The sequence below is a fragment of the Trichosurus vulpecula genome, chromosome X, assembly GCF_011100635.1.
Source record: "Trichosurus vulpecula isolate mTriVul1 chromosome X, mTriVul1.pri, whole genome shotgun sequence".
NCBI lineage: Eukaryota > Metazoa > Chordata > Mammalia > Diprotodontia > Phalangeridae > Trichosurus > Trichosurus vulpecula.
The window spans coordinates 9,090,051-9,234,229 of NC_050582.1; the positions used below are offsets into that span (position 1 = coordinate 9,090,051).

Here is a 144,179-nt window from a genome sequence, read left to right on the forward strand (position 1 = left end):
GGAGCCCAAGCTGGGTTTGAGAGCAGTGATGGAAAGTGATGGAAGACCATGAGGTTCCATGTAATCCATTCCAACAAATATTTATGAAGCAAATGCTACGTATCTGGCAGTGTGCTCAGTGTCAAGAATATAGATGAATAAAGTAATGAAAAACCGCTCATTAAGCACTTACCCTGAGAAGCACTATGCTAAAAGCTGAGTGCGCGAGGCAGTCTGTCTTCAAGAAGCTGACATTCTAATAAAGGGAGCTAACCCATATTAGTGCTTAAGAATGGGTATTTTGGTCTATGGACTCTTGGGAAAGATGACTTGATCCAGATTAACATTTCTAGAGTTAGGGGTTGGTATGATGAGGGACAGGTTATATGTGCTATGTCACAGTTGATATTAAGAAAATGGGCATTGTGACTGACTGGCTGAGATGTGAAGAGTACGCTGATGGAAGCCCGATAGGATGGGTTGTGGAACTTTTGCCTTCATTTGCCAGTCCTGACTGATTGGCCCCAAGCTAGGACTTCCAAAGCTGGGTGGATTGTCTGCCAGGGTGTGGTCTCTAGGGTCTAGTAGGGAGTTCACAGCGTATAGTGACAAGATAAGTGTTTTGTTTTTTAACAAAGGCAAAAACCAACAATACAGCAGTCCCTACCATCAAGGAGTTTACATTTCAGTGCCTAAAACAGTGTTTGTAACATAGTAGACATTTAATACCCTCTTGTCACATGAATCCGTTCCACTAAAGGATATGGTATGCATATAGATCAGCAAATACACCGTGCTAGCAAAATAATACAAAGTAAATTTGAAATTTTTTTTAAAAAATATGTTATTTATTTAATCGGCCAAAATCTGCCTTCTTACCCTTCCACATCAATCCTCCCCATCCCCCAGTGAGAACACAAGAAAAACCAAAGCCAGTATACACATGTATAGGCAATCAAAACAAATTTCCACATTGGTCATATTCCCACCCCCACCCCCAGTTTCATTCTGCATTCTGAATCTTTCAGCTCTCAAAAAGATTGATAGTGTGTTTCATTACTCTCTGGAATCTTGGTTGGTCATTACGTTGATAAGAATTCGGCACAAGTCTTCCATCATATTTCTATACCATAGCTTGTTCGTCCATTTCCCAATTTACAGGCACCCTTTCAGATTCCTGTTCTCCATCTCAGAAAGAGCTGTAAAGATTTTTTGTACCTCCTTAGATTTTGTTTTACTTAATACTAATCCCTCCCTCATTCTGGTCTTTCTCTAATTCCCCTTTCCCCTTCTATTTCCTTGTTGAATGAAATGTATTTCTGTACCCAACTCTGTGTGTGTGTGTGTGCGCGCGTGCGCGCACATGTATTCTTCCTTCTTTTGACCATTTCAGATGAGAGTGAGATCCCAATGTCATCCTCTCCCCTAGCCCCCCTTTTTCTTGTCTACTTGCACACCCTGATTATATGATTATCTAACTTTCTCTAATCTTCTTTCCCCTTTCCCCTCAGTGTAATTCCTCTTCCCCTCCCTTTCCATTCCTTTCTTAAGATCATCAAGATATAACCCATCCACTGTTAGGCCTTATCTAATTGGATTCATTCTCTTACCCCTGATGATAATAGGGCTTGGAGGGGACCATGTATCATCTCCCCATATTTGAATGTAAGCAGTTTATCCTTGATCAGTCCTTTATCATTGCTCATTCATGCTTCCCTTTTTACGTTTCTCTTCACTTCTCTGTTTGAACCTCAGAGTTTCTACACAGCTCTGCTCTTTTCAACAGGAATGCTTGGGAAGACCTCTATTTCAGTAAAGGCTACTCACTTTGGCTGGTAATTGAGTTTTGCTGGGAGCCCATATTCCTTGCCTCCTGGAATACCATGTTCCAAGCTCTCTGCTCCTTTTTATTAGTGGCTATTTTAAATCATGTATGATCCTGACTACGGATCCTTGGTACTCAGATTCTTTCTTTCTGATCACTTGCAGTAATTTTTCTTTGACCTGGAAACTCTGGAGTTTTTGCTATGATTTTTCCTGGGAATTGTCTTTTTTAAATAATTTTTTATTTATTTAATATTTTTAGTTTTCAGCATTAATTTTCACAAGAGTTTGAATTACAAATTTTTTCCCCATTTCTACCCTCCCCCTACTCCAAGATGCCCTCCCCCCATTCCAAGATGGGGAATTTTCAATGCGTGTATGTGTGTGTGTGGGGGGGTGAGGGCGGGGGTTTTTTCAGGAGATAACTCTTGAATTCTTCCTATTTCTATTTTGCCCTCTGGTTCTAAGAGATCTAGACAATTTTCTTGTAAGATTTCTTGAAATGTGCTCTCTAGCTTCTTTCCTTTTTTGGTCATGGTATTCAGATAGTCCAATGATTCTTAAATTTTTTTCTCCTTGATCTGTTTTCCAGGTCAGTCATTTTTGCTATACATGTCTTATATTTTCTTCTGTATTTTCAATCTTTTGACTTTGTTTTAATATTTATTTTTACCTCATGGAGTCATTGGATTCTGTTTGGTCCATTTGAATTTTCAAGGAGTCAGTTGCTTGGGCAAGGTGTTGTCCTCATGTGTCAGGCTGTTAGTTCCCTATACATTTCTTTCTTCTATAGTTCTTGTTTCCTTTCCATTTCTTTTCCTTAAGTGCTCTAATTTCATTTGTAGAAACAGACACAAATTTTAATTCCTTTTTTTGGGAAAACTCTTATTCTATCTCTTCCAGGAATCCTAGTTAAATTTTTGCCCAAGCTCTGTTTTTCTCTGAGGCTTTGCTTGTAGATATTTTGGAGTCATTCTTTTCTTCTGGGTTTATGTCTTGAGTGTTCCTGCTACCATAATAGTTCTTTATGGTGGGACTCTTTTTTTGTTTGCTCATTCTTCCAACCTGCATCCTGACTTTGGATTTGATGTTAGGGCTGGGTTCTTCCACACTTTTGGAGGTCTGGACTGTGACCCTGTTGCTGCTTTCTTGGGATATTGAATATTGTGTTATTCCAGGATCTCAGAGATAGGCTGGGGTTCTGTAAGCTTTCAGTGCTCTCAAAGTGGTTAGATTCAGGGCCAAGTCTGATCACTTTCCCCCCGGTCTGAGCTCTGCCTGACATCCCTGACCCTATCAACCAGATGGAGCACTTTATTGGTTCAGAGTGACAGATGTCTAGGTTCCCCAATGGTCTAGGATTCCTGCTCTGATTATTCTTCTGTGGGCTGGGCTAGATGTTGGAACTGAGACCCTGCTCTGCATATAAAGTCTGAGCCACACTGTTACTACTTACTTCTAATATAAAGCAATTTAAAGAGGGAGAGAATGTTAGCAGGGCAATTGGAAAGGTCTAATATGTGGTGGGTGGTATTTCACCTGTGATCTGAAGAAAGCTGGGGAAACTAAGAACCTGAAGGGAAAAGGAAGCAAAGTGGAAGCAATCTTCTGCAGAAAATGGATAGAATGGGATGAAGGATGCAGGTAGAAGGCTTTGCCTTGGCAAGAAGAAGGGCTGTATGAGACACAGGTGAAAGAGGAGACAGTGGCAGGAGAAGAAGAGGGAGCTCACACCAAATGGCCTCAATTTTTTCAGTGAAATATCAGGCATGGATTTTTTTAGATCCCCACATTCATTTTGTAGTTGGTCTAAAAGTGTTAGAGTGACAATTTTGCCTATTTGACGATGTTGTGGGAAAATGCAGTCTTGACCTGAATGCCAGGAAGGGTACATAATTCATTGGGGAATGGAAACAAAAGGCCCAATGGTGACCTTGGACAGGCTGGCAAAGTGGGTGTGGTTATGGACTTATGCCCTGCCATGAAATGATCTGAAATTCTGTTGCCAAATAGAACTTTGCATTCAGATGAGAAATTTGTGAGCTGAAAGTAAGGTGAAAAATCCACCTTTAGCTTGTAAATGCAACAAATTTGATCTGGAAGTCATGGAGGCAGAATAAATATGAAGCCCCATGATGCCCTTTTTATCGAGTTAGTTTTCTGTCCATAAACATAACTTTTAAGAGAAATAAGTCCCAGCTTTATTGAATATCATACCTCTAGCTTTGTTGGAAGAGTGCTTATATATCACCAAGGACACCCCCAGGGGTTTTCTTCCCCAAAACATTAATACTAGTGAAAGCATGGCCTGGCCCCTTGGTGTTGTTGGATCATTTGGTTTCAAGATCTTGGTCCTGAAAAGAAAGTGACAACATCGGGGACCATGCAATTGTTAGTAACGATCATGCCCATACTCGGGATAACACGACACCTAGTGAGAAGGTGCATATTTTTTTAGTTCTTGATAGCTCTTTCCAGCCCCCATAACATTATCTTTTCTTCTGGGAAGCTCAAGATTTGTCTGCCCTGTAAGCTGGTTTAGTTAGAACTCCCAATGTCTAATAAGAACCAGTGCTTGGTCCAGCTGGGTCATATGATCTATGTTTTGCAGCCTAAAGGTCAGAGTATGATTTTAGCCAAATAAATTATTCACAAAGGGTTTTGAGACTCTCTGGGGGTTCTCAGCTTCTTCAGCTTCTTTCCTGACCTCTGTCTTCTGACCTATATTACTCAGGGCTTCAAAATCAGAAGTGTCCTTGGTTTTTCTGTGGGAACATTCTCCTATTTTTACAGCTATCCAAGAGTGCTGGTTCATAGCTATGTTATAAAGAGCCCGGGGGAGAAGGTTATATAGCATCTTTGCGGGATGAATTCCCTTGTGTTACAGAGTGATGGAAGAAAAGAAAGGAGAGGCAAACTCATGCAGCCTCTTTCTTTTTTCTGTTGGAATTTTCGGAGAGTGTTTGTGACTTTATAGAGCTGAAGGATAGAACTTAAGAGCTTGATCCTTAGAGAAGGATCCTTAGTGACAGAGAGCCAGAGATGCAAAGGGATTTCCCTAAGGTCACTTACCTAGCTAGTGGCCAAGCTGTCAAAAGAACCCAGGGTCTGAGGACTGTTTACATAGTGGAATCTTATTCTAGGAATTCCTCAAAGGAATAAGCCATTCAAATTGCAAAAGCACAACTGTGATGCCTTCTAATAGTTGCTTAGAGAAGGGAGGAAGTTGAAAAAACAGAAGGCAGATTGGAATGCCCTACCTCACTCGAGGCCTAGGATCAGAGACACAGAGCTGGAAGGACCTTTGAACATCCCCCAAGCCAAGGCTCTTATTTTACTGATGAGGAAAACAGAGGCCCTGAGAGCTTCTGGGCCTTCCTCAAATCACATAGGTAGGAATTGAGTCAGTATTTGAGCTCAGGCCTGATGACTCCAAGCCAGTGAGCTGTCCTTCTGCTGCTCCATACTGCTGCTTGAAGCATGAAGAGGAAAGGGAGCATGAGCATTTTGTGATTTCGGTTCAAGGCTCAGCCTCCCCTCCAATGCTGTTGTATTTGCTTTGTGGAGATTCGGTATTTACTTATCTGGGTATAGGTTGTTGCCCTCAGTAGAAACAACCTTGAGGGCAGAGACTGTTTAGTCTTTGTCTTTGGATCCCTAGAACCTAGAACATAGTAGGTGCTTACTAATGCTTATCCAATTCAGTTTGATTAGAGGAAGTGGAATGATTTCTCCCTGGGCACATATGGGGTTTAGGCTGCTTAGCAGAGGGAGTCAGGCTACTTTCAGGCCTCTCGAAAGGGTGTAGAATGTCATGCCCTTTCATCCCTCCTCACTTTAAATGCTGACTCATTTTTAGCCACCCAAGGTGGAAGAGCAGCTGGGGGTGGGGGTGGGGAGGGGAACAAAAAACAAAACCAAATGGTTGAAAGCACTTTGGTAAAGAGCTTAGGTTCCTCAGGGATCCTGTGAAACAAATCAGGGGGAGAAAAACTGAGCCTTTAGTTTGGGAAAAAGATTTGTGAGGTCTCTGGAAGTGGTGATGGATGCGGTAGAAGAGATGACATTGAAAGGGCCCAGAACTGTTCCCAGAGCATCAGTAGAGTAGAAAATCTCAGAGAGAGGAGAAGAAAAAGTTTCTCCAGTGTTATTGGGACAATGATTTCTGTCAAATCTGATAGAAGAGCAAATGCCTCAGTGATTCATCGGAGCCCTGTGGAGCAGGGGTCTAGAACTCCATCTCCTCAGCAGTGGCTGAGCCTCGTCTGGTTCTTCCCAACCAGCTGGATGGGCCATGCCCCCAAAGAGTCACACCCCAAAGCTAGCACCAGAGAGGCCTTCCATGCTGGAGAAAGTCTGAGTCAACTACAGAAATCAGTCAACCCTCAGTGTTTTTGTAAGCCTTTTCTGGAGATTCTGGGCTTGCCATATTTCATAGGGCAGAGGAAGAGTCATCTTCAACTTGGAAAACTGGAAAGAATCTTAGAGCTAACCCAGGCCAGCAACTTCATTTTGAAGAAGAGAAAACTGAGGCCCAACAAGAATAGGGGACTTGGCTAAGGTCCCAAGGTAGTGAATATGTTAGATCGAGTATTCATTATAATAGAAGAATTACATAGCAGTTATACATATAATATAGTAATATATTCTATATGCATATATATTTTATTGAAATTACAAATTCTAACCAAGGGAAATCATGTTCTCTATAGGATGTGAAAAGAATGTCTGATTGAATTGTATATTCTTTTTCCTGGAGTTGGTCTCTGTAAGGCATTCCTGAGCAAAGTCTATCTTGGTAGCAGCTGATTGGGATCGGGGGACATGTTTATGATTATGGTGTCAGACTGCAAGTTTGGCATTGGCGCGGGTTTCTTTAGTCAGGTTGAATGTCAGGTGTGTAGCAGACGAGTGTACAAGTCTTGGTGCCACAGCTGCAGGAGACAGTGAGATGGCCTCCAATGTGCAGCCCCATTGGGTGCCTCCCCTATGAAATAGTCCCTCATCTCAATTCCAAAGTCAGCATTTTCCAAACCTAAATAGCTATCCAGTCTGTAGCCTAGTCCCCCAAGTGATGCTTAGTAGCAAACACAAGAGTAAACTTGGGTAAAGGCTTGGAAAATTGCTGGCTTGAAAAGGGAAAACAAGCAATGGAAGAAAAAACCACAAATCTGTGGAAACATTGCTCTTTTGCTGCTGCCTGTGGGACATCTCCACTTTGATGTCGACTTCAAACCCAATTTGTCACAAACAAAACTTGTCTCTCAACTTGTCCCACTTCTCTGGCGGTCACAAGAGCAATCTACCACCATCCCAGACAAAACATGGCGTTGCTATTGAGTTGCTTAGCCAATGACCTCCTCTACTGAACTTTATGGAGAATATTGAGGCCATCTGTCATGAGTTCTTTCCTCTCCCTTCCCTCAGGCCACAAAACCTAGCTCTGACTTCCTGCAGCCTCCCGTCCTAGAGTCTCGTCTGGGGAGCAGGTGGCCTTTTTCCTTGCCAAACTCTAGGCTGCCCATTTGTATTCTCATCCCAATCACAGCTCCCATCTTTTTCTGAACCTTGCCTCATCAGTTTCTCCCTTGCTACTGGTTACTTCCCCAACTGCTTACAAACAGGTTCACATCTTACCTAGCCACCAGAAAGCATCCCCCTGACTCTTTCTTCCCTCCCCTCAGTCTGCCATTCTGTGCACTCCTCCATTTCATAGCTAATTTCAAGAGCAGCATTGTCCAACTTATCTAAAAAACAGGGGCCGGTAACCCTTCCGTAAGGATACCTGTGGGCTGCAGATTGGCTTGGGAAACCACATATTCATGTTATCTGTGTTCTATTAGAGTTACATTTATTTTATAAAATAATTTCTCAGTCTGGTTTGGGCTGCCCTGGGGAATGTTGTGGCCTGCAAGGTAGCCCACTAGTCTATACTCACTGCCTCTGCTTTGGCAACACCCATTCACATATTAACTCCTTGTATTCTGGCCTCTGGTGCTACCCCTCTGCTGAAGCTGTGCACTCACAGGTTACCAGTGACTTCTTTTGAAAATGTTTTCATTGATATAGTTACATTGAAATCACCTTTATTTTCCAGTATATCCCTTCCCCACCCCATCCCAGAGCCATCCCTTGTAACAGAATAAAAGGGAAGAAAAAATCCGTTTAGCAACAGTAATGATCACATTAACTAAGTGACAGTATGTGTAGTATTTCACACTCCCGGTCCCCCACCTCTGCAAAGTGGGGAAACTCATTTTTTTCTTCATGTTTTCTTCTCTTCTTCAGGGCCATGACCATGATCATGATAAGAATAGCAATAACCACCATTTGTGGCACTTGAGGGCTTGCAAAGAGCTTTACAAACATTATTTCATTTGATCCTCATAACAGCCCTGGAAGGTAGGTACCATTCTTATTCCCATTTCACAGATGAGGAGAGTGAGGTGAACAAAATGAAGTGACTTGCCCAGGGTCACATACCTAGTAAGTGTCTGAGACCAGATTTGAACTCAGTTCTTCTAGACTCTAGGTCCAGCACTCTATCACTGTGGCCACCTAGCTAGCTCTTATTATTTCCATCTTTAGAGATGTGAAAAGTTAAGTGACTTGTTCAGGATCACACAGCTAGTATGTAGTCAATATCTGAGGCCAAATTTGCGATGTAGTGTTCCTTCCTCTTAGCCTTTTGTGACATCTAAATAATTGTGTAGCAGTAATGACTTCGGGTCTGAATGCGATAGCTTTTCTGGCTTGGCCTTGCTTGGGCCCTCATTACCTCTAGCCTAGACCATTGCAATAGTCCCTTGGGATTGTTAGCCCCGCCTTGAGTCTCTCTTCCCTCTAGTCCATCCTCCATTCAGCTGCCAAGTCGATTTGTCCAGAGTGTATCAGTTTTCTCCTAAATGAACCTTGGCAACTCCCTTTTCCCTCCAGATCAAATAGAATCTCCTTTCTTAGTATGTAAAGCTTTAGAACCTGCCCCCTTCCTGCCTTTCTGGTCGTTTTACATTCGACTCCGATTCATGCACTCTCCAATTCAGACAGTGTCCTACTTCCTTCAATATAATATTCTGTCTCCTATTTCCAAGCCCATGCCAGAATGCTTTTTCCCTCCCCTCTCTGCCTTTTGGTTTCTTGGGCCTCCTTCAAGACTCAGCTTGAGTCTGCCTTCTACAGGAGGCCTTTCCTGGTTCCCCCCATTTCCAGTGCCTTCCCTTTCTAGAGCACCTTTCACCTGCCCCGTCTGTAGCTTGTTTGTACAGCATTGTCTTCTTGGTGTCTGCCCCATTACATGATGAGCTGTTGAGGACAGCAACAATATTTTTGCTTTACTTTGTATCCCAGGTGCTTGGCACAATGCCTAGCTCAGAGTAATGTTGACCAACTCCCTTCACCCTTCCTGCCATTTTAGCACTATTGAACATCCCCCTTGGCTTCCGTGACATTGCTCTGACCTGGATGAGCATCCTTCCTCAGTCTCCTTTCCTGGTTTTTCCTCTAAGTCACATAGAATCTGAGAATCCTGAGTGGTGGGAGGTGGGGCGCTCATGGAGAGTCATTGAAACTTCTCCCCCGTTAATTTAGAAACAATTAGTGGCCCTGTGATTCTGAGTGTAGAGTACTCAATATGGGAAGAAACATGGGGTCATGGGTTTGGAGCTGGCAGAGCCCTTGGAGGCCAGCTTGGAGACCAGCTAGTCTAACCCCCTCATTTTACAGAGGAGGACACTGAAGACCAGAGGGAAGTGATTTACTCAAGGCCTCACAGGAAGCAAGTGGCGCAGGTCCTCTGCCTGTCCCTCTGTCTATGGCATCATGTTTCCTTGAGATAGTGTTGGAATTTTTCCATTTCTAATTTTGAGGTCTTCCAGTGATCAAATAGCATCCCATTTTGTATAGAGACTTGTACTCTTTCCTCAGAAGAACAGCTTTTCACAGAGTTAATGCTTCTTTTTCTGGAATGAGCTGATTTCTGGAAAAGAAAAATTCTGATTTATTCAACAGCTATGGGAGAGGTGATTTGTTGTCTAGTAAGGTCCCCTCAGAATTCTAGGTATGAAGGATGAAGAGAACAAGTTTGGTTGGTACAATACTTGGGGAGTCACATTTAAAAGACTTTGGTCATGAAACTTCATCCCAATGCAAACTCTAAGATGGGGAACCTACTCCAGAATGGAATGCATTTTGGGGCTCATTATTAAGTACCTTGGGCCAATTTCCAGAGCCATCTTTCTTTCTTTGAACTGGTAAACTCTGAGTTTCCAGTGGAACATCATAGAAATGTAAATTTCCCAAGTTTGGCTAAGCAACTATAAAGTGCACAGTGGTGCCCCTGCTGCTGTAGTGCCAAGCCTCAAAGTCACATTAAAGAGTGCCCCATAGAGTTGCAGAGTTACCCTGATGCTGTGCTTCTCTTTGCTTTAGGCCATTCTTGTCCTTTGGTGGACTGACTTTTTTTCTGGGGAGGCAAACGCAGAAAAACATTGGAGGGTATGTCTGAAAGGGAAAAATGACAAGGGAAGGAGAGATCTGAAGGAGGAGACTATGAATTAAAGTATAATAAGTAATGTCTAAGAGTTTTGGGGAGGGCAAGGAGATTTCATTACTGAAGTTTAGAAACTCTCTCCACTGATGCAGGTGGGCAGCTCTTGTAACTTACAGTTTTAGATTGTTGTTCAGGGCACTGAGAAGTTTAATGACTTGGCCGTTATCACATAATATGTGTTAGAAGCCAAACCTGAACCCAGTTCTTTCTGGTTGTCCTGGTGGCCCTCTAGCCATTAATGCATGTAGACTCTCTGTTTAAGAATTACTACAGGTCAAGGTGGGAGAGAACTCTTGATAATAAGTTTGGGAAAGTTGAAGTAGAGTAAGAAATGGCCCATCTCTGGGTTTAAAAAAAACCATAATGACGGTGTTGTCATTAATCATAAACTTTCGCTAATTGAAGGAAAGCCACTTTCCAAGTTTGACGTGGCTTCTGAAGCTATTAATCTTATTCAGAAAGCTTTAAAACACCTCATTGAAACTCATATGTGTCAAACAGTGGATGGAGCACATGCTTTCTTAGCTTTGTATACCATATCCAACTAGTTCCCCAGCCAGTGAGGTTTTTTTTGCAGTGATAGCTGCAGTCTGTTTTGATTATTTTAGTCGTGGTAACACACCCTTGTAATATTTGATAGTATGGGGATATTCATTGGCATAGACATCAAGTGGGCTGTTACTCTCTCTCCTGAAGGATATGGACTAGGTTATGGATCATTCTTTATTTTTTGTCACTAAAGACAATGGGTAATGCTTACGCAAAGACAATAATAAAACAGGCCTCCATGAAGTTGTCTTGAAAATTGGAAGTTATATGAAGGAGCAAATAAAGGAAGGGATTAGGAGATTTATCAAAAGTGGTATGGCAGGCAGAATATAATATTTGGAGTTGGGGAGCCAATATGGGAAGAGCATAGTAAGTGAGATGGAATGTCCTTCACTTTATAGCAGTAATAACCATGTCTTACATTTGAGCAACAGTAGCAATTTGGTGGAAAGAGGGCAAGGTCTAGGATCAGCAGGTTAGGGTATGAATCTCACTTCTGATGCTTCCGAGCTGTGTGACTTTGGCCAACTCATTTAACCTCTCTAAAGCCTGGTATCCTCATCTGTAAGTTGAGGGTCATAATACCTAGAGTAGCCTTCCAGTTCTCAATCAATGAACCTGTGATCCTAGAACTTTTTTCCTGGGGTTGTCATTAGTATCAGATAAGAAGCAGTGTGACAAAGTAGCTTAGGAGCTGCACTGCGAATCAGTAAAACCTGAGTTCAAATCCTGCCTCAGATACACATATTTACTATGTGACTCTGAGCAAGGCACTTCACTGCTGAGTCTCAGTTGCCAAATTATCTGTAAAATGAGAATGATGCTAATAGCACCTGCCTCCAAGGAATTATCATGGAGGTCAAATGAGATGATGTATATAAAGAATGTTGCAAATCTTAAAGCACCACGTGGATGTCAGAACTTTACACATTGAAAAACCATCTTGGGTGCATTAGGTTCTTTGCTATTCCCAAGCACATAATCAGGGTAGGGAGAGACAGTAAGCAGGTGGCCTGGCTGAGCAGCAGAGTCTATGGAGGAGAGGTGAAGAGAGAAATTTGGGGCAGATTAGAGAGCCCAAAATGCCACTGTGATGAGGCTGGCTTTGATCTAGAAAGCAATAGAAAACCAGTGCTGATGTGGAAACAGGGCAGTGATGCTGAGGAAGAACAAGAGAGTCTTTTGTTTTTAGTCATGATGAGGAAAAGAAGAACATCAAAGAGCCAATAAGCCCACTCAGGGTGGCCGAGGTAATGATAATGAATGCTGGAGAGAAGGCAGAACTCCCCGAATTTTAATTTGCCTCTGATTTCTCTACTATGGAGAATAATCTTTGTATTATAAAGGACAAGAATAATGGCTAAGGGGAAAGTGATCCCCCAGATAAGTGAGGAGGGAGGAAGAGAGCACCTTGCTGCTCCTAATGAGTTCAAACCATTAGTTCCATATGAATTGTAACCCTTGATCCTAAAAGAACCAGCAGACATGATTGCTGACCTACTGTCAGTGATCTTTGAAAAATTAGAGAAAACAAGAGGGAGGCTGCAGAATTAAAGAAGGCAAATACTGTTCTAATTTTCAAAAAAAAGTCTACAAATGATGGACAGGTGAACTTGACTTCACTTCCTGACCAAATTCTAGAATGTATGATTAAGGTGATGATTTATGAACATTTATAAAAAGGAAGCAATGAGAAGTTTCAGATCACTTCAACAGCAAGATGGTAGACTAGATATTTTTTTTCTGATGCTGTCGACTTCTCAAACCTCTCAAAAATAGAAGTTATGTGCCAATGATACAGCAACTTCAGGTGTTTCCATGGTCTAGGACACCCAGAATCCAAAAGAAGGCAATACCCCCCCCCCAAAAAAAAGCCCAGGAACTGACAGCTCACATACCCTGAGCTCACTCGAACATTCCATCCTCAACTACTACACTTCTGGCAGTGAGGCTACACTAAAAGAGCTAAGGACCCCAAACACAGGCTTACAGTGAAACATACTCCTACAGCCTCCCTCCTCTGTACCTCTTTCCAGTGCTGTGGAGACCCCAGCTCCAGGTTGCAGAAATTTGCTCAGGCCCTGACAGACAGCACGACAGCAGACAGCCCATTAGTACGACAGCAGACAGCCCATTAGTACCAGCACAGCAACTTTCTAAACTACCAGTGCTGGGGTAGACAATTGAGGAACAGAGGGAGTGAGACAAATCACCAGAACAGAACACTGTTCATGTGGGGGGCTAAATCTAAGGTAAAGAGCACAGCATCCCACTAGGGCTAGTTCTGATCACCCAAAAGACATTGGAGAAGAGCCCAAGGCTGGTGAACTATGAATTGCCCAATATAGGAGGAGGCTCAGATGCTTTGAAATCCAGTCCTCAAGAAAACTACCACCAGAGGGGAGGGAGTCAGAAAATGAACAGCAGAAAATCAGGAAAACAAAGACTGAAATTACCAAAGATATCAGGAAGAAGAAAACTCAAAGACCTTGAATCTAAGCAAATAAATCAATAGGGAAAACGTTAATAGCAAAAGGAAATCTGGTCTCTAGATCTAGTAAGTTAATTCAGGCATCTATGAGTAAATACTGCAAAAGGAAAGAATTATGTTAGTCCTTTCTCAAAGAGGACCAAAATAACATCACAGTGTTGAGGTCAAGGTACAGTGTGTCCAACTGTGACCGATAAGACCCATACAAGCTCAGAATGTTCTACCACAGGTTGGGCAGAAATAGTGCATATGAACATTTGGGGTGGAGACGTCTCTAAATTTGCACATCTTACATTTCTTTTGAGTTACAGTAATTCTGCTTTGCTAGGCATGGTGCCTTCTTTGATGTGGGCATGCCACGCTGAGTAGTCCTGTGCCATTGTCTCCCATGTCTCACAACTGATTCCAGAGTTCTTCAGAGAGACCTAGAAAGTGTCTTTATATTACTTCTTCTGACCTCCATGTGAGCACTTGCCCTGTGTGAGTTCTCCATCAAATAGTCTTTTAGGCAAACATACATTTGGCATTTGAGCAATGTGGCCAACCCATCAGAATTTCCCTCTCTGCAGTAGAGTTTGAATGCTTGGCAGTTTACCTCGAGAGATGACCTCAGTGACTGATACCTTGTCTTGCCAGATGCTCTTCAAAATTTTCCTAAGACAATTCACATGGAAGCGATTCGCTTTCTTGGCATGGCACTGAGGTGTACTGTCTAGGTTTCACAGACATACAACAATGAAGTGAGCACAGCAGCTCTCAAGGCCTTCAGTTTGATAGGGAGCCTACTCTCACACATTCTCTTTTGAAAATTTTTTATTGCTCTGGTAATGTCTTAATAGTATTTTTCCCAATGACATTTGAAGATGTTTGTTAACATTGATTTTTGTAAAATTGTGAGTCCCAAATTTTTTCCCTCCCTCCTCTCCCTCCTAACCAACACAGCAAGCAATTTGATATAGGGTATACATGTACAATCATGTTAAACATATTTCCACATTAGTCATGTTGTCTCATACACTTTCCTTTGAAGCTTCCCAAACACTGAGCTAGCCCTGGCAGTGTGTGCATCAACTTCATTGTCTATGTTTACATCCCTGGAATGCCTATTGCCAAGGTAAGTAAACTCATCCACAGCATTCAGAATTTCTCCATTTGCTGTAACTGATGGTTCCAAGTATAGACAGTGTGGTGCTGCCTGTTGGAGGCTTCTGTTTTCTTGGTGTTTAATTATTAGGCCAGAATTAGCACAAGCAGCAGAGAATCGATCCATACTTTGTTTCATCTCATCCTCAGAGGTTGTATGGAGTGCACAATCATCTGCGAACACAGAGTCATACACCGACTCTCCTTCCACTTTAGTCTTGGTTTGTAGCCTTTTCAAGTTAAATAATTTACCATCAGTGTGGTAGCTGAGCTTGATGCTACTTTTGGTCTCATTGAAGGCATCTGACAACACTGCTGAGAACAAGCAGAAGGAAAATCTGGCCTTAGATCTAGTAAATGAGTTCAGGCATCTATGAATAAGTCCTGCAAAAGGAAGGAAAATGATGAGACCCTTGATAAGACAGAGGACCCTGTGGAACGTGAAGGAAAGATAGAGTTACTGTATTCTGTTCCTGAGTTATTCGAAGGAGACATGAGAATTATGAGAGCAGAATTTATGGCCTGCACAGCAAAAATAATATGCAGGGTAGAAAAATGGAAACTGTAATGGCAAGTGTCACAAGAGAAACAAAAGAGAAAAATAGATTGGGAATGCAGATATTCACAGAAGTGAAGGACAACCTAGAAGAGAAGCAAAGAACGATAACATTGAAAGAAAATATGCTCACTACATAAGCAAAACATACTTATCTTGAAGACAGGATGCACAGAGAAAACCTAAGAATCATAGGTCTCCCAGAACATGACAGGACAAAAAACCTTAGAACCATAATACAGGAAATAATAGAAGAGAAATTCCCAGAACTTCTAGATACAGAAAATGAAATTCTAAATGAAAGAATTCAGAGATTGCTTCCAGAAGGAAAAAAAAAGACATGCAGTAGATGAATTTGACAATTCCATTCAGAAACAAGTTCTACAAATGATCAAAAGAAACACCTCTCAGAAATTCGTATATTGAAAGATTGTCCTACACCCAACAGAAGAAGTGGAAAGGAATAGAATGATGTATTCTAAGAGCAATAGAGCTTAGAAAGTAGCCCAGGGTGATTCACTCTGCAAATCTGTGATTAACCATGAATGAAAAAAGTTGGACATTCAGTAATAAAAAGGTGTTTGAAACAATTTTAAACAATAATTTTTTAGGCACAGAAATGTTTTTTAATTCTTTGTTTTTAGTTCCAAATTCTCTTACTCTCCTTGTCTTCTCCCCCATCCAGTGAGAAGGCAAGAAAAACAAAACCTGTTACTAATATGTAGTCATGCAAAACTAATGTCTGCATTAGCCATCTTCCAAAAAAAAGAAAAAGATGAAGAAGGAAAATGTATTTCATTCCACACTCTGAGTCCATCAGGTCTCGATTTGGAATTGGTCAACATGTTTCATTGTGAGTCCTTTGGAATTGTACTGGGTCACTGTGATGATCAAAGTTACTAAAGTCTTTCAAAGTTGCTTATCTTTACTGTGTAGTTTCTTCTGGTTCTGTTCACTTTACATTAGGTCATAAGGTCTTTCCAGGTTTTTCTGAAACCATCCCCTTCATCATTTCTTATAGCACAGTGGTATTCCATCACATTCATATACCACAACTTGTTCAGGGTGTGAAACATTTTTAGAAAGGAAACCAGAACTGAAGAGATTATTTGCTTCTTGAATATCCTGAACAACAGAAATGCAGGAGGAGTGAATAAATGATATATCATGTTGAAAAGCAAAATTACTAATTGAAACGATAGCTTAACCAAAGTTTCAGTCTACAAAATAAATCTTCAAAAATCAACAGCATTTCTCTATAATAATAATAACAAAATCCAAGAAGTAATAACACAAAGGGAAATCCCATTCCAAATAACTATAAAATGCATAAAAACCTGATGATTAACCTATCAAAGTACACAAAAGACTTGAATGGATTCAGTTACAAGTGTTCCTTACAGAAATAAAGAACAACTTCAGTAGCTAGAGCAGGCCTGCACAACTTGTGGCACCTGACACACCAAAGGAATTCCTCTACACACAAAAGATGTTTTCCTCTACATTTTTCTTAGGGCCCCCTGAAATCCTTTGGCATGCAGCAAGCAGCTTGAGCCAGAAGTTGTATAGGCCTGAGGTAGAGGAATATTCATTGCTCATGGTTAGGGCAAGCCAATAAAATAAAAATGACATTACTCCCAAGATTTATTTATGCTTTTAATGCTATACCAATCAAATTAACAAAGAGATACTTTATGGAAGTTGATAAAATGATAAAAAAATTCATTTTGAAAAAAAGATGTGGAATATTAAGGGAAATGATGAAAAGAAGTAGGGACCAAGGAGAAATAGCACTTCCAGACCTCAAACTATATTATAAAGCAGCAGTTATTAAAACCATCTAGTACTGATTTAAAAAAATAGAGATATAGATCAATGGAAGCGACTAAACATAGAGAATCAGAAACAATATAAATCAATAATCCAGTGTTTTTTTTGGGGGGTGGGGTGGGGGGGTTGCAGCTAGGTTGCACAATGCTGCAACTGGAGTCAGGAAGACCTGAGTTAAAATCTGACCTCAGACTGTGTGACTGGGCAAGTTGCTTAAGCCTGTTTGCCTCAGTTTCCTCATCTGTAAAATGAGCTGGAGAAGAAAATGGTAAGCCATTCCAGCATTTTTTGCCAAGAAAACCCCAAATGGGGTCATGAAGAGTCAGACACAACTCAACAACAATTCCTGACCCCAGACCCAGCGCTCTATCTACTGTGCCACCTAGTTGCCCAAATACAGTGATGTAATGGAAAGAACAACTACACACCAAAAAAGTGAATGTAACAAATTGAGCAAAGTTGTAAAGATCAAGGACTACTTGAACAAAGAGACAGGAGAGTATACCCTCAAGTCATCCATTTCTAGAGGTAGAAGGTGGTCCACGAGTGTTACACATTGTGCATGTTTTCAGGCTTTTTCAATTTATTGATCAGTTGAAAAAATTCTGTTTGTTATATGGCATGATTCTCTTGGGAAGAAAAAGAGAGGAAGATTCCTGAGATAAGTATGATGATATAAGAAACAGAAAATATCATTAACGACTTAGTTGTTTTCTTTTTAAAGGAAGAGATGATCACTGAGAGCAAGCATGACTTTGTTAAGAATAGGCTCTGCCAGACTCACTTTGTATCTTTCTTTGACAATGCAACTGAAGTGGTAGATTAGGAAAATGCTGTATAGATGGAATTTATCCACATTTCAGTGAAGGATTTGACAAAGTTTCTAATGCGATTCTTGTGGAATGTACTCCTTCTTTCCCACCATCTCTTGGAATCCCCAGTCTCTTGCAGGACACAATTCAATCACTATCTTTTATGCATGAGGACTTTCCTGGTCCTTCTAACTGCTAGTCCATTATATTCTAAATAATAAACTTCTGTTAATTTTGTATAATTTTATACGTACTTATATATGTACACGGGCCAAACTAAATAAGAAGAAATTTAATAGAAATAACAGAAAAATAGAAAGTCCTGCACTTGGGTTAAATAAAGGTATGTGGTGAGAGAATCTATGCTAGATAACAGGTAACAATTTTTATGATAAAGATCTGAGAGAATCCAGTATTCAATAAACCTGATAAAATAATTTATTTTTAGGGAAAATATCTATTTAACCAGAACTGCTGGAAAAACTGGAAAGCTGTTTGGTAGAAATTAGGTTTAGACGGACATAGGATACCATATACCGTGATAAGGTCAAATCGATGTATGACCTAAATAGATGAAATGTTATAGTATAAAAATTAGGAGAGGACAAGATCAGGAACCTTTCACAGCTATGGCTAAGGGGATGGTTCTTAACCAAATAAGAAACAGGCTATTCCAAAAGAGGAAAAAGGTAATTTTGATTATTTGAAATTGAAAAAAAACTTTTGCAAGAACAAAAATCAATACAGATAGGTAAGAAGGGAAAATGTCAACTGAGAAAATACATCAAAGTTATAAGGGTCTGATAACTAAGCTATATAGGCAATTAACACCAGTATTTAAGAGTGAGTCAAAGGCAAGAATAAACAGTTCTCAAAAGAACTGACATCTATTAACAATCATATGAGCAATGATTCCAAATCACTTATTGTAAGAAATATGTGAATTAAAACAACACTAAGCTTTTACTTCACATCTAGCAAATTGGCAAAAATGACAAGAAATAGAAATAGTCAATGATGGGAGACTATGGAAATACAGGCTCTTTAATATACTGGAGGTTGAGGTATGAATTCGCCTCACTACTCTGGGAAGCAATTTGGAATCATTCTAAGACAGTGACTAAAATGTCTATACCAGCGATGGGGAACCTGCAGCCTTGAGGCCACATGTGGCCCTCTAGGTCCTCAAGTGCAGCCGTTTGACTGAATCCAAACTCCACAGAACAAAATGAAGTTTGGATTCAGTCAAAGGGCCAAACTTGAGGACCTAGAGGGCCACATGTTGCCTCGAGGCCCAGGTTCCCCACCCCTGGTCTCTACCTTCCGACTCAGAAATCCCATTGCTAGATATGTGTCCCAAGGAGGCCAAAGACACAAAGAAAGGTCCCATATACACTAAAATATTTATGGCAACACTTGTTTCATGATAGCAAAGAACTGGAAACAAAGTGGATGCTCATTGCTTGGGGAATGGCCAAACAAATTGTGGCATCTAGATATAAAGGATTATTGGTGGTCTCCAAGAAATGATGATTGTAAAAAATTAATAGAAACATGGGAAGAAATATGAAGGAATACATAGTGAACTAAGAAGAACAAGGAAAAATATACACAAAGACTGTAACTATTTAATTGGAAAGAACAACAAGAAAAAACCCCCAAGTGTTGTATGATTGCAGTGACTAAGTTTGGACCCGAGGAATTCAGAAAATGAACTTCTTTCCCCTTTTTGTAGAGGTAGAAGACCGTAGGTGTGGAATATTGCATAGGCTGTTAGATTTGATCAAAGTGCTGACTTGTTTTGTTAAACTGATTTTTTTTTTCTGTTTTAATTTTTTGTTATAAGGGAGCACTTACTGAGTAGGGGGGAGGATTATATTCATAAATGAAGGTGATTTAAAAGAAAGAGTATCAATAAGATAATATTTAAGAAAGGAAAACTATCTACAGGTTTTAGTGGACTTCAAGTTAAATCCGAGTTAACTGCTATCAGAGAGCAAAACAGCTACTGAAATCTTAGGCTGCTTAAGAGAGCTACAGGCATTCAGTCAGCAAGCGTTTATTAAGTGCCCACTGTGTGTAAGCACTGTGCCAAGTACTGGGACACAAAGAAAAGCAAAGACAGTCTTTGTTCTCAAGGAGCTTTAAGTCTGATGGGAGAGATAACATGCAAACCACTGTGTACAAACAAGATATATACAGGATCAATTGCAGATAATATCATAGGGAAGGCACTAGTTTTAAGGGTGGTCAGGAAAGTCTTTTTTGTAGAAAATGGCATTTTAGCTGGGACTTCAAAGACGCCAGAGAGGCTAGGAGGTGGAGATGAGGAGGGAGAGAATTCCAGTCATGGGGGACAGCCAGTGAATATGCTTGAAGTTGGGAGATAGACTGTCTTATTGGAGGAACAGCAAGGAAGCTAGCATCAGTGGATTACAGAATATGTGAGGGAAAAGGGAAAATAAGATATAAAGAGACTGGAAAGGTAAGACGGGGCAGATTATGAAGGGCTTTGGATGCCAAACAGAGGATTTTAGATTTTATCCTAGATAATAAGAGGTATCCAGAACATTCTGTGCTTTGCCCTAGTCATATTATCTTTGTAATATTGTTTTATCACATTTTTGGAAGGACATTGACCATAGCAGAGGTTCTTAACCTGGGGCCCAGGTTAAGGATAGATCTGTGAATAAATTATTTATTTATTTAGTCATATTTATTTAGAAATAAGTGATTAAAAGAATTAATAATTAAAATAACAAATTAAATGATAAAAATTAAATTAAATTAAAATAATAACTTAATACATTTATTTATTTCACAGAAATTGTGGGAAAAATAGTGAATAAATTTCAGAAGGTCCACAATCTTGACTGGGAATAAGATCCATTTCTGTTTTCACTAAACTCTAAGTGAAGTTTTGCATTTCTTTCAATTATTTAAAAACATTGTTTTGAGCAGGGGTTCATAGGTTTCACCAGACGGCCTGCTAAAGTGGTCTACAACACAAAAAGATAAAGAACCCCTGGTCTAGAAGAAATCCAGAGGAAGATGACCAAGACAGTGAGAGGACTGGAGACAATATCATATGATGACTAGTTGAAGAAACGAAGGGAATTTAGTTTGGAGACGATAAGACATGAAAGGGATGTGGCAACTGTCCCTGGCTATTTGAAGACTACTCATATGGGAGAAGAATTAGTTTTGCTGTGCTTAATTAACTCGGAGCAGTGAGTCAGGTTGCAGAAGAGATCGATTGAGTCTCCATGTAAGGAAAGGCTTTCTGATGATGGGATGCCTTGGGATACACATGGAGCCATTCACTGATATCATTCACTGATAGTTTCTGGGAGAATCTTGAATGACCACTTCCCAGTGCTATTGTAGAGGACTTCACTTGGTATTTAAACTAGATTGCTTCTGATATCCCTTTCAACTCTTGAGTTTGCGAGTGATGAAAATGATTTTTAAGGAGAATCATTTGATATTGGTGGTGTGAATGACAGATTGGAGAGAAGAGAGAGTGAAAGAAAGGAATCTGGACTGTTGTAGTAATCCTCCAGGGAGATAGCAAGGTTCTAGACTAGGACGGTGATAACAAGAATGAAGACATTGGGAAGAGCTGCTTTCCTTGACCCTGCTGCTTCCCCCTTCATTACTTCTCTCTCTGTCTCTGTCTCTGTCTCTGTCTGTCTCTGTGTCTGTCTGTCTGTCTCTCTCTCATATTTCCTTGCTGAACTAGAGAAGGTTTCCATTCACTGACTTCACTTCCTTATTACCCACTCACTCTTCAACTTTTGCTATCTCCACTATTCGCTGAAACTGCTCTTTCTAAAAGCCCTAATAGTATTTTAACCACCAGATCCGAAGATCTTTTTGCAATCCTTATCCTCTCTGAGCTGTGCAGGATTTGATACTGCGGACTATTCTTTCCTTGATACTTTCTGTTCCCTTGGGTTCTCTGTCAAAGTACTCTTCTGATTCTCTTCCTACCACTTGAATCACCCCTTTATATGCTTCATAAGACTCCTCTGCCTCTTCCCACTTCCAAATTTTGGACTCAGGCCTTGGCCCTCTTCTCAAATGAGCTATGTAAAGCTCTTAGCACAGTGCTTGGCACGCAGTCGACATTTACTTGATGCCTACCCCTCCCTTTCCCCTTTTCTCTTCAGCAGCTCTCACTTTATGGCACACACTCACAGTTTCAATTATCACCTCTATTCAGGTGACTTACAAATCTCTATCTCCATCCTGCAACTCTCCCAAGAGACTTGGGAAAATGAACAATTCTGCTTTTCTTCGACATCTCCTTCTGTTGAAATCATAAAATTTAGTGCTGTCAGAGGCCTTAGAAATCACTTAGTCTGATCTGTGTACATTCCAGATGAAGAAACTGAGGCCAGAGAGGTGAGGTGCTTTCCCAGAGGCCTCCAAGTAAAGGGAAAGATCACAGATTCACATCCCAGTCCTTTGAATCAAATTGAAATGTTTTTTTCCTATGCTCTCTCCTTCTTTTATCCTCCCGTTCCTCAAGGCCCAACTGGAATGCTGCCTTATCCCTCCAACTTTCCCTGATTCTCCCCCCTCCAGCCCCTAGCAGCTCCAAGTACTCCCAGCTGCCTTTGAATCTTTGGTGGCAGTCTCTGGAACTGTCCTCCACATTTAGCATCTCCTGTGTTTTGTTGGAATTCAGTGCCTGATTGTCTTCTCCACCTGCTATTTGTAATATCTTTGAGGTCAGGGGCACTGATTTACCTTTGTAGTCCCCCTCCCCAGTGCTTCTAATACTGCGCAGTGTATGCAGTAGGCACTTACTAAATGCTTGTTTAATCAAATTCCCCTTCTTGCCCGAGGGAAGAAGAACAGAAGGCAAGTGTTTTTGACAGAAGGTTACCATATAAACATCCAGATTCAGTGCCTCCTTTCTGGGGATGCACCTGCATGAAATGCTCTGTTCTGACATTTTGTGGTTTCTATTTAGAAGTAAACTAACTCAGCATGCGTAGCCACAGTACGCTGGCAGGTTACCCATTCGATCATGTTGAAACCAAAGTATCATTTACATGGTGAGGCCAAGTGAGGAGGATCCAAGGCCCTATAAGCAGCAGCTGCAGTCACCATTGGAAATCTGCATGGGAAATCACTGGGGAAATGAGCTGGGAGGGGCAGTACACACCTAGATGCCCTACTATTGGGGAGGTGGAGCCTGAAGGATCACTTGAGCTCAGGAATCCTGAGCTAAACTTGGGCTAAGGATGATTGGGTAAGCAGTACTAAGTCCGGCACCAGTATGGTAAGGCCGTGAGAGTATCTAAGGAGGGGAGAGTCTGCCCAGGTCAGAAAGGAAGCAGGGCAAAGTTGCTGTGCCAATCAGAGGTGGAAGTGGGCCAGTGAGTGGCCCATGCACTTCCAGTCTGAGTAAGAAAGGGAGACCCAGTTTTCTTCCCCCCCCCCAAATTTAGATTCTTCTTATTTATGACTCTTAAAATCCGTTGCTTCCTTTCCAGGCTCAGCTCAGGGGCCATCTCCTAAAGGAGGTCTTTCCTGATCTCTCTCCTCTCAATCCCCCCTCACCCCCACCCCCTATACTTGTTAGTGCCCTTGCCCCCTTGGAATGATTTTGCATTACTTTATGTAGGCTTTAATTTTACTTATCTGTCCACATGTATGCCCCCCAAAGAATGGAAGCTCCATGAGGGCCATACTTGTTCTTGTGTATGCTTCATGCAGAGATCAGCCTGGCACAGAGAAGGCACCTAAACATTTTTGTTGCCTTGAGTCAGAGACTGCTAGTTGTCTTCTCAACTATATGAATATCTGTGGCAAGTAATGTTCTCTGTGGCATGTGGAGTGGGAAATGAGAAATCCCATGGGGGAGAAGGTGAAGTTGAAGCTTTTAAAAGGAAGCTGGAATGTGGCTTCGCCGGGTAAATGCTGCTTGTTCTTGAAGCCAACTAGAAATTGTCTCCTAGAATGTTATATATTATTTGGAAACCCTTAATAATTTGGGTTAATAAACCTAGTCAGGCTTTCAGTTTCATGAGCTCGCCTCTTCCTCTGGGAAACCAGGTGTCTGGGACTTTTCCCTGCCAATTTAAATTGTCATAAGCCAGTGTACATACATCATTGACAAGAGCCTGTAAAGGAGAAACACGGCTAGCCATAATATCTAGCTGCTCTAAATGAGGATAAACCAGCCACTGTGAGATTGTCCCTTACGTTGAAAATATCCTGCTTCCTGTCTTCAGCTAATATTGCCACCAGATGAATATATAAAGGAATCTATTTGGACAGGCTTTATCAAGGAGGGAGCTGGGCTAGAAGACTGACCGTGAAATTTGCCAAGGCTAGAGTGTAGACTCACTCAAAGAAAACAGACCCACCGTCACCCACGCACACATCCACAGCCATGTCCCTGCCCCTTGCCCACACATACAAGTCATAAACTCTTGGCTGTAGGTAGCATTCTGCTATACAAGTGTAAATCTAGCCTTTTAAGAAAATGATGGCAAGGACCTTTTGCGTCTGTTAGGAGGTTATCACTTACTGGGTTTGGGGCTTCTGGTTTTTTTTTCTATTTACCTTTGAAAAAGTTATGATTTTCTTCCTAGCAAAATTCCCTTGATCAGTTGTTGGTGATATGATGCCGACATGGCAGTACTAATTTGTATTTTCCTTGGGAAACAACATACTGAAAGTAGCAATTTAATTGTCAGCACTTAGGACAATGAAGATTCAGCTCAGGATCTTTTAGACTCAAGACCTCATCTATTCTAGAGCAAGCAGTGGCTGCAAATTATGTTCAGTCTTCATCCATCAAGCAGTGTTTTTCTGATAGACTTGAACATTCTGAATCCAGTGGGTTATTTTCCCATGTCTGTGAATATATTTACATGGGGTGGAATTAAAAGTTTTAACATAGATTTTGAGTTGTGCATCACTTTTACCTTCATTGTCAGAGCCATAAAAGAACCATAGCTGGCATAAGGGTTTCCTCCAGGGAACCAATATCCAAAGAAGCCTCTCTCTTCCCTGGGGAGCGGAGAGCAGGCCTCATTTCTTCCTGCAAATGCTGCCATCTCTGAGCCTCACTTCGTAGTCCTCTTGTTAGCCCAGTTGCTTTGGCACCCTCTCCGGGGCTTGCCTTGCTCCTTTAAACCTTTCCAAAGTGAGACTTGGGCTGCTTCTTCTCCCGTACCTCCCCACTTCCCAACATGTTTTGCCCCAAATGAAAATGATTTCTAGTTATGACTCTGCCGTGTATACATCTGGGAAGGTTTCCAATACCACCAATTATGTCAAAATATGTTTTACTAAGATATAGTGAGGCATGCAGTGCAGAATCCCATGATGTATATTAAATGCTTGCCCTCTTTCCTCCTAAGTGCTTCTTCAAATAAATCACTTTAAATATCTTTCAATTGGGGAGCAAAGGGGAGGGAGAAAGGAGAAAAGGACCTTTCAATTTTGGGATCCTGGAATGGCATTCAGTTTGCATTGTCATAGGAGACAGTGAAATATTATCGTAAGGTTTGCTTATTGGTCAAACTATTAATATCAAGAGATTCTCCTAACTCAAAGAAATAATAAGTCATTGCATTAGAAGTGCTTGGGAGCAGAACAGTAAATGGCCCTCCCCTGTGCATTGAGTTAGACATGAATATTGCTCATTTATTTGGAGAAAGGAAAAAAAAAGCAAGATTCGGAAAGGAAACCAGATGACAACTTCCCAGGAATTACTGAAGTCTATTAATATCCTAGAGAATTGTCTTGAACTAGAGGGAAACTCTATGGAAAGCAGAAATGAAGAGTCGTTTATAATAAGTGGATGCCTAGAGACTGCTTCCTTTTTTCATGAATCTGTTCCAAGAGACACAATCCGGGCTAGAAGCAAGAAATAAAAAGAACAGTAACCACTGATCCATCCTTCGAAAGAGACAAAAGTGACGCAAACTCTGATATGTCTGCTGCCAAGAGCTTCTCAGGAATGGGTACATACCTTCTCCAAGAAGAGGGTGGCTGTTTGCTTTTTTGCATTCCATTTTAGATCCTGTAAGAAGAATCCATTGGAATGGGATCAATGACAAAGGGTGAAATCATAGTCTTTGTTTTAACTTTGTGGAAAGATATTTGCCATTCTTAGGCGTGAAGGAGACACACGGACAGTAACAAATCATATGGCATATGGATCAGCAAGTCACATTTTTCATTTGATTTAGTTTTCCGTAAGATGTTCAGCGGGGAGGAAGAAGAAAGTCAACATACTAAAATGTCCAACAGAAACTCTACTGTCAGGTGGTCTATTTCTAATTCATTGCATAGTGAACTCCTGTTTGCTGAATTTAGTTGCAGGTGTGGATGTATACAATAAAAGTCAAGAAAAAACTCATGCATAGTGAAGTTTGAGATTTAAACACAGGTTCTTCAAGCACTTTTAACTTCTTGCTGTCAACATTTCTAAATGTCTTCTAATCACGTACCTTAGTATTGGCTCACATAATCCGTTCCAAAAGGGCCCTGAAAATGGTTCATCCCTATACCTGTGCTCCCCAGTGGTTTGGGGTGTGTGAGAACTATTCCTGATTTGGTGTGGAGGGATAACAAACGAGATAGGCTTACTGGAAACTTGCATGTGGTTGCTCAACTGTGTGTCGAGTCGACAAGCATTTTTTAATATTTATTTTCAGTTCCGACTTCGCTCCCTCTCTCACCCATTGAGAAGGCAAGAAATACAATGTTCATCATGTGTGTGAAGTCATGTAAAACACATCTCCACGGTAGCCATGTTGAAGGAAAAACATTAAAGAAAATGAACAAAAAGCTGTGCTCCAATCTGTACTCAAAGTTCGTCAGTTCTCTCTCTGGAGGTGGAGAGCATTCTTCATCTTGAGTCCTTTGGAGTTGTTGTGAATCATTGTATTGATCAGAGTAGCTGAGTCTTTTACAGTTGGTTATTGTTAAAATATTGCTCTTATGGTGTATGACGTTCTCCAGATTCTGCTTTCTTCGCTTTGCATCCAATCATATGGGACTTTCCAGGTTTTTCTGAAATTATCCTTTTCATCATTTCTTATGGCATAGCTTGTTCAGCCATTACCCAGTTGATGGTCATCCCCTCAGTTTCTAATACTTTGCCACAAGAAAAAGAACTGCTATAAATATTTTTGTACATTTTGGTCCTTTTCCTTTTTCTTTGATCTCTTTGGGATACAGACTCAGTAGTGGTATTGATAGATCAAAGGCTGTACAGTGTTATAGCTTTGGGTGGGTGGGTGGGGGGATAGTCCCAAATTGCTCTCCAGAATGGTTGGACCAGTTCATGGTTCTACTAACATTTCTTTAATGTATCCATGTTTTCTACATCTCATCCAGAATTTGTCATTTTCTTTTTTTTAGTCATGTCAGCCAGTCTGCTGGGTGTGTGGTTGTACCTCAGATCAACAGGCAGTTTAAGCACTTCTATGCCAGGCACTATGCTAAGACTGTGTGGAATGCCCATATCATCAGAGAAATACTTCTCCCAAAGTACCATACTGTCAAGGGATAGAAGGCACTTCACAGTTACCTTTTCTGTTCCCTGCCTTCAGGCTGTCACCTGTGTCTGCAGTGTACTCTTTCCTCACGTCTGGCTCTTCGAATTCCTAACTTCTTTCAAAGCATAGCTCAGATGCCCCTGCCTACGCAAGTCGTTTCCTAATTCTCCTGGTTATTACTCCTCTTTAACAAATTTCTGTGGGATTTTTAAAAACAATTTATTAGTATATATGTTGCATAAGTTCCTTGTTTTGATTCTTTTCTTTGTATCCCCAGTACCTAGAACAGTGCCTTGCGCTTGGTATACACTTAATGAATTGGTATGAAAATTGGTAGAAAATGGTATACAAATGGTATACAATTAATGAATATTTGTTGAATTCAGTTTCCTATTTTGAATTTAACATGGGGATGAGTAGTGGAGGACAGAGGGGGACAAATAAAAAAGGCCATTGTCCAGAGAAGTACTGAATGTACAGGTTGTCCTCCATCTCTTATCCTTAAAGTAAGTCAGTCTGGACATCATTTGTTCAATAAAACACATAGCTGAAGGAAGAAGCATGTTATAATTAGGCATAAGAAGAAAATGTAGAATGTTCTCCACTGTGGATGAGAGTATACAGCAAGGGTTGATATGATTTGTGGTTTCTTATGAAGGGGAGTTGAAGAAATGCCAGTCTTTATCAGTAACCTATGTCTAATCCTATGGAATTTCAATGGTAATTATAATGTTTTATACCGATTTCTAGCCCTGTTTTCTTTGGTAAACTCCAAGTTCTTTGTTATACTAGCTCATTGATCTTTATAACACTCCAGGAATATCGGGCAACTTTACAGAATTATTATGAAGTTACACATAAAGTAAGGGAACTTGATTTTTTTCCTCCAAATCTGTGCTGAACACCTAAAGAGGACGAAAAAATAGAGTTAAGATGCCCCAAAGGAGCATAACAAGCAATATGGACTGGTAATAGCAGAAATTGAAGAGGAATAGGATTTCAGAAAAATCTATATTTCGAAGAAAAAGTGGAAAAGTAGACATCTCAATGTGTAAGGCATTTAAAATTGGTAAATTGGTTAGAAAATAGTCCCTGGAGGAGAGAGTGAGAGTTGAAAAACCTGAGTGCCATCATTTTGGCTTCTCATTCACCAATTCATATGATTTAAAGAAATATCTTGTGTGTGTGTGTGTGTGTTTTAAGAATTTCTGAGATATTGTGATCCTATAATGAGTTTATGGAGTTGCTTTGAATTTGATGTCATTTTGTAGATTATTTGTAGTTGTCTTCAACTCCCTCTCTAAATACCCTGTTGGATCTGTGATAGGATAATCCTTCCAGTGATGCAGCTCATCCATGCTTGCCCATCCTGGACCAGCCTTGTCCATATTTTCTTACAAACTCACCACAAGAGTTCCAACCGATGTTCTTCCAGCTTCTTTGAGTTCTTGTGATATCACGAAATACAAGTGGAGCACGTGTCCAGTCATCACTGGTTCTCTCCATAGGACTAGCCTATCTTTTTTGCTCATACATTTCTTCGATGCTAGCCTTTGCATCAGTTCTTCTTCATAACCGTGAGTTCTATGTTGTAGTATACTCATGGCCACAGTGAATGTCTGTATTGCCATTGGGGTGATATTCAACCTCAATTCTTCTAAGAGAGTAAGTAGTATTTTATGACTCATAGCCAAACATGATCACTGGAAGAATATTGGAATTAAAAAGATGGACCTTTGTTTTAAAGTAAAGCTTGGGGTCATTAAAATAAGTTCCTATAACTCATCTATTAAGTCAGAGGTGGTTTGTAATATGTCCTAGGAGAGAGAGTTTCTACCCTAAGAATTCTGTAAAATTACAGAATCATAGATACTGTACGTATTTGTATATTATAGATTATTTACTTTGGTAATTTTGTTTAGACTTCAAATTTGGTTTAATAAAAGAAATTCTAAAGAATAGAAAGGAGAGTAGAGTTGACATTGAGACATGGAACACTATAATCCAATGCCTTGTCCAGTGCTTGACTTCAGTAGATATTGCAGATCAATATGTGCATGCTCAGCATTAGAAGTCGGTGCTTACTTGTCTCAAGCCTATCTATAGACTTCCTACAAGATTGGCACATTTTGGCTTGATTTGACTTTCTTTTTTTTCAAAGCATCTATAAATACCACATTTTGGGGCCTTCCTATCTGATTGCCTACTGTGTCACATATCAGTAGCCCACATGCCCATATGTGTATATAGCAGACTCAAGAACCATAGCCACTTTTGAATTGCAATACACATTTAGTGTTTAAAAGGTGAATGAGTGAAGTGAAATGGATGATTTACATCCTTGTGAAAAGAGGGCATCGGTTGCCACTGCCACTTTCAGCAACCAACCTGTTGAATTATTAGGGCTTCTCTCTTCAGGGAGCCTTTTCTGAAAATAGAAAGGATCAAAATTATTAAATAGTGTTATGTCTTTTTAAAAAATGCTCCACTGAGAAAAGAGAGATATGGAGCTATAACACAGAAATAAATGCTGTAATCAGGAGCTAGAAGAAGCCGTTGAAAGACAGTGCAGAGAACCTTGTTATTAGTGAAAATCCAGGAGTACCAGGAGAAGCAGGAGTCAATTTGGCATTCCTTTTCAAGCTTCCAGCCGTTAGAAAGATGAGACAATTATACTCTTCCCCAGACCTAAACTGTAAGACTTCTAGCTCTTTGTGACTCATGTAATTTATGCATGCTCCCATGCACTTGTATAGCTGCTATTAATTTCAGTTTGCTTCATTATTAGCCTCCCAATTTTACAAGCAGGTGTTCACCTGGGGGAAAAATCAAACAAAAAAATGAAAAAAACTATTGAGGGTTGTTGGGAAGGGAAGAGAGCTAAGCATTGTCTGCTTGCCCTGAGAAAACTTTTCAAAGCCTCAAGTTGTAGCAGAAGTATGTTTTGTCATATTAAGAAGATCTTTCTGATGTATATTAAGTGGCTCTGGGCTCTGAGGAGAAGGATCTCAAAGAGCGTACTAAGCTCTCTTGGTATTCCCAAATATAGGAATCCTCAGTCATAATTAACCCAGGCTTGGCATTTGTTCTGGGAAGTCTTCACTTCTCACGTATCAAGGGTCATGCTATCCAAAAATGGGTGTGCATTTGGATAAATGACCAAACAGGATGTATTCCCTCCACAGGAAAGGAATTCAGGGTTGGACTATGGAAGTATTCCCATCTTTCCTCTCCCTTCCACCCCAAAGTGACCAGAATGAAGGACCTTTGTCCTTAATGGCTTTTAGCTTTACCTTTCTAAACTTTGGTAGCTTGGACTAGCATTTGAAGGGTCTATCCTGTTTGGACCTGTGAACTCTCTTCCCCTCCAGATTGGTTCTGGGCCAATGAAGACATGTGGTATTGCTGCCATGAGAATGAATGACTGTATGCCCCCTGAGCGACATCCATTCATATCATGAACATAAAGTACTAAGAATGATTTAATAGGCTATACAAGAAAATCAGTGTCTTTATTTTTTAGTCATACCTCCTGTATAATCTAAAGGGCATCTCTGTGTGGCATTTGTATTAGCCATGCAGAGGCATACTAGACACATCTCCAGAGCCATAAAAATTTGTAACTCATAGCTTAGAACCTCAAACTTTGGGTATACATAGCTCAGGTTCTGTCTTTGGGAGCTGCCCACCCACCCAAATTATCTCTGACTCATTTGGCACCCACCAGTAGTTCCCTCTGAGAACCTCAGAATACAGCTCATGTCTAGGTCTGTGGATGAAGGGGCCACAGCTCCTATGCAAAAGTCATATGGGGCACACCCATGGAAAATGTCACACTGTACCAAGCATTCCTAACAGCTCCTAACAAACAAGATGCTGTCCTTCCTTCCACTGAGTCCTGCTTTTCACCCCAGGGCCTACCAGGTCTCCAGCCTTCTAAGGACTACTCCAGGTACAAATTTGGAGTGGCTAGTGAGGCAGCTGTTTCCATTCAAGCGAACCCCACTTTCACTTTAGGGACCCATACATACCTTCATCTGAAGCCTATATTATATGATGCAGTGAACAAGTTGATATTTTGATCAAGACAGAAAATATGCAGTTAATTCTGCATTGCTCAAAGTCCCTCATGTGTACAAAGCCAATAGTTACATGAAAGACTGATGAATTATTTTTCCTGGCCAACCATATTTCCATCTTTATTTGCAACCATATTTGTAGGATTTTAGGGCTTCTTTGCAAGGCTATTATTTTATGTGAAAAAGATAAAAAGATGCTCAAAGGAAGCTAGAGACCATGGCTCCCCTCTTCCTATCCTTCCCAACTTTTCCTTAGCGTACTGTGTAGGCAGCTAGGCCCTTCTGTCCTTTGACCTGAAAAGAAAAGATGAACTCAAAAACCAGAAAACAGCTTCCAATGCCATCTCACAAGTCAGATTTCCATTTAAAGAAGGGATCTGGCTGCTTCCAATGTACTGCGGAACACCGTGCAGTCATGTAGAGGAAAGCCATGACAGTGGAGAAGTGTTCACTTAATTAAAGTAAGAGAGAAACACTTTTTCAGCCTGTGACATGGAGGCTCCCCACTATTGTCACAAATGATGTCTCTTTTCAGCTACCACAAGAGGTTAGTTTAGTTTCATGTACAACTGGGAGTTTATTCATGGTGAGATATACTCCTCTGGGTTGGAACTCTCTGGAAGCCCCGCTGCACAGAGGAAGGACTCTTTTGTCCTTTTAAGCCTGCTGGGTTGGTTAGGAGAAAGACATGGTGCTTTGGGCCAGGCTAGCCAAATGAACCCCTGAAACTCCATTGGAGGGAAACTTGAATCTTCCTGAGATTTTAAGGAGGTAAGGATTTTAGTAAGTGGCCAGCTGCTGGCATTTGAAAGACAGGATGCTTGTGTTATTGAAGTAATTTTTCTTTATTTGAGTAGCCGGCAAATCCTTTACTCATATGTATGTGGGAACTTCTGGAAGTGTTTACAAGTGACACATTTCTTTCATCAAGTAATTAATGGATGATACTGTGCTTCTCAAATTAGCAATTGTATACTACAAAGCTTGAGAAGACCAGTTTTCTCCACAAATGAATTGTGTTCTCATAGTTTTTTCTTTCTTTACTCCTTGTCTCTGTCCCATTTCTTTTCCCCTCCCTCTGCTTCCTTCCCTTTCTTTCCTTCATCTCTCTCCTCTTTTTCCATGCCTCTTCCATTCTCTCTCTTTCCCTCTCCTCCCCTCCCCTCTCCTCTCCTTTCCCCTCCTCTCCCCTCCTCTGCCCTCCTCTCCTCCCCTCCTCCCCTCTCCTATCCTGTCGTCTCCTCTCCTCCCCTCCCCTCCCCTCCCCTATCCTCTCCTCCCCTCTCCTGTTCTCCCCTGTCCTCTCCTCCCCCCTCCTGTCCTCTCCTCCCTCCTCCTGTCCTCTCCTCCCCCCTCCTGTCCTCTCCTCTCCTGTCCTCCCCTCCCCTCTCCTGTCCTCCCCTCTCCTTTCCTCTCCTCTCCTCTCCTGTCCTCCCCTCTCCTCTCCTGTCCTCCCCTCTCCCTCTCTTCTTCTCTCCTCTCTCTTTCCTCTCTATTCTCTATCTCTCTTCTATTCCTCTGTCTCTCAAACATATTTTCTCATTGTTTTATTTTATTGTGGTAATTCAAAATTCAACAGTTCGCATAAAAAGCTGTGAAGTGGATCAGGAATTTGCTTTCCAAGAGGGATGGGGGAGGGGAGATGAATGTGTGAAAAGCCTGTAGATTACAAAAATAAATAAACAGGCACGCTTCATTTTTTTCAAAGCCCCATGAATTGTATACTCTGCCGACACTAGTAGATCTCTTTCAGAAGAGATTTTCCCTTTATGCAAAAGAATTATTCCTTCCAAGTGACTCCTTTGTCCTTTTACCGAGCCAAAACCTACATGTTTATGGAGTTTTGCAAGAGGGACATTGAACAGTTGTCAAGTTTAGTCCAGACAGACTGATTTCTGTAACGATTGCATTATTTGGCTTACTGCTAAAGCATCTTCTTCTGGACAGGGGTGGAATGGGCATTGCTACTGAAATGCACAAGCTTCGCCGGAGACGGTGATTTACCAGATGCTAGAAGGATGTGTGGGCTCGTCTTTGTTGAAGGAAGATGGGGGGTGGTAATGGAGAGTTGCTATGCCAAGTGAAATCAGTCTCTAGGACTGGACTTCATTTGTAAGGGGAACTCTAGTCTGATTGTGGTACAGTGAGTTGGAAAGGCAGATGGCTTTAACTGTACTCTTGACTGCTTCTCAATGTACAAAACAGAGCAGGAGGAGGCTTGGTGACTCACTGTCCCTACTGGTGAAATCATCTGATTGTGGCCATTTGAAATAAGTTAGTGACTTTTGACTGCGAGGTTCTGAGGTCAGTGCAACTACACAAAAGATTGTGTTTTTGTCATGATGGGTAACTCCTGGTATAGTTGGTCCCTTCCACAGCAACCCATCCTGCCTGTGACTTAGCACTTAAGACCTAAGGAGCGGCCCAAGGCATATGGGGTGGTGTGACTTGCCCAAGGTCACGTGGTTAGTAAGTGTCCGAAGTGGGATTTGAAATGAGGTCTTCCTATATAATTGTACCAAACTGAATTGACTTGATTGAACTGACGTGTCTGAACTGAATTATACTGACTACATAGACGTGAATGGAAATGAAGTGACCTGCCCCGAACAGACTATTTCTATTTGATCACTTTTACCAATTTAATTTTCTGGGTGTGAGGTGAAACTTCAGAGTTGTTTTAGTTTGTATTTCTCTTGGTGGTTTGAAGCATTCTTTTAATATGGTTGCCCATAGTTGGCAATTCTTTGCACAAACATTATATCTGATTATTTATCTGTCTGTCTGTCTGTCTATCTTTTCTGACCACTTATATGTTGGGAAGTGCTTCTTGATCTCAAATATTTGGGTCAGTTTCCTATATCACCATGTTTTTCTTGAAAGTGAATAGTCCTTAGATTTTTCTTAAAGAGCTTTTTCAAATAAGAGAGCATAACAAAGGAATAGAAAACATCACGGATTAAACCAATGCCAAACAAAGGTTACCAATGGAATGAAAGCAACTAAAAAAGGGGAAGGAGCCAAATCAGTTATGCTTCAGCTAAACTCAAAAAAGCAGGAGTAGCAAACATGTTCTCTGAAGAGGCAACCAGAAAACTATATTTTGTTAAAAGGCATATGCAGGGAAACAACTTTTTTCAAAAGTTACCATAGAAAATAAATTAATATCAATACTTAACATGTATGGACCAAATGGCATAGCATCTACTGAAGGAAAAGAACAGGCAGGCTTTTCCAGAGGATTGTCTAGGCAGGTCGTATCTTTAGAGTCACACAATTGACAGAAAAATATAGAGAATATAAGATGTGCTGTATCTGTTGGGTTTTTTTAAGTATTTGACCCAGTAATTCAAAATTCAGCCAACAAGGTGTTTCCCTTTCATATGTCAAGATCATACAAGATTTGATAGTTGCAGCAACAGAAATAACTTTGTCCTAATATATTCTGATTATTAATATCAAATGTTGATAGATGACCAGGAGATACACAATCACCAAAATTGTTTGCTGCTGTCATGGACAATAGGACTGAAATTGCCTGTGAGTGGTGAGGTCCTCCAGCAGCCCCAGCACCATGGAGAGCCTTCTCACTGAGATCCATGGCCACCTAAAAGAGATCAGCCTAGCCAGAGATGGGGGAAAACAGTGTGTGTTGTGTGGGTGTGTGCGCGCGCATGCGTGCATGTGTGTGTGTGTGTGTGGTGGGGCAAGCAGAGGTGGTAAAACCATTACAAGACTGTGATGTGCAGTTTGACGAGTAGCCTCTTGAGTTGGTCCATACATTTTGAACAGGCGCTACAGATGGACAGTGAGTTCGGGATAGAATTGAGTAGGCCTAGGACAGCAAGCTAGACTGCATTTAGGGAATTAGAGAGTATTGTCAATGACTCTAAGCTGCCCCTCTGAGCAAAACAAAATAAAAAAAAAACCCACATCCTTTTTAGTACCAGCTTTCTCTTGGTGATGCTATATGGTTGCAAATTCATAGAACACCATAATCAAAGATGAAGTTTAAGAGGAAATTTTTATGCCAACTTCCCAGGATCTTAAGTCTGTAATACTTTATACAGAGATGCTTCTTAATTTCCTTACCAAATCCCTTGATGGATTTCAGTTGTGCTTTAAAGTCTCTATTGTTTCTGACAAGCTTTTCTTTCTCTGTGATCAATCATCACAACAATAGTAGGAACTCATTTTTATATGTTGTTTGAAGGGTTACGGAAATTCTGTGAGGTCCATTTGTAAAAAGAGGGTATACTACGCCTTCTGAGGGCCCTCCCTGCCATTAACGACTTTGACTGATTTTCTGTTTGCATTACACAGAACGTACCTCTGTGTACAGCAAAACTATCACCAAGACGTTAGGTATTTAATTATAATAAAATAGAGTGTATTATTTAGTAGTGATAAAATGGCAACTACCCAGCAAATACGGTTTAAACTGTAGTTACATGGGCACTCATGTTAATGCACCTGGCTTGCCTCTTTTTTGGGGTAGATTTTAAAAATCTATTTTAAATTTAAATACAGGATAAAAAAAACATTGCTGTGTACACAGCAGAAAATATGAGAGGATTTGATATAAAACAATACATTTCTATTTCAAGAAAACCTTTATAATAAATACTGCATGTTGTTTTCAGAGATGCCCAGCTTTTTCTTTTCTTCTCTGCTGTGCACTTTTTACTTTATCTCCCTGACCCCCCCCCCAAAGAAGGCTACAATTAAGTTCGGATACATACACCTATACATAGATATCTATAAACATATACACACATACGCACACACATATATATACACACACACTTATACACACATATGTAAGACCATACTCTACATATTTCTATTTGTCTTCTTTCTCTGGAGATGGACAGCATCTTCCTTCATAGGTCCAAGTCTTTCCATGTTTTTCTAAATCAACCAGCTCATCATTTCCTACATCACAGCAATGTTCCAACCCAATAACTTCCTATCTGAGAGTTTGTCTATGAGAGTTCCCCCCCCCCCAATTTTCTGCATTCCTTCTATTCTTGACTACAGAGATTTTATTTATACAAGAAATTTTTAATTTAAAATAATCAAAATTATCTATTTTATACTTCAGCACTGCTCTCACCTTATAATATATTTTTAAGGTCTGATACTGCTGAACCTGCTTCCTTGACATCTTTTTAACTGGCTTATCTCTTGATGAGAACAGAAAACAAATATCTAAATAAAGAAGGTTAGTTGCTTCCTTAGATTTAACCTTTTTTCTCATATTGCAATGTCTTGGAGCCTCCTCCTCCTTTTGTAATATCTCCTCTGTCATTATCATGTTTCTCACTAGTTATTACTAAATTAAGGTTCATAACCTTGTCTAATCATCTTAACACCCTTGCATTGCCATCTGCATGATGGGTGAAATGGGCGTTAATACCAGCATTATCACTGCCATTGATGTTCCTTATGGGAGAAGAATTAAAAGGGACATCGGTGCTCTCTCTCACTACTTAGTAGCCTGCAAGTGACAAATGTAAAAAGTAATTTCAGATGTAGACTGTGAAGTTTTCTGATGAAGTTTCATTCCTGTTGGCCTTTTTCCTTCTATAGATATTCTTACATTTTCTGATTCTCCCACAAGTCCTTTTTAAAGACATGTATCATGAGTACAATTTACAAATATACCATCAAAGAAGTACAAGTACCCTGAGAGATCTAGGCCATCCCTATTGTTTTTCAGATGAGGAAACTGAGGAACAGACAAAGTGACTTTACCAAGGTCACACAAGTAGAAAGTGTCAGAGTCGTGATGCAAACCCAGAATCTTTGCCTCTAAATCCAGTATTCTTTCCTCTACACCATGTTGCTGGGTTTTTTTTGCTAATAGACCCTTAAGAATATTACATGTAGGGGCAGCTAGCTGATGTAGTAGATAGAGTACTGCCCTTGGAATCAGGAGGACCTGAGTTCAAATTTGTCCTCAGACACTTGACACTAGCTGTGGGACCTTAGGCAAGTCACTTAATCCCATTGCCTCACCAAAAACAAGAGAGAGAGTTACATGTATACAAAATATCATGCTTAAAATACCTATTATTTTCTGTCCCATTCCACCATTTTAAAGCTGGAAAAGAAAAATACAATTCCCTTCCCCCCCAAAAAAATCTTGGACCTTTAAAAGTAAGCTTAATATTACAACTTTGCATATTTTCTCCAGATGAATAATGGTTTTTCTGATTATCTTAGTTTAAACAAATATAGTCCTTTCTTTTCTGTTCTTTTTTTCTAATTTGAAGTCATTGATACTACCCCAAGTGAAAACTGTCAGTGCTTATCTGAAACTGTGACGTCTAGGGCAGAATGTGCAGTCACATTGAGAACTTCGTTGTCTTCCCGCTTTACATATGGAATTTTCCATTTGTTTCCATCTGCTTAGTATATTTCCAAAGAGTCACTTGAGCCATTCTTCCAATTCTGCTCGTGCAGGATCAGTTTAATGCAAGGTAGTGATCAATATTATGCTTTGGGGTACCAAACTCAGAATTAAGAAGGAAATGATGTACATAGTGGAAAATTATTTTCTAAAAAAATGGACACATGGGAGAATGTTGACATATGCCTTGGAACCTGCGGTCTGGTGATGTCCTCCCAGATCTTTGTATTTTCAGTATTTCGACATCATTGGAATAGTTAGAAGCAAATAGGATCATTCCATTGTCAAAACCATTTGTGTATGAACCTGCAATGATCCCCAAATAGGCTGAGCTCTTCAGAACTCAGTGACTATGGCTTGTATGTTAGCTTGTTACAGTTCTTTCTTGCTTTGTCTATTGTAATGTTTATGTCTATCGATGATTATTGAATTCATAATAAAAATGGACAGTTTTAAAAAGCTGGAATAGGAAAGCATTAGGTTCCTACTGCGTTCCAAATATGGACTAAGTACCGGAACTACAAGTACTACAATGAGATGTTCCCTGCTCTCTAGGCATTCACTTCCTCATTTGCACAGAGGGCACATACAAGGGGCCTCCACCCTGGGGAAGGTGGAATGACCCAGTGGCCCTTAGGGTACATTTTTGGAATAGATGACAGACAACTGAAGTCATCCTTAGGGTGCAATGGCAGGCCAGATAATGATGTGGCCAGAAAGCAGAGCTATAGCGAAGACTGTAAAGCCCAATGGACATTAGAGACCAGGGATAGGGCCAGTTGGAAGGCTCACTGGTGTACCATTGAACCAGGAGAATTATAGTTGGTGACCATCTACTCATCCAAGTAGCAGATCCCTCACAAATGACGGATGGAAAGGGGCTAATGATGAGGAGAATCACAGAAGAGCAGGGCTTGGGGTTATCTCTGGGAGGCGGGGAGTGAGGGAAATCAGCATCTAGTCAGACAAGGGCTTCTAGTGCTTGGTGCAAACTGGGCAAGGAGTATTCTAGAAAACAGGGCAAAGGTTTCCCTAGGGCCTGTTGCTCCTGTGCCTTCTAGCGCCCACTGGAATTCAACTGATGGTTTTGGAGGGGTAGGGAAAGGTCCCTACAGGCTTTCCACAACCTGTTCCTCCTGGGATCTCATTAGGATCTATATTGATATAGATATAAATTTTGTAATTTGCCCTGCATCCTCAAAGGCTAGATAGACCAATGGAATATAAATTCTGACACGTTCTACCGTGCTAGAAAAACTTCATGTATGAGCCTGGTGACAGACTAAATACAAAAAGACTCATCACCAGAAAGGCTCTCTACTTACTGATGAGTCCGGTGACCATGACAACCTGTGAAAAAAAAATGACAAAATGGGCCTTACTGCTAAAACTTCCCTCCCACTCCCCCCCACTGCTTCTGTCTTAATAGTGGCTGAGAGGCAGGACCCCTCCCCCACCCCATACACACACACACACACACACACACACACACACACACAGAGAGAGAGAGAGAGGAGAGAGGAGAGAGAGAGGAGAGAGAGAGAGAGAGAGAGAGAGCTTTAAGGCTGTGCAGATTTTGGATCTTTAAACATTAACTTAAGTGCTAGTGTTCTAAATGGGAACACTTTCCAATGGCAGACAAACTAACATCCAACTGGAGGGACAGAATTGTGACAATGTTGTAGCTATATGGAAGCAGAATGGCTCAGAGTTTCTGCTTCAAGGTGCAAAGAAAGGAATTCACGAAGTTGGTTTTATCCCACCCCCAAATGCAACAAGAAATATAATTTCATGAGGTACACTGGTCACCTTATACTGTAGTACTTACGATGAATATAATAAAAAACACGAATATGGTGAGCATGAATATGATAATAAAAATAAATAAAATAAAATAAAAAAATAAAAAACAACTATATAACTATAACATAGCTATGATTGTAACTGAAACTTGTGCATTGACGTCTACTACAGAGAATGAGGGTGTGGAGAAATTCTGCAAAGAACTTGATAAGACCCATCAAATTATGTCAAAATACTGCTTGATACTCAGTGACTTGGGTGCAAAGGTAGGAATAGGGAACAGTAGTGAAGTGAAAAATGTGCTGGAGTATGTGGCTCAGGACAGGGGTTTTGGGAATTTCAGATGAGATAATGGATGTAAAACACTTCGCAGACCTTTAAAGGTTCTACGTAAAGGCCAGCTATTACTGCTATCATTATCATTATTAGTATTGTTGTTATTATTATCCTTATCAGTCTACAGTCACTAGGCCTCTAGTCTAATGATGACATCGTCCCCCGAGCCTTCTCCTGTACTCCTGTTCAAGCAATGTTTAAAGAGCAATTCAAGGGTGTACTGGTGAATGTTCAAGGAGAGGGTTGGAGGAGTATGCAAGCACACTTCTAAGTTTAATCTGAATTATTAACAGCTTCTTAAAGTTAGAAAATCAACAAAACAATAAATCACGCCTTGCTTTTTAGGAACTGCTGATTTCTGAGGTGTAAATGCTCACAGTTTAAATGTCAACATTGAAAATTTAACAATCAGCTGGTTAGAGCTAGCTCCAGCACAGCTGTGGCCAAGGACCACAAAACAAGAGGGAGCCTCACACCTAAATATCATGAGTGTTTTCCTCAAGAAAAAATCTGGAGGATCCTGGATATGTGGAACACCGATTAAAATTAAGAAAAATGGAATTGATTATATTCTAAGAGTAAGGAAATAGGTAGCCTTTGTTCTGAATCAGCTGTTTACAGTCAGACTATAAGCTCCTTAGGCAAAGATCAAAATCAATACCAAATTAGAAGAAAGGATAAAAGTGGGATCGTAGGGCATGTAAATGAAGCAACATAAATTTGAATTGTTTAAACAAGCTAGCAGTGTCCCAAGATGGGAAGTGGATAAAAGAAGATATATTGATACAGATTGTGGCCATCTCCAAAGGGGGTTTAGCAATCAATTGCCATACAGAAAGAACAGAAGAGCCTAGGAATCTTTACCAGCAAACATTTCATCTCTTTGCTAAGCAGAGAGACATACCAGCCTGGAGCATGACACCTTTAGTTTACAGATATTTGAGATTCTTGCATAGGAGGATCAGCCAACTAACAAATCGATCTCTAGATATTTGTTGAATGTTTCCATACTGGATATTTCCTTGGGTGCTGTGGTCAAAAGGACAAAAAATGAACCCATTCCTACCATCAAGGAATTCTCATTCTATTGTGTGAGACATATCTGTGCACATGTGTATGGAATAAATATATTTGGAATGAATTCAAAATCGATGCAAGATAGTTAGGGAGGAAGGAATGAGGAAATGGTTCATGTAGAAGCTGGTCCCTGAGCTGTCTTGAAGTAAGAGAGGGATTCCCTGAGGCAGAGTCGAGGAAGTGTATTTCACATATGGGTGATGGCCAAGGCAAAGGCGTGATGTTGGGAGATATGTCACTGTGGGTAAGTCACAGGGAAAAGGCCAGTTTGTCCATACTGTTCAGTGCAAGAAAGGAACTAATATAAAGTGAACCTGAAAAGATAGGTGGAGGATAAATTGTGAAGGCTTTTAAAAGCCTAAGGGAGAAGCTTCTGTTTTATCTTAGAACCAATAGGGAGCCCTAGAAATTTACTGAGTAAGAAAGTGACAGTGATCAGATCTGTACTTAATGAAAGGGAAGGGTCAGTCTGCTGGAGAAGAGGGAAAGGAATGGGATCAAGGGCACATGTAGAGTAAGACAGTCAGCTAGTATTTATTAATCATGTACTCTCAGGCACTGTGCTAAGCGCTGGAGGGATTGACCTTGGCAAGCAGAAAGGCCACCTCATTATCAGGGATTGCACAAAAGAGGAGAGATTGGGGTATGATGTCAAAGGGTTTGAAGGTGAAGAAAAGGGAACTCACAAAGAATGGTCTCAATTTAGGTATCAGGAACATATTAGGTATCAGGAACATAGGAGGAGTTTAATAGGATACCATCCTTCTCTATTCTTGAAAACAATTTATGTAGATTGGAGTTAAATGTTCTTTGTTTGATCAGATTCACTTTTGTAAATCCATCTTTTTTTCCCTTTAGGAGTTCATTTATGACTTGCTCGATTTCTTTTTCTAAGTTTGGGTTGTTTAAATTCTCTTTATTATTTCATTAATCTGGGTATTTTATATTTTTGTTAGTATTTATTTCTTTTAAGTTAACAGTTTTGTCGACATATCATTGGGCAAAATATTTTTTTAATTTCTTCTATTTACATTTCATATGTTGTAATTTCTCCTTTTTGTTTTGGTAATTTGCTTTTCCTCTGATTTTTAGAAATAGCAAATTAGCTGTTGGATTTCCTTTTTATTAGTCTAAAATAACTCCTACTTTATTTCTTAATTCAATGATTTTCTGTTCTTGATTTTGAGAATTTGAATTTTTCTGTTTATTTTGTGGATTTGGGTTCATTGCTTTTCTAGGTTTCTTGTTTTTTGGGTTTTTTTTTGCTTAGTTCTGTGACTAGATTCTGTGATTTTTTTTGGCTACATCTCACAAGTTTTGGTATGTTATCTCATTGTTATAATTTTTCTTTGGTGATGTTATTGTGGGTCTTGAATCCTCAGGGCTGATGATAACGACTACAGGTGCAAAATGAGGCGTATGCTATCATGATCATATCATACCCACATATCATATATGCTAGCAAACACTATCCACTTCTTAATTGATTTAAGATTGGTTAATGCATTGATCTAAGTTATAATTACATGAGCACAGTAACAACAGAGGGAAAAGCAAGAGATAACAGCTAGCCACCTCAGGGGCTACATTGGTACCCACTGAATCATAAAAGACCCACAGGAAGCCTTCTTGTGTATTGGGTAGAACCTTTGTGGAGGATTTATGTAAGGACATGGACCAGATTTGCATAAGATGGGAAGGCACAAAAAGTCACACAAGGTGGGAAGGCATGAAAGTTATTATCTATATTACTGGAGGGAGAACCTACATCAAGGAGATCACAGTTCTATTGAAGTATATTTTACATTTAACCAGGATTCAAGTACTCATATTCAAGCATCTCAAAAAAAACCCTGTAGCACCCAGAGGCTGAGCCAGTACTTCAAATGTGGGACTCTCGTGTTCGCTTCAGAAGACGTTTTTATAGCCACGCTGAAATACTGATAATGTTATTTTTGATTAAATAGACTTTGCCATTTTTTATTTGGGGCAGCTGGGTGGTGCGGTAGATAGAACACTGGGCTTGGAATCATGGCCTGAGATACTTATTAGCTAGTGACCCTGGATGAGTCACTTTAACCCTGGTGGCCTTAGATCCTCATCTGTCAAGTGAACTGCAGAAGGAAATGGCAAACCACTCTAGAAAACCCCAAATAAGGTCATGAGGAGTTGGACACAATTGAACAGCAAAAATTTTTATATTTGTACCACCTTAATTTAACCCATGTCCTTCTTCCTCTCCTCACTGAGAGACATCCCATATAACAAAAAATTTTCTTTCAAAAGAAAAAGAGCACAAAATTCGTCAAAATCGATCAATACATCTAAACAAATTTGGCAATATGCTCCAGACCTGAGGATTGTTCACTTCTTCAAAGGAGGGTGTAGGATGGGAGAGTATGTGTCTTGTCATGTCTCAGCTTTGGGCCTAGGCTTGTAACTGCTAATTCTACAACACTCACTCAGTTGTTTTATGGTAGTTGTTCTGTACATTTACATTGTTGGAGTCATTGAGTATATTGTTTTCTTGGCTCTACGTAGTTCACTCTGCATCAGTTCAATACGTCTTTCCATGTTTGTCTGTATTCAACATAATCATCGTTTCTCACAGCACATTAATATTGGTGCTTGTTCTTTGTTCTCAGAATGACATCACTATGTTAGAGTCAAGTTACAGTGTGTCCGACTGTGGCTTGTCAGACCAGCACAAGCTTGGAATGCTCTACCACAGGTCGGGCACAAATAGTCCGTGTGAACATTTGGGGTGGATTCTCGAAATTTGCCCATCTTACATTTCTTTTGAGCTATTTCAATTCTACTTTGCTCATAGAGCACAGCACAGCATCTTCTCTGATGAGGGCACACCATGCTGGGTGGTCCTATCCTAGTGTCTGCCATGTCACAGTCAGTTCCAGAGTTCTTAAGAGAGACCTTGAGGGCTTTTTCTGACCATCATGTGAGTGCTTGCCCCTTTAAGGATTTCACTTCCTCATGTGAGGAAGGGGCTGGAAAAGGTGCCCTGCAAATTGTCTGCTTATCCAACCCAGGCCTGATTACTGTGTCAGGCAGGGATCCCACCCTGCAGCTGAAACACACACACACACACACACACACACACACACACAGACACACACACAAACACACACACACACATACACACACACAAACACACAGAGAAATGTACAAAAACTTCTGTAACAATGATTCCACTCACCTTTGGTACATGGAATGTGCACACACTTATAGACAACACAAAATTCAGTGGACCTAAAAGACGAACAGCTCTTGTGAGAGAACTCAGCAGGTTTTGCATCCAAATAGCAGTCCTGAGTGAAACAAGGTTGCCAAAGGAAGGTCAGCTTACTGAATTTGGAGATGTATACATGTTTTTCTGGAGTGGCCCCAGTGAAGGGGAGCACTGTGCAGCTGGGGTAGGGTTCACAATCAAAACTAATCTAGTCAACAAGCTTGTATGCCTGCCACAAGGAGTGAATGACAGACTCAAGACAGTGTGATTGCCACTTGTAGGAAAATGTCACACCCCCATCATCAGTGCCTATGCTCCCACCATGATGAATACACCATTATGTTTGGGTACCACAATTCACTTAGCCATTCCCTAATCAATGGGACTTATGCTTTGCTTTGAGTTCTCTCTTGCTACAAAAAGCACCCAGAGTGGTGTCCTAAATATTTTGTGTATGTGGAGCCTTTCTTTTCTTCAGTAACCTCCTTGACGCAGAAGCCTCTAGGCCAAAGGAGATGGACATATTAACCACTTTCTTCCATTCCAAATTGCTTTCCAGAGTGGTTGGACTAATTCACAGCTCCACTAACAATGCACTAGTGTGCTTGTCTCCCCACAATTCCATGCATCCTTGACTATTCCTTGGATGCTTAGTGCTCCTGACAATCGGAAGTGCTCATTTATTCAGCAAGCCTTTATTGAGTGCTTAAGATGTGTTGGGCCCTGAGCTACATGCTGAGGAATCCAAAGACGAAAAGAAAAATTCTTGCCTTCAAGTACCTCATATCTGATAGGGTGAAGACAACATGCAACATGTCCACTGATAAGAAAATGCAAAATATCAGTAAAGAAAATCCAAAGTCAGTTGAGGGTGGGGGGGGGGAGGGAGGCAGGGTAGAGAGAGTCTTAGGAACTAGAGGGAACATGAAGGGCCTTGTTGGGAGGGTGGTACTTGAGCTGAACCTTGAGGGGAGGTAAGGCTTCAAGAGGCAAAGTGGGAGGAAGGAGAGCATTCTAGGCTTGGATAATCTGGGGATAGTCTGGGCAAAGGTGTGGAAGTGGGAGATAGAAGGTCAAATTCAGGAAGAGGCAAGTAAGCTAGTTTGTCTGGAATAAGAGACTGCCTGCAAAAATAAACTGGACCTGGACAGTCCTGGGATTTCAATGCCAAGCTCAGGAGTCTATTTTCAGATCTTACCAAGGCTCAACCTTGATTACTTCTCTTCTCCTGCTAAAGTGTGGAGCTGAAAGAAGTCCCAAAACTGGGCTAATTGGGCTCATTTCACATTGAAGCTACCTAATTGCAACTTGGTCCTCACTCCAGCAAGGCACTCATTCTGGTCTTTAATTCAATCTCTATCATACTTCCTACAGCATCTCCCCCACACCTTTTCTTCTTCCCTCAAGGCTCCTGTGGCACCATTTCCCTCACCCTCTCAACTGAGGACCTTACTTCAGACTTCAAAAAATAGGTATCATTGGCTGCTAGCTTTCTCTTCTCGTCTCATCTCCCCCACTCAAGCCAGAATCATTCCTTACTCCCCTCTCGCAGGATGAGGTGACCTGTCTGCATGCTAAGACTACCCCCTCTCCATGTTCCCTTGATCTCATCTTCTTCCCTAGATTGGCCCTCCCTTCCCATCTTCATTTTCTGTCTATCTCCTGATTCCTTCACTGCTGACTGAAAACACACCCATCTCCCCCAAAACAACAACAACAAAGCACATACACGATGTTTTATCCTTACCTCAAGCTAGCTTCCTATATTTCTTAGCTTTTTGGATCAAATCTAAAGTCCTTTGCTCTTTCTTCCCTGGGCCCTTTTTGCTTTTACATTTTCCTTATAGATTCCTCCTCTCCTGGCACTGTGCAGCCCAGCCCTCCAGGTCCCTGCTCACCTCTGCTTAGAATCTCTGACTTGTTTCAAGATTCAGCTTGATTGCCACCTTCTGCAGGAGGCCTTGCCTCAGCCCCCAAGCCCTTCCCCGCGTACTTTGTGCATATACATGTTATCTCATTAGATTGTGAACTCCTAGGGCAAAGACTGGTTTGTGTCTTTCTTTGTATCCCTAGCCCTTAGCATGTGCTTGGCAAGCATTAAGAATTTAATAAATGCTTAGTGATTGAGTTCTCTTTGGAATAATAGAGAGTTACCGAAGTTTGTTGATCAGGGTACCCTTGGGGTCAGATCTGTGTGTAAAACGAGGTGTTTCTTTTTCCTGCTCAGGGCAGCTAGGAGGCACTGCAGTGGAGAGAGCCCTGGGCCTGGAGTCAGGAAGACCTAAATTCCACTTTGGCCTCAGATGCTTGCTCTGTAACCCTGGGTAAGTCATTTATTCTCTGTTTGCCTCAGTTTCCTCATCTGTAAAGTGAGGCTCATAACAGCACCTACCTTCCCGGGTTATTGTAAGGAATAAACGAGCTCGTACTTGCGAAGCGCTTCAGCCCAGGGCCTGTCACATAGTAGATACTGTATATCATTGGTGTTATTATTGTGATGGTTACTGTTACTCCTGCTACTTTCTCGTGCCTCCTAGACCTTCTTCTTGGCAGGTGAGCTTTTGCCTGTGGGACTGTTGCTTACAATGGCTCTAACCTTATTCTTCCTAGGAAAATTTAAGTGAACCTGGAGCTCAAGCTTTAGAATTCTTCTTGGCAGAGTTATAGTGTCATTCATAAAGATAAACTACGGCTCAGTAGCCTCCAGGGAGGTCTTTTCACCTCCCAAGCCTGAATTGGAAGGTCCTAGTGAAAACAAAGCTGCCCATCCATGCATCCATGATCTCACCTAAGATTATACTCTATAAGACAATGGATAATGAACTCTTTTAATCTAAATGAATCAGGCTTACAGGAAAATGTCACCACCAACATTATAATAGTGTATAATCTACACAAGTAAATCTCAATCTGGAAAGAAGGGAAGAAAGTCTACTACTTGTTGGGCCTTTTTTCCACTCTGCTGCTCTCTTGTCTCCCTAGAGTGGCCAGTGAAGCTTGCCTCCCCCAAAGGAAGTCCAGTGGCTCACAATCTGATCACAGATGCCTCTGTCGTGGCTCCCAACCTGTTTAAGCTCAGCACTGTCCCAGAGAATGGAAGGCAGCAGTTTTCCTGCTCCCTTCTTTTCCTTCCACCTCTGTTTTTCTTCTTTTCCCTGGCTCATTCCAAGTCCAAATCTGCTGTTTACATCACCATCTAATTCCTTGGCTGGGGAGGAGTGAAAACTTGAAATCCCCAAAGCATATGAAGGTCCAGGCCCTGCCTCCTGTCTGTGAGGGAGTAAAATCTATCTTGCGCAGTGAGAGGACAGAGTTACATATGCTTTACGCATCTCAATTGGGGCCAGGTAGAAATGTGCTGGTAAATGTTTAACAACTGATTCTGAAGAAAAAATGCAGCCATGATCCACTTTTCTGTTTAATTTACCTCATTAACATTTCCTCCATCACTTTCTTAAGTCTAGACAATCAACAAGGCAATAAATCAAGCCTTGATTTATAGCATTTGCCCATTTCTGAGGTACAAATGCTCACACTGAAAATTCAACAATTGTCCTCTGCTGGAGCGAGCTCTACCGCATCCCTGAAGCTAGAAGACCGATTAAGAGTGTCTTCTAATAGTTAGGGGTGAGAAATAATAAGGGCCTGAATGAAGGTGGTAGCCACGCAAGTGAAGAGAAGAGGATATGTTGTGGGGTAAAATAGATAAGATTTGGCAACATATTGGATATGGAGTGTGAGGGAGAAGGGAGAATGGAAGCTGCCTCCTAGGTTGGGAACTTTGGTGACTAGAAACATGGTGATGCCCTCAAGAGAAATGGGAAGGTAGGAAAAAAGAGAATGTTGGGGACAAAATAATAGGTTGTTTTCCTCTCCTAAATCTGCAAACTTCTGGGGAACATGGATTCTAAGCCTGACTCTGAAGCTTATTATCTGAATGACCTTGAACAACATTTCAGCTCTCTGGATCTCAGTTTCCTCCTCTATAAAATGAACAGGCTGGACTAGATTATCTCTAAGGCTCCTTTCAGCTCTCAGTCAGTGATTCTATAAACTCATGAGTGATATGATCATCAGAATACTTCGGGACCTTTTTTGTTTTTGCAAACTCCTATTTGTTCCAGTTGCCCCACCCTAGTTATAGTTTTGCCCATCAGAAAGACAAGGTACCGTAGTACAGAAAATATTGGAACTGGTATCAGGAAGACATGAATTTGAATCTCATTTGTGGCACGTCACTTAAGTCCCTCGGTTTCTTGGGATAATAATACTGGTACCATCTCAGGCAACTCTTGAAGACTATAAATTGAAAATGAGTTGCTAATTTGTTTTGGTAGAGGAACTTTCCTCAGTGGGAGTCCCATACACTAAAGAAATCACAGGTATGGACAAAAATACTTTTCTTCCATGGTTGTTGGGACACTTCAATGACATGATGTATAAAAAGCACTTTGCAAATTTGAAAATGCTACAGAAGTGTCAGTTAGCATCCAGAGGAATGAGTGGCCTTAGTTATTTTTAGTAGTCTATTGGGTTTCCATTCACTTTATATGGGATTGGTCACATCATATTTGCTACTGCTAGGCCAGGATTACTTGCCCTACTCCTGAGAGCCATTCCCTCCCTCCCCCTACCCTTCCATCAGCTCCTTCCAAACTCCATAAAATGTTATCCCCACTGATGTGGGTTGGGTCTCCAGGCCCTTCCTGCCCCTCCTTCCTTATTCCTCTTGCACAAGTCACTCCTGGATTTACCTTGCATTTTTTCCTTTTGCAGGTTTTTCTCTGAATACTCTAAGACATTAGGTCAGAGAGGGCTTTCTCTTTGTGCCTCAGACGGGTTGGAGCATTGGCTGCCCCCTCTACCCACCTTCCTCAGCCCGCACAATCTTTCTAATTCTAATTAGATCATGGATTAAGTCTGTTGTCAGTTCACCTAATTGCCAGGAAAATCTGATTGGGTCTTATATGTCAGTTCATTTCTCTCAGTGACTTTAGGCCTCAGGTATTTTCATTATAAAATACAGCTTTATTTTGTAGAGTCTGTCATCCAAGACTGATCATGAGATACTGTGGAGAATGAGATAATACCAGACAGCCCATTGTCTAGAGCTGGTTCTCCTCAGACTGTGGTCTTGTCAGATCTCATAATCTAGCCACTGATGGGCACAGATAGGGACATGAATGAGAGACTCAAGAAAGAAAGGCCTTGCCACCTCAAGTCGCTCTATCAATATGGAAAGTCCTTCCCTCAGCAACTCTCTGGATCCAAGGGGGCTGCCCTGCTGGTGCCCGGGCCAGGCTGAAGAACAGATTGGCAGGAAACAAATCACCGATGGTAGCTAACTGCCCATTTTCCCATGGCACTTCACACTGGTGCAGGGCTAAGTACATCAGGAGTTGTGCAGATGGAGCAATCAGTAGCTCAGAAGGTTACTGGCATTGTCATTTGCAGACAGTTTTATTTTCTAAAAATATTTTATTATTATTCTTTTAAAATATAGTTGTTGTTTCCGGATTGCTAACCCTCACACCTTCCCCTAAATAGAACTCACATTTGTAATAAAGAAGCAAACCAAAACAAACCAACATGCTTGCCATGTCTGACAGCGCTTGCCTCATTCTGCATCTGTGGTCCACCACCTGTCTACTAAGTGGAGGGAAGTAGGTTTCCCCTGCTGTCCTCTGGACTCAAGATTGTTATCACATTGATCAGAGTTCTGATGTCTTTCAATAATTTTCTTCACATTAATATGTTTGCTGTGTAGATTGTTCAGATCCTGCTTTCATTGCTCTGAATTAATTCATCATGCATGTCTTCCCATATTTCTCTTAATTCATATTTCTTGCTTTTATGGCACAAGAGCAATCCATCACATCCATATGCCATAATTTCATTTGCTATTCACTAATCAGTGGACATCAACTTTGTTTTCGTTTTTTTTTGCTTCTAAGAGTGCTGCATTCCATATTTTGGGAGACATGGGACATTTCTGTCTTTGATCTCTTCAGGCTATACATTCCCAGGAAGTGAGATCACTGAATTTCATTGAGAATCTTTTTCCTGTAGTAAGCCAAAACAAAGTTTATGAGTTCGACTAGAAGTTAGTATCAGAATGGTCCTGCTGCTAAGTAGGAAGGCATGACCCATGTAAAATACAGAAATGTCCCACTCTTTCATCATAGAGCATCAATGTAACTAATATAGTCAAGACAGTTCAATTCACAACATGCATTAAGCGCCTACCCTGGGCAAGGCACTAGGCTAGATTTGTGGTAGGGCTAGTAGTAAGTACCTACACTAGGCTAGATTTGTCTGAGAAGACAAAGAAAAATAGTCCCTCCCCTCAAAGATCTTACATCCTATAATGCAATATAACATTATACAGGTAAGTAATTATAAAGTATGAGCTAAGTCATCAAAAATATTTATGAGAGAAGGGGGAGGGGGAGAGGAGAAAGGAGGGAGGGTTAAAGGGAAGAAAGTGGGAGGGACAGGAAGAGGGGGAGGCGGAGGGAGAAAGAACTAATAACATGGAGATCAGGAAAAGTCTGTTGCATGTGATACTTGAGTGAGCTGTATGCCAAAGGAATCTTTGGGTTCTGTGAGACAGAGGTGAGGAGGGAAACCCTGCAGACATGGGGCCCCATTTGTACAGGGGTATAGCCATGGGAGCTGGACAATGAGCTCAGTATTCACGGGCTGCCAGAGACTCAGAGGGATGCTAGTGATTGTTATCCAGCCAAGACATATCAAGGGCAGGGTTGGAATGCCAAGTCCCACACTCTATACCACCATGCTACCCAGTGTGGGTGACCAAACCAGTAATAAAGGGAGGGTAAGAAAACTTGCTGTTTTCCTAATGACCCCAACTGTTGTGTCTAGACTGGGATCTCAGGTAATTTGAGACTTGCCCCAATGTACTTAGCTCCATTTCTTGGGCAGAACTTCCTAGAGGCATGAAATGAATACATTATTACATGAGAAAAAAAGTTCATTAAATTTTCTTTTTTCCCCTATTCAGCTTAACTCTGGGATGGATTTTGGTGGAATTATAGTAACTAATTTGCTATCTTTACTATACAAGAGGTGAATGGATTAAACAAGCTAGTTTGCTATCTCCCAGATAACAGAGGAATGTATTTTCATTTCCCTGATTACTATCTTGTGCAGGTAATTATACTTCTTCTTTACACATAATTAAAGTGAAGGTTGATTTCCGTTCATTCTTCTCAGTGGTAAAATTATCAAGTTAGTTCTCAACTAATTATTTTCCATAGTATGTCAGTGTTTCAGATCCCTGTCACATTCCATTTAGCAAACACAAAATAGCTCTGAATTAGAGTTATCACAGCCTGGGACTTTTATACTATTAATTTGTAGGGGAAAAATCTTTAGATGGATCTTATCCAAGCTGAAAATGAATTTTTTTGAAAAAATCAAATAAGTTTTCCCCCTTCATCTGGTTCTGAATCTCTCATGCTTTTGTGGTCTCTCTCCTTTCTCCATGTCTCTGTCTCTCTCCTTTCTTCCTTTCGTTCTTACTTTCTCTGTCTCTGTCTCAGTCTCTCTCTCTCTCAGTTTCAGGGTGCTTAATTTGTTTAAGTTAACAACAGCCTCTCCTAGCCAAGCAGTGAAAGTGTCCACTGAGGATTTATTGTTATTCCAGGCACATGCTGTGTGGTTTTTAAAGCTTACACGTGTCTTGCTTTTCTGCTTAAGACTTAAGGGAAGTTGTTCCTGAGACAGCTGGAGATAAATGAAGAGAAAAAAGAAGAAAGTTTTAGTCTGGAGTGCATTAATTTTGCTTTGTGACTTTGGGGGAGTCCACGTATCTGCTGCATGTTCTGGAGTTGGTGTGCATGCCCTCCTCAGCTCGGCCATTTCGAATCACTAGTCTCTTTCAAAGTTCAGCTGTGGTGCCATCTCCTTCCCTGGGCCTCTTCTCTTGATTCTCCTTCTCCCAGTCGTCGATGCTCTAGCCTTCTTGCCATTACTTTGGATAAACCTTAAATTTATTTGTGTAGGACATCCCACCAGGAGGATATAAGATCTATATGGCCTTTCTAATTGTTATCCTGTTATCTGAACTGATTCTTTAGTATTTTTCTTTCTTCCCACTCCTTCCATGGTTCTGTTCTCTCACTTCCCCTTCCTCCAGGATGGAGTGCATCATCACATTCTGCTCCCATTGCTTGTATTACATCTCTCATTTATGGTAATTGTCTGAAGAGAATAATGTGGATGCACAGGAAACTCACCAACAAGTTATATTTTGAAAGGAAATATACAAAAGACAGAAACGACAGAAGAGAATAGAAGATGGTTGAGGATGGCATTGTCCTGTAAAAGAATGTCAGAAAGGATAAAGCTGTTTCAACAATCCCACTAGCAGCTTCTGTGGGGGTGTAAGATCCACCCACAGCCAGCACCCGGAAAGCTGCCAACAGCACAGGTTCTTTTGATCTGCTTAACTAAGGAAAGCAAGGTGAAGGGGTTGACAAGTTTACTTTAGTCCAGCATACAGACAGCATTCACTTAGTTCAGGGGAAAAATCCAGCACCCTGAACTTCAGAACAAAATACAAACATCAACAGACAGACCCAATACAATTCATAGTTACCAACATCTAGGTTCAGCCCGGGAGCTCAGAACAAGGTCACACGCCACCGCTGCTGTGGCAAAGAGCTCCAAAGAACAGACAGCCAACCCCTGGTTTTGTATCTTTTTCAGTGTCAGGGGTGAGTCACACATGCGACTCACCCACGTGACCTAGAATCGTCACAAAGAAGCGGACTTAAACCCACGTGGTCTAAAAGCCTCTGCTCTCCCAGACATGTAAACTAGGCCCTCCCTGGAGTTAGCCCCATCTTGGGCCCCACCTTAGTAGCCAATCCACACCCACTAAGGTTTTACACCTAATAGGGGTTTGGGCCTGGGGCTTAGCCCTAGTAAGGCTCAATGAATTACTCAAAGGGAACGAAAGCCAAACTATTCAAGGACACTTGTTGAACTAAGTGCTAAGGAGCCCATTTTGCTTACCAACACAAAAGCTCAGAGCGAGCTGAGACTGGTATGGGAGGCTAAGGACAATAAAAGGATTAAAAAAGTTCTATTAGGGCAAAAGAAGAATCAAAGAATGATCAGCCCTTTGCTTGGGGTAGATGGGACTGGCATAACTGACAGCAGGGAGAAGGGGAGCTTCTTAATTATGTTTTTTCTGTTTATATTAGAAACAACAGAATAAATAGAATAACAATAAGGAGTAGTGACCAAGAGAAGTAGGGAGATAGTAAGCTAATACCTAGCTGTCTTTGATGAAGTCAAGTGACTTGCCCCAGATAAACTAGATCCTTGGGTCCTGAAAGAACTGCCAGATAGGATTTCTGAATCATCCTCAGTGACATTCAAATGATCATAGACAACAGAAGTACTGCAAGAATAGAGAAGGGCAAATATTGTCCTGATTTTCAAAAAGTGAAGAGAATAGAGCTGAAAACTCTCAGAAAAGAGAAGCAAACAAAGTCTACAAAGCTAGTGAGCTTGATTTTGATTCCTGGGATAATTCTAGAAAAGATCAGTTAAAAGATTATTGACTAATACCTAGAATTTTATTGTTGTTCATTCATTTCAGTCATGCCTGACTCTTCATGACCCCATTTGGGGTTTTCTTGGCAAAGATACTGGAGTGGTTTGCCATTTCCTCCTCCGCTTCATTTTACAGAGGAGGAAACTGAGGTAAAGAGGGTTAAATGACTTACCTAGGGTCACACAGCTAGTGTCTGAGGCCAGATTTGACCTCAGGTCTTCCTGACTTTAAGCCCAGCTCTCTGTCCACTGTTGCACTCACCTAGAAAAGGAAGTGGCAATCACAAAGAATCAAAAGCAAGTCATAAGAAACTAAACTCATTTCTCTCTTTGTTAGGATTTTTAAACTGGTAGACGAGGGAAATGCTGTATATATCGTTTACCTAGGTTTTAGCAAAGGTTTTGTAAAGTGCCTCATACTATTATTGTCCAGGAGATGGAGAAGTGTGGATTAGCAGTAATGAAATCAGATGGATGCAGAATTGGTTGAATAGCTGGACTCAAGAAGTCATTGTCAAAAAGTTCACTGTTGAGTATTGTGGAAACACAATCAGGATAACACAGGATCTGGCAGCTTCTACATTAAGGGATCGAAGGGCTTGGAATATGATATTCCAGAGGTCAAAGGAGCTAGGATTAAAACCAAGAATCACCTACCCAGCAAAACTGTGTATAATTCTCCAAGGCAAAATATGGATTTTCAATAAAATAGAGGACTCTCAAGCTTTCTCAGTGAAAATTTGACTTTCAAACACAAGAATCAAGAGAAGCATGAAAAGGTAAACAAGAAAGAGAAATCATAAGGGACTTACTAAAGTTAAACTGTTTTGTTTACATTCCTACATAGAAAGATGATGTGTGTAAATCATGAGACCTCAGTATTAGGGTAGCTGAAGGGAATATACATATATACATATATAGACAAAGGGCACAGGGTGAGTTGAATATGAAGGAATGATATCTAAAAATAAATAAATAAATACAATTAAGGGGTGAGAGAGAAATATATTGGGAGAAAGAGAAAGGGAGAGATAGAATGGGGTAAATTATCTCACATAAAAGTGGCAAGAAAAAGCAGTTCTGTTGGAAGGGAAGAGGGGTCAGGTGAGGGGGAATGAGTGAATCTTGTTCTCATCAGGCTTGACTTAAGGAGGGAATGACATACGTACTTAGTTGGGTATCTTACCCTACAGGAAAGTAGGATGGAATGGGATAAGAGAGAGGGGATGATAGAAGGGAGGGCAGAGCTGGGAAGGAGGTAATCAAAAGCAAACACTTTTGAAAAGGGCCAGGATCAAGGGGAGAAAATTGAATAAAGGGGGGCAGGGTAGGATGGAGGGAAATATAGTTCGCAACATGACTTTTATGGAAGTGTTTTGCATAATGATACATGTATGGCCTATGTTGAATTGCTTGCCTTCTCAAAGAGGGTTGGTAGGGAAGGAAGAAGGGAGAAAATTTGTTACTCAAAGTTCTACAAACAAATGCTCAAAAAAGTTGTTTTTTACATGCAACTGGGAAATAAAATATGCAAGCAATGAGGTATAGAAATCTATCTTGCCCTACAAGAAAGTAAAGGGAGAGGGGATGGGGGGTAGTGGGGTGACAGAAGGGAGGGCAGACTGGAGAAAAGGGCAATCAGAATATATGTCATCTTGGGGTGGGGGGGAGGGTAGAAAAGGGGAGAAAATTTATAACTCAAAATCTTGTGGAAATCAATGTTGAAAACTAAAAAATAGTAAATAAAGAAATAAAAAAGAAAAAAAGTTCACTGTCAACATGGCAGGAGGCCTCCAGTGGAGAACCCCAGGGACTTGGCTCTGTGTTTTGGAACGTTTTTATCAATGTCTTAGATAAAGGCATAGATAATCCACTCATCAGATTTGGAGATGCCACAAAATCTGGGGGAGTGGAGAACAGTTGGCACACTGAGTGACGATCAGGATCTCAAACGATCTTAACCCTAGAGTGCTGGGCTGAGTCTAATCAGGTAACATGTTTAGGGATAAATGTAAACTCTTGCACCTAGGTACAAAAAATCAGCTTCACAAGTATAAATTGAGGGAGGTGTAGTTAGGCAGCAGTTCTGAAAAGGATCTGATTAATAAGCTGGAGAGTATCTAGAGGAGGGAAACCAGAATAGGGAAGGGCCTTGAATTCATGGCTTATGAGAATTAGTTCAAGGAGCTGGGAATGTTTAGCCTGGAGAAAAGAAGACTCATGGAGGATGTGTTAGCTGTGTTCAAGGGAAACATCCTTTTAAAATAATTAGCTCATTTTAAGCCTAGGATGAAATATAATGGCCCCTAAGGCCCATTTGGTTTCCTCCTCTTTGGCTTTAGGAAGTTTATTTTAGATGAAAAGTTCTGAAGTCAATCACTATGACTCTGAACCCCTATTTTGGAAATTTCCCAACACCTAGGCAGAGGTTAGGCTCACTGTCTAACTTTACATGTATATCCCTCTTGAGTTAACCTCTGGCCTCTTTGCAGTTGAGGGAAAATTCAGTTTATTAGAAATATTTCATAAACAAAACAGCTGATTATATTTTAATGCCTATGGATAGACGGGCATCAAGAGGGGAATTTGGGGAAAGAGCTGACTTATTCTTATTTTTTAAGAGAAGACCTAAATCTATCAAAGTTAGTCATTGCACAATGTGTCCGTATCTGTGTACAGTGTTCTCCTGGTTCTGCTTACCTCACTCAGCATCAGTTCATATAAGTCTTTCTAGGTTTTTCCTGAAGTCTGCCTGCTCATCTTTTCTTATAGCACAACAGTATTCCATTACATTCATATACCACAACTTGTTCAGCCATTCCCCAATTGATGGGCATCCCCTCAATTTCCAATTCAATTTCCTTGAGGTCAGGGACCATGTTTTTGCCCTTCCTTGTATCTTAAGTTGTTAGTACAGTTCCTAGTGCATAGTAAGTACCTAATAATTGCATTTTCACTTACTGATGTGGGATTAAAGTTCAGGGAAGAGACAGGGACTGGTTATATAGATTTGGGAATCATCTATATACAGATGATAATTACATTTTGGTAACTGATGAGGTAGGTACACCAAGAGAGAGTGGAGAGAGAGAAAAGAAGAGGACCTAACACAGTCTTGGGTAACGCCAACATTTGGGGGGCCTGATATGAACAATGATCAAGCAGAAGAAACTTAGAAGGAACAATCAGACAGGTGGGAGAAGCAGGGGAGAGTAGTATCATGAGAACCTGGTAAGATGAGGGAAATTTGCCCATTTTCTCTCAGCCTCAGTTTCATTATCTCTAAGATGGAGACAGTAATCCTGTTGTTGCCCATTTTATAGGATCTCGGGGAAGATCAAATGAAATGATGTTTGTAAAACACGCTGTGATCATAAAGTGCTATCACCATGCAAGCTCACAGTATTTATTATACCTCCCTCAATTTCCTCCTTCTGTGCCTCCTCCTAGAATAGAAATAACCCCCGGGCTCAGCCTCAGGCAGAGCCAGCAGAGTACAAGCAGATCCTGTCCAGCTGAAAAGGCTTAAGAGGCTGTGCCTAGAAATGGACCATATGCAGGGCTGGTGCCTAAGGGCCATCCCAGTTATTTGTGAAGCAGCTCTAACCATTAGAAGATGAATTGGGAATCTGCCTCAGCAGAGCAAATACTCAAATCACTGAAATCACAGATATTTGGAAGTCTTGAAACACGTATTATTCTTCTAATTCCCCAGTTCCGCAAAGAGCACCACCCTCCTTCCAAACACCCACATCTATAACCTCTTTCTCCTTTTCTCTGTCCCTCACCCCCAAACCCAGTCAGTTGCCAAGTACATTCTGTACATTCTGTCTCCAGCACATCTCTCCTAATAGCTTTCTTCTCTCTACTTACAGGGCCACCACTCTAGTTTGGCCCTTCTTCCTATCTCACCTGACCTCTAGCAATAGTGTCCTCATTGGTTTGCCTACTTCCAGTCTCTCCCCTCTCTACTTCATACTATACACAGCTGCCACAGTGCTATTTCCAAGGACCAATTCTGCCCAAGTCATGCTTGAGCTCAATAATCTTCAGTGGTTCCCTGTTGCCTCTTGGATTAAATACAAAGGCCTTCCCTTGGGATTTCTAGACCTTTATCACATGAATCCAGTTTCTCTTTCCAGACCTAGTTCATGTTATTCCCCTTCAAGATTGGAACCCAGAACCAAGCACTACGCACTGCTACTGCTCACTTTTTCTCTTCGAGTTATACTGGACTTATTTCTCTGTCTCCATGTTGTCTTCCCCCCTTCCCATATGCACATAGTAAAATGTAAGATTCTTCAGGATAGAGACACTCTTACCATTTGTTTTGTATTACTGGGCCCTAACACAATGCTTAGAATAACATAAGTGCTTGTTTACTTGAATTGAGTTTTGCTCCCTGCACCTCTAAGTTTTTGAAACATTGATAATTACACTAAATATCCTTCCCATCTCCTTTGTCATGACATTTTTCTAGACCACTCAAACTAGCCATCATCCTCAACCTCTGATCAAGGAAGTATGGATCCAGCTATAAAAGATAAAGAATACTTCCCATCTTTTGAGCACAGCACTCTCTTGATAAATTCATTTTTGAGTGAATACAGCTACTCATCCCAAGGCCCAGAGTGTCACCTTGACCGACTGCCTTGACATGTGTGTCGAATCACTGATTGAGTTCAGCTTCCAAATCCTGCCACCACTTTCTGCAATGCTCCTGACCTGGGCTACTCTATTACCATCTGAAGGAGGATTTGTGTCTTTGGATCTCTCTGTGGAGATAGCCAAGGGCACTAGATGATTCTATGAGTAGACATTTGTTTGCCTAGAATGAAACTCAGCCTAGAAGGCCATTTTGTATGTCTCTGAAGAACTTTTAGAGCGTAGCAACTTCTAGCCAGCAGTGATCACTCAGATATTTCTTGATTTCGATTGATTTTCATTTGAGCAGTGGAATTCTCCAGGCCTTAGGCCAATTATTCCTTTTCTCTGAGCCATCTTTTATCTTGAATCTATCTCTATACCACTCTTTTAAAAAGTTGTAAAATAAGTTTTAGCTTACATTTATGATGCTTTGTGCTTTTACAATCCATTCCTTTCCAAATATACAACCCTTTATACCTCTCCCTCTGCCCAGTAAGCTCTAACTTGTAACAAAGAGTGAAAAAGGAAAACCAAGTTCAGCAAAACCACCCAAAACATTGACCATATATGATGGTGTACTGAATGCAGTATTCCACAACTACAGTCTCCCACTCTGCAGTGAAGGGAAAAAGCAGACTTTTAACATTTTTCTCTTGGCTCATACTTAGTCATTATAAGTATATAGTGTTGACTAATTTTTGGGGGGGTGGAGGTTGGTTCTTTCCATTTATATTGCTACACTCCTACCTCCTACCTTTTTCTCTCCCTCCCTCCTTTCCTTCTTTCTCCCCATGACCATGTTATTGGAGAGACAGGACCAATAGAATAAAGGTCCTCCTGCCAGAAAGAGAAGACCATTAATGGAAGTAGCAAGAGGAGAGCTACATGTGGACTCTCTAAAGGGAGAAAGGACTTCCCTTACCAGGCATTGTGAAGAGAGGCTGCTTCAGGGCCAGGGATTCTTCATGGTTGAGAGAAGTATTGGATATGGATTCTCTAAAGTCAGAGACTCTCAGAGCCTATCTGAGAGGTACACCCAAAGGGAACCTTGTTAGGTGTTCATAAAGGGAGAAAGAATTTCCAGGAGCAAGAGTTGTGAATTTCCCCCTTGCCTCATGTGTGGGCTTCATTGTCGTACTTTAAGCTTGAACCCCTTTTTCCCTGGGATACTGTCTCTAGGAGAGCGTGACCCAGGTTTTTATATCAACTGTTCCTACTATACCATCATAGTAAATGCTTTTGAGTTTATAAGCTGAATATTGATGGGAAAGGCGCTGATGGAGCCTCATAATGGTCCCTCAGGGTTATCCCTAGAACCCAAGGGAGCAGTTGCTTTTCAGGGACTCACCTGTATGAGAGCAAGTAGAGACTGGTAGAGAGGTTCCAGAGAGGATATTCCAAATAGATAAGTAGTGAATGCCAGTGAGAGCTCAAGGATGCCATTGATATCGTAGGCCTGGGTGACTGAAAGATGGGGTATCCTTGACAGAAATAGGAAGATGAGATGAAGGCTGAGTTTGGGGGTAAAGATAATGAGCTCTGTACATGCTGAATTTGAGATGTATGTGGAACATACATTTTGAAATATCCAATAGGCAGTTGGTGATGTGGGACTGTAGCTTGGGGCAAAGATTAGGGCTTAATATATTGATCTTGAAGTCATCTGCAGAGAAATTGTAATTGAACCCTTAGGAGCTGATGAGGTCATCAAGTTTTCAAAAGAGTATAGAGAAAAAGGGTCTGCCAGAGAGCCCGTGGGCTGTAAAGATTAGAAAGTATGACATGGATGAATATCAAGCAAAGGAAACTGAGGAGTGGCCAGTAAGGAAGGAGGATAAATAGGAAAGGCCAGTGCTATGAAAATGCAGGGAGGGGATCACACCCAGGAGGAAAGGTCGGGGAGCAGTGGCAGATGCCACAGAGAGTCCGAGAAGGATGATGACAGAGAAAAGGCCATTAGATCTGAAAATGAAGAGCTCTTTGGCAGCTTTGGAGAGAGCAGTTTCATTTGAAGTTTGAAGTCAAAAGCCATATTGCAGAGGGTTTAGAAATGACAAGAGTGGAAGGAAATGAGTGGAGATAGGTTTTTGTTTTTATTTTTCCCAAGAAGTTTGGCTGAGTAAAGGATATCTACATATGTGTATATTATATATATATATGTGTGTGTGTGTGTGTATGTGTGTACATACATGTGTATACACATAAATACATACATATACTTAGACATATATACATAGTTGGCAAGGTTGGTAGGTTGTAGTGAGTGTTTATTTTTTTAAGATGAGGGAGACATGGCTGTGTTTCTAGGCATCAGGGAAGGCGCTTAATACATAGGCAGGGATGATAGTGGGATCAGTCTTTTGGAGATTGGGAAGGAATGAAATTAAAGGTACAATATTGAGGGGTTAGCCTTCATAAGGAGAATCCTTATAGGTTATTCAAATGGCCTTTTTTCATATCCAAAGGTCCTCCTTAAATGTTTGCCAAATCTATTGTTAAGAAAATTTTAAAATTTAATTTCTACATGCCATGGAGTTTGAAGTGTGAATTTTTTTGTTTCATTCATTTATTCATTTGTGAATTCATTCATTCATTTGTTTTTCTGGGAGCAATCTATGGATTTGATGAGTCATTGTTTTGTAGTCTATATTCCAAAATTTTGGACATATATATTTTGGTATTTTCCTGCAGTATGATATTCACTATTTTTGAGTTTTTATTTTCTCCTTGTTGACCTATGATTCTTCTATTCTCTCTGCACATTACATCTTCAACGTCAAGTACTTTAGTGTGTATAGAATTCATGCATCCATTTAATGTTGTTTCCTTCTGCTTGTCTTCAGCGAAGCCCACCCCCCCCACTGTCCCCACTCATTGTTTTTGAGTTCCAAATCTGTTATTCTCTCAAAGCCTCTACTTCTTTGTAAAGATTCTCCAGTATCTCCTAGAACTCTACTGTCTCTGTTTTTTGATCCTACATTTATTGAGAGCTCTGATTTCCAAGTTAATGACAGTCCTCATATTTTCTTCTCACAGTTTTATTTCTCTTTAAACCTATTCTGTAGATTTTTGCTATTGTTGCATGCTCTTCGGAAATCCCTAGGGTTGTCCTTCGGTGATTTTTGTGCCTTTTCTTTGATAGCATGATACTTTTTTGCAGTGTTCTGGACACTGTTTGAGCCTTTACTCATTCTTCCTTCTTTATGATTCTCTCTGTCATTTTACCTAATTTTAAGCTAAGTTTTTATTTAGTCTTGCTGTCTTGAATTGTTGGTCTTTCGTTGTTTCCTTGTCTCAGTCACTTGCCTCTGGTTTCCCTCCTCGCTCTATTTTCTCCCACACCCCCTGCAGCACAGACCCCTGGGGGTGGGCATCCTCAGTCTTCTCACAGAGAAGGGGAAAAAGAGGAGGTGGGGGACCATTGGCCTGGATCAGCTCTTTATCCAGAGTAAACTCCAGGGGAGAGAAGAGAACACATTACCAAGCCAAATTAGGGTTTTAAGAAGCTTTTGCTGAGCTCAAATGCAGAGTGTGTTGATCAGCTAATGGGAGATATTTTCTTGAAGGGCCACCTTTCCGTGTATAAAAATGGGCTGGTGAGGACGTTGAAGTGTCACCACGCAGAGTGAACTCCAGAAAGGAACAGAATACTAAGGTTCAAATGAGTGTGGTGGGGAGGGGGTACGTAGCTAGAGAGGGGGAAGACAGAAGAGAAAAACTACAGAATGGCTTCAGACCAGAGACTTAATGACAGAAAACTGCCCCGTTGGTTATTTTGTGCAATTTCATCCAGTTTTAATGGCTGGAATTTGCTATTGCTCTTAATGATTCTTTGTAAATGTCTAGAAGATTATTTCAGAATGGGAACAAATGCTCAAAAATTCTCCTAACCATTCAACTGACATCCACTTTCCCATGTACATCCTCCTGGCGGTACTGAAGACTTCTCCTCAGTTCCTAAGAAAGAGGCAAATAATTGGTAGGTACAGCACTTAGCTCTCATTCCTCATGCCTGCGATGAGGCCACCTTGGAGGGGCTGGGGGGAGAAAGCACTTACATAGAAACAGCAACTTGTTTTTCTCTCCTGTCTTATTAAAGACGATCTGCCCAGACAGCAGGCTAATGGCCCACCTTGGCAGCCTCTGAGGTGCAGGGAAGTTAGCTAAAGAGAAAAGCAAGTTGTCAATGAGATCCTGAGAGTTTGATCTTATTTGTGGATTTCGCCATCACTAAACCTGCTATCAATTGACTTTCCCCTTTCCCTCCTTGTGGTTATCTTTTGAAGGATAGGGACTAGACTTGGGATATTCTTGGTATAGGGAACTCTCAGGTGAGGAAAGACCCTCTACTAATACAGGTGTGCACCTTCTATGAAACTTAAAGTTTTAGAAAATTGCCCAGACCACTAACAGATTAAGTGACTTAGCCAGGTAAGTGGCACACAGCCTCTGTGTGTCGGAGGGAAGGCTTGAATCCCTTCCCATTTGAAAGGTAATCACGTTGACCTATAATAAATAGATCAGTTTCTTTCTTCATGTGGCATATTCACATGCATTTGACTTCACTATGCAAAGATGATGGGATATGAGTTTTATGGGGTGGATGAATGGTAAGTGAAAGCTAATAAGATTTCTGGGAAGCTTTGCGAAATTGCCTGGTGATTATGTATGCATGTATGCATGTACGCATGTATACATATATATCCCTTCTGCTCAAGAATGGGGCCCTCCAACATTTTAAAGAGTTTGTATGAGTTTGGAGCAGTAGTGTATAGAGGCTGGAACCTAATACTTGCTTCCAAGAAATAGAACTCACTTACAGTTTACTAATTCAGATTAGTTTGGTAGTTTTAGAGGGTGGAGGTTGAGATAGTAGATAGTCCGAATTAGTAGGGGGAAAAACCCCAAACTTAATTATAGAATATTTTAAAATAAAATATGAGTTCATTACTTTCATTTTGGTTTTCTTAGTTTTACTCTGGTCTTTGTTTTTATACCACAATTTTTTTCTTGATATGTCCCTTTCCTCCATTAAATACCCCCTTGTAAGAAAGAAAAAAGTCTAGCAAAACCAAGAGACACAGAAGCCATGTCCGGCAGCATATGTAACATTGTGTATCTGAATTCTGCAGCTCTCTACTGAGTGGACTGTTTTATCATTTGTTTGCTGGAACCGAAATTGGTCATTAAAATTAATCAGAGTTCAGCTGACTTCTAGTGTTGTTTCTGTTTCTATTGAAATATGTGTGTATAGATAGTATTTTCCTGTTCGGTTTATCTTGCTCTCTGCATTGGTTCAAAGACATCTTCCCACATTTCTCTGAATTCTTTTTATTGTTTATTATGGTACAATACATTAATATAACATAATTTGTTCAGTCATTCCCCAATCAGTGGTAACCCATTTTCTTTACACATTTTTGTTTCCACAAAGTGTTTCAATCAATATTATGGTAGATAATGGGTTCTTCTGTAAAACTTTGATCTCTCTGTGGTATGTGCATAATAGTGGGAACACTCGTTCAAATGGTATACTCTTTTCCTATATAATTTCAAATGATTTTCCAGAATGGTTGAACCAGTTTACAGTTTCACTAGCAGTATTTTACTATGCTTGTTTTGCCACGTACATCCCTACTGCTATCATTGATTATTTGTCTTTGATCGTTTCTGACACTTTTTATGGGTGTGAGATGAAACTTTAGAGTTGTTATAATTTGAATTTCTTTTATTATTGGTAATTTGGAATGTTTTTTATGTGCTTATTTATTGTTGACATTTTTTGAAGACTTTATATTTTGACCACTTAGCTATTTGAAAAGGGTTCTTGGTCATGTCTATTTGGATCAATTTCCTATACGTATACCATGGGTTATTGAACTGTTGTCAGAGATATATGATGCAAGGATTTCGCCCCACCCAACATAACAGTAACTCTTCTTATTCCAAGTATACTGTTTTTTTCATGCAAAACTTTAAAATATCATGTCATTGGAACTGACTACCTAATCTTTTATGATTACCTTTGTTCATTGTTTGGTTAAGAAGCTTGTATAGAATAACTTTACATACACACACTATATATAAATATACATATATATATAAATACATATATAGACACACACCTATTTGTGTCTAATGGTAGCTATCTCTAGGGTGGGGGGAAGAGAGGGAAGAAAAAAAAGAAATGTACATGATAATTTTGTTGTATATTTGAAAGGAATAGCAAGTTGTGCATAGTAGATTTGTGGTTTCATGTGCAGTTGTTTTTATGGTACTCTCTTATGGAAATGCCTGGTTTATTCCACAAATTAAAAATAAAATTTAATAATAATAAAAAAGAATCTTACCCGTAGCCAGAGTTGCAAAAAGTAATTCTTTCTCTTTACTATTTTTGATATGATAGGACCTTTTATATTTACGTTGTGAAACTGTGTGGAATATGACCTGCAATGAGATGGACAACCTCAAGAACTTGTCCAGAATCTCATATGTATGTGTGTATGTAAATATATATATATTATATAATTGATGTGAATATATATGTGTGTACATATGTGCATAGTTCCATGTAACTACATATACATACATATATCTATATTTACCCACACTATATATAGCTGCTATATATAGTAAAGCATTTGGGTATTAATGGCTAAGAATGTTTGGCTTTGGAGTCTGGAAGAAGTGAATTGTCATCCCACCTTAGACACTTTCTAGCTGTTCACTCATAGGCAAGTCGACCCTTTTCTAGCTTGTTTCCTCATTTCTAAAATCCTCACAGGCCTGTTTTGAGAATAAATGAGGAAATATGTGGAAAATACTTTGCAAAACTTGGCACAATGGATAGAGTGTTAGATCTAGGAGTCAGTAAGAAGCGAATTCATACTTAGATACTTAGTAATTCTGGGACCCTGGGTAAGTCACTTATCCTCTGTCTTCCTCAGTTTCTTCATCTGAAAAGTGGAGATAATACTAGCAGCTACCTTCCAGGGTTGTTGTGAGAACCAAATGAGATCACACATAGATATCATTTTGCAAACACTATATATATGCTAGCTATTATTAATGTTATTATTATTAATCTTGTATATACAGTACAAATGACCAATAAGATTAACCCAGAATTGAACAAGAGTCAGAAATTACAAAACTCTTTTAATGACCCCAAACTGTTCTTAGGAACAAAGACCTCTTTGCCTTACTCTTAATAGCAATATTCTTGCAGGGTATTGTATAGCTATGAGTAATGGAAGACTATACTTTCTGAAAAAATATTTAAAATGAATTTCACATAGAGAGTGATGGGGAGCTAACTGGGTGTGAATAGGTTTTGACATATAATAATAAAAAACACCTCATATCTTTGCAATGACAGGAGAGAGTGAGGAATGCTCAGAGCCCATGAGGGAGGCACTTTGTGGGGGACTTTTAGGAATTCATGGGTAAGAGTCACACAGACTGGCAAGTACAGATGGACTGTGATCTGCATAGATTGAGGGGCTGCCCACAGTATAAGCCAAGGTCATTATTATAAAGGTGGAAGAGATCTCCAAGGTCACCTTATCCAACTCTGTCACTGCGGCCTATGGAGGGCAAATGGTCTGCTCAGGGTAACGCAGGTAGGAAAGTAGCACAACCCTGGATTCCTGTGACTCGAAATCCTTTTGGATTCTCCATGGAGTCCATGTATACATGGTATTCAATAATCCCTGCTACATAGGACAGAATTGAATAGAAACAGAAGAATAGAAATAGAAATTGACTGGAAATAGAAAATAGAAGCAGCCCATTTACACTATGTGAATATCTATTTGGTGACCTTGTGGTATATGTTAGAACATTTTGGGCTAAGCTTAATTTCTTTCAACCTACATTCCAGTGTTCCCAGCATTTCATAAGAAGTTGCTTCCCTAGTATTTTTGGTTCTAGAGTTGATCGAACATTGACCTGCTGTGTCCTTTTGCTCCTGGATATTGCTTAATATTCTAATATTCTCTTTGTTTTTCGTATTAAATAGGTTTGATTGTTACTGCTTTATAATATAGTTTGAGACCTGGTCATGATAGGTCCCTTTCATTATTGTCTTTGTTCTTATTTCCCTTGGGATTCTCAGCTTTTTGTTTCTCCTGAGTGACTTTTGCTGTTCTTTTGTCTAGCTCTGTGAAGTACCCCCCTTGGGAGTTTGATTGGCATTGTGCTAAATCTATAAGTTAATTTATATGGTATTATCATTTTCATTTTAGTAGCAGTGCATGGTGATGAACTATGTATATCTCTCCAACTATTTGTCTTTATTTTTATAAAGAATTGTTATATTTCTGTAAGTCATGAATTGTGTTGGTAGGTTAAATTCCAGATTTTTTTTCATTTTATAGTTACTTGCATTACTTACTTCTGGCATTTGTTAGTATTATATAGAAATTGTGATGCTCTTCGTGGTTTCATTTTGTATACTGCTACTTTACTGAAGCTATAAATTATCTTAATCAGTTTCTTCACTAATTCTCTTGGGGTTTCTATGTAAAGCAATAATTAATCTGCTCTTTGCAAATATTTATGTCTTTAACTTATCAATCTCGTTCTATTTCCATAGCTAGTATTTTTGCAGCTACTACATAAAATAATAGTGGGAAAGGGGAACCTTTTTGCCTTACTCTTATTTTTATTGTGAAAGGTTCCAGAGTTTCTTCTTGCAAGTAATGCAAAGAAACCTCTGGGTTCATAGATATAATTTTAAACTTATAATAGAGGGGCCTTTCCACACCTATGATTTTAAAGTTGTGGTCGTTATTGTTGTTGTTTTAACATAAAGGAGTACAGTATTTTGTCAAAGGCATTTTCTGACTATAATTATATAATCAAATTCATTGCAAACAGAAATATCAAGTAACAAAATGTTGCCAAGTAAAAAATCCTGCTTTGATAACCAGGGAAGGATCATGTTCAATTACCTGCAAATGCATGCTGTGAAACTGCTCTAATACCTTGCTGTTGTTGTTCAGTCATGTCTGACTCTTAGTGAACCCATATGGGCTTTTCTTGGCAAAGGTACTGGAGAGCTTTGCCATGTTCTCCAGTGGATTAGGCAAACAGGTTAAGTGACTTGCCCAGGGTCATGCAGCTAGTGAATATCTGAGGCTGGATTTGAACCCAGGTCTTCCTGATTCCAGGCCCAGCACTCTATCCACTTCAGCGCCACCTAACTTCCTTGAACACCTTACATAGCATGTAAATGTGCTGCCCTGTGGAAGAGTTATTAGACTTGGTTTTTTATTTTGGCCCAAGAAGGCTGAGACAGGGAGAAATGTGGGGAGGTTAGAGACAGGCAAAAAATTGCAAACAATAAGAACTATGCAGAAGTATACTGGGCTGCCTTTCTCCTCTCTAGAAGTCTCAAAAGAAATGGATGGCTATATGTAGCAAATGAGAAATCTCATTCAGGTACAGATTGGATCTTCTGGCCTCCTAGGTCCTTTCCAGCTCTGAGAAACTATGATTCAGGGTGTGTTTGCTGCCAATGACCCATGTTTGTTGCACATACTGTATCCCTGAGTTTTTACCCCCAAATCCTTGCTTGGATTCCAGCCAGATCACTAGTCTGGATTCTCTCCCTTTCTTTGAGGCATAGGGCTGCTGCCATCCCCCACTTTCAGGGTTTCCCTCAGTGTGGCTCCACCCTGCCTGGCTTTCTCAGGTTTGCATTGGTGCTCCTTGCCCTTTCTCCGTGTACCACCACTACGTGTGACTCTGGTCTTTGCAGTAAGTTCAAAGAGGTCAAGTTGCCAGAAAATGTTATTTTAACTTGTAGAATGTGAATGCCCACTGAGTTCTATTGATCCAGAATCATGGACACAGCATTTTATGGCAGATCATAAATAAGAATCAGGTCTTCAGAGCTGAAAGGGCACTTAGAGGCCAGTCAGTTCAGCCCCTTCATTTTAAGGATGGTAAAGAGACCGATCTTCACTGTGGTTAACTGCTTTGTTCAAGGTCAAATAGAATAGAGATCTGAACCCAGCTCCTAGGACTGCATGTCCAGCCTTTTTCCTCTGCACCTCATTTAGATGTACAGATGAAGTGGAAGTGCCTCATTGGGCCCTTGAATGCTCTGCAGTGAGGTACAGTCTCTGGCAGGTTCTATGAAGTCTTCAAGCACCCCATGCGGGAAAGTTTCAAGTATTACCTTGGCAGGAGACTGTTTTCTGAGGATTCTCAGAGCTGAATATGGAGAGGCTCACCACCAGGAGGTTAGTGATGAAATCCTCAGCCATGGAAACTCATGAAACAAAGCCAAAATAAAAGCTCTCTTAGTTCTGTGAGGTCTCTTCTGCTTATAGGATAACTGGCAGAGGGAGGGGGCAGAGGGTGCTAAGACCTAAAATGCTGGTTCTTTCCATTTGAGATCCTTGTCTAGCGACCAATGAATACTATTGGTAGTTCTGAATCATACCAATCTTAACTTCACTGCAAATAAAATATATGACAGGAAAAGGAAGTTGGCCAATCATACAGGGCAGGAATTCTAACCTAGGGTCCACTCTTTGTAGATAGATAGATTGGAGGAGGGGTACGTCTACAAACGTGGATGGGAAAAAATTACATCTTTATTTCAACATCATTGATTTCCTTTGAATCCTATGTATTATATTTTATGCATTCTTCTGAGAAGTGGTCAGAATGGTCCATTACACACAACAGGTGAAGAAGCCCAATGTAGTGGTCAGACCTATGCTTTAGGAAGATGGAGGATGGTCTGGAATGGGGAGAGACTTGTGGCAGGGAGTGCCCCCAACAGGCTGCTGCAACAGTCTAGGTGAGGTGATGAACCCTGTTAAAAGAGTAAAGGAGGTTATTGGCAACAGTCTGGGAAGCATGGCCCCTACTCTGTGCAATGTATCTTCAACCAAGGTGAACACAGCTAAACTAGCTGTGTTCATTACTCTAATTTTCCAGGTTTGAATGGGTTTGAGAAGGGTAATAATTTTGGTGAACAGAATGGAATCCATCCCTGAATAACCTATTAAGGCTTTTTAATGATTAAGGATAATATATGTTCATCGGTTTCAAATCCACCAATGGATTTGAAACCAATGAATGGATTTTCAACCAATGAAAAGTAATAAAAGAGTCAGATTAACAGGGTAAGCTAGAAGGATTGTAAATGGCAAGAACTTTAATTTTATAATAAAACAAGTAAGCATAGATTTTTACTTCTTTGCATGTGAAGTGGGGCAGGGGGAAGAATCGATATCCCTATATCAGAGCAAGTCAGACCACTGAGGGAGATAAAGTGAGATAAATGAGAAGGTAAACTTCTCTATTAAGTCTGAGAACAAAGGGGAGGGTCTTTCCTAATCCAATCATCTTTGGCTTCCCTGGAAGGGCTAGAAAATGTGCTTAGATGGGAAGCTGAGTTCCAGTGAGCCTTTTTTCCACTTTCTGCCCACCTTTTTTCTGAAACATCCTAAAACGAACCAGGCTTAATGGTACTTCAGAGCTTGCTAGCCATTAGAATTTCTCCTTATTTTAATGTGTCCATTTGAAGGGTTTATATTTGAAGAGACTATAGTGTAGTGGAAAGAACACCGGGGTTGGGTCAGAAGAGACTTAGGTCTGACATCCTCCTTTGGCAAAGGTTGTATGACTGTTCTCAGTCACTGCATTTCTTGGCACCCCAGTCTTCTCACTTGAAGTGTTGGGGTCTTAGGAGACCAGCCCCTCTGCAGAGAGGGAGAACATTCTCAAGACCTAGCTGCATGAGTGTCTGGGAAACATACAACATCATTTCCTCCCATCTTGGGCAGGGGAGGAGAGGAGAGAGAGACAAATGGACACAGGCCACTAGGATGTATGAGACTAGAGCATGGAGGGATACTGAGCACTGGGGTAGTGATCCTCCCAAAGGACCACTTCTAGAGCTCTGGGAGCTATAACTGCCTGCACTTTTAGGGGCCAGAATGGGACATCAAAGATGCTGATATCCAGCGTAGAGTGTCCAAGCCATCAGTGGTTATTGACTTTCCATTTGGGAAAATAGGGAGTAGACAATGAAGTGGCTCTCTTTTTTCCCCTCTTCTCACTGCCTGTCCTTTACTCTAAAGTTTTTCTGTACTGATTGAGGGTTCAGGAGCAATGTGAGAGAGAATTAATTTTTGTAAACGTCCTAAAGCAGTTAAAGCTGAATCTGTGGCTTTTATCTTCAAGTGCAAATCTGTCAGTAATCACAACTTTCTTGGAAGAGGCCGATTGGTAGTCATTCTTCCTTTTCCATTGTTTCGCTCCTCCTTACCAAGCATTCACAGAGAAGTCTCTCTGAAATAGTGGAGTTGAGGGTAGTGACCAGACAAATCATTCCCAGTTCAAGGAGAAAAGAAGTGCCTGGACCAGGCCAGTAATGATCACATTCTAGGGCTGGGGGCAAGAAGAGGAAGTGGAGACCCCTCTCTTTCATTTGTGCCCTCAGCTTCCAAACCCTGACAATACAAAGACTATATATAAAATGGAAGCAATACCGTGGAATCACAGAACCTTAGCTTGGAAGGGGCCTCAGAGACTAAGTAGTCCAGTCTATTCCTGAATGAGAATCTGCTCTCCATCAAGCCCAGTGAAGCATTCCTGTAGGCTTTACTTGACAGCCTTCAGGAAGTAGAAAGGTACTGCCGTCTTCCTTGTAGACAGCTCAAATTGAGAAGAAAATGATTTTCCTTATGTCAGATCTACATAACCTACTCAATGGGATTTTTGGGAGGAACAAATGAGATGTCAGCTCTATTATTTATCAACGTTCACAGTCTGTTTTCATTGTTTATATATTCATCAGTTTATAATCTTCTTAAGAAAAAAGCATACAGTTTCCAGCCTCCATTGCTTCTGTTAATAACAGAGAAATCAAAACAATAGATACCATGGGTTTGTGCTATCTGTGACATGATATAGTAGAAAGATCACTGGAGCTAGAGGCAGGAGAATGGTGTTGGATTCTTCCTCTGACACCATTGGTGTCACCTTGGTCAAGTCACTTCACCTTTTGGAGCATCTGGGATGCGTTGATAGATAACACAGACAAGAGGCTATTCAAACAAGGTATTTTACCTCCTGTCTCCAGGCTTCTTTGGGTTTCCTTCAAGACTCAGCTCAATGGTCAAAGGATATGAACAGACAGTTTTCAGACAAAGTAATCAAAGCTATCTCTAATTACATGAAAAAAAAAAAGATTCAATCACTGTTGATTAAAGAAATACAAATTAAAACAACTCTGAGCTACCACCCCACACCTTTCAAATTGGTTAATATGACAGGAAAGGAAAATGACAAATGTTGGAATGGTTGTGGGAAAATTGAGACACTAATGCACTATTGGTGGAGTTGTATACTGATTCAACCATTCTGTAGAGCAATTTGGAACTATGCGCAGAGGGCTATAAAACCATGCATATCCTGTGACTAAGCAATACCACCACTAGGTCTGTATCCCAAAGAGGAAAAAAAAGGTGAAATATTTATATGTACAAAAAGCAGCTCTTTCAATAGTGGCAAAGAATTGAAAATCAGGGGGATGCCCATCAGTGGAGGAATGGCTGAACAAACTGTTGTATATGATTGTGATGGAAAACTGTTGTGTTATAAGAAATGATTAGCAGGATGCTGTCAGAAAAAACCTGGAAACACTTACATGAGCTGATGCAAAGTGAAATGAACAGAACCAGGAGAATGTTGTACACAGTAAAAGCAAGATTGTACAGTGATCAACTGTGAATGACTTAGCTATTCTCAGCATACAGTGATCCAAGACAATTCCATAGGGATTCATGATGAAAAATGCTATCCATCCCCAGAGAAAGAAACGATGTAGTCTGAATACAAACTGAAGCAGACTTTTTCTTTACTTTATTTTTCTTGGTTTTTGTCTGTGTTTTCTTTCACAATATGACTAACATGTAAATGTGTTTTGCATGACTGCACACGTAAAACCTATATTACGTTGCTTGCCTTCTCAATGAAGAGGGGAGGGGTGGGAGAGAATTTAGAACTCAAAATTTTAAAAAAGGTTAAAAATGGTGTTTACATGTAATTAGGGAGAAAAAACAAAATATTAAATCATTCAAAAAAAAGCCAGTTCAAATCCCACCTTCTGTAGGGAGTTTCTCTTTCCCCCTCCTCCACCTCCCCACTAGTGCTTAATTTCTGAGATTACTGTATAGATCATGTGGATACCTAGGTATGTCTCCACTTTTAGAATGTGATCTTGAGAGCAGGGATGGTGATTTTTCTTAGTATTTTTCTTTCTTTCTTTATATTAGTATCAGTGGCTGTTACATGGTAAGAGCTTAATACTCGCTTATTGACTGACTGACAAGATTCCAATAGTAACTCATTTTACAAGCATTTATTAAGCATCTATTATAGTTCAGGAAGTGTACTAGGTGCTGATGCTAGAAGGAAAAAAAATCTTGCCATCATGTAGTTTGAACTCTACTGGGGGAAGGTATGAACATAATTATATCAATATAAAATATCTACCAAATGAGCCTGAGGGTAGAGCACTAGGAAGGTGGGGAATTTGGAAAGCCCTCCCCCCCACAACATGCTGTAGCTAAGCCTCCAAGGGAACTGAAGGTAGAAGAAGGGAGAAAATTCCAAGCACAGGCATAGTCTGCGCAAAGACAATGGAAGGAAAGTGAATTTTATGTACAAGGGGCAGAGTGCATGCAGTGTGTAATCAGCCTGGAAACCAGATCGTGAGGGGCTTTAAATGCCAAACCCAGGAGTTTGTCTGTCATCGAAGAGGCCACTCAGACATCCAAACTCCTGGAGCAGGGGAGGGATGGGGTAAGCCTTGGGCTTTGTTGGCTGCGTGGAGGGTGGGTTAGAGAGGGGATCACATGGAAGAAGGAGACCAACTGGAGGCTGCTCCTGCTGAGAGCTGATTTGAGCCCAAATTCCACTGGCTGTGTTGTGAGTGGAGAGAAAGGAATGGAAGGGAGAGAAGCTGTGGAGCTGGAGCTGCTAAGATTTGACAGCTGATTGCTTTGGGCTGGATGAGAGTGAAGAGTTGGGGATGACTCCTAGGTGGTGATCCTGAGGGAAGTAGGAGAATGGCGGTAGCCTTGACAGAAATAGAGGAATGCTAAGTCTAAGGGAAAAGATAAGGAGTTAGGTTTTGAACATGTGGAGCTGGAGATGCCTGTGGAGCACTCAGCTGGGGACATCCCAAAGGCAGTGAGAATATGGGATTGGAGCTCAGGAGCGAGACTACAGCTGGATATGGGGATCTGGGAATCATTTGCATAAAGATGATTACTGAAACCAAGAGATTTTATGAGATTACCAAGAGAAAAAAGTACAGAGAGATGAGGGACCAGGACTGAACTGTGGGCTACACACATGGATAGAGGGTGGGGCATGGAGAATGATCCTGCAAGGAGACTGAGGAAGAACAGTCAGCTAGATAGGAGAGTGAACCATGGAGCAGAGTCAGTGAAAGAGTACCCAGGAAGTGGGGTGGTCAACAGTGTCAGGAAGGATGAAGCTTGAGAAAAGATCTTTTGGATTTAGCAGTAGCTTTGAGGGAATAGTGTAGCTTATATTCGGACCATGCTGTGCATTTCAGCTATTTATTGACACATATAGAAAAAAGAATTTCGTTTCTACACATTTGATGATAGACAACGAATTTTTCTGTCATCAGGGGAGTAAATGCCAAAAGAGTTAGCTGTATCATGCAGCATCAGGGTACTGAAGGGAACTGCTGCCTTGTGCCCATTCAAGTTGGGGAAATAGCTGGCTGCTTCAGACTACATAGATAAGGTGGTGGTACAGGTCAGGTTCTTTTTTTCTCTTTGCATATTCATGAAGTGCGTAAGATCTTAATGGTGTACTCATTTTCTTTATAGTCTTGTCTTCCCTTCCAAGGGGACTGAAAACGAACACAAAAACAAAAAAAAAAAAAACCCAAACCCAAATGGAATAGCCAATATATTAATCCTCTTCCAAGCAATCCCTCCAGTGCTACAAAACCATACATCAAAAGCTAGCTACTGATGCTTAAAAGAATAAAACTAAGCTCATATGGATTTCAGATGTGTGGACCAAGCCAGCTGCTTTGGACTGCTAACTGCATTATCATTTCACAACTGAAGTTACATGTGGCCCTGTCCTCAGAACACAGATTCCCTCATCTCTGCACTTATCAAAGTTCATAGTTAAGTATTTTATTTAATTTCCAAAATGTCCATAAATGCATCACTGAAGAACCATGGCTAACTCACATTCTGTGTAGGAATATATTCCAATCAGATACACTCAAGTACCATACAGAACCTCAATTTTCTTGATGATTTCATTTTAATCATATCTAGCCTTGATACTTCAGTGTCTAAACTCTTTCCCATCTCCCTCCCCCAGCTCCCCTAACAGAGATCAATCTTCACCCAGCTAACTAACCCCTGCAGCCTGGTCATAGCAACACAAGCTCTTAATATGTTCACTTGGAAAGGGGAGTCCAGCAGAACTGGGACAGTGTTAATCTATCAGCTGGCCTCTGAACATTTGTTGGGGATAAAGCTTCCATGGGGTATTAAACACTGAGAGAGACTGCCTTCCCCCGCCCCCATCTCCTCAGCTTTTTTCTGGACATTATGTTTTAGGGGGAAGAATGCGGGGTTTCAGGTTCGAATTGTGACTCGGACTCTCCGTGTGACCTTGGCCAAGTCAGTTGGCCCCTGCGCCTCATTTTCTGCTTGTGTAAAAACGAGAGGCTTCTGTCTGGGCCGCCGCCCCCCTCCTGCTTCGTTTTTTCCGGTCTCTTTTTACCTCTTCTCCCCTCTCCCCTGCTCCCTTTTCTTGGCTCGCTTCTTCCCCTTCCCATCCCGTGCGCCCGAGCCTCTCCTTTTGCTCCCCCGACCCCCTTTTTTTCTCCCTCTCTTTCCTGCCCCTCCTTTCTCTAGCTTTCTCTTTCTTTCTGCGGTTCCTCCTCCCTCCGGCCCCCTCTCGCCGGCTCCTTCCCACACTCTTCACTCCCTCTCGCCTCCCTCCCCTTCCTTTCGCCCCTTTCGCTCCCGCGGCCTCTCCCCGACCCCTCTCCCACTCTCCCTCCCCCTCCCATTCGGGCTCCGGCTCCGGCTCCCCCCACCTCCGCTCTCGCCTCTCTCGCGCGCACGCGCAAAGCATTTCTGGGAGCCGCATGTGGGTGACGCAGCAGCAGCAGCAGGAGGAGCAGCAGCAGCAGCAGCAGCAGGAGCAACAGCAGCAGCAGCAGCAGCAGCAGTAACAACCCCAGCAGCAGCAGCCGCAGCAGCAGCCGCGGCACTAGAGCAATACCGTTTGCTCGCTCGGCTCTCATCAGCACGGGAAGGAAGGGCCCCGGGAAGGAGCGCGCTTACTGCCCGCCCGGCCGCCCGGCCTCCCGGCCGCCCGGCCTGCCTCCCGGCCGCTCGGCCGCCCGGCCGCCCGGCCTGCCTCCCGGCCGCCCGGCCGCCCTGCCTGCCTGCCTGCCTGCCAGCCAGCCCGGCCGTCCGCCCGCCAGCCGCGCGCCTGCCGCCCGCTGCTCTTTTCAGGCGCGCCTTGGGCCTCCGGAGCAGCTTTGCCTGGCCTGGCCGAGGCGCCTTGGGGACGTCCACGCTTGTTCAGTACATTCGAAGTTACGGAGAGGTAGGAGATCCAACTCGCCCAGCCTAACTTCCAGCCCCCCTCCCCCAAGCAAACAGAGGCTCCGGGGACACTTGAACCAAGAGCCCCCGCAGCCCGGGAGGGACCAGCAGCCCGAGGTCCAGGCAGAGTGGGCAGAGCCTTTCAGATACTGGTGGAAGGGCTTGCCAGCAGTGCTCCCCCCCCCCAGTTGGCCCCCACCAGGGTCCTTAGCTCAGGGGCTCCCGAGGGACCGGCTTAGCTTTCCCACCAGGCCCCAGCTGCTCCCGCCAAGCCTCCCTCCTGCCATGAAGCGCTCCCCTAGGCTGCCACCGCCCGTGAGGCCCACTCCCTCACCCCCAGTATCAGGAGCCCGTAGGAGGCGGGTTCGATGCCGCAAATGTGAGGCCTGCGTGCAGGGAGAGTGTGGTGTGTGCCGATACTGCCGGGACATGAAGAAGTTTGGGGGGCCCGGCCGCATGAAGCAGTCCTGTGTCCTCCGCCAGTGTTTGGCCCCCCGACTGCCCTACTCTGTCACTTGTTCTCTCTGTGGCGAGGTGGATCAAAATGAGGAGACACAGGACTTTGAGAAGAAACTGATGGAATGTTGTATCTGCAATGAGGTTGTTCATCCTGGTTGCCTGCAGATGGATGGGGAAGGACTGCTTAATGATGAACTGCCAAATTGCTGGGAGTGCCCAAAGTGCTACCAGCCGGATAACCCAGAGAAAGTGCAGAGGCGGAAAATGGATGATGGTGATGAGGGTGTGGTCCAAGCCAAAGTTCTCCGGCCTCTTCGGAGCCGTGAGGAGCCAATCATTCAGCAGCCTCCTCACTCATCCACTACCATGCTGCAGCTCATACATGACCCAGGGCCCCCTCATACTATGGTGACCCGATCGTCCCCAGGAGCTGGCCCCAGTGACCACCACAGTGCCAGCAGGGATGAACGCTTCAAAAGAAGGCAACTTCGGCTCCAGGCCACGCAGAGAGAAAAGGAGAACAATCCCAGTGGCAAGAAAGAGCTATCTGAAGTAGAGAAGGTCAGAATTCGTGGGACGTATCTAATGGTCACACCACAGAGGCCCAATAAAGAGCTTCAGGGAACTTCCATTGTGCCCAAGCTGCAGGCCATCACAGCTTCCTCTGCCAACCTCCATCATTCTCCCCGGGTACTGGTACAGCACTGTCCAGCTCTGACTCCCCAGCTGAGAGATGAAGATGACCTGGGCAGAGAGCAGGACTTTGATGATGATGACGATGACGACGATGATGATGAGGAGGATGAGGATGATGACGAGGAGGAGGAAACTGCGGAGGAGGAGAGTGCAGAGGAGGAGGAGAGTGCAGAGGAGGAGGGCGAGGTAGCCACAACAAACAGCCAGGGCAGCTGGACACAGGATGAAGAGGAAAGCTGGATGCAAAGGGAGATCTGGCTATCTGTCTTCCGTTATCTCAACCGCAGAGAACTTTGTGAATGTATGAGGGTATGTAAGACATGGTATAAATGGTGCTGTGACAAGAGACTCTGGACAAAAATTGATTTGAGCAGGTGTAAGGCCATTGTCCCCCAGGCACTGAGTGGCATTATCAAGAGGCAGCCAGTGAGCCTTGACCTCAGTTGGACCAACATCTCCAAAAAGCAGCTGACATGGCTTGTCAATAGGCTTCCAGGCCTGAAAGACCTCCTCCTAGCAGGCTGTTCTTGGTCTGCAGTCTCTGCCCTCAGCACCTCCAGCTGCCCCCTTCTCAGGACCCTTGACCTTCGATGGGCAGTAGGAATCAAGGACCCTCAGATTCGAGACTTGTTGACCCCACCAACTGATAAGCCTGGTCACGACAATCGCAGCAAGCTCCGAAACATGACAGATTTTCGGCTGGCTGGCCTAGATATTACTGATGCCACACTTCGACTCATCATTCGCCACATGCCCCTTCTGTCACGACTTGACCTCAGTCACTGCAGCTACCTTACAGATCAGTCACCAAATCTACTAACAGCTGTTGGCTCTTCCACACGCAACTCCCTCACAGAAATCAATATGGCAGGTTGCAATAAGTTGACAGACCAGTCTCTGTTGTATCTACGACGAATCTCTAATGTCACCTTGATTGACCTTCGAGGCTGCAAGCAGATCACCCGGAAGGCCTGTGAGCATTTCATCTCAGACCTGTCCATCAACAACCTCTACTGCCTGTCTGATGAGAAGTTGATCCAGAAGATCAGCTAAAATCCATCCAATCAGAGACTGAAAAGGAAAAGAATCCTTTTCCCTGCTCCTCCACAGAGGAGAGCTTCCCTCCCCTATTCTGCATGGGCTTCAAGGCCAGCATCACACTCCCTCTACCTTTCCATCCCTGTCCCCTCCCACCATAGCAGGATTGGGGTAGAGAGGGTATTCCTGCTATTATGTCCTACTCTGACTGAGCACAAGGATGACCTGCCTGCTCCCTTCTCTCCCTCATTCCCTTCCTCCTTCCTTCCCTCCCTCTAATGAAAAAGGGAAAAAAAATCACAGGAGGTGCCCATTTGAAGACCAAGCTCATAGTTTGGGGGTGCTGTGCCAACTTAATCTGTATAGAATCCCCCTCCACCTATCTAGGCCCCCCCCCGCCCCCCCCATCTCTCAGCAGGGCCTGGGCCTGAGTACTGGGAAAGTAAGCAGGTTGGGCTGCTACACAGAAAGTAGCCCTGTATCAAGAGCTAGACTATTCCTGGGGGGTTTAGTGAGTGTCTCTGCTCCATCATATCCTTCCCAGCTCTGCAGATGGGTGGCATGGGCCAGATTAAGACTAGAACCTGCAAATCACACTGGTGCTGTTGAATTTCCAGAAACCTCCTACATGTCTGTCCTTACCCCCTGCAGCTTGACACTGTCCAAATACAGTTTCCCTGTTTAAAAAAAAAAAACAAAAAAACCAAAAAACCAACCAAACAAAAAAAAAAAAACCTTGGGGGGGAAAAACCTTGGAAAAAAAAAACCTTAAAAAAAACTTTAAAAATTAAAAAAAAATAAATGAAAGAGTTGGAATAGATGACCTTTAAGGTCACTTCCAGCTTTAAATTCATGATCTTATGATCCTCCAAAGCGATTATTGGCAGCATGGAGTATTGGACAGAGTGTTGGACTTGGGAGTTAGGAGAGCTGGGTTCAAGCCCTAGATCTGCTCCTTACTACCCTTACTATGGATGTGACTTTAACCAAGTCACTTCTCTCTTGGCCTCAGTTTCCTGATTTGTCATATTGAGGGGGTTGTACTAGACGATCTGGTCTTGCTCTGACTTCTTTGATTCTGTAACTATAATAAAGGGTGTACCCCCAAATGTATTTTTTGTGCCCCATGTCAGCCCTCTGCTTGACTGCCCAGGGCTAGGTGGGTGCCACAGTGGGGACTTGAGGGAGGCCTGAGGGCCATTAGGCATTTGGAGGCCTGGGGAAAGAGGTATTAAGAGATAGCAGGAGGATTACAGAAGAGGAGTTGGGAGGATGCCAAAGAGAAACTTTGCCCATTTAAGATTTTTGCTTACAGCTGGCTCTAGGCCCAGGAAATGGGGAGGAAACCCTTCCTCCTCCAGCCTTTGCTCCTAAGACTCAGAACTCTGGCTAGTACTATTGGTACTATAGCTCATCTGCTTACTTCAACACTTCAGAGAACTGTGATTTTGTCGTTGTGAGCCCTCCCTTCACCAACACTGATTGCATCCTCTCTACAACTTAATTAATGGTGTTTGAGACTTTTTATTGTCAAAAAATTCATCAGCCTGTATCCAACCTGGTAGTGAGTGTCTCTGAATTTACCTAAGCTGGTCTGTGGGTGACAGACATGTAGTCTATCACTGGGACCATACTCAAGGCCTAACCAGCTTGGTAGAACTTTAAAAAATTTGTATTTGACTGACATGGTCTTTGAGAAACCAGGATCAACCCCACGTTGTGATGAGACATTGGAGTAGGACTTTAGTGAAGGTTCAGCTATATTTTAAGTTAAACAGCCTTTTGGGTCTAGCCTGAGGAGGACCTTGACATCATTTTTACCATTGTTTCTATGGGAAAATGCATTCTGAGTTTCAAACAATTGCTTTACAAATAAATATTTGGAACACAACCCATTCATAAGCTGAAAATTTCCTGTACTTGTGATAATTGCTGTACTTAGTCATCTGAAATATATTCCTAGCCATACCCTCCCTCTCCCCAATAATTTTAAGCCTGGGGAGATGGGACTAGACGACTCAAGTTCTTTTTGCTGCTGTTTTGTATGTGACTGCCCCATCCCAGGTGGTTGGTTGGTTTGTTTTCCTGCAGATGTTTGAATCAGTGGTTCCATGTAGACCAACCTTAATTTTTATAGCACTTACCCATGCCAGCAAATCACAAAGTTACTGCCACACATAGCTGCCTGAAGCAAACAGTTATCTGAAAAGCCAGCTTTGTCCTTTGGGGGTCCTCTGTTGTCAATCTTGAATCCTAAGGGACATCAGAGTTTAGTTGGGAACTGAGTAATGATGGGCTCGACTGTAGTCACGGGATAATAGAACAATTTGAGTTAGAAGAAACCTAAAAATTCCCTGTACAATATCCCCTTTGCTTGAAGACCTAATCCCTCTTCCCCTTGATAGTTTTCCCAGTACCCGAGGACAGTTATTGTTCCTTTCCCTCCCAGCCTTCTCATGTACTGGCTAAACATCCCCATCCACCCCCACCCCCACCCCCAAGTGCTGGCCACTGTGCCTCTCTTGACATAGCCAAAGGTTGCATTGCACTGTTGACTCAGATTGCAGCCCACCGAAACCTCTAGATCTTTGTCAAACAAACTTCTAACCATGTTCACTCCCATCTTGTACTTGGGAAGCTGACTTTTGGAACCCAAGTATAAGATTTTACAATTAATCCCATTAAATTTTACTTTATGAGATTTGGCCCAAGATTCTATCACTCCATGTGGTAGCCGTCCCTCCCAGCTTTGTGTTGTGCAAATTTGTTCAGCAGGACAACTATGCCTTTCTTCCAGTTGTTAAAAAAGACCCATTAAACATCCTGGAGCCAAGTACAGGCCCCCTGGGTTACTCTACAAAAGGTTTCCTTCCAAAAGGACACCAGACCACAAGTCTTGTTCTTTGGGTCCAACCATTCAATCATTCTGAAACTATCTAAGCATACTGTCTAGGCCATATCTCTGTACCTTATTGACAAAAATAGCATGAGAAACTGTTAAGACTTTGCTGAAATCTAGGTAAATTGTACCCCTCCAACATTCCCCTGGTGTTATGGTTTAGTAACCCAAGAAGAATGTAGATGTCAGTCCAAACTCCAGATCTTGACATCTCCACTTCAATCATTCCAAGCTATGCTGAGAGCTAGGGTGCCCCTAAAAAATTCCCTATAGAGGGGGAAGAATTGCCCTCCCTTCAGAGGGTTTAGGGGCTGTGGTTGAAAGGACCCCATACCCACTTTTCTTTTTTTTTTTCAAAGCCAACTATTTAAACCCAGATTTTTTTCCTTAATCCATGCCCAGCACTTGTAATTTCTAACCTTGTTTTACTTGAAGTAACTCGTTTTACTTGGCATGGTCTATACCAGTGGTGTCAAACTCAAATAGAAAGGAGGCCCGCTTAAAGGTAATTGTGGGCAGTGTATTGACTTAGAAAACCACATATTAAACATTATCTATGTTCTATTGTATTTTTATTTATTTTGTTACATATTTCCCAATTACATTTTAATCTGGTTTACAATGAAGAGTGTTATGTGATGGCAGCGTGTTTGACACCTCTGGTCTGTAGTATCTCTAGGGACCCTACAAATGCATTCTTCCTCATGTTTTTTCTCCCTCTCCATTTTGCCCCTTTCCCATTTTCCCCCAAATCACCAAGAAGACTATTGCAAGGCCCCGAGTTCATTTTCCTAGTCACTTGGGATCAGATTATCCCTAAATGTTTTCTCCTTAAACCTCTGTATCTTGCTTGTGACTAGTCTAGGGGAAGCAGTTTCAGTGAGTGCTTAATCCCAGCGCACATCAGGACCTCCAAAGTTCTAGACAAATGGCCTGTTTTGCTGTGTTCCTCCTCTCATGAGATTGTTTTTTGTTTGTTTTGTTTTGTTTTCTTCTTGAATAATTGTATTTTAGTGTGGGGAATCGATTTCTTTATTGCTGGTGGAAATGGTGTGTATTTATGGTTCACAAACTTTTTAAATATGAAGATTTCTTTTTATGGTCAAAACATTTCATGGACTCCCACTATAGCTGTATTATTAATGATGATTGAGAAAATACATGGTGACAAAAAAGCTATTGAAAATTCAGTAATGCTTTGAAATAAATTTTCATTTTATTTATCACAACAGCATCTACAGACATGTGAAAAATAATACATATGTGTAAGATATTTTTTGTTCAGTCTCTGGAAGATAGGCATTGAATATGGTGTTGGACCTAAGGATGCACGTGACAGTCCTTGGTGACATATGGATCCTTGAATGCTTTGCACAATCCCCACAATCCCCTAGGGTATCTCAGCTTATTACTAGTATATAGTTTAAATTTTGTTAATATTGTAGACTTGTTACCAAAATCAAAACAAAATGCAGAAAACCCCCCTCCAAACCACAGCAGTGACAGGACCACTCGGTAAGAGCACCCTGAGCTTCTGAGATACAATACTAGTTAGGCTGGTCGGCAGTGCTGGTAGTAACAGGATTTTACGAAGTTATTCTTCATGGTGGGCCGAGCACACCTGAGCATGAGACTACAAAAGATGGGAAGTGCATCTACTTACCTGAGCAGTGATCATTCACTCATTCATTTCAGCTCTACAAATGAAAGAAAGAGGTTCCTTCTTCTGGGAACAGGAACTTTGTGGGCTGCCTCATGGGGGAGCATGACCTTCAACACAAAAGAGAAATTCAATCTGCTGGGGTCCATTCCAGAGAGTGGAAAGAGGGGGTAAGGGGAAGGATTGTGACCTGTCTCCTTAGCTATTTGTTATGATTAAGCCAAGTTAAAATCTAGAGTAACTCATGGAGAATTCTTCCCCTCTGTGTGTAAACATGCTCAGACTCCTCAATCCCCAAAACAAAACAAAAGAAAAAAACAAACCAAAACCAGACAAAAAACCTTCTTTCAACTCTGTAAAGCCACAAATCTACTACTGTCTTTTCTCTCTTCCCTTTTACTTCAAGCTACAGAGTGGTGTACATTCAGTGCTCCCACTTCTTCCATTCAAACATCCATTGCATGGGGCAGCTAGGTCGTGCAGTGAGTAGAGCACCGGCCCTGGAGTCAGGAGGACCTGAGTTCAAATTTGGCCTCAGGCACTTGACACACTTACTAGCTATGTGACCTTAGGCAAATAACTTAATCCCAATTACCCTGCCTCCCCACCTCCAAACCACAACAACAAAAAAAAACCAAAATAAACAAACATCCATTGCACATTCCAATATCTATTGACCATTTCCTGTGCAAAGGCATGGATCTAGGGCTTTGAATGTATAGTTTGGGGAATTGTAAGTGGGCTTCTTTGACTGGAATCTAGAGTGTATAAGGAGAACACCTATGAAAGAACACAAAAAAGGTAGGCTGGAGCCATGTTTTGAAAGGTTTTAAATACCAGTCTTAGGATTTTATATTTTACTCTAGAGGCAAGAGAACCACAAAAGGTTCTTGAGGGAGGTCATGGGTTCTTGAGTAGCAGTCATATGGTTATATTTGTGCTTTAGGAGTATTATTTTGGCAACAATGCAGAAAATGGATTAGAGGGGAGAGAGACTGAAAGCTGGGAGTCCAGTTAGGAGACTTTTCAATAATCTTGGGGAGAAGTAGCGAGGAGAACTTAATTAGGGTGGTGTCTTTTTGAGTGGAGAAAAAGGGACCAACGGGAGATATGTCTTAGAAGAATTGACAAGACTGGGAAATTGATTAGTTCTTGGGAGAGAGGGATGCAGGGAAAGGAAAAGTCAAGAATGAGATTCTGATGCTTCAACTCTTTGTAACAAGAAGTGTCATAGTATCCTCAGAAGAAATTTAAAGGAGGGATGGGTTTGAGGAGGGGTGGGGGATACAGGGTCAAAGGATAGATACTGACTTTTGTTTCAGGCATATTGAGTTTGAGATGCCTGTGGGATACATAGTTCTAAATATCCAGTGGGCAGGGTCGATGCTACATTGGAGCTCAGGAAAGTATAGGTCTGGATATTTAGATCTGGGAATCATAGACTTTGAGATGGTAAAAAGACCTGATAGTAAACCTGAAAAATATGATGGGAAAAGAAGAGTACCCAGGCTAGAGGCTTGGGACAGCCATCATTTGGGTAAAGAATGTGGATAATGACCCATGACTGAAAAAGATCTCAACCTTTTGTCTTCAGGCTCTTATCTCCACTGCATTATCAGAACACTTCCCTCAAGGTCACCAGTGGTCTCCTCTTTTTCAAATCCTATGTTCTTTTTTGCAGGTTATTATTAAACTTTTGACCTCTCTATATAGTCTTTGATAGTATTGATCATCCCCTTGTCTTATTTGAAATTTTCTCTTCCTTTGGTATCTATGACACTGTATTCTATTGGCCTGCATAGTAGGCAATCAAAAATTAACTGCTGGTTGAATAAAAATCCTAATTAATTAATTGTATGAAAAGACTCTAGTGAAATTTCTCTCCTGTCTTAATTGATGTTTCTGGAGAGACTGAATTCTCCATGTAGCAATAGAGGAAAGCAAGCTATTGACTCCAGGTTCATTCATATTGAACTTGAGGTGACAACAGCACATCAGAGATTCTGGTGGCCAGTCATTCCTGAGTGGGGTGAAGAAGTGGATCTGGGAGTGGTGGCATCTGGATCTCTGAATCTGTGGCAGCCTGGGTCTGGAATTGGGGACTCCTCCAGATGAGGTACAAGGAGGAACAGGCCTTCCAGTTCAATACCCAGAGGAGGCAGTGCTGCAGCTGTTAGCCAAAGTGAATGGCTATGCTCCTGACGAGTTTGTTCATTTATTTAAGCATGTTAATCATTTAGAATGATAATGAAGGTCATCTGTCACCTGCATAGAGAAATATGTGTATTTGTGTGTGTACACATTTCATCTTAATAGCTGTGGATGTGTTTAGCCTGATAAATTTAGTTACAAGGGTCCTACAAAGCTTATCTGTGGTTCAAATCACTCATTTGGCTAATATTTAAAATGCAATTAAAAATACATAAAATGCAGTCCTTGGGAAAAGGTCTTTTCCTTGAAATGTTGCCTTTTTTCATGTGTTAGATCACTTAACAAATGCAAATGTCCCTTATATTGAATGCAGTGGATGATTTTTCCCTTGAAATTGCAGCTTCTTTAGCAAATTACCATGCTGTTTGTAAAGTGCCCTCCTTTCCTTTCAGTTCTCACTGTGGATCTTTTTGTGAGCAATAATATAATAATAACTCCTATTTCTATGCCATCTTAAGTTTACAAAGGACTTTCCTCGACAATTTATTGTCTCCTTTTTTAAAGAGGAAGAAACTGCAGTTCAGAGAAGTAAAGCACCTTGTCCAGAGTGGCACAGCCAGTGCTCTGCACTCACTGTAGTGCTCTCGCCATGGCACCAAACTGCTGCTCATAGAGCCATGCTATATATTTAAGGGCAAATGCTGGAACTTCTGTGAAAGAAACACCTCCGTGTTCACTTTCATTGCCTGCTTCCGAACAGGACGAGATTGACCAGTCTATTCTCATCACTTATGCAATTCATTTCTCCACTTCAGAACAGTGGCCATCATGGGGAATCAATCAGCAAGCATTTATTAAATACTGACTATGTGCCAGGTACTGTGCTAAGTAGGGGATACAAAGAAAGTAAAAATATGACCTCAGTGAGCTCATATTCTATAATGGGGGTGACAACATAAAAAGGACTGTGTGCAAAAAAGATATATATATAGTATATATGTATATTATATATGTATGTATATAGTATAGATATATATGTATATTATATATATGTATATGTGTATGTGTGTGTGTATATATATATATATATATATATATATATATATATATATAAATTAGAGATAATCTCAGAGGAAAGTATCAAGGGGAAGTGGGAAGGAAATTTGGGGGATTATGGGATTTTAGCTCAGACCTGAAGGAAGCCAGGAAATCCAGGAAGCAGAGTGAGGAGGGAGAGCATGTTAGGCATAGCCAGTGAAAATGCCCCAAATCAGGATTTAGTGTTATGGTGGAGGTATAAAAGTCAGAGTATTTTCTATTTGACCCTGGAGGTCATGGGGAACCCCTGGAGTTTACTGACTCGAGGGGTGGAATGTGTGGCACAGTCAGACGTGCACTTTAGGGAGCTCACTTTGAAAGCTGAGTGGAAGATGGATTGGAGTGGGGAGAGACTGGAGGCAGGAGGTGATGAGGTAGGGGAAGTATCAGAGGAGAGAAAGGCTTTAGAGGAAAGGGAAAATCAATAAAACTTGGCGAGAAGATGAATTTGGGGGATGGAAAAGAGATGAAGTTAAGCTTGGGAGTTTGAGGCACTGGCAGTGACATAGAAGTTAAGAGAGGAATGTTTGGGGAAAAGCTAATATGTTGCAGTTTGGGACTCAGATAACTACAGAACATCCAGTTCTAGTTGTCCAATAAGCAGTTAGAGATGCTGGAGGTCAGCTGAGAGGTTAGGGATGAGTCAATATACTTGAGAATCATCTGCATAGAGATGTTAATTGAATCCCTGGGAGCTGAGGAGTTAGTTCACCTAGAGACCTAGTATAGTGGGGGACTGCAGGAGGGCCCAGGACCCAGCCTTGGGGTATGCTCACAATTAACAAGTGAAAACTAGAAAAAGAGACTGAAAAGGAGCAATTAGACTGGTAGGGAGGGAAGCTGAGAGAGCAGGGTCAGGAAAAGCTGGAGAAGAGAGAATTTCCAGAAGAGCCTGATCACCAGTGTGAAAGGAGTCTGAGAGGTCAAAAAGGTAAGGCTTGAGAAACGGGAATTCAGTGTGGGATCATCGGTAACTTTGGAGGGATCTTCTGATTTTGGTTCAATGTTCAATTTGGTTCAATCAGAGGCCAGACCGCAGACTGGTAAGAAGAGAGAGGAAAGGAAGTGGAGGCGCCCGTGGTAGACAACCTTCTCTGAGATTGGCCTTAAAAGAGAGGAGAGTTAGAGGACAGTAGGCAGCGGGGATGGACAAATGGGGGGGGGGAACTTTTGTTTTTCTTTTTTGAGGATGGAGGAGACATGGGCATGTTTGTAGAGAGCAAGGCAGCAGCCAGTAGACAGGATGAGATTGAATACAAGTGAAAGGTGGATTGGAATGGGATCACCTGTCCTTATAGAGGGTTTTACTTTAGAAAGGAGGATGGCCACCTCCATATGTGAGACAGGGGGCAGAGGAGGAGATAGTGGGGGAAGACACGAGTAATCTGAAGTGCAGAGGAGGAGAGAAAAGGGAGCTCTTGACGAATGGCCTATTTTTTTTAAAGTGAAATATGAGGCAAGGTTGTCAGCTGAGAGGAGGAGGGGAGGAGGAGCCATGAGAAGTTTGAGGAGGGTTGGAAAGGTTTGGAATAACCACTGTGGAGAGCGGGAGAGTGAATCACTCAGGTATGTGTAAAAGGATTGCTAATTGAGGTTATGTTACACAAATTCGTAGCGGACCCAGGCAGCACAGTCTCATGATTTTCTCCAGTTTTTATCAGCAGCACGTGAAGAAAAGCAAAGGTAGTAGATGATGAGAGTAATTCAGACCTGGGGCTTGGCTTTGCAGGGCAAGATTAGCAAAAAGGAAGGGAGCAAGGAACCGGAGAGAAGAAGATAAGGTAGAGTTGAATTGTTTCCCAAGGAGTCAGGATGGAAAAGGGAGGAGAGTACAGTAAGTTCTGGGGTGGGGCTAGGGGAATAGTCCTTGGAAAGTGCTGAGAGGTGGAAGGATCAGAAGTCTGGTGAAGAGGAAGAACGGACTTGGAGATTGTAAGGCTGAAGGCAAGGTGGAATGACAAAAAAAAACTGTGATCAGATAAAGGAATTTTGGAGGTCTTGAATAGGGAAGCAGAACATTTGTAGGTGCTGGCAAGACCAAGGGTATGACCATCTGTGTGTAGCTGAGGGTGGGGTGGAGGAGGAGGTCAGGGTCCATGAGGAAATTAAGGAACCAGGAAGTTAGAGTGCTTGAGGGATGTTATATGAGCCTTATGTGTGTTGAAGTCACGTAATGTGAGCCTGGAATTGGGGAGGAGAGAAATACTGTGAGCCAGGCATTGAATTCATTGAGGAAGGAAAGGGTGTCCTGAAAGTGGTTAGGAATAAGATACCAGAATCTTCATTGGGTGATAAACATGTGTGGATTGAATGAATGGCACAGAAGTTACATAGTGCTGGAGGTAGAGGCATTGGTGAAGCAAAGAGTGTTCTGCCAATGCCCCCGTGATCAGTTTGGTAGGCATATGAGTGAAAGGGCAGCCAGTACTGGAAAAATGCAATGTGATTAATAGGGGCTAGGTCATAGATGGGGAAAAGTCGGAATTCTAGAGCGCCCAGTAGAAGATGGGCGAAGATCTGGAGTGGGGTGTTGAGGGGAAGGCTTCAGTTAAGGGGGATGAGCTTCATGGAGTGGGATTTGGACAGTGAGAGCTGAGGGTTTAGGATCTCTGGGATGGAGAGGCTATGATGAATAAGGTAAAGCAGGTTATCATTGGCCCCAGGGTCTCCAGCTGCAGATGTGGAGGTGGGACAGTCTGGAGGGTGAGCAGTTAACGGAGAGGAAGCAGTGAGGCTTTGCCTTCTCCACACATAGGAGGTTCCAGACAGGGACCCAGGCCTTACTGAGTGGGCCTAAGTCTAGAGTCATCTCAAGGTTCAGGCAGCGGCGTGCAGGTAGAACGCTGGTAAACTTGGGGGTGGGTTATCATGGTGGGAGGCAGGGCAAGGCAACTGTTGTGGAGTCTTGGCAATGTGTTCAGAGGGCCAATGAAATAAATAGCTGATCCATTAAGTGGTAGTAACTAGCAGAGCTAGAATTTTTGAACACTCCAAATTCATCACTCTTTCTACTACAAGCCTTGTTCCCCTCCACCATACTTGATGTTCCTTTGGCTAAGCTTGGTTTATTTGTTTTGCATCTGGACTCTGGAAAATCTTTGATCTGTTCAATAACTTAAATGTTTTTTGGGGTTTTTTTTGTTCAGACCTGTGATTTCATAGGTATGGGGAAATCAGTCTCTGAAGATTCCCTCTGTCAATGCAGTTGTTTGATTCCTCTTTAACCCATAGTCTTACAGAGTTTCCTGGGGGCAACGAAAAGCTAAGTCACCTTCCATGGACACAGAGCTAGTGTGTATGAGGGCAGGACTTGACCCTTGCATCCTGAATCCAAGGGCTCTTTATCCACTTTCTCACACTTCTTTAAACCTCAATGATGTCTGCATAAAATAATAAATGGAAACAAGGAATTAATGAATGTCCAAGTAAGTTAGATTATCCAGGTCAGTTAGAATGAAGTGAAGAGAATGCCAGAGAGAGTCTGGCCAAATCTGATGATGTCTAACCAGTCCTTAATTGGCTACCTCAGCCCCAAGGACATACATGGAGCTGAAACCCATTCATTTTAGGTGCTCTTTGACTTTTCCCCAGTTAAAAAGTATTCTTCCCTTTTGAGGGAATGGTTTACTCACCATCCTTGACTATATAATGTTAATTCTGAGAAGATCTAGCAAGGTCATTAGCCTTGAAATCTGTAAGCTGAATTCTGATACAGTAAAAATTTGGTTACTTCCAACGATATTGTTTTGGTGGAATTTATTCATCATAGCTGTGGGAGGAGGTCAGAATTACTTGTTATCTTCTAAAGCAAAACAATTTTGACTCCAATTTGTCCTGCATTTTTTCATCCTTTTTTTCTAAATGAATACTTTAAAGTATTCAGTTTGCTTCATCAACAGTGGTTATTTATTTCCAAGTTCTTCATGTTCTTTTCTTCATTAAGATCAGATTCTGCTATTTGCCCAATAACATTTCTACCCCTGCCCTTTTCTTTGTTCTAGTGTTGATCCAGTCACTTCTATACTGCCCCCCCCTCCCCATGGGACCAATAGTATACACAGTCCAGATAGGGAGCTGAAGTTGGAGGTTACCCATGGTGGGACTAGAGTTGGGGGTCTGGAGGTGCAGAGAAAGTTAGGGGTCTCATTCCTTATTTCTGTGAAATCAGAGTTCCAACTTGCTCTGCTTGCTTTCTTCCTCATGTTATAGCAAACAGATAGAAGTCTTTTTTTGGACTGTTGGTTAAAGGTCCCACTTTATAGAATACCATTTTGTTATCTTCTGTTTTAAATATCGGCCAGAAAACACTCTAGGGAATTCTAGTATTTCTTTCTACAAACTTCTAGCTAGGAAAGCTTTCCACTACATGGCTGAGTTCCATAATACACCTTGAAACTTTTCATCATAAAAATGGAACCATTTTGCTTTTCCTTTCCTCTTTTTCAGTGCATCAGCACTATTTTCCAACCCCCAGAGAAACATAGAACTATAAACTACCTTCTGTTGGGGCCTTTTGTGACTAGGAGTGAAACTAATTGCCACTCGGCTTTGTAGTGGAGTTCACCTATATTTACTAGGAGCCAAAAAGGGAATAGATAGAGGCAGTGGCTTATCTCACATAAACCTTTAATCAACAGAAGATGCGGCGTTTTCCCACACAGTGTGTGTTCCGATCACTCTGGGAGTATTTATGGCACACTTACTCTGTGAACATGCTACTACCCCTCAGACTTGTTGAGAAGAAAGTGCTATGTACAAAGGTGAGCTATGACGGTTGCTTTTCTTATCCTCTCCCGAGGTCGTCTTTGGGTGCCTCACAGAGGTGGCCTGACTTGTCAGGCTCGGCCATCCATTGCAAGCTCTGGCAGGTCCTCTCAAGCTGAAAAGGTTTTGAGTAAGCAGAGGCTGGCATGCTTACCAAATATGTAGATGACACAAAGCTAGGGGGGGATAGATGATGGGTAGATTATAGGGGCAATGTTCAAAAAGACCTTGAAGGGCCAGAGCACTGGGCCAAAACTAGTAGTATTTAAAAAAATAAACCTCAAAAGTATAAGGTGTGGGATGCATAGCTAAGATAGCATTTGTCAGCAAAAAGATTTGGAGGTCTGTAGGCTCAGTGTAAGGTAAAAAAAGGTAATTGGATCTTTGATTATATTGAGATGTATAGCTTCCAGGAACAAAAAGGTAATAGTTCTGCTTTATTCTGCCCTGTTTAGACCATATATAGAGTATGGTGTTTTATTGTGGGTGCAGCATTTTAGGAAGGGCATTGATAAACTGGAGATTATCCAGAGGAGGGTGTTGAAGGGCCTCCACTTCATATCATATGAATCAAATATTAAAACAACAAAAACAATAACAGTAATAAACTGCTAACAGGACCCGGGGACTGGGTCACTGTGCTCTCTCTCCCATTCCATTAATAAGGGGCCTGTCAGCTTGGGATCTAGTACGTAGTTTGGACCAAGTTTGGTCCTTTGGGGAGCCTGACCTCTAGTGAGAATGGTTGGACTCCATTTCTCATACTCTCCACCCCAGCAGCTTAGGGATGACTTACTTAAAGATTAGGTTTTTGTTCATGTCTAGGATCTCCTCAAAGAAGAAGTAGAAAGGGTAGTAAAGACACATCAGGCATGGGACACATACACAATTCCTATACTTGATGCTAAACACAAAATATGAGCAAATATTAATAGAAGTATTTATAACAGAATTTAGTAACTTGTAACTATTGTTATACTTTCCTGTGAGGTTGGATCTTAAACTACATCAGAACATAAAGCAGTTTGTGGTTCTGTTGAATAGGCATTGTTAGATTTCACCCTGGCTCTGCACCATACCCTCAAAATTCATGTCTGCTGGCCAGCTAGGCCAGGCCAGGGCTTGTGTTTTCCTCTTGTCAGAGGTTTCTTCTAGGATACAGTAACTTCCCCTGCTAGAAGTCAGTTCTGCTAGATGAACCTTCAGACATTTTGAACTCATAATGGTACTTAAGGTCAATTTTTGGTCAGCTTTTTTTTAAAGCAACCCAAAATGGAATAGGCAGCCAGAATCCCAGCCTTGTTTGCCTAATTGAATCCTCCTGCTCTAGTTGCTGCATTACTCCACAAATGAGAAGACAAAGAGACAACTGAGGCCGGATTGCTCCCTTTAAAGTTTCCCTGAGCCCTTGGCTCTTCCTTTTTAGTAGCCCATGGTGGTTTTGCTCTGTCATCTGCCAACATCCAAGTCCTGGCTGAAGGCAGGCAAGGATGCGCTTCGCATACTCTGTGAAACCATGTTTACAGATCAGAAGATCAGTCCAAGTTTCTGGGTATTTGGGACCTGGAAAAGAGGAGAAGGGGGTGGGAAAGGAGATGATAGATATCTTTAGTTACCTGATGGGCATCAAGACACTGGACCTATTCTTCTTGGCCCCATAGGGCAGACATAGGAGCAGATGGGTGGAAATGGCCAAGAAGCAAATGGAAGCTCTCTATGGAGGAAAATTTCCTCACAATTAGAGGTGTCCCACAGAGGAATGGGCTCCCTTGGGAGACACTGGATTCTCTCTCATGGGATCTCTAAGCAGAAATTGTATTACTAGTTGTCAAATATTTTGTAGAAAGGATTGTAGAGTATACCTGTAGGTGATCTCTGAGGTCCCTTCCAACTCTGAGAATGCCCAGGGTCATAGGCTATAAATTATCTGAGGCTTGAAGCACAGTGGGGTCTTCCTGCCTCCAGGGTCAGCACTGCGCCATGGCCTCTACAAAGGCATGGAAGTAGGAGATGGACTGCTGAGCTTGCGGAGTACCATGTGGGTCCATTTGGTTGAAACAAAGAATGTAAGAGGAAGCAATGGAAAATACATTTGGAACAGAGAAGGGCGTGTGTTGACAAAGTGAGCAGTTGGTTTATTGACCCAGTGGCAACAGAGAAGAACAAGTAGGACAGAAAAGACCCTCAAGGAGCAGGAAGGGCCTCACTGAGATAAAGGACCAGGAAGAAAGTGAAGTCTTTTAGACTTTCTCTAACTACTTCTGTGTTTTTCCCTGGAGCAAGAGCAGAGAAAATAGAAGAGGGGAGGGGATTAGCCAGGCATGGGAATGCCCAGATCATTGCTCCAGAGGATAGGGAGAGCAAGAGATTCTAGGGTAGTAGCTAGTCAGATAGTAAAGAGGCCAACTGTGGAATCCGTCACTGATATGTAAGCAAATGAAGCAAGGGCCACCTAATGCAGTGAGAGAATAGGAAAGGATCAAGGTGCATGATAAAGTCAGAGGTGAAGTTTAGTGTAAGTGGGAAAATCAGAACAGTAAGAGGCTATAGATCATGACGTCTAAGCTCCAGAGAGATCCGTTGGAGACAGGAGTTCCTTACCGGGGATCCAGGGACTTTTTTTTTTTACGGTATATTTTGATAACTATATCTCAGTATAATTGGTTTCCTTGCATTAAAAATATTATGTTGAAGAAAGGATCCATAGGCTTCACCAAACTGCCATAGGGATCTATGGCACCAAAAAGGTGAAGAACCTCGGGGCTAAGACTTTTTAGAACCTCTTCCCATGACTTTGCATCCCTGGGCAATGAGGCCTGTTGAGTGTCCCTTAAGAAAGTCATGAAATCTAGCTAATTTCACACAGTCCCTGTGAATTTATCTGGAGGGGCTGACTTTTTGGAGAAGTAGGTGGAGGAATTTCATAATCAGATTGACAAAGGAATAATCCAAATAAACCTTGAAGAATAGCTAATCATAATATGTATTTGGGGAGGGCAGATCTTTGATTTCACCAGTAACAGGAGTTTCTGGTGAGTAACTTTTTCTACTGATACAGACCTGTACTTCCCCAGAGCTTAGAGTGTAGGAGCGTCGTGGGGTCTCAGTATGTGGAAGAGTCTGAACTTGAACCCTGTGCTCCTGGACTCTGAGACCATCTTTATTTCCATTTTATCATATTGAGTATATAATAATGATAAGAAGAAGGAGAGGCGAGCTCCCCCAAAGCACAATGTGTTCTTCCTTTCTTGGCAAGGATGGGTGTGGGAGGGCAAGGGAAATGGCAAGTAATAGGATGTCAGCCAGGGCTGTGCCTTGCATGGCTTCTCTGTTTCCTAGGGCTGCTATGGTGGTTGTGAAGGTCTTGGAGCACCCCTAAAATTGACCAGCTGGCTTTGCTTCTAGTTCCTTTGCTCTTACTTCTTAGCCCTTTGCAATCTGACTTCCTCCCTCATCATTCAACTGAAACTGCCCTCTCCAAAGTTGCTAATGATCTCTTAGTTTCCAGATCTGATGGCATTACTTCTCTGCTGTGTTTGACACCATGGTTCACTCCCTCCTCCTAGATATTCTCTCTTTTCTGTGTCTTCTTGCTATAGTTCTCTCTTGCTTTTTCTCAGTCTTCTTTCTTGTATCATCAGCTATATCTCATACCTAACTGTGGGTGTACTCCTGGGCTCTGTCCTTTGCATTCACCTCTCATCCCTTCTGATGTTCAGTCTCATATCACCACTTGACTGTTGCTCATTTAGAACTGAATATCTTACAGACATCTCAAGCTTACCGTGTCCAAAGCAGAGCACATTTTCTGTCCTTCCAAACTGACTTCTTTTTTTAGCTTCTCTCTTTCTGTTATAGGTACTGGCATCCCCAAAGTCATAGAGGTTCACTCTAATGGTAACATTCTCAATTCTTCACTCTGCCTTACTCCACATATAGAAATTAGTTACCAAGTCTTATCAATGTGAACTCCACATCTCTTGTATCCATTCTATCTACTCACATAGCCACAACCTCACCTCTCAGCTGATCCATTACACAAGAAGCCTTTCCTGGTCCAGTCAGCCTGTTTCCAATTCGTTCATACCCATCCATATACATGTTGTCTCCCCTGAGAAACTAAGCCCCTTGAGGTCAAGGACTTTCCTTTTGATCATTGGATCCCCAGCAGGCAGCATGGTCCCTGCCGTAGAGTCAGTGCTCAATAAATGTTTGCTAATTGAAATGAAGAAAAACCTTGTACTTATTGTTGCTGTTAGTCCTGTCTCCTCTCCTTAGCTTCTCAGGTATCCTAGGCAGTATGGATAGTTCTGTTTCCAGAGAACTGCACATCCTGCTAAATCCCTCCGTGCCCCAGTTGTCCTTCCTCCTGCCTACATGCTCAGAGCAATAGTAGCAGGCAGGAGAAAAGGAAGAAGGGACAGAACAGCAGCAAGGGACTGAGGAGCATGGCCAACTTAGTGGCCTTTCCTTGCCCCCAGGTGTTTTTTTTAATTTTTATTTTACCATCCTAGTACACTGTAGCATTCATTAGTGTCCACAAGTGGGAAGAGGGGAAGGGGAAAGAAGAGGAAGAGATGGAGGAGGGACGTGACTTGGTGCTCAGTTGCTGGCAGAAGTGAGACCTGATAGCTTATTTCTTCACTTACTTGTTACTCTAACCAATTCTAGCCTTTGCTAGAAAAGGTCAGTGGGAAGAAGAGAGTGAAAAGCCCTCAACATCTCACATTGCAGGAACAAAGGGGAAGGGAAGAAATTGGGGCATTGACAAGATGGTGGAAAGAGACTAACGAGAAGGAAAAGTGCTGCTCTCCCCAATTCATTCACTCTCTTTCTAGGAAGGAGGGAAGAAAAACCTTGAATCTTGGCCAAAGTATAGAGGGCAGGGGGTAAAAAAGAGTCACCCTATTTAGCCACTGACCATCCATCCTCTCAGGGTCAGTAGCAGTAAAGAGTTAACAAGATATATAGGCAGCAAAGTGAGAACAGGAAGCTGGTTCCTGCCTTACACTCTAGTCTTGTCCAGCTTCTGGTCTCCTCAGGGAAATCTGCAGTAAGAGGAGAGGTCTCCCCACAGACATTTCTAGTATGTTTTACCATTGATCACTGCCCTGCAGTGGGGAAGAGAACAGAAAAAAGAAGCAGGAGGAAATATCCTCTCCAGATCATCACCTTCTCAACCAACCCCCTCTCTCTGAACATACAAGAGGGAGGAGGGGCAGGGGCAAAGATCCTGGCCTCCAAACTTTCCTCTCCCCTTGGCTCCTTACTTTTCCTTCCTTCTTTTTTTTTTATAAGATGTTCTATCATTAGTCAATGACCTAGAGGAGGGAAAAGGAAAAAGAGGAGTATGCATTTTGTTCAGACACTCCCACCTCCAGCCTTCTCCCTCAATTATTCCTTAGAGCAGGGAGTGGCAGGCCCATGGAGAAGAGAGAGGAGAAATTTCATATCCCTGCAGTATTGAAGTTAGAAATGTAAAATTGTTATTATTATTCCTTATGGTGCTAGAAATCTACTAGATGCTGTGGGGAATTCAAAGAAGCCCAAAATGTAGTTCCTGCCCCCACAGAGCTTAAAGTCTAGTTGAGGAGACAAGGCACACATATAAGAAAGCATAATGAGTGGCCATAGTGGAAGGGAAGGTCCAGGTTTGCTCCTGTACCAGCTTAATCTCAGGAACTCGGTGTGCAGCAAATCCCCGCCTACCCTTGGAGCCTAGCTGGCTGCTGGTACTTCTAGGGTCTAGCTGTCTCCTGTTTTGGCTGGGCCACTTTCATGTTCTCTGTAGGTTCAAGTTCAAGCTCTGATCTCTATGCTCATTTCTCTCTAGCTTTCTGAGTTCTACTCTTCTTTTTAGGCCCAAGTGCAAGGGAACTTAAGATCTACAATTGTTCAGTCATTTTTCAGTTGTCTGACTTTTTGTGATCGCATTTGGGGTTTTCTTGGCAAAGATGCTAGAGTGGCTTGCCATTTCCTTCTCCAACTCATGTGACAGATGAGGAACTAAGGCAAACAGGGTGAAGTAACTTGCCCAGGGTCACACAGCTAGTAAGTATCTGAGGTCAGATTTGAACTTGGGAAGATGAGTCTCTTGACTCCAGGCCTGATGCTCTCTCCACTGTGTCACCTACCTAGCATCCCCTCAGATATACAATAGCTTTGACTTAAATTGTTCATCCTTAACTGAGGTGTCAATGAATTGGCCAACAAGCACCCAAGCCACGAACACCCTCCATGCCTCTTTAATGAGATGTCATCAATTATCCCAGTGTGCATATAAATATCTTCAAAGCCAGAGCAAAAGGCCTCATCCTTTCATTTTGTTAACTTGACCAGGAATAAAACTTCGACTTACATAGAGGTAATTGTTGAATTTAAGGAAATTGATGACATAAAGACAGAGTTAAGAGGGAGGAGGGCCATGGGCTGAGGACCTAGCCTTGAAGGCCACTCCTAGTTATGGAAGCAGGAGTAAGGGGGGCCTGGGGAGGAATGAAGAGGAAGAGTCAGAAAGGCAGGAGAACCAGGATAGATGGGAGAAGAGAAAGAGAGAATGATCAACAAGGAACAAGACTGTGAGAGAGCCATGGAGTTTGGGGATTAGGAAGTTGTTGAATTGCAACAGAGTGATTTCAGTAAAGTTCTGAGGAAGGAGGCCAGATCACCAAGGATTTAAGTGTGAATGAGTACTGAGGAAATGGAGGCAGTCTCTGGAGAGCACTTATCTGTGATAGTAGCCAGCTCCCTTGGTAGCACTTGCTCAGCTCAGGTGCCACCTCCTCCATGAAGCCTTGCTTGATCTTCTCTTAATTGCTGCTTTATTCTTCCTTCAAGGGAGATGTATAATCTTATCTCTCTCCATATTGTATTCTACCCCTACCCTCCATTATCCCCCCACATTATTAACTCCTTGGTTTTTTCGTTTTACTGTTGCATCCATCGGCACAGAGTAGATACTTAATGAATGCTGGCATCAATTGAATAAAGTGAGGAAAAATAAAGTATGATGCAGTGAGAGAACAGAACAAATCTGGAAACACTGAAAAAAAGAACAGGGTTAGGAGTGAAGCAGAAGCATATATGGAAAGATGGGAGCTTACCATCAGAGAAAGGTATGTCAGAGTTCTGGATCATGGCTGACCTAGAGTTACAGGACTTCTGTGGATGGCTAAGGTGGAGTGAAGTTGGAGGTGATAGGGTCACTGAACTTGGGGACATGAGGGGACAGCACAATGAGGAGCAAGATCCTTGAGTCTGAGGGTGAGGCAGGGGCCTAGAGAAAACCTCTTGCATTTATAACAACAAATAAATCTGTGTGGCTTATATTAAAGAACCATTTTACAAGTGCTGTTTTTCCTTCTGTAATCTTGAATATGATGATGTTTTTAGGCATTTCACATAAACAGGGCCACTTGGTAGCTTGGTGGTGGCTCCCTTTAATACCTGTAAATACAGGTTTCATGGAAGTTGCTTAGTAACATCAGCAAGTGAAAAGCCAGACTGCATTATCCTGTCTTACATGGAGGCATACAGCTATTATCTTGTGAATAAGATAGACTAATGACCCATCATTGTTTTACATGCCAGCCAACAGATCCATTTTCCTAATCCTTCAGGAGCTGCTAGATGGAGATGTCAGATGTGTTCCTTTTGAAGCTGGAGGTGAAAGGTGTAGACCGCCCCCTGATTTGCAGGTCTCTTTGTGGCTGGGCTGTACTTGTATCCATCTTGCCTTAGCCATTCTAAAAGGAGCTTCAGGGAGGTGGCAGAGGACATTTCAGGACAGTTTTGATCTTGTTCCTTTTTCTGGCACCCTGCCCTTCTCAGAGTATGGTCTGGGCTGGTGGTGAGATGGGGCTAGGTTATAGAGGTGAGGACCCTGTGGCCTCGAGGCCACGTGTGGCCCTCTAGGTCCTCAAGTGTAGCCCCCCTTGGACTGAATGCAGACTTCATGAACAAATCCCATTCATAAAAGGATTTTTTCTGTAAAACGTGGACTTGGTCAGATGGGTGCACTTGAGGACCTAGATGGCCCACACGTGGCCTCGAAGCCACAGGTTCCTCAGCTCTGGGCCTAGGATCTAAGAATCAAGAAGTGGTACATGGGGTGACCAGGTAAAGCATAGATTTACATGCGAAGCAAAGAGTAGTTTCATATGTCTTGCATCCATGGAAGGCCTGATGACCACAAGTTCCCTCCTGTGTTTATCCAGGGGGTGACCTCTTTCACCTTCCCTGTAGTTTGCATCTGCTTAAAAGGATATTAAAGTCATGTTTCTGTGAAAAGAAGAGAACCTAGGATTTTTTTTTCTTTTTTTATAAACAAAGTAGAGCCTGATGAGATGTTTTCCTTTTTAAAGGTTATTAAAAGAAGAGGAATAAAAATGTGCAAATGGCAGTAAGTTTGGCTAGAATTCTCTGGGTTTTGAGGCTGCTGATGGTTGCATGGTAACAGCTAGAAAGAACAAGTATCCAGGTTAAGCCTCTGGACAGCTGGTAGTATTAGGATCCAGAGGAAGAGAAGGATCTGCATTGGGAGGAGCTGAGTCTCAACTGAATAGAGATTGAGGGTAATGTATGTTGATGTCATGAAACTGGATCATACAAGTTCACTTTTCCTACAAGGGGGCCGTCTACTCACCCTTTGTGTGGCTGATACTCCAGCATAGAAAGGGCACAAGAGGCACAGGGTAATTTCAGTAGGCATGTACATGGAAATCTGGCCCCCAGGGCTTGAGTTCCTTTTAAATACTTGAAGCCTGTGTTCAGAGTCTCTAAGTACTTAGGCCCTGAAGCAAGTGAAATCTGTTATTGATGAAATGTATGTCAGGCCCTGATAAATCAGTATTTCTCTTTGAACTCTTCTTGAGAATGTAATCCATGATATTCTATGTTGTTCATATGTGCCCATGTGTAATCAAAATTACCAAGTTAACTTCAGCTAATGGAATGATCAAGGTTGGTGAAAACCAACTCATTGTCCTCCTTGATCACTTAAAAAATTAATGTCGATTGCTCTTATTTTGAGTATGTTTTCTTCAGTGGGTGTTCACTAGCTGTTATTTATTCATAATATTTGCCTTTTGTATAAAGGTTCTAAATTTTCATATTCACACGGGTAGGCTTCTTCACCAGGGTTGTGTACTGGAGCATCGATCTGTTTATATTTATTCATTAGCGTGTTGCTAATTAAAAATGTGTTTCATTAAACTTGTAAAAAAAAATTTAAGAGGAGAATGAACATGTTGAAGTTAAGGACCCCCAGGCTATGAAATAACTTCAACAGTGGAGTGTCAAAAGCATCTATCGCTTACTACAATGTATGAAATGCAAAATAAAGTGTACATGAGGATGGCAGCTGAAATGCAATGGGGTCTGCAGATACTCTATTAGCTTTGATCATTGCGAGCTTTGGGGACTTTTTCTTTAAAAAACACCTTAGAATTATTTATTTTGATAACCTAATAGTGTTGCTTGATAGATACACATGTATGTATGTAAATATAGCTACAAACTAGTAATATAATTTGGTAAAGTGCCCATTTTCAATAGTGACTTTTTTCTTCTGGGGTCAGTGGACAGCTGCTGATGTTTAGGCTGCTTTTGGTGCCCTTGCTAATTCCATGGTGTTGTCACTGATTTTACCATATGCAAAAAATAGAAGGCACCTTAGTGGTCATATAGCTTAAGAGATGGACAGCTGAGCTTGTTTGCAAACATTATGCCTTCAAGAATATGTTACAGAATATATTGTGGAAATAGTAAGGGTCTGGGAATCAGAAGACCTTACTTCAAGCCATAGGTTAGACACTTGCCATTTACCTTTTTTGGGTCTCAGTTTGCTCATCTGGTAAACGGAGCTAATTATCCTTGTACTGCTGACTTCACTGGGTTCTTCCTAAGATCACAGTTTCTGAGCTAGAAGGGCCTTTAGAGATCATCTGATACAATCCCCCTTTTACAGATTACTCAAACAAAATTCTAGCGGAATTGTGAGAGTAAACAGTGGCTTGTATCTTGGCTCTTTAAGAGTTGGAATTTCAGTGAAGATTCATCTCCTAGCTGGTCTGAAGTTGGAATAGGCTTTCTAAGAAAGGAAATCAGCAAAGGGATACTTTGGCAGTTCTGTTAAGGAGGTAAATCCATAAGACCTATGTTAGGCCACATTGCTTTTATAGGATTTTTTTTATTGTCAACATAGTACTTAGGTAGGGTGCACTGGTGGTCCTGAGAATTGAGGTCCTTAGTTTACATCCTAAACAGCAATAGCACCGCCACCACTGTGCCCCAACTTCCTTCTGAATATGTCACCTCTACAGTAAGAAGAAATTGACTTTTATTGGTTTCCTTCAGAAGAATGTCATTGGCCATATTTCTAAGGCTGCCAGTCAGGCTTCCTACCAAGGCTAATTGTATTGGTGCTTTTGGAGAGAGATTTGACACAGTTCAGTAAGAGTGGAAGACAGGCTCCTTTTACCATGGCTCCTAGGTAGTTTGGAGTGATAATGAGTAATGGTAAATCTCTGCTTGAGATTTGAGTCAGGGACCTTGATAAAGTAAATGTCTGCTTTTCAGTTTAGTCATTTCTAGCCAGCTGTCTCTCTAGTTTGCATCATCCTGAAGCCAAGCACTCTTAAGACTGTTCCTCTAGGGGTTGCCCTAGAAGGGATGAGGCTGTGGACTATGGAAGATCCCCTGTTAGGCTTCACTTTGATGACACTAGGGCAGATGCAGAACTTTGACTTATGCTTGACACAGTAGATTTCTCCAGGTATATGGAAACTTTTTGTTCAGTTTTGCTTTGTCTGTGGTGATACTGTATCAGTCAAAGACAGTGCTGCCACTTTCAGGTGATCTTTTAGTTATACACAAGAGTATTTCTCTGTGTTATGTATGTTTAGGAGAGAAGTTGTGTATGTGTGTATGGGAGGGTGAATCAGGCAAATAAACATTATTTGCAATTTGGTTCTCGGGAATTCTTTTGTTATTCAGTTTTACTTAAAAAATGAAGTCAAGTGTTGGACCATGTTCTCTGCTTTATAAACTGAGCCACGTGGCACTAGGCTGTTACTCCAGATAATGCCATCTTTGCCATGGATCTCTCCATGCAGAGGAACTTTTGTCTGAGGTCTTGGCAAATGCAACAGCCTCTGAAGTTTGATCTCCACCTTTTTTGATGCCCAACCAAAAATAACTGGCATTTACAAAACACAAAATAGTAAAGCAACCTTGAAATACATTCAGCAATTTATTGAAGCACTTTCTTCTGAACAAAGAGTACCACCAGTCTCTCCACACCATTGAGTTGCAGAGTTTCATCCATTTTCATCAGTGTTTATAACTTCTGGATGGTGTTCAGTTCTAATACCCATCCCCAGCTGCTGCTGCAGATTAGAAAGTTGTCTCCCCCCGCCCCCAATCACTTCTACTGATTTTCCTCCCTGGACTCCCCAATATGTGGTTTCTGAAAAGATAATGCTGTTTTTAAACATTTGGCAACATTTTTACTCTCTGGGTTTTGTTTTGTTTTTAAAGCCCACTCACACAAAAGGTATTATGTATGAGCCTCAGCCTTGAGCCTGGTTGTAGAAAGCACAGGGTGGTTGATTGAAAATGGCTGCAGCCCAGAACTACAATTGAGAGCCTGTGTGCTGTGTCAGCTGAACAACGCTGCATTCTCTTGGAAGGCAGTGGAGAATCTTAGACTGGGAGCGTCCTTGACTGTAAACCAAGAACAGCCCAACCACTCCAATGGCAAACAGCTAAAGGACTACACTTACCTTGCATTGTCGGTCTTCCGCAGCTTAGGTCTTTTCTTTATTCTTTCCAGGTTCTTTTTTGTTCAATGTTGGCACAAGCCATCAGGTAGAAACCACAGTAACATTGGGCAGGAAGGGACAGCAGTAGAAGAAGAGTCCCATTTAGCTCTTTGATTATGATTTTTAGCAATGCTTGGACCCGTTTGGGACTCATCTTGAGGACATATTCACCATTGTCTTGTTATTTAGAGCCTTGGATTGTGTAGTGGTTGGAGAAATCACCCAAAACAGTGCCTCTGTCTGTCCCGAGAGGAGAACGTTTATCATCAGTTTCCTAGAACCAGTAGTTGTCAGTGCCTTCATCTGAGTTCAGCCACCTTTTAGTAGAGTTCTCATTACACTGTGGTAGTTATTGTGTATGTTGTTCTCCTGGTTCTGCTTCATTGGATCTATACCATCCCCAAGCCAAGCACTCTTAAGACTGTTCCTCTAGGGACTGACCTAGAAGGGATGTGGCTGTGGCCTATGGAAAATCCCCTCTAAGACTTCCCGTGTTTCTCTGAATTTCTCACAATCATAATTTCTTATGGTACAATAGTGTTCTAGCACACTCCCTGCTACAGTTTGTCAGCCTTTCCCAGACCAATGCTACCCACTTTGTTTTTAGCCAGTGGTCTCCATTTATAGATGAGGAAACTGAGGGCCAGAGAGGCAAAATGGCTTCCCCATGGTTACAGTTATTCATAAGCTGGTCTAGGGCTCAAGCCCACGTCTTTTGACTCCAAATTTAATGAAATTTCCACTCTTGTGCTGTCTCTCAATATTTAGGGAGGGAGGGAAGAAAGGAAGGAAGCAAGTGCTTATTAAGCACCTAATGGATGATCGTCATAGGTAGCATTTACTTAGTGCACCTTACAGACATTATCTCATTGATCCTCGCAACAGTTCTGGCAGTTGGATTTTATTATTATCCCCACTTTACAGCTGAGGAAACTGAGGTAGGCCATGGTTGAATGACTTGTCAGGGTTCACACAGCTAGGAAGTATCTGAGGTCACATTCGAATTCAGTGCTCTGTCCAGTGCAGTGCCACCTAGCTGCCCCTACCGCATAGCCTACAGAGGATTCCTGTGTTTAGATGCCCTTTGAGCCACTAGTAGCTAGGGAAATTAGGATAGACCTCAAGTCTTTTTCTTCAATCCAGGCTTCTCTCTCTTCCCTGGAAACATCACCAATGGCTGACAGAAGGTATTTGTTTCTATCTTTTTCCTGATGAATTGGCCAGGTGTTTCACTGCATGGGAGCATAGTCATTAAGGGATCAATCCTAACCAGCCTTGCTGTGCTTGCTTCAATAGGATGGTATGGACGTGGTTCCATGATTGTGAAAAAATGAGAGCTGAACCACACTTTCTGGTTGGCACCAGTCAAATAGAAACAGGCTGTAAGAATGGGAACTTCTTAGTCTTTTATTATATACCTTTTTCAATAAAATCTTGAATTTCATCTCTAGATGGCGGAAGGAAGGAAAGAAGATGAAAGCATGTCTTTGATTTTTGTTTTCTTTGGTGTTTTTTATCAAGAGCTGTCTGTGTAATGGAGGGAGGAAGAAGGGAAGGTCAATGGAGTAGAGTAAAAGTAGAGAATAATTGGTCTTAGAGGTCTCTGAAGAGAGAGCTTTGGTAGCTACCTGTTGTTGATAGGTGAGTCTGTCTGAGGACCAGGGAGGAGCTAGAAGAGATCTGCAGGGACTGTTGCTAATGGGATGAATCATACTGTATCTAGGGACTTGGGATGATGGAGACCTTGGCATCAGCCTTTTCCTTCTGACTTTGGCCTCATATTCACATCACTTGGAGAGTTAGTAGGTAAGAGTGGGACATAGCTGGCTGATTATGGCAGTGCCCCATCCTAAGCTGCGTGTTTGGGATCATTCCTGCCACTTCCCTGACACGCAGAGAAGGGGCAGCAGCTGTTCTTGTCTCTCTGGCTCTCTTTTTCTCTTTCCTCCCTTTCCCCCTTCCCCCTTGGGATGACTGTGGGTACCCAGGATGACTTTCTCCAACTCTGACTTGGAATGTTCTAATAGATGTCAATTCTTTTCTCTGAAAAGTGTATTATTGGCAGAATATCCTTCCCCTTACCCCCAACATTGTGCTCCACCTCTGGGACCCTGACCTCTGATGGGTGAGTTTTCAGGAGACTTCCTGGACAGCTACAAACCATGGCCACTTGGTGTGCTCTGAATATAGTATTGGCTAACCCCCTTTTCACATTCCCTTTATGTGCTGTCTCCTACCTTAGAATATAAACTCCTTGAGGGCAGTTGTTGTATAGCTTGTTTGTTTTTGTATCCCTAGTATTTAACACAGTGCCTGTCACATAGTAAGCACTTTAGTAAATTTTAATTCATTAATTCAACCAGGATGGATCTGACAAAGCTGTGGTCATGGGCACTGTCTTGGGTGATGCATGGTAGCAAAATCACCTGGGGGTTAAGTATTTAGAGATGATATATTTTGCCACTGGAGCTGTGCTCCAGCCTATAACTAATATGCCTCTTCTGGCAGGTTCCTGACTAGCATAAGGTAGAAGACTAGATTCTTTTTTGCACATACATAGGATGACCATCTTAAACCCTTATGAAGGGCTTTGTCTTCCCTCTTCATTATCTTAGCTTGCATGGAATCTGCAAATATTATTAGCAATCATAAAATTACCCAGCCCTACTAGGGGCTGGCTACAGGATTAGCCTCAGTGACCTTCAGCTGTACTGAATTCCCACAGACAGCCTCTATGGATGGAAAAAATTGTCCCTTTTTTTATTGTGGCTGCATTTGCCTGCTGTTAATTTCACATGACATTTTGGTTCTCATATTAGTGCCCGGAGCAAAAAGGAGGCCCGGTGAGTTTTTACCAAGCTCTTTGTAAATTGGACCATCTCAACTCTTCTCCTTTCTGATCAATAATCCACGCTCTTTCCATCATGGTGCATTTTCAAACCAAACATTTATTTATTTACTTACTACAACAAGCATTTATTTCAGTTTTTAAAATTGATTCCATTTGTCTTTATATCACAATCATCCCCATCCCTCAGACACAATCTTCCTTTGTGGCAAAAACAATTAAAAATAAAACAAAAATATCTACTACAAAGCTCATATGTGACAACCCATATGATTTTCTAGCTTAGTAATGCTGCCACCATTTTCCACCCTCCCTCCCACCTTGCAGCATAAGGGAGAGGCATTTTTCATAATTGCTTTTCTGGGACCTTCATTGGTATTTCTTTGTTTTCAAAATAAATTTTGATTGATATCTTCTGTATTTTTTATCACCTATATTTTCCAGTGTCTCCCTTTTCCCTTCCTTTATAACAAAGGATAAGAAAGGAGGGGAAAAGTTCATCAAAATGGACAAGAACATTGAAAAATATACTACTGTATATAATAAAAGTATACTATTGTATGTAATATATATAGCCATAGTAGTAGTCCCCAGGGTGTGCAAACAAAGGAGAGAAGTTCCTTCTCATTTGAATTCTTTGGGATCAAGCTTAGTCATTATGTATTTTTAAAAAACTTTTCTTTTTGGTTGTGAACTTAAGAAACACGAATCACAGCAACATAGAACTTGAGAGTTGGAAGGGACCTTTGTTCTCCATCTAGTACAATCTGTATGTGAAAGCAAGTGGTCATATTGACTTCACTTAAAGATCTCCAAGGAGAGAGAACTTGCTTCCTGTTGAGACAGCCCCTTGCCCTCTGGGACAGCTCTCCTGGCCAGGCCATCTAGCCTGAATTGGCCTCTCAGCAGCTGCCACCCATTGCCCCTAGTTCTGCCCTCAGGGGCCAGAGAGAACAAATCTATCTCTTTTCCACATGACAGCCCTTCATATACAGTCAGTTCTGCTGTAATCTTTGTTCTGAAAAGAAATTTGTTCCAACATGATTGAGAATTTAGAGAACAGTTTGAACATAATGCAAATTTTGCTTACCTGTTGTTGAGGAAAATTGCACCATGGTGGGGGGGGTATGCATGGGGGTGGTGAAATCAAAGGATGGCTTGGGAGGAGGGTGCCACCAGCACATTGTGGAGCTGTGAGAAAGGGCATGTCTGCACCTGACCGGGGGAAAGCTCTTTACGTTATTGTCCTTGACCCAGGGGATGGGGAGTGGTGATGGTATTCTAACACTCTGGGAAAAGAGAAGAAGACAGGGAGACCCTAATGTGTTCCCCTACTCTAGACCCCCAAATGGTAATGACCTGAACTCTGACCCCTACCTCTTCTAGTCACCTGCCCAGGGAAAAGCTGGGCTGGAGGTGGTTGTTGGTGAAATGGACATAGCGCAGCCTTAGAGTGATCTTCCCAATGCCCCTCATGGGGCAGGGCTGTTGTTATCAGTGACCCAGATCCCACTGCAGGGGTTTTTTCTTGTCATGGCTGCAGTGGCTTCTCCTGACATCCCAATGTCAACTTCAGTTCTTTTTCAAGGTAAAGTGCCATATCTATTGTGTATATTCTGGCGCAGTAGAAGCTGTGTTTCTAAGAGGGCTGGACTATACCCACACACTTCACCACTCTCATCTCCCCTCAAACTTGCCACCTTCCCTGGTTTCAGGAGCCAAGGTGAAGGCTGAACAGCAGCCCAGGGCCAAGGAGATCACCACTATTTCTTGCAATATTTATGTATTTCTTAACCATTTAACATGTATAAAGCTGTGCTACTATTTTTATTAGGTTCCCATCTTTTCTTTATTTGTCACTGACAATATTTTTGAATGCTGTGCCCCTATACCATTTTCCCCATAAGCCCTGTGGTTTTTTATTGCATGCTTTTGCATAGCAGTGATTTTTAGGAATGTATATGTTGAATTTTATCAGAACTGACTGTACTTGAAGACACTGTCATGTTCCCCCTCAGTCTTCTCTTTTCCAGGCTAACTATCCCAGTTCCTTCAACCAGTCCTCATGTGTCATGGATTCAAGGCCCTTCATCATCCTGGTTGCTCTCCTCTGGACACTCTCTACCTAATAAATATTCCTAAATTGTGGTGTTGAGGGGTGGAGCCAAGATGATAGAGCAACAGGAAGAATTACAGCTCGGCTCACTCCTCTGCCCCATCTCCTCCGCAAAGATCTAAAAAAATGAACCAGACCAAATTCAAAATGGAAAGCAAACAAAAAAAATCATGTACAGTCATTTTGCAGCTCAAGTCAGCATAGAACGACAGAAAGGTCTGTAGACATTGGGGATAGGGTCTGACCAGGAATGTGCCTTGTGTGGAGCATTCTAGCTTCCAGGGACTGAAAGAGCATTGAAGGTGTGCATGGGTGTGAGAAGTAGCAGTGTGAAAAGAGATTCCAGGGGGTTCCTGAGCTAGTGCAGGGTGCAGGAACAAGTGCCATCTGGCAGTTCATCTGGTCACTGCTCACTGCTAGGTCACGGATCTAGTATGGACTGAGGACAGGACCTGTGGACAGAGGTGGCAGAGAGAAGTTGTGATTGCACGTTATAGCTATTTATTAAGGAACAAATTCAGAAGCAAACAATAGCTATTTGGAGCAAAGCAGGAATTCACTTCTAGCCTACAGCTCAGGCCTAAGCCTGGCATAGCATAATGAGGGCAGGAATGCTAGATGAAAAGGAGGCTGCAGGTCAGTCACTCTGAAACTGTCAAACTTCCCAGCAGGCTGATAATGGCTGAGTCTACTGGAACATCCAACCAGGGACAAGTTGATAGATCTACACTTGGGTTAGGAACTTACACAGCTCAGACCAGGAGAGCAGTGAACAGACTTCATTCCAAATCACAGAGACTATGAGAACACTGAAAACTTGTAGGTCCCTAGCTTAAGCTGTCCCTCAGTACCCCTAACAAAGAATAGAAGACCCATGAGGACAGAGTATCATCCCAGATATTTCCCCTCACCCCCAGAAGTACACAAAGCTCAGCTCTAACATAAAGCCTGAAGTCAAGAAGTAGACTAGAAGAATGCACAAAAACAAACAAAAAAAGAATCTATCTAAAGAGTTATTATGGTGACAGGGGTGGTCAGTCTCAGAAGAATGACTCCAAAACATCTACAAGCAAAGCCTCAACAAAAAATGTAGCTTGGGCATAAGCCAGTTTAGAATTCCTGGAAGAGATAAAGCATGTGTTTTTGTTGTAGTTGTTGTTGTTAAAGAGTTAAAATTATTTTTTAAAACTAAATGACAATGGTAAGAGAAAAAATGGGAAAAGAAGTGAGAGCAGTGAAAGAAAGCTATGAAAAGAGAATTAACATCTTTGGAGCAAAAGGTACAAAACTTTACCCAAGAAAAAATTCCCTGAAAATTGTAATTGACAAGATAGAAGCTAATAATTCCACAAAACATCAAGAAATATTAAAACAAAGTATGTGGTGTATGCATATATATACATATATACACATATATGTATATAGACACATACACACACATATATATGTATATGCTTGTATATGTATGACATCTTATAGTAAAAACAACTGACCTGGAAAATAGAGGAGAGGTAATTTAAGAATCATGGGATTACCTGTCAGCCATGGTCAGAAAAGATCTTACATACCATATTTCTAGAAATCATGCCCAAATCTTTTAAAACCAGAGAGCAAAGTAGAAAGAGAAAGAATTTACCAGTCATATCCTGAAACTCCAAAATGAAAACTCCCAGGAATATCGTAGCCCAAATCCAGAGCTCTTGAGTCTGAGAAAAATATGCTTCAAATAGCTAGAAAGACAGAATTTAAGTACTGAGGGGCTACAGTTAGGATCACTCAAGATTCAGCAGTCACCATATAAAGGAGCAGAGAGCTTGGAATATGATATTCCAGAAGGCAAAGGCTTATAGCCAAGAATAACTTACCTGGCACAACCAAGCATATTTCTACAGGAGAAAAACATGGATCTTCAGTGAAATAGTGGATTTCCAACCAGTCCTGATGAACATACTGTAGCTGAGTGGAAATTTTGGCATACAAACATGTCAAGAAAAGCATAAAAAGGTAAACATGAGTGAGAAGTCATAAGGGACTAAACAAGGATAAACTGTTTACATTCTTATATGGGGAAATTACACGTATCTTCTCAAAATCCTGTCATCATCAGGGATTATAGAGGGTGTCAAGTTATTAGAATATCAAGTTTTCATAAAGGATCTGGGAGTGGTTTAGTAATGTTTTGATGATTTTAAAAGAAGAACAGAAATGGAGAGGATGAGGAATACATGGGAGGGGGGAAGGAAGAGGAAAAATGGGGGAAATTATCTCACATAATTGACTAGCCAAGAAGAAGACTTTACAACCAGGAAGGAGAGCAGGCAACATTTGAACCTCATTTTCATCTGAATTGGTCAAAGGAAAGAAGATTTTACACACACACACACACACACACACACACACACACAGACACACCCCTGTATTTAACCCAACAGAGAAGCAGGAGGAAAAAGATAGATTAGGATTAGTCAGAAACAAACAAATAAAGGGTGGGGGTGGAACAGGAAACAAAGGGAACTAAAAGTTTAAGAGAATAGGTTGGAAGGAAATACACATTTACAGCTGCGTATGTGAATTATAACTGTGAATGTGAATGAGATAAGTATAGCAGAATTGTATTAAAAACCAGAATTCAACAATATTTTGTATACAAGAAATTCACTTGAAACAGGATGATGTTAAAAGTTAAAATAAAGAACTGGATCAGAATCTATTATGCTTCACCTGAAATAAAAAAGGGTAGGGGTAGCAATCATGATCTCAGACAACACAGTAGGCAAAACATATCTGATTAAAAGAGATAAACACGGGAACTACATTTTACAGAAAGGTATCAGAGACAACAAATTAGTATCAGTACTAAATATATATTCATCACATGATATAACATTTAAATTCTTAAAGGAAAAGTTAAATGTTACAGGGAGAAATAAAACAGTAAATTACCTGCTAAATGTAACAAAAACAAATGACAGACCTGAAAGGATTTTAGAAAAGTTAGATAATAGAGACCTCTGGAGAAAATTGAATGAGAATAGAAAGAGTATACTTATTCTCAGTTGTACATGGCACCTTTACTAAAATTAACTATGTATTTGGCATATAAGCCTCACAAAGAAATGCAAGGAAACTAGAAATATTAAATGAATATTTTTCAGACCATAATTCAATAAAAATTCATTCAATAAAGTGTCTTTGAAGCAAAGATTAAAAAATAATTAGGAATTAAGTAACTTAAACCTAAAGAATGAGAGGGTCAAAACCCATACAAACAACAAATAATTTAAATAAAGATAACGAAAACAAAGAGGTAACACACTAACATTTTTTGGGATCTAGTCAAAGCAGCACTTAGGGGAAAAGTTGTCTCTTGGACCATTTTTTGTAATCATTAAAAAAAGAGAAAGAATGTATCAGTGAGTTGGATATTCAACCAAAAAAAAAAACCTTAGAAAACCAACAAATTAACCTCTCTACCAATTAAACACCAAAATAGAAATTCTGAAAATCAAAGAAGATATTAAAAATTAAAAGCAAAAACTCCATTGGATTATAATAATATAATAAGCTGTTTTTAAACCAATAAAATAGGCATTAGCTAACTTGGTTAAAAAGAAAAAAAATCAAATTATTAGTATCAAAAATGAAAAGATGAATTCACAACCAATTAAATAGAAATAAAAGAAATTATTAGGAAGTATTTCACCCAATTATGTACTAATAAAGCTGACACTCTAAATGAAAATGATGAATATTTACGAACACAGAAATTAATAGAATAGGAAATAGAGGACTTAAATAGTCCTGTGACAGAAAAGAAATTAAGCCACAAATGAACATTCAAATGAAAAGCCACAAAATCTGTTTAAAAAAATAGAAAAAGAAGGAGAAGGCATCCCACTAAATTCCTTCTGTCACATAAATATCTTCCTGATACCTAAACAAGGAAGAATCAAAACGGAAAAAAAAAACTATACATCGCCAATTTGTGGATAGGGGAAGAATTTATGACCAAAATCTGTAATGAGTATTGATGCAAATAAACATTTTAAATAAAATATTATTGAGGAGACTAAAGTGATACATCAACAAAGATTACACACCATGACCAGGGTGGATCCATATCAGGAATGTAGGTCTGGTTCAACATTAGGAAAACTATAATCATAATTGTATGAAAAACAAAAAAAAACCCAAATCATAGAATTATATTAGTAAATGCAGAAGAAGATCTTAACAAGATACAATATCCATTCTTATTTTAAAAAAAACACTAGAAAGCATAGGAATAAAGAGAGCTTTCCTTAATGTGACAGCATCTATCTAAAACCAAGAGCCAGCATTATCTGTAATGGAGATGAACTGGAGACCTTTCCACTAGGATCAAGCAAGGATACCCATCACCACCCTTACTATTTAGTATAATACTAGTAGTGCTAGTTGTATCAACAAAATAAGAAAAAGAAATTGAAGGAGTAAGCATTGGCAAAGAGGTAACAAAATCATCACTTTTTTAGATGATATGATAGTTTACTTAGAGAAACTAGAAAATCACCTAAAAACCAATTGAAACAATAACTTCAGCAAAAAAACCACCATATCTTAAGACAAGCTCTATATGTGTATATGATTTAGACATAAAGGATGACATCCTAAGATGTATTGGAGCATGAAAAAAATACATCGCCAATCTGTGGATAGGGGAAGAATTTATGACCAAATAAGGGATAGGGAAGCCTGTAGGAGGTTAAATGAACAATTCTGATTAAACAAAATTAAAAAGTGTACATGCAAAGCAACTCAACTAAAATTAGAAGTAGGAAATTAGGGGGAAAATCTTTGGATCATGTTTCACTGAGAAAAATCTTATTTCTAAGTTTTATAGGGAACATACAAATTTATAAGATAAATGGTCAATGCATATGAATAGGCAATTTTTAGGAGAACTCCAAGCTATAAATAATCATATGAAAAAATGCTCTAAGTCACTAATAATTAAAGAAATGCAAATTCAAACAACTCAGGTACCACCACATACCCATCAGATTGGCAAAGTTGTCCCTGCAAAAAGGTGAAATGATAAATTCTTGAGGGACTGTGGAAAAACAGGTCCATTAATGCAATTGGTTGTTGAGCTTTGAGCTGGTCCAGCCATTCTGGAAAGTAATTTGGAACTATGCCCTCCAAACTATTAAACTGTCTATACCCTTTGACTCAGTGATATCACTACTAGTTCTATACCCCAAAGAAATCAGACAAAGAAGTAAAGGACCCATATGTACAAAACTATTTATAGCATCTCTTTTCATGGTGGCAATGAATTGGAAACTGAGGGGGTATCCATCATTTGGGGATTGGCTGAAAAAGTTATGGTGTATGACTATTGTGTTGTAAAAAAATGATGAAAAGATTGGTTTCAGAGAAACCTGGAAAGAAGTGAGCAAAACCAGGAGAATAATTTAAACAGTAACGACAATATTGTAAAGACAAATAACTTTAAAAGACTTAGGAACTCTGATCAATACAATCCAGAGGACTTGTGATGAAGTGTATCATCCACTTCCAGATAGAGAGATGATGGACTTAGTCTACATTGAGGCATACATATATATGTACAATGTGGGAATTTGTTTTATGCAGGTTTCTAATGGTTTTTGTTTTTCTTATTTTCTCCATGGAAGGATGGGAAGGTGGGAGGGAGAAAGTATTGACCTGAAAATTTAAGTAAAATTTAACTAAAAAAATTTGCACAGGGGATCTATCCATCATTCTAGAGACTATCCTATAGATCTTCTAATATTGTATGGGCAACTGTGCAAATATTGAAACTGCCCATCTGTATCTTTAGATCTTGATAAACAGTCCACTTCTGTATCTGAAAAAAATGATACACACACACACACACACACACACACACATTTAAACCATGGTGTCCAATGCTACAGATAAGGTCTGTAAACAATAGCCTCCTTTTTCCTGGAAGCTATGTCCCACTTAGTGCAACCCAATGAACATTTTAGTAAAGAAAGAAGAGAAAATATATTGCAAATAAAACGACTTTTGTCTTAAAGTATCTATTACATTTAACATGATAGAAACAAAACTACCCTGCTTCTTTATGTTCCCTTATGAACTCCCTTTTGTAGTCTTTTGTGTTTCTAAATGCTTTATTAACATCTTCCATTTTTCTTTGTGTATTTGTTATTACCCACCAAATTCCTGCCCACCCCCCTTGCAAGAGTTAAGTATAGTTAAGCAAAAAATTCATAGTTTGGCTATGTGAAAGAGGATGTTTCATTCTGTTCAGGAGATGGGAAACATCTTTCATCTTAAGCCTTTGAAGTCATGATGGACCATTTTGTTGATCAGAGTTCTTCTATCTTTCTAAGTTGTTTCCCTTTACATTATTGGAGTCTTTACTCTGCATCAATTGACACCAGACTTCTAAAGGTTCTTTGAATCCATCTCACTTGTCATGTCTTATAAAATAATAATATTCCATTACACTTCCATGCTATGATTTGTTTGACTCTTGCCCAATTGAAGACCTACTTTATTTTTTTGTGCTTTCCTATAGCACTTTTTGTTGTTATAATTTGTTTTTAAAGACAGATCCTTTCCCTCTGTTTTTGACCTCTTTGGGGGTATGTGTGTAGTACAGGTATTATGGGGTAAAAGAGTATATATAGTTTAGTGATTTAGGGATTTATTTTCAAAGCTTTACAGAATGGCTGAATCAATTCAAAGCTCCATCAACCATGTATTAGTATACCACCCCCAACAAGTGCCATTTTCCTTTTTTTGTTATCTTTGCCAGTTGGATGTTTTGAAGCAGAACTTCAGAGTAAATTTGTATTTCTCTTACTATTAGTTATTTGGAATATTTTTCATATGGTTCCTAGTAGCATATATTTCTTTATTTGAAAACTGCCTGTTCATATTATTTGACTACTTACCTATTACAGAATGGCTCTTATCCTTTTTTGTTTTTATAAGGTCTCTGTATCTTGGATATCGGACCTTTATCAGTAAAATTTGCTGCAAATATTTTTTCCAAGTAAATGTTTTCCTTCTAATTTGCATTGGTATGACTTTGTCGCTGCAAAATCTTTTCATTTTTTTGGTAATCAAAATTGTTAATTTTATTTTCTTTGACCACCCCTATCTTTTCTTTGGACAAGAACTCTCCCCCCATTTGTCCTTAGGAAAAGTATCTCTTTCTCTTCTCTGATTTGTGTATTATATGATGGAGTGAGAGGATGGAAGTCCAAAAGATACCAGAGGGAAGAAAGGAGGGAATAGCAGAGGAGATAATTTTGAGGTCGAATCAATGAGGCTTTCAAACTTGATATATGGCCTGAAGGAGAAAGATTAGGGAGAGGAGAGAAACAAGGATTATTATGAGGTTTCATAGGAGAATGGTGACCAGGAGAATAGTGGTACCATCAACTGAAATTGAAAAGTTCAGCAGAGAGTAAGGAAAGTGGGAGGAATATATGTGTTTAGTTTGGGACTGAGTTTAGGGTACTGGCCAGACATGGAGATGAAAATATCCACTAGTAATTAAAAATGCAGGGCTAGAGCCCTGGGAAGAAAAAAAGAGTCTAGATTAAAATTTGTAGTTTGTCTAGAGGTGGTGATTGAAGCCATGGGGTTGGGTAAGATTTCAGAGAAATGAAAGTAGAGAAGAAAGGAAGATCAAGGACAGAGCCTTAGGTGAACAAGTAACATTTCAAGGTTGGGAATAGGATGAAGTGTTAGTGAAGGATACTTGGAGGCAAGATGACAGTGAGGTCAGTTTAGCATTCTGGAAGCTGTGGGTGGAGTGAATATAAAGGAAAAGGTGATGGTCACTTTAGTTCATTGAATTAAACACTTTAAAAGTCCCTATTGTATGTAGAGCTGGGTAGGAGGCACTGTAGGAGGCATGGGAAGAGATATTTATAGCAGGCTCCATCCATACCCTAGTGGAGCTTATAGAGTAGGAGGGGGACAAAACACATAACTGAGGTAACTACAGAGATAATGGTAATGCAAAATAATACATGATAAATTCATTAGAGAGGTGAAAAATGTAGCACTATGTGGGTATCTAGGGGGAAAGGTTGTTACTGACTGTTAGAAGTTCTAAGGGATGGCTTCATGGAGGGAGTAGTATTTGACCTGAGGTTTAAAGAATAATTAAGTATATGAAGTATGAATAAAAATTCAGTGGGCAAAGAAAGCTTTTTAGGTGGGCTTAAGAAATGGAGATGAGGATGTACAAGGACTGGGTGTATTGGAGAAACAGCGAATAGTTAAGTTTGACTAGAGCATGATGTGGAGGTAAGTAATGTGAGATAAGGCTAGAAGTGGAGGGAGGTGACATGATTTTTGAGGGCATTCAACTCCAGGCAACTCATGCATACTTGCCTTAGTAGGCACTAGGGAGCAGTTCAGTTTTTTGAGCAGAGGAGAGACATGCCTAGATTGATACAGAAGGAATATTCTTCTAGCCGTGATATAAAGAGTAGATTAGAGTGAGATGGTCACATAGGCTAATGGGCCTTATTGGAGGCTATTGCAGGAGTCCACATGGGTGATCATTTTGCACTGGGAATAAGAAAGGAATGGATGTGAGTGATATTGTGGATGTAAACCAGCAGGACTTTCTTATCTATGAAGAGACATGAAAGGTGAAGAAGAAGGAAGAGTAAAAGCTGTATGATGTAGTGGAAAGAACATTGGATCTAGAATCAGAAGACCTTGGTTCTGTTGTTACCTGTGTGACACTGGGTAAGTCATTTAGCCCCTTTGGGCTTCAGTTTCCTCATCTGCATAAGAAGGAGGTTGGACAAGATGGCTTCTGAAGTCGCTTGTAGTTCTTGATCCTTTAACACTAAGGTTTGGAACTTGAGATGTTGGAGGAAAGGATGGATACATGTGTGAGAGGGGTTGGGGGAGTCGGAAGGACATTGTTGGGAAATTAAGGAGAGAAGAGAAGGCTTCTGACAAGCACTGTGGGAGTGGTGGGAAGCCAAGAGGGAATGAATGAAATGATTGCCATGCAGTCCTAATGGTCCAGATGGGAGTGGGTGGGGAATGCCTTTTTTTAGCAAACACTATAAACCTTGGCCCAAAGTTACAAAAACCACTATAGACATTTTTTTTTCTAGATTGCTATAGATGCTGCTTCCTTTTTTGTTATTGTGATTGTTCTTAGTTTGGGGTTTGGCTGAGATAATAATCTTTAGCACCACAATTCCTTGTGCCAAAAAGGGGAAGAATCATACCACCAGTCATGAAATGACCTCATCATTCTGACGAATAGATTTTTCTACAGGTCGTGCTCAGATGTTATATTATATTTCGATTTATTTTTCAGTAACTGTTTTTTGGCACAGCTCTCTGTAGACTCAGGTCATGCCAGATGGGATCACAGTCCCCAGATGCAGGTCCTAGCTAAGTTTGAAGTCTTTCAGTGTGAATTTGAGCGTCTTGTCTGAGCTGTACCTTTTTTTCCTTCTTTAGTCTGGTGTCTATTATGTCAAAATAGCTCTGTATTAGATACCTCATATTACCTGTATCTGGACCAATTTTGGGACCCGTTTAAAGCGTCACTGGTTTTGAGACACTGAGTTACATCCCTAGGTTAAATTTCTGCAATATTTTATATGCCAGATCCCCTCATCCTTAAAGAGGAAATTATAGTTGGGCCAGGAAACTAGAACAACTTCTAGATTCAGGGACAGTGTTTATTGCCATTGTGCTATACTAATTTCACTGGCAACTACACTGATCTCAGATGGCTTATCCTGACATATAGACAAAAAACGTGAGATTACCTCATCTTCTCCATGAACCAAAACATATTGAAATCTTTGTGTTCAGAAGACATTCAAATACTGAAATGGATCTGTGATCTCATTAATCCAGGCCTTGTCTTCAAGTATTTGGATCCCAATCTGTCCATGTCTGTCCATCCTGTGCCCCATTGGCCTGTAGAATCCCATAAATCCATCCTAGTTCCAGCCAATGTGCTGAGAACCTCTTTCACTTTGTGTTGATATTATGAGATTGACTTTGGAACACACAGACTGTAGAGGCATCTAGGTGGCCTAGTAGATGGAATGCTGGCCCTGGAGTCGGGGAGACCTGAGTTCAAATACAGCCCCAGGCAAGTAAATTTAACTTCTTTCTGCCTCAGTTTCCTCAGTTGTAAGATGGGGGTAATAAAACACCTAGCTTTCAGGCTGTTGTGAGGATTAAATGCAGTAATGATTATAAGGTGCTTAAAACAGTGCCTGGCATATAATAGGTACTTAATAAATGTTTATTTCCTTCCTTCACTAGGTATCCCTTGCTCTCAACACTCAACACAAGTCCACCCCATCTTTTTTAACCCTCATAATATTTGCTGATACCTTTTACACAAGTCCCCCATATAAAACCAGGGTTTCCTCCCATCTTTTACCGGCTCTGCATACATGGCTTGCACTAGATTTTCCCTAGTTATGTTTCCTTTGACACAACTATCTGGTGGCTTCTATGTTCACATTGTTTCTTTGTCCTGTAGGGGAATCAAAGTTCCTAGGATCAGGGGCAGGGCCCTTGATACTTGGTAGATGTCAGAAGTCCATGAGAGTTGCTGTGTCCTGCCCTGCTGATGAGACATGTTTCCATTTGTACATGAGGAGGGCTGAGTCAGCTCCAGCTAAGTGCTTTTGTATGTCCTTGCTATGTTGGGATTAAGTGAACCATTTGTCAACTTTTCAATGAACTATGAGGACTTCATTTGAACCCAACGTTGAAGCTGAAATAACAGGGTTCTGGTGTCCGGCCTGCCCCTGACATTTGGTATAATGTAACTGGGCCAAGATAATCTCAGTTCTCACATCATGGTTGAGTTGGGGATGGAGTGCTCCAAATATGGCGACTGCCATGATTCAATGCCAGGGCCTGTTTCATGGTGTACGGAGTAGCTTCCCACTCATCTAGAATGATTAGCTCAGTGGGTGCTAGATGAAGCTGCCAGGAGGATAAAGAAAATGCGAAGTCCAGCATTCTCTGTTTGCTGTCGCCCATCCAGCCAGCATAATAAGACTGACACAAGCCGGCCTAGTGTGTTCAGCAGCTAGAGACAGAGCTCTTGGCTTTTAAACACTGCAGCCACTGGAGCTGGTAAGAGCTCAGTGATGGAGACGGGGACCAACAGGCCACAGCTAGACATCCATGGGACTGAGAAGAGAAATCCGGTCTCTGATCTTGAGGTTTAGCTTCATTTTGCCAAGATCAGAGACGTAAGCCAGAGGAATGGGAGCAGAAGTGACGAAGAGATTTGGGAACTCCCATCAGTGCTTTAAAAAGAGAAGCCTCAGACTTATCTCTCTCTGCTCCCTAGAAGAGGGGGATGTCCTTTACTGATGGAGCACTGTGCAGACAGGCATTTACCATCAAGGAAGTAGGGAGTTTGCAAGAGAAGCTCACACAGAAACTTGATAAATCACTGGAGCAGTGGTTTCTGAGGGGCGTGGTCTGTAATTCATTCAATGTTGAGACTCAGCAGCCAAGTTAAATAGGCTTAGGGAGCTCTCTGAGGATTTACTATTATAGAGTCAGTTAAATCAGTTAGGGGCTCCAGGTGGGGACCACCCTTTCTTTCTTTTTAGGGAGCTGGTCCCATAAAGATGAATTTCTGTTTTAGCTGGCTCTACAATAGGCATTTGCAAGGAAAGGGGTAAAATTCCTAAAGAAAATGGGTTTGATACATTGGATCTATGAGAACCCTTCCACCTGTGGCCTGCCACCCCCTGTGACTATCCTGCCTGGGAAAGAGGAGGGGATTAGATCTCACCTTGTGGGTAGAGCCCCACCAGAATGGCTGGCTTTCGACTCTAGTTATGGGTCTCCCATGCCATACAGATGTGGGCTGATTACCTAGTGAAACTGGAGGAGGAGCTTGGGATAGCTTTGATGGGCAAATACTGCTTTCAGTGTACATAGGCATTTTGGACATGGGGGAGGGTCCCAGAGCCTGATGCCCTGCTAGGTGGCAAAGGGGCAATGACACCTTGTGGTGAGAAGGGGGGAGCTGTGGGTGTGGCTCCTGAAACATCAGGTTCATGAGAAAGTAATTGAGGGCCAGCCTAGGGAGTATTAGTCAGGCTGTTAGAGGAATTCAGTCCCACTCAAGCCTAAAGTAGCCGTTAAAATAATGGGGTCAGAAGGATCCCTGTGGGCACATATTGACTTTGAAAACTACATATTAGCATCGTCTATGTTCTCTTGTATTTTTCTTTATTTTGTTAAATATTTCCCAATTATATTTTAATCTGGTTGAGGTCTCTGTCCTAAAAAACCTGCTCCATTTGGATCATTACAGAGAGTCAGACCATGAAGGGAAGAAGTATCATGGCCTTCTGGGAGTTAATATCTGTGTTGGCTTTTTTATCAATCTCTAGGTAGGTTTCCGTGGGTAAGGCCTTGTAGTTGCCTGAATCATCCCATGTAGTTAACATCAAACATTTCCAGGTCCCTAGGGGAATGAAAGATGTTTCTTTCCTAGTGACGCAAATGAAGGAAGTTGGAGTAGTTTGTTATACCGTCTCCCCTTTACAACAGTTCTATGTTGCCTGTAAGGAAGGCAGCTGGTAACTGGCAGCTTGTGGTAAACTATATGGAACTGAATAAAGTCATTGTGCTTACTGCTCCATTTTTTTCTGATCTTTTCAGTGTTGTTGACCAGGTAGTCCAGGCCTAGGGCAGTAACATGGAGTTATTGTCCTCACTCATGCTTTTTGCTCTATTTCCATGGCTGGGATTCATTGTCCTTTCCCAGGATTATCTGAACCATCTCTCATAATTTTCCATTATGGTGGCCAGAGTCCTGAAAGAAGTCTCTCTTCATGAGGACGTAAATGTATACTGTGTCTTCATTGAAGACATCATGGTGACTAGGTCAGATCAGGCCACGGGGGAAGAGGCAGTAGATCAGATGGTGGCTCATATGAGGGTCCAGGGGTGCAAAATCAAACCCAGGAAAATCCAATCCATTACAAACTGCGCGGACAGAAAGAATGCCCTTTTCTCAGTGGTCCCAAACCGTCCTTGGAAGAGCTCACTTTGCTCAGATCTTTCCTCCTGCCCAGGGAACCTGACACCTTGGCTCCAGGAGCACCTCCCAGGCCTTACCCTCCCTCACTTCTTAGTGGTGCCCAGAAGACTCCTAATTGCTCACCATTACTTCACCATTATACTGCAAGTTGTGTCAAAGGGTGTTGTGTCAAAGGGTGTTCAGCATGGCTTTGCAGCGTTTTCCTTTCCTAACTCTTTGTGAGAAGCAGTACAATAGGGTAGATAAGAGTCCTGGGCATGGCATCAGGAAGGCTTTCATTCCAGTTCTGCTCCTGATGCTTCCCAGCTGTATGACCCGAGTGTGCTAAGTAACTTCTCTGGGTCTCAGTTTCCTCATCTGAAAAATGAGGCTAATGCCTGTAGTACTTGCCTTGTAGGGTGGTTGTGAAGTCCAAATGAGATAGCACGTAAAGTATTCGTAAACCTTGAGGGGCTATAGAAATGTCAGTTACTATAAGTGTGGTGCAGTTGAAAAAGTGCTGGATTTGGGGTCAGAGGACTTGGGTTCAAATCTTATCTCTTACTACCTCTGTGACCTTGGGCGAGTCTTCAGCTGTCTGGGCTATCTCCTTATCTGTTAGATAAAGTAGGTGGTTGGAATCTGTTACTTTGAAGGTCCCTTCTGGCTACAAATCTATGATTTCATGAGCCCCTTATAGGCCCTACTTTAGCTTGCTGATCGACAACTGCTTCAGGATCTTGCTGTCCATCATGTTCCAGGTATTCAGGCCAGTAGGGTTAGGTTGGAGCAATCTTCACTTCAGTGCTTGTGAAGGGCCTCATGTCATCTGGACTGTCCTTAAATTAGTATCATTCCCTCTCCTCTCCCCCTAGAAACCAGTGTAAAATAATCCCGCGTGCTGGCTTTTGCTGGAAATTTTATGCGGACCTAGCATATATCCTGCCTAATGCCTTTGACCTGATGTCACCTAATTGTTGCCTTTGCACCCTATCTATTATTTATTATTGTTATTAATTCTTTGTATTATACCCTACTCAGTAAACTCCTGATACTCCCACCACTTGCCTGCACACATGAGTTCTGGACATTGGGTTAGGTTTTTCAGGTGCCACTAGGACCCATTTCCTCAGGGAGGAAGCTGAAAGAGAAGGCTCCTAGGCCCCCAGGTCCCATCTCTGCTTCTCTTGTCATTTTTTGCGCATAGTACCACAGCCAACAGCTGACACCCAACCTCTCTGCCTGCTAGGAGTGTGGCATTTGGAATAAACCTGGGTTTGAATCCTGGATCTGCCACTGTCTTCTGGGTAACAGGTGTTGTGGGCAGGGCTGTGGACCATGCAGTCTTTGCAGCTGTACATGCACATACACATTCACACATGTACTACTGCTTCTATTATAAGCATCATTTCTGACTGTGGAGGAGAGCAGAAGTTCCTGTAAACCTAATCACACCCTGTATGCTGGTATGTAACGTTCCATGGGACCATGAGGCAAATACCCCTCGTGTCAGGAATTCCTGAGGATCGTCACCTGTTGGGGTCTGGCCCCTGCGACTCCAGATGGGGTCTAGACTGTTCTGAACAGAAAAAAAAATGATCTACCATCAACCAAAGGGTGGAATGAAACTTTACTGCCACTGTCTTCAGTGAGAATTCTCTGAAGCAAGGAAGCTGTAGGATGAGATAATTGAGGGGAGAACTCAGTGAGCCCCATGCCCCACTCCCCATGATGACAGCTTATAGCATTGAAATAGAATTTCTCAGTGGCGTGCACTCCAGTTAGCCAATTGCAATCCAAAACTCCTTCCAGATTGACTTAGTAGGCCATGTGGTGAGAGTTGATCACTGGAATGGCTTTTCGTCAGATCCTTCAGATCTTGGCAGTAGCTAACCCAGCGAGGTGCTACACTGTCTCTCTGCCTTCTAAAGTACACTTTGGCCTTCTTGATTCACTGTTCATTACAAAGTGTTCAGTGAATTATTTTACAACTTTCAGATCTGAAAGATGAATCCTGTCATCTCATAGCTGGAAGGGGCTTCAGTAACTATCAAGTCTAACCTGCACCTGCGAAAGAATCCCCCTCTCCAGCACTCCCAAGTGGTCACAGCCTTTGCTTGAAATCCTCCAGTGAGGGAGGAGTCCACCATTTCCTGAAGCAGCCCATTCCTTTTGCAGATGTGGTCAGAGTTAGGAAGTGTGTTTCTATATAACCAGGCTAAAACTGCCTCTTTCCAAGTTCTATCAATTACTCCTGGTTTGGCCCAAAAGAAATTGTTCCCTTCTTTGAGCTGGTCATAACCTCAGCCTTCTTCAGCCCTATCAATCCATCAGCCATGGAGATAAGGGAAGGGGGCAGGGACTAAGACCACACATTATGTTATGGGTCAGAGGCAAAAAAATAGAGGGATTATTGCAGTTCTGGAGAGGAAGGGCTACTTGCTGATGATATGTTCATTGTGATTTTTATGCTACAGAGTTTCTATATATAAATATCCTTCTTTTTCTTTCTTATGTAGGAAATAGATGTAGTTGTTGAAGTGCTGATGCCATTGAGTTTGAAAAACAAGGAAACCAAAAACTCATTCTTTGCTCTCATATAAATTAGTAATGACCAATTGAAAATTTCATTTCTTGAGTTTTGTTTTTTCTCCCCTTTCAATTTGAATACATCATCATGCAGTATGAAAATTCAGTAACAATCTAGAGAGGTCTCCTGGGAGAAATTGGTATAGCATATTTCTGAAAGAGTTGTGTTTTGTTGTAAATGTTGGTTCTTTATACACGGCCCACCATATGTTGCCAAAATGTGTTAGCTCCCAAGATACTTGGATGCACCTCTAGGGTAGGAGCTGCTGTGTTTTGAAGGTAGCTTTGCCTATTTTTAGTGTTGGTTTCTTTTTAGATTTAGATTTTTGAGGATTTGCTATGCATAGGTGTGATCCCAGGCAATATTTATGTAGCACCGATATTTTTCAGATGAATATCCACAGGACTAAAATCAATTTCTGTTTTTACCTACGAGTATGATTCTTTACAAACTTTGGGAATAGGAATCTCTCTTGCTGTCATTTGGATCCATCATCATGTTCTCATACACATCCTCCTTTCCTTTTCTGGCAGGCTGTCAGATAAGCTTTTAGGACAGTATGTCCTGAATAATATTAACTTCAATACTAATAAACTCAATAATTTGTAGTTTATTAACTCCATACATAATCCTCCTGCCATGGAGTTAGGATAAAGTCCCAAAATCTCAACTAGAAAAATCTTGAAATTTCAAGTGCGGCCTTTAAAGCACTCGCAGAGAGGTTCAATTGGGGTGGAAAAGCACTGTTGGAGACTCCTGGTTTTGCAGCTTATTGCCTCCACAACCCAGAATTAGTAACATAACCTGGGTAGGCCTCAGTTTCCTTATTTGTTGAATTGAGAGTTTTTGATTAGATGAGCACTTAGGTCCCTTCCAACTCGAAATCTGTGAACCATTCATTAAAATGATTGTCTTTAGCAAATTCCAGAGGGTTAGAACCTGGTCCACTAGTTGATGGTTTTTGTTCCTCATCTTACCATAATTCTTCGCCTCAGTTCAGTAAATCATTTACTAATTCTTCCTGTGTGTCCACTAGGTGCTGAGAATCCTCTTCCTTCTTGATCTCTCTGTAGCCATCACCGTCTTTTCATTGATACTGTTTTTTTCTCTCTGAGTTTTTATGACACTGCTTTCTTCTAGTACTAGTCGTACCTGTTGGGCATCTCCTTTTCAGTCTCCTTTACTGGATCTTTATCCAGCTCATGGCTGCCAATTGTGACCCTCTTCTCCTATTCCGCTATACTATTTCACTCGATTATTTCATCAGCTCCTATTAATTCAATTAACATCTCTATATAGATGATTCTCAGATCTTTTTTTCCAACTCTGACTTGTTTTCTGACCTCCAGTCTCACACCTCCAGTTGCTGATTAGAAATCTTGAATCAGATATCCCGCAGACACCTTAAACTTACTATATTCCAAACTGAACTCTTTATCTTTCCCTCCAAACCTCTCTTTCCCCTAATTTTCCTATTATTGTCAACATTACCACCATCCTTCCAGTCACCCATGTTAACAACCCAGTTGTCCTCAACTTTTTACTCTATCCTCACTCCCCCATTTACCAATCTGGTGTAGTCCCTCATTGCCTCATGGCTGGACTATGCTAATAGCCTTCTCATCGGCCTCCCTGGCGGAAGTATCTACATCATTAACCCAGCTATCAAAGTATTCTTTCTTAACCTTAGGTGCGCTCAAGCCAACCCTGTCCATTAACTCCATAAACAAAGAGAAAATCCTCTAGCTTTCAAAGCCTTTCATGATCTAGCTTCTTTCTACTTGTCAAGTCTTCTTATACCTTACTCTCCTCCATGCACTCTGTGATCCAGTATCCTTGGCTTTCTTGCTGTTTTCTTGTACCAGACACTCCACTGGGACAGACTCATTCTCTGTCTCTGTCTCTGCTTCTCTCTGTCTCTGTCTTGCTCTCTGCCTCTCTGTCTCTCTCTCTCTGTCTCTCTCTTTCTCTCTCTCTCTCCATCTCTCTCTCTCTCTCTCTCTCCCCCCCTCATCTGCACCTCCTAGCTTCCCTGGTTGCCTTCAGGTCTCAGCTAGTCCTATCTAATTCAGGAAGTCTTTCCCAGTCCTCCTTAATCTTACTGCCTTCGTTCTGAGGTTATTCCCAGTTTATCGTATACATAGCTTATTTGAACATAAGTGTTTGCCTTTTGTTCTCCCCATTAGACTGTGAGTTCCTTGAGAACCCAGACTTATTTTTTTGCCTTTCTTTATATCCTCAGTGCCTGGAACAGTACTTGAAAAATAGAAGGTGCTTAATAAATGCTTGTTTACAAACTAGAGGCAAAGACAAAAAAGCCTCTGCTCTCAAGGAGTTTGTCATCTCTGAAGGGAAGCTATATGCATAGATGAACAGATAAATCTAGAATAAGATAAAATCTAGAACGCTCATCTTGTCTGACCTCTTCAGTTTTATAAACAAGGAACTCAGGGCCCGGGGTTGTGAAGTGACTTAGCCAATGTCCCACCAGGACTGAGTGACAGAGCGAGGAGTCAAAGCCACATCTTCAGATTCCAGAGTCAGTGCTTTCTCAATTGTGCCTCTCAGTGATTTGGGGGAGGAAGTTACAGTTTTAAGATTTTTGCTAGAGAAGGCTTTAGAACCTTCTCCTAACTTCATGGCTGGAGGACTACTTATGATGTTAATAAACATCTATATTCTTCTTAATATACTGTTCTAAAAGCTTGTCTGAGAGTCTTTTAAGGAGAGGAGAAGGAGAGTAGGTCCAGATAGCAGCAGCAGCAAGAGGCAGAATGATTGACAGAAGGGTACAGTAACAACTGGAGGAATCAGAAAAGGAAAAAAAATGTGGAGGAGACAACAGCTGAAGTGAGCCTTGAATTGGAGTTAGCAGTCCCAGTAGACAGAGTGAGGAAGGGAACTGCTCCAGGCCTGCAGGACGGAGGCAAGATGTGTGTTGTGGATGTGGAACAGCAAAGAGTCTGGTTTGGTTGGAATTGAGTGCCAGAGGCGATGGGCCAGGGCCTCCATCTAGAATTGCTTTATTATAAAGGGCTCCTGGTTGTGGGCAGTGCTTTGTCTGCAGCCTGAAGCCCTAGAAGGGGAAATGACTTGTCTACTATCTCCCAGCCAGGATGCATCAGGGCAGCTCTCTATCCACTCCTGCATGGGGCTTCTGTGTTATTATCGTTACTCTTGAGGATGTGGTTGTTATCGTTCTCACCATGTGACCCTATCTCTCCTTCACCAGTGGCTCCCTCCCAACTCCTTAGGGCAGGCTCCATCTCTTCTGGACACCCTGTCTCAATCTCCCTGAAAACCCAAGCTCGTGCCCTCCATGCCAGCACGGACTACACTGTCACACCTTGTCTCACTGTTTCAAATGGCAGTAGCTTCCATTTGCCATAAAGTATTTGCCCAGCTTTTGGTTTCCACAAGGTAAGCAGCAGCAGCGATTATAAAGAATGAGCTTTGTCATCGGGGTCAATGGCCAGTTTATAAAATTGTTTTTTTTTAAAGGACCATATGTTAAAAAGAAACTTTAGAAGAAGAGACAAGTTCTTGTAAAAGGTCAGGACACTGTGGCTTTTATTCCATCTGCACCATCAGTGCTGTCTCTTTGGGATTCCTCCCTCTACAGCGTCAGTGCTGCTTATACTTTGGCATAGGGGCCAGGACATCTCCATAGGGACCTGCATTTGTCTTGAAAATATGTGGCTCCCTAAAAAAGGGGCACTGTGGGAAGAGTCTCCCATCTCTTACTCTGCATCCCTTCCCTGCCCCTCACCCCGTGGATACAGTGCAGAATCCATGATAACATGCCACCTGGCAAATACCACCCTAGGATCAGAGTTAGAAGCCACCTTAGGGATCTTTGAATTCAACCCCTTCATTTTCCAGATAAGGAAACCAACGCCGGGAGAGGTGAAGTGACCATGTGAGTGGGAAGTGGCAGAGCTGTGACTTGAACCCAAGTCTTGCGACTCCAGATACAGAGACCATTCTTTCTCCCATACCACTGAGGTACTGTCTCAAGTGCTTGCCTCTTTCCTCTCTGCTGTTTCTCACTTTGGAGATACTATGATCCTATGTTAAAATCATAAGCCTCAGAGGTCATCTGATCCACCTTATCCTACAACAAGAATCTTCTCTATACTACCCCTTCCTCCCTACCCCACCATGTCATTCAGGCTCTTCTTGAAGATCTCCATGGATGGGGAAATCAGGACTTTCTCCTGAGACAGCCCTTTCCACGTGGGGACAGCTCTTATCATTAAGAAGGTTTTCCTTTATATCAATCTAAAATTCATTTCTCATCAACTTCCACCTATTGGTCCTAGTTCTGGGACCAAGCAAGACAAATCCTTCTTCCACATGTTCGCTCTTCAGGGGTCTATTGACAGTTACCACCCACCCCAACCCAAGTCTTCTCTTCTTTAGGCTAAGCCCCTCCAGGTCTTTCAGTCCTCAGAAAGCATGGTTTCTTTAAGCTGATGACTCCTAAACCTTCATCTCCAACCCCAGACACTCTCCCAAAGCTCTAGTTCCAAAGGCCTACTGGACTCCTTTGTCTAGATGTGCCACTGACCCCTCAAACTCATCTACTTTTACCCCAAAGTAGCTCCAAAGACTTTTTTTCATAATGATGTCATCATTTTCCCAGTCATCAAAGTATAAAAGCTCAGTCAACCTTGAGGCCTTCGCCTCTCTCAGCTGTTAGATCCACATAGTCACAAAGCCCTGTTTATTCTTCATGCTTTATAACCTCTTGCATCCATCATTCCCTTTCCCTTCATACTATTATCCCACTCAGGTTTTATTATCTCAAGTTGATGGCAATAGCTCCCCAACTGGCAGGCCTTTCTAATATAGCAAAGACATTTTGAGAGCACATTATGGTTGGCAGAGCACTTTCCATACATTGTCTCAGTTATACAAAAGAGAAACTGAAACTCAGTTTCACCTCAGAGAGGTAAAGTGATTTGCCCAAGGTCATCCAGAGAATACATGTACAAGGTAGGATTTGAACCCAGGTCTGCCAACTCCAAGTTTAGTACTCTTTCCATTCTTCCCACTTCCAGTCCTGCCTTATGCATGGAGATCAGGTTGATCTTCCTGAAGAACTACTTGGTCAACTTATTGCTTAAAAACCTTCACTGGATCCTTTTTGCATCCAGGAAAAAGTCAAAATCCCTTAGCCTGGTATTTAAGGCTCCCTTTAGTCTATTCTCAGATTAATTTTCCAACCCTTTCTTCCATAAGAAAGGCATTATGATGATGGATAGAAAATGAGTGCTAAAACTGGGAAAACCTGGGTTTGAGTCCTCCTTCTTATATATACCAGTTGTTGGTCCCTGGACATCTTACTTAACCTTGCAGTGTTCCTAGCAATTCTTTACAGCATTAAGTTTCTGAGAAGCTATTGGTAGGAGGAGTTTCCTCACTTGGAAGTTACCTATGACAAGGAAATCACATGTCTAGTCCCTGTCCTTCCACTACTCTTCTCTATCCAAACCAGACTATTCACCAATCCTGCAAATATATGTTGTGCTTACTCTCTTCTGTACATTTATTTATGCTCTTCTTCCACCTCAAATTGCTAGCATTTGTATAGTACATTTGTATAGTGGCCAAGTGTCTCACAAATATTAACTCATTTGAGCCTTCCAGCAACCCTGTGAGACAAATAGGATTTTTCTCTTTTTTGCAGGTGAGGAAACTGAGTCTGAGTCACATTGCTAGTATAAATCTAAGGCAAGATTTGAATGAAAGTCTTCTTGACTCTAAGTCTAGTGGATAGATTACATTATACTCCTTAGCTGCCTGTAATGCCCTCCTTTACCTACTACTTTGAAAATTTGAAAGCAAGCTTGTAAACTTTGCAGATCATATATAGCTATCAGCAATATCTATTCTGATAGATGACAATGTTAATATTCAAAATCCCCCTCTACAGCTTGGATCCAATGAAGTGAAAGTGAGCATAATGTAGTAAAAAGGTCGCTGGATTTTGAGTCAGAGGACCTGATTTCAAATCCTGGATATTATTACTTGCATGACCTAGGCCAAATAATTTCATTTTACTGGACCTCACTTTCTGTTTTTTTGAAATTTTTTCTATTTCATTTTTTCCAGTTACATGTAATGACATTTTTTGAATAATTTATTTTTTCATATAAAACAGTTTTTAACATTTTTTAAAAATTTTCAGTTCTAATTCTTTCCTTCTTTCTCTCCCCCATCCCCCTCTTGAAAAGGCTCACAATTGACATAAATTATACATGTTCGGTCATACAAAGCATTTCCATATTAGCCTTGTTGTGAAAGAAAACAGACCCTCAAAAAAACCAATGTGAAAAATAAAGTAAAAAAAACTATACTTCAATCCGCATTCAGACCCCATCAGTTCTTTCTCTGGATGTGGATAGCATTTTTCATCACAAGTCCTTCAGAATTGTCTTAGATCATTGTATTGCTGAGAATAACTAAGTCATTCACAGTTGATCATCATAAGGTATTGGTATTACTATGTATGTTGTTTTCCTGGTTCTGTTTACTTCATTTTGCATCACTTCATAAGAAGTCTTTCCAGGTTTTTTCTGAAATCTGTCTGCTCATCATTTCTTATAGCACAATAGTATTCTATCACAATCATATACCACAACTTGTTCAGCCATTTCCCAGTTGATGGGCCTCCCCTCAGTTTCCAGTTCATTGCCACCACAAAAAGTGCTGCTGTAAATATTGTTGTACATATAGGTCTTTTTCCTTTTTCTTTGATCTTTTTGGGGTACAGACCTATTAATGATATTGTCATTTTCTTTTTGTCATATTAGCCTATTTGATAAGTGTGACATGGTATATCAGAGTTGTTTTAATTTGCATTGTTTAATCAGTGATTTAGAGCGTTTTTTCACATGACTATAGATAGCTTTTATTTCTTCTTCTGAAAACTTCCTGTTTATGTTACTTGATCATTTTCAAGTGGGGAATGACTCACATTCTTATAAATTTGACTCAGTTCTCTTTATTTTTGAGAAATGAGGCCTTTATCAGACAAACTTGCTATAAGAATTACTCCTGTCCCCCAGTTTCCTGCTTTCCTTCTAATCTCGAATGCATTGATTTTGTTTGTGCTAAACCTTTTAAATTTACTGTAATCAAAATTATCCATTTTGCATCCCATAATGCCCTCCATCTCTTGTTTGGTCATAAATTCTTTCCTTATCTATTGATCTGACAGGTAAAACATTCCATGCTCCACTAATTAGCTTACTGTAATTTTATTGCATTATAATCTGAAAATTGTGCATTTAATTTTTCTGATTTTCTGCATTTGCTTATGATATTTTTATGTACTATTATATATGGTCAATTATCTAACTTTTCTAAAATTTTATTAATCTCCTTCTTTCTTGTTTATTTTGTAGTTAGATTGATCAGTTTCTGGAAGGGAAAAGTTGAGATTCCCCAACTAGTATAGTTTTATTGTCTATTTCCTCCTGTAGCTCATTTAAGTTTTCCTTTAAGAATTCAGATGCCATACCATTTGCTTCATATATGTTTAGTATTGACATTACTTCATTGTTTATGGTACCTTTTAGCAAATGTAGTTTCCCTATTCCTTCAATTTTTTCTTTTTTATTGCTAGCTAACATTTCTAGTACAATATTGAATAATAGTGGTAACAATGGGCATCCTTGTTTCGCCGCTTTTCTTATTGGAATTGGAAAGGCTCCTACCTTATACCCATTACAGATACTGCTTGCTGATGGTTTTAGATACAACTTATCATTTTGAGGAAAGATCCACTTATTCCTATGCTGTCTAGTGTTTTTAATAGGAATGAGTGTTGTATTTTCTCAAAAGCTTTTTCTGCATCTGTTGAAATAATCATATGATTTTTGTTGTTTTTGTTATTGATATTGTCAATAATGTTGACATTTTTCCTAATATTCCCTGTATTCCTGCTATAAATTCCACCTGGTCTTAATATATGATCTTTGTGATATATTGTCATAATCTCCTTGCTAGTATTTTATTTAAAATTTTGCATCAGTATTCATTAGGAAAATTGGGCTATAGTTTTCTTTAATCTATATTTCCGTAGCCCTTTACTGTCATTTTTATTGCATTATAATCTGATAATTATGCATTTAATGTTTCTGACTTTCTGCATTTGCTTATGAGGTTTTTATGTACTAATACATAGTCAATTATCTCACTTTTCTAAAATTTTATTTATCTCCTTTCTTGTTTATTTTGTGATTAGATTTATCAGTTTCTGGGAGGGAAAAGTTGAGAATCCCCCACTAGTATAGTTTTATTGTCTATTTCCTCCTGTAGCTCATTTAACTTTTCCTTTACAAATTTGGATGCTATACTCTTTGGTTCATATATGTTTGGCATTGATATTACTTCATTGTTTATGATACCTTTTAGCAAACTGTAGTTTCCTGCTTATCTCTTTTAATTAGATCTATTATTGCTTTTGCTTTGTCTGAGATCATGATTGCTTCCCCTGTTTGTTATACTTCAGCTGAAGTGTAATAGATTTCTGCCCCACCCCCTTATTTTTACTCTGTGTGTGCATCTCTCTGTTTCAAGTGTGTTTCTTGTACACAACATATTGTTGAATTCCAGTTTTTAATCCATTCTCCTATCCACTTCTGTTTTATAGATGAGTTCATCCCACTCATATTTACAGTTATGATTACTATATATTTCCCCTGTAATATCAATTAAGTTGGATGGCTTTGATTGAGTCTTACTAGGTGCTAAACCCCAGGCCCAAACCCCTATATACTAGGTGCTAAGCCTATGTGGGTGTGAAGCCCTCAGGGTCCTAAGGGATGTTGCTAAGACCAGAGCTAATAGTAGGAGCCTAAGTTCAGGTCACTCAGATGATGTTTGATAACAGCTAAAGAGTGTATAAAAAGTGAGAGCAGAGTTGTTTGCAGGAGGTTCTCACTCCTGGAGGTGTGGGACTCTGGGCAGCCAATTTAAGAGCCTCCCAGCTGAACTCAGATGTTGAGGGTTTCTTGGTGACTACGAATTGTATTTGGTCTGTTTATGAATCTATGTTTGTAATTTGTATTTGCTCTGAAGTTCAGGGTGCTGGCTTTTTCCCCAGAACTAAGTGAATGATATTTGTATGTTGAATTGAAATGAGATTGTTAACCCCTTAACTTTGCTTTCCTTAGTAAAGCAGATCAAAAGAACCTGTGTTGGCAGCTTTCTCTGTGCTTGTCATTGGTAGGTCTTACGTGCCTACAGCACCTGCTAGCAGATTGTTGCAACATCCCCCTTCCTATTTTCCCAATATTTATCCTTCTCTCTCTCTCTCTCTCTCTCTCTCTCTCTCTCTCTCTCTCTCTCTCTCTCTCTGTCTCTCTCTTTCTCCCCCTTTTATTCTGTCCCTCCTCAAAAGTCTGTTTTGCTTCTGACCACTACATCCCCCAATCTGCCCTCTCTTCTATCAGCCTCCCCCCTTTATCCTTCTCCTCCCCTCCTTTCCAGACTGGTAAAATAGATTTCTATACCCAACTTAGTATGTGTCTTTTTCCCTCTTTGAGCCAATTCCAATGAGAGTAAAATTCAAGCATTGCCACCACCCTCCATCTTCCCCTCCACTGTAAAAGCACTTTCCTTTTTTATGTGAGATAATTTGTCCCATTCTACCTCTCTCTTACCCCTTCTCCCACTTCATCCCTCTTTCTTTCTCACCTCTTCAATTTATGTTTTTGAAGTTATCTCATCATAGTCAACTCATTCCCATGTCCTTTGTCTATGTATACTGCTTCTAACTGCCCTAACAATGACAAAGTTTTTAGGAGTTACGAGTATCGTCTTCCCATGTAGGAATATAAACAGTTTAATCTTGTGGAATCCTTTATGATTTCTTTTCCCTGTTTACCTTTTTATGCTTCTTTTGAGTCTATTCCATTGAATATCCATTTTTTTCTCTGAAGAATTATACTAATTTTTGCTGGGTAGATGATTTCTTGGTTGTAATCCTAACTCCTTTGCCCTGTGTAATATCATATTCTAAACCCTCTGATCCTTTAATGTGCAAGCTGCTAAATCTTGTGTTATCCTGACTTTGGCTTCACAATGTTAAAATTGTTTCTTTCTGGCTGCTTGCAATATTTTCTCCTTGACCTGAGAGCTCTGGAATTTGGCTATACCATTCCTGGGACCTTTCATTTTGGCATCTCTTTCAGGAGGTGATTGGTAGATTCTTTCGATTTCTATTTTACCCTGTGCATCTAGGATATCAGGGCAGTTTTCATTGATAATTTCTTGAAATATGATGCCTAGGCTCTTTTTTGATCATGGCTTTGAGGCAGTCCAAAAATTCTTAAATAATCTGTCTTGGATCTATTTTCCAGGCCAGTTGTATTTTCATTGAGATAGTTCACATTGTCTTACATTTTTTTTCATTCTTTTGACTTCATTTTTTTTGTTTCTTTGCACCTCACGGTGTCATTAGCTTTCACTAGGCCAATTCTAATTTTTAAGGAATTATTTTCTTCAGTGAGCTTTTGTGCTTCCTTTTCCATTTGGCTAATTCTACTTATTAAGAAGTTCTTCCCTTCAGAGGGTTTTTGTGCCTCCTTTACCACTTGGCCATTTCTGTTTTTAAGGTGTTATTTAATTCAGTATTTTACCAAGCTGTTGACTCTCATTTTATAATTTTCTTGCATCACTCTCATTTCTTTTCCCAATTTTATCCTCTATTCTACTCCTGACCACCACCTTAGTGAAACAGATCTTACCTGATGACCTCCTAAGTTGTCTTAGTCTCGAAAATTGTTCCGCCCTGACCTTTTGTTGATTCTGCTGCTCTGGAATTCATTCTGAGGTGTTATTTTAAAGTTGTTTGAAGGGGAACTTGGGAGAGATCAGGCAGGTTCCTGCCTTTTCTTCTCCATCTTAGCTCTACCCTTCCCCTAATTTTCCTCCTTTGTAAAATGAGGGGGGTTGGACGAGATGATATTTAAGGTCCCTTCAAGTCCTAAATCCTATCATCATAGCGTTGGAAAGGATCTCAGGTATGGTTTAGTCTAACTCTCTTATTTCATCCTAGCATTAACTTCATTTGGGATAAATGTAAAGTTCTGTATTCAAGTGTAGTGCATTTAAGCACTATACATCTGGATATCCTAATCCAGACTCCCACTCTCCCAGATTAGTTCAGTTCTTGAGCAAAGAAGACAGTTCTCCCTCTCAGTGTGTTTCCTCCTCAAAATTATCATTTGAGAATTAGTCTTCCAATCTCAAGTAGCTCTTAGAACAAGGTATTTACTAATTCTGCACAGTAAGAATAGTTACAAAACATCCCCCAGAGCTCTGTGACATGCTCTCCCACAAGTCCATAGAGCCTAGAGGAAAGTGAACTCATGCTTTGACAGAACATGTAGGAAAGGCAAAACTTCCAGGTTTCTGGAAGTCCTTTCCTCCCATTTATTAAATGCTCAAGAAATTACTTTTAGACATCATATTGCTTCTTTGTTGAGATCCTTGTGCAGGTACGAATCTGCATCCAGTCTGTCTTTGGCTTTCAATACATCAGCTGCCATCAGCTAATACTGAGGTGCTGTTAGGACACTGGTGGGAATTCCAACATCTTCTTAACCCTTTGAAGTTCAAAACGACCTTCTCTGGCCAAAGCAGAGTAGGGGGGAGGAGACCCCAATTGAGTTGGATCTGGGTTCCTCTTCAAGGGGTTCAGAGCATCAAACTTACTCCAAACTCTAGAATGACTCCATTCACAGTTTGATAAATAATTTATAGATGACCCCTAGGGCTTGACCAAGCTTCTTCAGCCCATCTGAACCTTTTCCCTATGCAACTTCATTCTAGTTATAAGTATTTTTTTTGTATTTAGTCTAAAGACTGTGATCAAAATTGATTGCTTCTTTTTACCTGATTAATATGCAATATATCTTATCACTTACTTTTAGTGGGATAGGGTCGCTTGTTTGAGTATATCAATGGAGACTCACCTTTATATTCTCACTCTCCCTAGCTTTGATATTTATTGTCTCCAGAAAATCTAATAAAATATGTTTAGCAGAGTCCATAGTCCAAAATCCTGGCCTTCAGGTTTAGATGAGTTTTGACCTACATGAATGGAAAACTGTCTCCATATTGATTAGATCATAGCTACATAGGTATACAGGAATATATACTAGGAACTGGGCATTGGTAATAATAACTTACATTCATAAGACCTTGTAAAGTTTTCCTGAGTTCAGAGGGAGTAATTAACACATTGGTTTCAGGATGATGAATTTTTTTTCCTCCAATAGCTCCCAGGGATCATCACACTTTCCATGGAAGTGTGCTTATCTGTATCTGTGAAGGAAGTCCTTATGAGGATGGAATTTTCGGTCCTTAAAATCTTGTAGAAAGGTTTACTGAATGACTCTCACAGAAATAACCTGTAACATCTATTTTTTACAGTTTACAGAAGAAGAAACTGAGGCTCCGTAGGAAGAAGTGACTTGCCTGTGTTGAAACAGCTGGTAAGTATCAGTTCTTGTGACTCCAAATACTTCCAACTCTCCCTGGTTACATCTCTGTTGTTTCCTAAGGTCCAGAGGGCTTCTAATGGCTTGGTGGAAAGAATACCCAGTTCCTGTAAAATTAGGAATCTTTGGAGAACCTGAGTTCAAATAAGTGGTAAATTAACACATCAGTAATGAAATGGTGGACCAGATAGTTGTTCTGTAATTTTCTAAATTTGACTTAACATTTGAAAACCTAAATAGCACAATTCTAGACTTTGAAATGAGCTAATAAAGGAGGGGGGAGAACCTCCTAAAGTGATTTTTACTTAAAATTGAATTGTAGCATGAGTAAGAAGGCAAAGAAAACTTCAAGGAAGGAAGGAAAAGGGTGAAATAAGAAGAAAAGGTGTGATTAAAACTTTGGCCTCTCTTTGCACAAGCTTAGATTCTAGGAGCAGTCCCCAGATAGGGTCAATTTGTCCTTTGTTATCTTACAAACTTCACTCTTCCATGAAGGTATTGGACATGGGGGAAAAATTATTCATCTTGAAAGAGCCTTTCAAAATTGAAACCAGGCCTTTCAAAAGATATAGTTCATCTTATAGATATGCTTATCTTTAAAGGTGGTTAATAAATGGGTACGTGCTTATAAAACTCAACCATGGCCCGTGTGTTTATGACTGCAAAAATAGAAAGGATCTGCTATAAGTAGGAGACTCAAGATGGTCCAGTTAAAGCCATGTGGCTAAACCATAAAGAGCCATAATGATGATTAATAAAATGTCCAATTAACATAAAAACCTGACAGGCAGTTAATGGAATGAGAAAATGCTCCAAAGACAATATCTTTTCGGTTAATATATTTTTATCTTCGCTTTTGTACTGAGCTTGGACTTCCTTGCTCAGGTTATTGTAGAAACAACTCGAAATATGGAGCTTTCGAAAGTCATCATTCACCCAAGGGATCTAAGTGCTCCATTTGCCCCTGAGGCCCCTAGTACACTTATGGGCAGCAGTACCTATTGTTTCTCCATGAGAGTATTTTAAAAGTTGGCCCATCCTACAATAGATCCAAGTCAATGAAAAATGACTCCCTTTATATACATATATGGGTGTGTGCATATATATGTGTGGGCATACGTGTGTGCATTATGTATTATGCACATACATATAATGCATGCGCATCTATTGGTATATTTGTGCATACACATATATATATATACATCTGTGCATATGTGTATATTTACATGCACTGTAATATATACCTATATGCATATTTAGATGTAAACACACACATTGTGCAAATTCACATACATGTATATGACTATGCATAAACACAAACACATGTGCTTATATGTGCATTGGTGTGTATGTACATAATACTTGAATATTTAAACATATATGTAATGCATATGCATGTACAATTATACATATATTTCTACATGTGCATGTATATATTAAACATTTGTAGATATATTTTCACATACATATTTGTGTGTATGTACATATGCATTTACATATGTATCTACACATCCACACATATACATGTATTTGTATGCATTATTTATGTATTACAAGCATGCACAATGCATGTAGACATTTATACACATATGTACATAATACACATCTATACATCTGTAGACATACATGCATAATTAAAAGCAGGAACTTGCATAGAAGACCAGGTGATCTTGGGGGGGCGTTGAAGAAAACATGATCCTTCAGATACAGACAGCCCTTGTTAGTTAATTATTTTGCCTTCAGGAACTGATAGACCTTAATGGGGACTTTGTAACCCTAGGTATTTGTTTCCAAAAGCTTTGAATAGAGGCATTACTCCTGATGATCTAGAGGAAGGGTGAAAGTTTCAAAGATAGACAAAAATTCTACTTAGCTGACTGGGTGGGACTCTACAGGGAAAGATTCTTCTAGACTTTGAGTTCTTAACTTTTGCTGCATTCTGGATGGACCCTTTGGGTCATCATCTGGTGAGGCCTGTGGAACCCTGCTCATAAAAATATTGTTAAAGATATAAAATGAAATGCATGGGATTAGAAAAGAAACCACTTAAATACAGCTTTCAAATGTATTTAAGTTCAAGGTTTAGAACTATTCTAGAAAGAAAAATGACACAACTAAGACTTAGAACTGATAGATTCCTTTCATTAGATCCTGCTGATTTTCACGGGTCTGATATCTGGTATCTGGAGGTATGAGCACTGCCTTTCTCACTGAAACAGCTGAAGCTTAAACCTCTTCTCTCTAAGCTGAAAGAGAGATGGTAGAGTCCACCCTTTCCCTTATGGGGTTGGGGGAGATGTTGCATATAAGCTGAGGATTCCAGCTGAAATCCAGACATTGATAAAATCACATGCCTATCGGAGTGATGGCTAATAGAATCCACAAGCTCAGTAGAGAAATGCATAGCAAAATCTATGTGCCCATTGGAACAACACATAGCAGCAACCACCTGATGCCTGGCATAAAACCACTTCTTAGCCAACACAAGGAGAGCACCACTTGCTATGTAAGACCAGTAGGAAGGAGGCTCACCAGCATAATATCATTAGCACATATGGGCCACCAGACACAAGTTACCCATTGATTTGAGTGCACTGGACATATGTATGCCCTGTTCATGTAGTCCTCCAGATTTGTGGCCTGGTCACATGTGTGAGGAGGGAAGGGAATAAGTATTTGTATAGCACCTACTATGTTCCCGGTACTGTGCTAAGCACTTTACTAATATTATCCCATTTGATCTCTATAACAATCCTATGAGAGAGGTGGTGTTGTTATCCTCATTTTCCACTTGAGGAAACTGAGTCAGATAGAGGCTAAGTAATTGACCTGGGGTTACACAACTAGTAAGTGTCTGAGACTGGATTTGAACTCAGATCTTCCTGACTTCAGGCCCAGTGCTTTTGTTTGGTCATGATTTTTAGGAAATCTAATGATTTATTAAAATTTATTTTTATTATGAAATTGAAAAATATCAACAAACTTTAATATTTCATATACAAAAAACAGAAAGAAGAGGATTGTATATAAACTTGTAAAATCTGTATTATGTACAGAATTGAGTGTTTTAGTGAAAGTAGGTATCTGGCTAGATGGATCTGAAAGTAGTACATTATGATTCGATCCAGAGCTGTCCAAATGGTCTTCGAGGTCATCTAGTCCGATCTCTTCAATTTATTTTATCAACTTAAAATTTTTAATCTAAATTCTGTGTGTGTGTGTGTGTGTGTGTGTGCACATGTGTGTTGTATTCAAACTTATTTTATCTGGTTCAGATAAGAGTGAGATTCAGATAAGCTTGTACTCCCACACTCATCTTTATATTTGCGTACTCTTTTTGGTACAGCCCATTTTTGATAAATATTAAGTTTTTCTCTCTTCTTCCTCATTTTTGCCATTGTATATTTCTTTTCTCCACATTTTCTCTATTTTCTTAAAATAAAATAGCACAAAACTGCATCTAGGTTCTCAGTTAGTCTCTTTGCAATTTTAAAGGAACAGTGGTATTTCCTCCTCCTATTAGGCTGTAAGCATTTAATAATTTTTTAGCCTGTTCATATTATTTAATTTTTAAAAATCTTTCTCATATCTTGGATTTACATTTCAAAAATTCTGCCCAGCTCTTTTTTTTTCCCGAACAGAAATGCTTTGAAAGGCTTTGGTTAAAGGTACCTTCTTTTTCTTATAGTATTAATACTGAGTTTTGCAGGGTATTATCCTTGGTTGTAATCCTTTTTCTTTTTGGCATTTAGTATTTCAAGATTTATTATCTGTTATGGTAATTGTTACAAGATCTTGTGTGATCTTGACTGTGGTTCTTTGGTACTTATCTCTTTCTTCTTGGTTGCTTTCAGTACTTTTTTATTTGACTTAGAAGTTTTGGATCATTTCTGGTTATGTTTCATTTGGATTTTTTTTCCTGTTTTCACTTTACACTCTAGATATAATAGTTCTGAACAGTCTTTTTATGATTTCCTGACATATTATACCCAGTGCTTTTGTTTGGTTATGGGTTTCAGGAAATCCAGTGATTTAAAAAAATATTTTTGTCATGAACTTGAAAAGCATCAATAAACTTGAATATTTCCATATACAAAGAATAAAATAAAGGAGGGTTGTATTGGAAACTGTAAATCTATTATGTGCCGATTGTTTTTTTAAGTACATGGCAAATTCAACATGGTAGTACCAGTACACTCTGCTTGTCTGTGTCTCCTTTGGAACCTGCTGAAACACATTTCTGCATTAGCCATGTTCTTCAAAAAAACAAGAAAAAGAAAGAGAAAAAATATGTTTCACTCTTCTTTCTTAGTCCATCAGTACTCTATCTGGATGTGAACAGTATTATTCATCATGAGTTCTTTAAAACTATGGTGGTTCATTGTGTTGATCAGAGTTTACTAAATCTTTCACAGTTGATTATCTTTACAGTATTGTGATTACTGTGTAAATTGTTCTCCTGATTCTGCCACTTTTCCTGGTACCTTAGTTTGGTGCAAAAGGCACACTTGCTGTATATGTGTATCACTCATCGATAATGTATCCACTCCATTGGGACATAAAGCCAACTGTGCCTTTTAAAACTTGAGATATGAAATCTTTCTTTGTTGGATGCCAACCAGAGCCAGTTCAAATCCTTGGTGTGCTCTAGGTAAGCTGGTAAGGTTTATTATTGAAAACCATGGTCCCTATATGTTACTTGACTCAACCATAAGATAAATCTTCTCATGCCCTGGAGAGCTGATTTTTTTCTGTAGTAAAATATGTACATTTCTAAAAAGGCAGATAAAATAATGTCTTTTATTGTATATTCATCCCCCCATCTAGATAACTAGATATCTTGTCTGCCTGTTTTATTGGCTCTGACACAGAGAGAAAGTCTTGTGAGCTCAGCTGGACTGCTGGGGAGGAACATAGACTTAGAGCTTGAAGGTGTGGAGAGAATACATGCCCTTTTTTGTTCCTTCCTCAATGGTCTTTTCAGCATAAGTGGACTTATTGCTATTGTGAAGTGCTTGATTGACAACCTGTGAGGAAGGGAAGCTTACTGTTTGGAAAGCAGATCCTGAGTAAGGAACTGCCATATGAGCTCACCTTGCTGCCAGGTTGCTCTGTGTTTATGATTCATTCAACTCTTGGCTTTTCCATTGAGCCTAGTGTAGAGGAGACGAATTATCTGTTTGTGATTTTGAGAGACAGTGATTCCCTCTCCTTCAGGAATATAAGTGAGAACTGACAACTCCCTCCCTCCTCCCTTTGTGGATAACCGAAGAGCTCTCTGGGAATTTTTGGTCTGCTGCCCCACCAAGCTTCTCACTAGTATCATGTGCTATTACTGCTCTGAAGGACTGTTCAGATGCCCCAGAATTATGTGTCTTTAGAATGAGACAGATAGGCGTCTAGAAATGAAACCTATTCAGTTTTTTAGATTGTAGAAATTATTTTTATTTTAATAAGAAAGTTAAAACATCAGGGCATATGCTTCCATGATGATGCATGTCATGGTCTCTCATGACTGGGGCAAACAGTTTCAAATTCTGATGCTCGAACTTTATGGTCACTATATAAAAGTAACTCTGAGGGCCATTCAAAAATGCTTTGGGCAGGAGCTCTAACATTCCCAATGATCCTACAAATCCCATTCTTGTATGCTTTTTAAGTTGTTTAGTTCTGAATCAGCAGTCTAAAAGTGTGTTTAAACACTGCAGGTAACCATTTCCCATGGAACAAATAGGAAGGAAATCAGGTTACGGTGAGGGCACCCAGCAGGACTTTTCTACTGTCTATTCAGTGTCAATGTAAACTGATTTCTTTAAGAAAGACACTCTGGGAAGAGAGAACAGATTGCAGGAAACATGTTCTGCATGCAAGAAAGAGCAAAGAGATAGAATACACGATACCCTGAGATAATTATGCAAAGACAGAAAAAAAACTGGAGAAAGAGGATAGCAGCAGCATAACAATATTACAGCAGGTGGGACTTGCCCAACTAGGTTTGCTTGCAGCAGCACAAAACAGATAATACATGAGCATTCTGGCTCACTTTCTTTCTTTCGTGCAAAATAATTGCTAGCTCATAAGTTCCTGATGGTTTCTTTATCATGGTTCATGCTACTCAAATTGCTATTTGCTAAGCACCAGGTTTGAGCTAAATAAAAAATGCAACATATACCAACTCCTGAGCAATATACGCATCAAGAATCAGCCTAACAAAACATAAAATTCAATGCATGTGGCTGAGAGACATAAAAAGAGCTCAGGAAATTGAGATATATTTCTGGTTACACCCTTAATTAGCTACATGCTAGTTAAACATAGCAGTGTACAGGAAGGAGCAATATCTTATGAGGTAAAAATTTCCTAGTATGGTGTAAAGCAGTGAATGGCAACCAGCTACTTCATTGACTAGAGATGGTGCCTTCTTAGCATTGTACAATTATAATACTCAGGGGATACTTTGACCTTTGAAATTCAATCTGTGACAATGATCTGGCACTGCCAAAGGTGACAGCTCTAGCAGTTTGTATAGTCTACACTAAATAAAGCCTTCTTGCCCAGTTTTATCCAGCCCACTTTATTGAGCAGATCCCTCTAGGCCTTTTCCTTGGGAGGAGACAAGTGAGACAGTGGATGCCAGCAACATCACAGATACAGCAGAGGATGCTGGTCATGCTGAGGGAAATCCCTCTTCCCACAAATACCCTCAACAGGACAGCAAATTGATTCTTTTCCTGAAATTCCATTTGCTCCTTGTGGCTCCCAAGGCCTCCTTCATTTGTTTTCCTCCTCAGTTTTATATCCTTTACAGTTAAAACAGCCATGCAATATGCGGAGAAATGCTTAGTGCATATTGGGCTCTTCGCTTGGCTCTTGTTTGGAAGCCTGTCCAGCTACTGTGATCATATCTATGAGTGCGCAAGAGGAAAAGGAAAATTTCACTCCTTTTAGAAAATAAAGGCAAATATCTTTCTCCAACAGGCAGTGTGCCATAATGGCTAGGGTATGGGACATGGATTCATGAAGACCTGGCTTTCACTCCTACGTTTAGCGTTCACTACTTGGGTGATTATAGGGAAATCATTTAACTTCTATAAGCACCAGTTTCCTCCTCTGGAAAATTGGAGTGAACTATTTGGTACTAGCTAAAAAATGACAAAGTTATTTAGTTGAACAGACTTGGTAAATGATACCTAGAAACAATCAAACATGGCAGGATAGTGTTTAATAAACACAAGCACATCACTTACTTGGGGAGGAGTTTCCTATTCAACAAAAATTCTGGGAAAACTGGAACACAGGGAAAATAACTTGCAGGGGTTTTTCACTTTTTTGGTGTCATGAGTCCCTCTAGGAGCCATTCTAGTGAAGCCTATGGACCCCATGTCAGAATCATGTCTTTAAATGCATAAAATGAAAGACATAGGATTACAAAATATTGAAGGGAATTTATATATTTACTTTGATGTTTTTCCAGTTAAGAACCACGAGTTAGATGAGCATTCCTTCCATATACCACAATAAGCTGCAAATGTATACATGATCAAATGGATATACAAGTTCATACATAGATGAATTAGAGAAAAATTAGACAGGCAAGAAGCATTAATTATGCATTTACTTGGTGTGCCAGGCACTGTACTAAGTTTAGAGGATACAAATACAAGCAAAGAGAAAGGTATTCCTTGTCTCCAAGGAGCTTACCTTCAAATAGAAGATGAAGTCACATAAAAGGAAGCTAAAAAAGGTGGGATGAACAAGATTTCTGCAAGGGAGGATGATGGCAGGGTCTGGAGAATCGAAAGCCTAGCTGGGGAGGGAACGAAGCATTGTTGGCCTGGTATCATCCTTAAAATGGGGCTCTGGAAGGAATTCACCAATGCAAAGAGAGGGTTGGCGTGGCAAAGGCATGTTACAGGATGAGAAGGCCCCAGGCAGCGAGGGAGGTCCAGGGTGAGAAGGCAAGTGAGGCATGAGGGCAAAGTCCAGAGAGCCAGAAGCACTGCTGCCAGGGAAAGGAAATCCTCTTCAAAACTATCGATAGGGGAAGAATCCTTGACCAAACAAGTGGTGGAGGGGATCGCATTAGATAAAATAGATGTTTTCAGTTACGTGAAACTGAAAAGTATTTTTTAAAGCAAAATGCAGTTAGAATTATAAGGAAAACCTTTAAATAGAAATAATTTTTTGCAACAAGTATCTCTGATAAAAGTTAGATATCCAAGGTATGTACAGGTGATACAAATATATAAAAACATATAACATTTTCAAATAGATCATAGATCAGAGGAAGGTAGTTTTCAGATGAACAAATGTAAATATCAACAATCAAATGAAAGCATGTTC

General features: G+C 41.0%; 1 protein-coding gene across 1 annotated transcript; it reads left to right on the forward strand.

Moving 5' to 3' along the window:
* The first annotated feature begins 6,627 nt into the window (after positions 1-6,627).
* LOC118832700 (lysine-specific demethylase 2A-like) lies at positions 6,628-78,680 on the forward strand. The gene is given in 5 exon segments (XM_036740029.1): positions 6,628-6,699; positions 12,937-13,037; positions 75,805-76,087; positions 76,132-76,313; positions 76,315-78,680. Coding segments are annotated over 5 exon segments (2,640 nt in total). The 3' UTR covers positions 78,317-78,680.
* The last annotated feature ends 65,499 nt before the right edge of the window (positions 78,681-144,179 follow it).